This window comes from Lissotriton helveticus, chromosome 9 (genome assembly GCF_964261635.1).
Source record: "Lissotriton helveticus chromosome 9, aLisHel1.1, whole genome shotgun sequence".
NCBI classification, from domain to species: domain Eukaryota; kingdom Metazoa; phylum Chordata; class Amphibia; order Caudata; family Salamandridae; genus Lissotriton; species Lissotriton helveticus.
The window spans coordinates 891,238,984-891,383,162 of NC_136070.1; the positions used below are offsets into that span (position 1 = coordinate 891,238,984).

At 47.2% G+C, this 144,179-nt stretch overlaps 1 protein-coding gene across 6 annotated transcripts; it reads left to right on the plus strand.

Annotated features, from left to right (window-relative positions):
* Positions 1–2,174: 2,174 nt before the first annotated feature.
* Positions 2,175–108,756, plus strand: HNRNPUL1 (heterogeneous nuclear ribonucleoprotein U like 1). Of its 6 annotated transcripts, none has more exons than XM_078661052.1 (16): positions 2,175–2,305; positions 2,545–2,763; positions 5,429–5,563; positions 6,330–6,459; positions 17,622–17,689; positions 18,353–18,492; positions 20,459–20,558; positions 22,264–22,376; positions 24,101–24,367; positions 25,817–25,939; positions 29,775–29,903; positions 31,428–31,596; positions 50,158–50,469; positions 74,199–75,445; positions 95,574–95,816; positions 107,407–108,756. In XM_078661052.1, the coding sequence occupies exons 2-16, from the start codon at positions 2,724–2,726 to the stop codon at positions 107,563–107,565; spliced, it is 3,375 nt and encodes a 1,124-aa protein (XP_078517178.1). In that variant the 5' UTR covers positions 2,175–2,305; positions 2,545–2,723; the 3' UTR covers positions 107,566–108,756. The 6 variants fall into 6 exon arrangements, with proteins under 6 accessions (XP_078517178.1, XP_078517181.1, XP_078517179.1 ...); XM_078661053.1 differs by having other exon boundaries at positions 2,205–2,305; positions 2,538–2,763; XM_078661055.1 differs by lacking the exon at positions 95,574–95,816.
* The last annotated feature ends 35,423 nt before the right edge of the window (positions 108,757–144,179 follow it).

Here is a 144,179-nt window from a genome sequence, read left to right on the forward strand (position 1 = left end):
AATACCGATTCCGGTGTGCATGCACATGTGTGCATGCACACCTCTGCCATGTGACAGGCAGACCTGCCCTTGGGGCAGGTATGCCTGCCACATGGCACCCGAGCCTCTTTTGGGGATGCCAGAGGGTGTCAAAGTGACACCCCCTGCACCCTTGTGACATTCGGTATTTACTGATTCGGTAAATACCGAATCGGTAATGCCCATTCATTCCTATGGGCTTCAAAGCCCATAGGAATGAATGGGCATTACCGGTCGGTATTTACCGAATCGGTAAATACCGATTTTTACCAAATCGGTAAAAAAACATCTGGATGTACCTACATCTCCCTGCTTCTATTTTACCGATTCATAAATACCGAATCGGTAAAATTCGGTATTTATGAGTCGGTAAAATAGATTTACCTACATCTGGCCCTTTGACTTTCCGATTTTGAGAATACATTTTTTAAAGTAAAAGCGAGCGAATCACTGAATTCGCAAGAAATTCTCCTTGAAAATGACCGCAAACCGCTAGTTGTTACTTGACAGGCGTCGGAAGTAATCTGCCATCAAAACTGCTTGATAAGCGCTATCGCCGCTAGCCCAAAACAGTTGAACGTCCAAAAATCAATTTTAAAATGGCTGTGGGCTTGCGAGCAACGTCGCACTTCAAATGCGTTTCAGGAAAAAGTGAAGTAAACTTAAGATGGCCGTCACGTTACGTGTTCTAAGCGCTGCGTTTCAATGACGCGATGCGTTTCAGTAGTCCGTTGTGAATCAAGGACGTCATCAGACTTGAAACGATCAGGGGCGCGAGCAGACCAACTGACTCAGAGGCGCTTCGGAAAAAGTAACTCGAAGTCTTTAGATAGCTTAAAACAAGAGTACCTTGGAAGTCCAAAGAGCACACCGTTGACAGCCTCACGAACTGCACCAGTCCAAAGAGCACACCGTTGACAGCCTCACGAACTGCACCAGAAGATAATTACAACGTAGGTCCGTTTCTTTAAAGATGTTTCAAATAAAATTTTAAAAGCGCTTAGCATCGCAGTGGGTCCAATTATTTTTTTTAAATGTCCTTGTCGCCATTGTAAAGTGCGGATGGAGGCAGGTTAAGTTTTATAAAAGGATTTATTTTAAGTTTAATCCAAGGACCCACTGGAGCACAGAGCCAAGCGTCTAAATCAGATCAGCACCAACCGCTTCTCTGATTTAGAACTCCGCTCACAACACATTCTCCATTACATAGGTAACACTCTAAAAGTGACATATTAAAATTCTAACATCGAAAGAGAAGAAGGATATTACCACAGTGCACCTTCCATTTATTGCAGTACTATACCTCTACTTGTACTTTGTGCGCTTTTGTAACCTGCACATGTGTCACTTTTTCCTCCTGTAATGCACCGTTTGCTACCTCTTGTATTTCGTATTTGCTCACAATTGTCATTTTTGCCTCATGTAACTAAACGTTTGCTTTTGTAATTTGTTCACTTGTAATGTTCCCCTCATGTATCAGTTCTGTTCCTATTGTGAAGCTCTGACACCTTCGGGTAAAGTCCGCGCTATGTAAAAACGCATACAATAAATAAAATAAAACAATACACTCCAGGCCATCATAGGAACCATTACTCTGTCGCTCAAGAGATCCCGTCCAAAGATGGCCCTCGCACCAAGTTCGTTTGGAGAACGTCCTTTGTCTCTGTTTTCAAAAGTCCGTCGTCAATACACGCGCACCTGAACTGTACTGGTAATGAGACGTGTTCAAGCCCCGCTGATACAGCCTAAATAATGCTGCTACCTACAAACGAGAAGCGATAGTTTATGAACAAATTGGGAATACAGCAGACTCGGAATATGTGTCAAAAGCTATTGTAAAAAAAATGGTCACAAATTTACAGAGCTGTTTTGTAACTTAAGAATAATGGTTCCGAATAACTTTCGGTATTATTTTTCTGAAGGCTGCAAAGAGCGCTCTGCCTTCTGTTGTAAATTGTCGATCTAATATGGCGACCATGATGGCGTAGCTCCGGAGGATACCTGAGGATCATGTTCTGCTTTTCTCTTTCCATTGTTAAGGCCTAACGTTGTCAAACGACAGCCACCATCTTGGCACAAAAAAAACACACACACAGGAAGGCCGATCTTGTACCCTTAACCGGAACCTATACTCTGTCATCCAATCCTAGCCCACCAACTCCACTTCCGAACCAATCAGCAGCACCAGTGTACCTTGTGGGCGTGTTTAGTGCAGGAAAGACCTAGCAGGGCGGCCATTTTGTGCTTCTGTGAAGGGTTCGTGGAGCGACTTTTTTCAAACCGGGAGGTGTGTTGTGCAGCCGCAGAGCGCGCGCACACGGCAGAGGACCTCTTAGGCCTTATCTTGCCCTGTCGTGTGTTCTCATGCATTCTCTCCTTGTAAGATCTTGTTGTTCCTTCAGAGCTGGAACATAAACGCTTTCGCCGTCATACGCTCAGCTGCCTTCCCGCCTTGTTGTACTTCTTCGTATATTTTTTTCTTTTTACATTTTAATCCCATTTTAATTTGCCGTTTGAAGTCCACAGGGGGAGAGGAGGAGGGCGGCACGAGGTCTACCCACATTCTGAGGAAGCTGCGGAGGTTGCCACTTCAGCGCGGCCTACACTCGTGGTGTTTAAGCCGGAGCTGGAATAAAGGTTGAATATAGCAGCGGAGGACTAGCCAGGAGCAACGCAAGCGTTCGCACGGCGCCTACGGGCCCGCCATGGAAGAGGGCCGAGGCTTCCGGGAATCGCGCAGCCGCTGTGAGTGAAAACGCCTTTTATTGTGAAAATCGAGAGGGTGGAATCCCCGGGGAAGGGTTGAGGTCGGGTTGGACCATACTCTGAGATTTCTCGCAGCTTGATGGGAGATCGTGGCAGAAAAGTGACAGAAGATTAACCGTTAGGTTCCAAACGTGCAAATGCACACTGCGGGGGCTTTTAAAATATTACATTCTGAAATACTTCCGGCTTAAAAAAAAAATTTCTGTGGTTTTGATCTGTTGAAATTGTGTTGGATTAGCTGTGTTACTGAATGAGTGGGTTTTCTTCAGCAAGGATCAGATAGACAACATGCTTGAGGCATAAAGCTGTAATGCCTGTATTTTCAGGGGCTGGTCTTTTGGTTCCACCCATTGTAATTAGGCGAAAGTGTGTTCATCAAGGTTTCCTACTATAATGTTTTGCATCAATGAATGGTGGTCACTTCCGCCAGAGACTGGGCACATCAGACCAAATATTACGATAGATGCGATTGAGATTTATTTGAGGTGTTGTTTTTTTTGACCATATGGTGATGTTTTATCATTCTGTAGATGAGATGGATTGTAGCGGTTTGGGGGGGTACCCATTAAATTCTGTGGAGGTAGCGACAACCCTCGATCACCACCAGAATCCAACGCCTAAGACAGATGCTTATCTGCCAATTCTGATCTTATTGTAGTCGATTCGTTACACATTTCTGCTTAGCTCTTTTCTAGAACTGGCAACGCTTTATCATGACTGAGACCATCCAAATGGTATTATCCCAAATACCCAGATCCACCTAACTTTTCTACTAGTAATAAAGCAATAATAGTCGGCCCAGTAGTTAAATGAGGATCCCTTTAGCATTAGTAGTTGTGCATATATTTTAAGTGATCTGCATGTGTTTGGGCTTTGCGGCTGTTAAATGTGGTAGTAGCAACACCTTTCTGTATAATCCGCCTTAAACCGTAGCCTGTCTTCCGTGATGCACACCACAACTGTTTATTAGTCGGTCCCAAAATTTAGCAGATTCAATTGTGATTATATTTATTTAGCTCAAATAGACCCTAATGAGGTGTTTTAAGATCCTTTTTTTGGGGGGGGGGGGCGTCTCTTACTCAAGCGCGTGATTAGTCAGTTTTAAAAATGAGCTAGGGCAGACTAGGTATTGTCAGGTTGCAGGTTTATCATAGCCCAGTTGACCATCACCAGCTTGGTGGTAGATATTTTAATGCAAAAAAGGAAGTTGAGAACCCTGGGTAGTTGTCAAGACCTGGAGGGCAGCTCTTTTATGTGGCGCTCACTACAATTTCTTCAACACCCCTTAACTGCTTACTTTGAATATGTTTCTGAAGCAGTTATTTAGCATAGTGCCACCCATGGTGTACTAGAAAAGTGATCCGTGGGTTATTTTTCCAGCATGTCTGCTTTCTCTTTTTCCACTTGCATAGATAACACTAGCTAATCTTACGCTTAAAGACGTTGCTGTATAAATGTAAAAGACTTTCACTTTTTTTTTATCTTGGCCTGGAAGGCACTAGGCTTAAAAACTGCAAGACTGCTAAATGTTATGCTTAAAAACTCTGCTAAAAGAAGACCTCTGAAGTGAACCGTTTTGGAGTGTTGTAGAGGGCCCCAAACCTAAAACTTGGGAACTACTCTGGGCTCTCTGCTTCCATTTTGCAGGATTTATGTGGAACTTAACCGTAAAAGGCTTTGGTAGTTATTTTAATGCTGTATTAAGCACAATGTTTCGATGATTGCAGAAAAATTAGATTTGTTTTTATTTTATTTTTATTTTCAAAGTTTTATATAGCGCGAACAAGATCTTCACAGATATCAGAGCGCTTTACATAGAGGGATACATGAGGGAACATAGTCAAACAAATCAATAGATCATACAGTACAAATAGGTGGCTGCAAAGCCCATCACGTGAGTAATAAGACAACTCATACAAATAAGTAAATGGGTCAAGCATGTAGTACATTTGTGTTTTACAAACCTACGTGGGCATTCATTTATTGCTAAGCTGATCTCTAGACCAAGGGTCTCCAACCTTTTCTGTAGCAATAGGTCCTTATGTTCAATGGAAATCTATAGAGCTGCTAATATTAGTGATGTAAAAGTGAACATCCCACCCTAAGTGTAAGAAGTGACCATTTTGGTGCATTAGACAGGATTTTCAGCTGTAACGTAAAAAGGCTTTGAGAATTTGAACTGAAATATTATATAAAAATCCTAGCTGCAATCCACCTGGCACCAAGCTATAATATAAATGAGTACTAAATCTCTCCAACCCATAGCATTAAGCACATAAAAAAAAAAGCACTATTTTTCTACAGACCGATTATAAATTGTGAAAATACATTGTCTTGAATAGATGCTTTTTTATTTTTGGTATACGTGCAATAATTCAACCAAGTAAAAGCTTTAATAGTCGTAGGCTGGTTGCACACCGGAGAGCTATTCACTGGTAGCTGGAGAGCTACTGTGTAGCTTACCAGCTACTTGCTGGAAACTCATCCTCTAGACATTGCCTTGGGGGATGCTCATCCGAACAGGGTATTTTTCTGGGCGGAAGTACCTATCAAAAAAGTCCTGTGTGTGTGTGAGGGGTCTGCTGGGTGGCATTATTTTCTACCTCTTTGTCAAACTTTAATTGTAATTACTCATTATTTCTAGTTGATCTTGATGATCATTGCGCTCCAGATAGAGGTGGTCCTGGATACACCTCTTTCCGTCAAACATCTATAAAGCAGGAGAATGAATTTGCTTTTGACAGAAGACCATTGCTGCAAAATCAGCCTCTACACCCAGGTAAGAACTAAGCCAGGATTGTAAAGTAAATCAATGACTATCAATATCAATGTAGAATTTAGCTTGCTAGCCTTAAATACAATTATCATCCCTTGAAAGCCCCAACTTTTCACAAGTCGTAGTCCAACTACTGTAGTCAACTTGTAAATTATACTTTTAGGCAAGAGTTTGTGGTCAATGATAGCAACTCATTCTTTAGGTATCCACAAGAATGCTATTCTGGCTCCGAATCCAGCATTCCTTTGATTTATGCCGTAAAATCTGGCCTGAATCTTTTTAGCGTGGTTGGTTCTCCTATTAGATCAGGGTTTGAGGTCAGCTGGCATTTTACTTAGAAACTGCTTGGGAATGGTCTGCAACTTTGTTTGGTTAGAGACTATGCTGGTGTACTCTGGATTCACTCTTAGGGAAGTGGCTGTTAGACATTTTACAACAGCCTTGGTCTTTCTACCCTGCTATTTCTGTGTGACACTTAAACTAAAGCGGTTTTAGACAATTCATAGTAACTGTAAAATGGCGTTATTACGGCTGTTTCTTCAGTTACTTGTATTCAGTGTTTGGTTAAAATATAATCACATCAGCATGGATAATAAGCCAAAAACATGTTTAGCTCTGTGGAAGTGGACGATCACCCAATGAAATCTCTCTGCCATATTAAAACTCCCCTTAACAGTTAAAACACTTAAATTAATGTGGAGGAGCTTTGCAGTGGCCAGTCTTAATATTGCTTAGCGATTTATGAGCTGAAGCTTTTCTTGTTTGGCAGTCAAAACAGAAATTAAGCAGGAGCAAACTACTGGCTTCAGTGGTCCTGGCCAACCAAGGGCCCAACAAGGTCGCAAAAGAGGTTTTGATGAGAGAGGGCCAGGATTCCCAGAACAGAGACCTGCAAAAAGGTGGGTATATCTGGTTTTTTTAATGTTGTTTTTTAATGTTTGCCATTGTTATGTTACATCTTTTTGATTTAGTTATGTAAGAGTGTTTCATTCACGTGATTTAATGTGAAATGATTTCATAAGAATCATTTATGGCACCCAGCTGCACAATTTACTTTTATTAGAAATATTAGAAAGGGCAGAACAATGCTAATGAATGCCTGGAGGAAAAGATGGTTGTAAAATTCATGAATCTAAATGCCTTAGCCAGAACCATCATCGGAGGCCGATCTTGTAATGGGTTGCCTCAATGCCTAGGAAAGCATGGACGGTGTTACTTACTCAACCTTATATGCCCGTACACTCAATTGCTGCCGAATATCCTGTGTCCCACACCTTTATGATTCTCAAAATGCGAGACATGGCTCCACATACGAGAATACAATTAACAGTCGCTGTACATGTTCTGCATCCAGGGCTCCAGCATGTCAGATTGGGAATAGCTTTTTGTTTATTTAGACTGTAGTCTATATACATTACCACAAAACATTCTAAAACCATACTTAAAATAAACGTGTTTAAAGACTCCCAATTAATAATACCTAAATACAGTAAGTGAAAATAAACCATGGTTGGGAATCTCATAAAAACCCACCAACTCTTTACATGTTATCTAACAAACCTTTTAAAAATCCCCTGTATCACGATTCAAAATTTCCCAATTGCACAACTAACTTCTAGGAATCTGAGAGATAAGTGGTTTTAAAAGTACTTTCCGCTCATCTAAAACCCATAATCAGTCCAATAAAATGTGTGCACCATTATTGTCTTCACCCCTTAGGTGCACATACTCTGATTATCACTACTTTTGTAATCCTATCTGCATAACGTGTTTATCCCAACCATACATTTTTTGTCTGCTAGCCACATTCCCCCGCTGTGCTGGGGGGAGGGGGGCGCGCCCAGGTGCTCATGACGAGCTCAGCTCGTCATGGGCCACGGTGGTCGTGTGCTCATGACGAGCTGAGCTCGTCTTGACCACACCCGTTTCTTTAGAACACTTGCACAGCAGGGGAATTTGCCCAGCGTACGAGCGTTCTAAAGGTCATGACGAGCTGAGCTCGTCATGAGCATGGGAGGGGTTAAGGCTGTGTCCTTGAGCGTAGCATTAAGTAGGGCACCGGTATATGGAAAACTATCATTGCTCCAACTATTTAACAGAAGTCGAATAGAGGATTTTCTCCTCCTACTGCACACCCTCATCTCTTGCGCAGTTCGCTTCAACAGAGCATAGCTCCTGTTTTACGGACCCACGGTCCTTGCTTCTACTGGTCTGGCTTTGTCAGCCTAGTACAGAGATCCTTTAACCTATATCTTACTTGAATAGCCCATTTCAATTCACTATTATCTATCTCTGCTTTACAGAGTTGCAGTATTTTGCGGATGTCTTCCCTTGTTAATCAGTGCCAAACCTTTGAGAGTGGCTAACACCCAAATTAGCTCCACGCCATGAGCTAGCACTCTACCCTTATGACTTGAACCATAGCTGGGGAAGGCCATGCAGGGAGTCTTTTTCCTCGCGGCCAGGCTTATCACGGACTGCAAACGATTTGACCACATCTCTCCCGCCCTCAAAAGGCTCCCAATTGAAGGTAGATCCACTTATAAAACCGCCTGCATTACGCACAAATTCCTCCACTAAAACACTCCGACATACCTTGCTATCAAATTGACCAAAGCAGGCTGCACACGATCCCTGAGAAGCTCTAACACCCTCCTACTTATCACCCCCTTCAGAAAAAGAATTCCACCCAGTCACGCTCCTTTTCAGGCAATGCACCTCTTATTTGGAATGCCCTCCCACCAGACCTCCGTTGTAACCCGTCCTACCCCAGCTTCAAAAAAGAACTCCCAACTTCTTCTCCTTAATAAATACTGGGGCTTCTAACTACCTACCGAGTGGCCTCGCCTTCCTCAGCATCCCCCCACCCAGCTGCTCCGCCTTCGGCTAGTGAACTCCCTCCTGCCCCCCTCTCCTTCCCTTCCCCTTTCAATCTTATCACCTTGCCTCTCATTTACCTCCCGTTTCTTACTACACCTTATGACCTTCAGTTTTTCTTGCACATTTTTTGTCCTTCTTGCTCCTAGGTATATTTTATCGAACCTTCCCTCCAAACTGTGACCTCTATATTGTATATCTTATTGTGTTTAGCAATTGTTTTTTACTTTTCATCTAGTGTAACATTTATCCTATGTGGACTGCTTATTTTTGAATCAACTTTCTGTACTTATACACACTGTACCTGTATTTAAACACCTTTCTGTTACAATTGTAAAGCGCTCTGATACCTCTGGGCCCAGCCAGCGCTATATAAAACCTCTAAAATAAAATAAAAATAGACCATAAAAACTTTACAATGGCTACTTCGTGCACTGAACCACTGGGTATAGGAAGGACTCCTGGGGGTACCTGGGTAACAGATATCAGGTCTTGATACATCTGGTCATTAAAGGTAGGGTCTAGCTTATGGTTGAAAGCCCCTAAGATCATTATCAACTGATCTGAATGTTCTGTACAGATTGCCTCTGGGCCTTAGTAGTCACGTAATCTTCAGCAATCTATGGAGAGAGAATTCTATATCTTTTTCCCTGGTAGCCTCTATAGATCTTAATTTGGCCGGCCTGTATCCATCGACTTTTAACATTCATTGCCTTAATGGCTATTTCTGTCCTTAGTGTTAAGGAACCCAGTCTCAGGGCCGACCTGTGCCAAGCGACCATTAGAAATCCACCCAACTGATCGGTTGCTACGCACACCCACGTCTTCTGTGAGCATAGCTCAAACTTCCCCAACATTTCTATAAAACAGATTTGGGTTGAGAGCTTCCTATAGCCCCCTATATTTCAAGACACTTTCCTTGAGTCTTAATACCGAATCAAATAGACACTCAAAACAGTGGGTTCTGATTGCTCAAGTCCCTTGTGTGCCCCCTTCCTATAATTTGTTAAGTGTTCATTTGAGTTGTGCTTAGACTGGCGTGGTTTGTCAGGACACTATTTTCTCTCCCCACATCCGCCCTTAGTTCATCCACATGTACCAAACTTATGCCTTCATACCATAGCTCTTCCTCGGCCCTCACCAAGATCTGCTATACGCATTCAGAATAGAAAAGTACCTTCTACTTTTCCCCCTTGATTTGTTCTAAAGCCTATCTGCTTAATATCCTGTCTCAATTTCGCGCAGTCATAGACATTTGGCCTGTGCTTGCAGAAGGTCGAAACAATTCATGGGCTTAGGTTACCCCTGTTTCCTACCTGCCACTCTTCCCAGTGGTTCAAGATATACCCATACGCTTATCCCCATGACACTCCTTACATTGTTTCCTTTATCTTCGAATCTTTCTTCCTTTGACCACCTCAAATTCTGCTGCCCGGGTTGAATAACCATTCTTCCCAGGTTGTTTAGAGCAAGTCATTAGAGGATGGCCAGCCTAAGAGGCCACATTCTTCGGCCTACGTTTCTCTCCTTCAACGACTGCCGTCCATTGAGGGGAGAATCTTACTTTGAAAACGCTGATTCCGCCTGACAACCTGCTTGCCTGTGCATTGGTCTCCCTCCCGCCGCCGCTGTAGTCAATCTCGCGGCCGCCGAGTGGAGGGAGACTACACCTTCCAGCCTGCCCTGCGACCCGGAACCCATCACCGGGGTCACCGCGCCCGGAGGCGCTTAAAATTGACGGTGCTCTCGGTGGAGCGGGTGCTCTGCCGTCCATTGAGGGGAGAATCTTACTTTGAAAACGCCGATTCCGCCTGACAACCTGCTTGCCTGTGAATTGGTCTCCCTCCCGCCGCCGCTGTAGTCCATCTCGTGGCCGCCGAGTGGAGGGAGACTACACCTCCCAGCCTGCCCTGCGACCCGGAACCCATCACTGGGGTCACCGCGCCCGGAGGCGCTTCATATTGACGGCGCTCTCGGTGGAGCGGGTGCTCTGCCGTCCATTGAGGGGAGAATCTTACTTTGAAAACGCTGATTCCGCCTGACAACCTGCTTGCCTGTGCATTGGTCTCCCTCCCGCCGCAGTCCATCTCGCGGCCGCCGAGTGGAGGGAGACTACACCTCCCAGCCTGCCCTGCGACCCGGAACCCATCACCGGGGTCACCGTGCCCGGAGGCGCTTCAAATTGACGGCGCTCTCCGCGTCGCGGGACGCGAGCGGGTGCCCGGACAAAGGGTGGACAGTCTAAGACAGTCCAAGACTGGACTGGGCCAAACCTCTTGAGAAAAAACCAAACTGCGTGTTGAGGTACTTAAATATTTTTGCCTCCTTTTTTGACTGTCCCTGGGGGAAGTGGGTTGAAGTGTTTGCACATCTACATTGTTAAGGGTCTTTAATACATTCCTTATAATTACTTAGTCGTTATTAGACCAATATATGTCTAAACAGAAGACCCCCATTGCTCCCACCAACACTATGGACAATTATTTAGTGCAGGTGGTGGCAAAAAGAAATAACGAGCGGAGGTCTTCCTTGGCTCTTAGCGTCTCACCAACATCTTCGCAAGGGGAAAACCTAGGTATGAATTTGACAGATATGTAAATGTTATAGATCCACCTACTCAGCATTATACCGATGGTCTAGTACTAAACGTTTCTATGGCTTCAAAACCAGAAACTAACACTGACATTATAGTGGGGGACGATATAGATGCCTTCCATCATGATCTAGAGTCAGTCGAGGGTTATTTGTCTCCATTGGCTCCTGTCCCCGCTCCAAGAGTAGTCAGAGGGGGTACTAAGACTCTCCCCAGAAGAGAAGGGTTGAGGTCGAATAGGAAAAGACCAGCAACTCCCCCTAGCAAGAGTGCCATAGAAGGAAAAGTGGGAGAAGAAAATGGGAGTACAGGTTGGGATGACGCCATTATAAAGAAATTCATGGGTATGTTGGATAATAAACTAAACAGGATAATTAAACCGTTGTTATCCAAAATTGACCACCTCACTGATAAAGTTAATACATTGGCGATCCTTTTAAAAACTACCAATGATAATGTGGGGGAAATAACGAATTTGGTATTGGATAAAATCAACGAAAAGCAATCTATAGAAATTACATCTTGGGGAGCAGTAGATGTCTTAGCTCCCATTCAGATAAAAAGATTAAATCCTGATATACAACCAACTAACCCTGCTGTCGCTGGCCCATCAGTTATCCCAGGGAAAACCACAGATCCAGGCCCAAATCTAGAGACGGGTCCTGTGGAGCTAATTATAGAAGCGTCACCCCTGATTCTTGTTCTCGCAAATGTGCCACCCCTGAACGTAGGCCAGATCGAGCTACCTGAATCATTGCTAAACAAAGCACTAAATTAGTTGAGCAACAACATGCACATTTCTCCTTGGGGAAAAGAAAAGCTGACGGATGACCTGATCCACAGCAAGACGAGTGAAGTGGATAGGGAATAAACCCAAGAAATTTGCGGGGGACTGTGTGGTACTGAATTTGAAGGGCCCAGAAGTACTACCGGAAATCCTGCTTAATCTATTCCCACCACAACGAAGAACGGCAGAATTAATACCACTTACGCTAGACTTCTTCTATAGCAGAAGAGGACAAGTGGCAAAGCCTAGTGTTTTAAGGACCAAGTGGTCTCTTGTGGGTAGCAGAAGTGCTAGGGATGGCCCAAGATGTGATTGGGGGCTGCACCTGGAAAATAGATTTTCGGCCATATCCAATGTAAATGAGTGCGATTGACTCGCAAGGTACAAATATCTGCCAGCTATATCACAGAGAAGGCAAACCAAGGGAATGGTAGTTAACTTGACATGTACACAACCTAGCAAACAACCAGTAGAGTTCAGGGAAATTCAAGATTCAAAATCTGGGGAGGTAGATAAAGACCCGTATGGTAAAAATAGGGCAAGGGCAGAGAGTGAGGTAGTATTGGAGGGTGGAAAAATAATGAGTATCGACCCGGTTGAAAATGTTGAGGACATGGGTTATCCAGGGCCACACTTAGGAAAATCTTCCTTGACAATCATTTCGTGGAATATAGCAGGCATAACTAATAAGATATCCACCCCTGAGCGGGCTGATTTTATTGACCAACACGACATTATCATGTTAAAGAAACTTGGTCACTAAATCCAGTTTTTCGTCATGGGTATCTAAACTATCATATACCAGCAATTAGAAATCACATAGGACGACCTTCTGGAGGTCTACTAATTTGGATTAACCAGTCACTGAACTGCTTAATAACACAAAGATCATCTCCATCAAATGATATTTTATCATTAATTATTAGATGGGACAGCGGCCAAGAACTGGCTCTGCTCAATGTCTATGCCAGGGGGGTTGGCGGAGGCAAATCCTCAGAAGTAGTAACTGCTCTAGAACAGGAACTAGAATTGTTGGAACCTCAATCCCACGTTATCGTGGGTGGGGATTTTAATTCTACTTTTGAACCCATGGGCGAAGAGGACAGAATTTTGTCCGAGGAGGAGGACATTAAGTGGGGAATACCGCAGTTGGAGGTGCCTGCCATCAAAAGATGGAGCACAGTGGCAATTCAGCTAAAGAGTCTCTGCTTAGCAAGAGGACTGAGAGCGGCAAATGGGCGCACGCCCTCCGACCTAAAAGGGAACAATACATTTGACAATGGACGCGCCTCAAGTAGAATCGATTATTTTTTAATAGATGTAAGGGCATGGAGCAAACTGGTAGACATGTCTGTGGAAGTGAGATTGGAAAGTGACCACAATCCCTTGTGCATGACCTATCACACTTACCATAAGACCACAGATTATGTCAACAGAAATGAGCGGGTAACTCAAGATGTTGTGTGTTCAAACAACCAGCGCCATTTAAAATGGAGAATGTTGATTGAAGATATAACGAGATTAGAGGACCTCAAAAAAGTAGTGATAAGAGGAAGTAAATAAGATCAAGTCCCATTGTGGGAACCCTAACTTCCAGGTCTACATGATGGAGGCTCATAAAAATCTTTTCTGCAAACTTCAAAGCTTCTTTACCAAATCTGTAGAACCAAGAAGATTTAAAAAGGAACAACCATTGCACGACATTGGTACGACAAGAGCTGTAGACTGGCACGACATAACTTAAGTATTCAATTGAGAACGGGTAATGCCACAACAGTTAGGAAGGCGAGAGATAGCTATAGACTGACACAAAAACAAGCTAGGAAACGTTGGGACGAATGCTGGTGCGAGCTAAAACAGGCTTGCGCAGCCAAGGATTCCAAGCTATTTTGGGCCACAGTAAAATGGGACAGGGGTGGGATAGCTGCACAACCACATAACCATGTTGCTAAAAATGATTGGATTGAGTTTTTCAAACCACAGTATGCCCGCAATCCAATGTATACCTCTGATTTCCCCCCCCCCCCCCCCCCCCCCCAGTGTCTTTTTCAAATATCAAATAGTCAACGAAAAAGACGTTAGTATGGCCTTGGATTGTGTATCGGGGGGAAAAGCACCGGGCATGGATGGAATCCCGGCAGATGTGTTTCTATCCGACAGGAACTCATGGTGCACTTACTTCACATGGTTGGCAAATGCAGTGGCCATGGGAGGGGAAGTGCCCGCTTCTTGGAAGGGAGCGGAAATCATCCCCATATTTAAAAAAGGTGACAAAACACAGGCAAAAAAAACTATAGACCCATCAGTCTCATTGATACAGCGCAAAAACTTATGGGGCGTCTAGTCCAGAATAAGCTGCAACAATGGATTGATGAAAAAAACATATTGTCACCATACCAGGCAGGGTTCCGCCCCTTGACTAGTAGTGTCGACCAAGTTTTCTACTTCATAACAATTTATTGGAGAAATGTTATCTTAAAAAAGGGCACACTATACGCTGTCTTTGTGGATTTAAAAGCAGCCTTTGACCTGGTCCCAAGAGAAAAACTGTGGCAGACCCTGGCTGATGTAGGCATAAGTCAAGAATTGCTCACACTGCTAGTGCGCCTCCATGAAAATAACTTCGCCAAAATCAGATGGGGCAAGCAAGGAGAAGTGACTGAGCCCTTTCCGGTGGAGCGAGGGGTGAGGCAAGGGTGTGTCCTGGCCCCAACATTATTTTCCATCTATATAAATGGCATTGTTGATCACTTGAAGAAATTCGCAAGTGACGCGTCAATTATAGCAGGTTCACATGTACCCGTATTAATGTTTGCGGATGATACGCTTCTACTTTCGCGTACACCGAGTGGGCTCCAAAAAGTGGTTGAGGCCTTTGGTGAATTTTGTGATAGTAGGGGCCTTGAATTGAATACATCTAAGACCAAATTCATGTGCCTTAACTATCAGTCTACGTTTAAAGGCGTGATAACGTACAAGGGCACCCCACTTGAGAAAGTTGATGCTTTTTCCTATCTAGGAATCATCCTGCAGGGTGACATGAAATGGAAATTGCACATCAATACGGCAGTACTAAAGTTTAGTCAGCTAGCAGGGGTGGTTGCCCTTAAACATAGGGCTTCACTGACAAAACCAGTAACCTGCGCTCTTGAAATTTATAACATGAAAGTACTGAGCGCTTGTTTATATGGCTCCGAACTTTGGGGTTTTTCAAATTTGGGTGACTTGGGGCGAGCAGAAAATAGATTTCTTCAAGGGCTTGTAATGGCCCCACAGAGCACGCCCACAATCCCCTTGAAGCTGGACCTTGGCAGGAAAAATGTAGAGGACATAGCTCGGCTACGGCCTCTGTTGTATTGGAGGCGTCTGATGGTGACCCCTGAGCTAAGCCACTATGTAATAGCATTATCAGACGTGGTTAAGTGTGATCGATTCCATTGTATTGTATGGATAAAAGAACTGCGGGACACTCTTGTAAAGTTAAAGTTAAAATTGGAACATCTGTGGGGTAACAGGGATGTGGCTTGCTTCCCATCGAAAACAAAATTGAAAGAAATGTATTGGGAGATGGTGTACTCAACAATGTATCACAAAGGATCCTTACCCAATTTGTCATCTCGCTTCTTGGACATGAAGATGTTTCCATCGTGTGAAGCGTATTGGGACATATTCGAACGCCCGCACGATAGGAAACTATATTTCCAATTTCGTGTTGGAACACTTCCAGTGAATGCTTTCAAGAAACACTGGAACCCCCCGCGGGATGAACATTGTCATCATTGTAAGGACCAAATAGAGCACACCTCCCATTTATTGTTTTGTTGCCCTTTATATGCCAGCCCAAGGCGTAAATGGCTAAAGCCAATTTGTTTAAATATTGGCACTCGTAGTCAATCGATTGCACTTAGAATATTAGAATCTGACTGCTCTATACCATTAGCGATTGCGGTAGCAAAATTTCTTGCCTGGGCAATCCGTTCCCGCTCATTATTGCTAAATGTAATATAATGAAGTATGGCTGCTATGTTCCAAATGTTCTTACATCTGAAATATATTTTTTAAAACTTTTTTTATGAACTGAGCATAAATTTTACATGTGTAAATTATTCGACGGTCACTGTTTAATATGTTTTTTTTAAAGTCTTTTTAGCTAGAGTATTTCTTGTATAGGGTAGGGATTGTTGCTTTTATGACAAATGTCGAATAAAGCTTTGAAACACGATGACTGGGGGTACCCTTGCCCTAACTGTTGCAGGTCTTGGGCGTTGTCGTATTGGGCCGTAGCTGGGTAGGGAATCCCCCTTCCCTAGAGCTTTTGCTCTCCTCTGAATGCTTTTGGTCCACTACCTCCTCCACTTTCACACTTCTCTTAGGCATCAGTACACGGGGACCTATTCCTTCTGTTTCCCTTTTTAACACATATATTTAATTGCTGCACTTACCTTATCAGTTCCTCCTACTCTGGGTATAATGCCATTGTACGCCCCCTTTTTATTAGCAACATAGGCTCGACAACCCAGCATGTTGCATGCCCAGCTACCTGGGTGAGTAGGACATGGTAATTGTAGGCAGCTGGGGCCAGCCTGGTGGGTGATGTCCACTTCTCAGGTGCTTGCAGATACCAACTCTGAGGCTCGAAAGTAAGACCGGGAAGATTTGTCTCAATATGTGGCCTAACATTTAATTGCACTAAATATCCTGGTAGACCCTGGTTAACTCCATGGCAGACAGAGGGTCCTGTTGGCTGAGTATCGTTTCGCGTTATCAGCAGGCTACTGTCAGCGGGTCCCAGTTACACTGATTTCGTTTTTATGTGGAGATGCCTCTGTTACCCTGGTGTCTTTGGAACCTAAGAATTTACCTGGCCCTTGAAAACCTTGATTTCAACATTGTCTATGCTTAAGGGAGAAATTGACACTTTAAAAAACGAATTCTTGAAATATATGTACCAAAAATTTGTATTCCCATTGAATTCCAGCAGTCGGTGGACGGTCTCTGGCTGCACACTTACTCAACTTGGTAATAAGATGACTTTCAATCTGCTGTTAAAATCATGGAAAACTTTTGCAGCCTATTTCATGAACCTGTATTTTTATTCTGCTTACTGCAGCGATGTACCAATTTCAGTATGTGGGTTTGCATTAACAGTCAGGCCGCATGAGCTCCAAAGCACTACATGGGGTGCTAACTAACATTAAAAGTATGTTTTTCCACATGTTAAAATTTTTTATTTTTGATATCTGCAGTTTCTGCCTCCAGCCTTTAAGGGCACCAATGGTAGGCTTAAAAGTCCTGCTGTTAAATGTATTCGTGGGTGGTGTAAATCTAGTCCACATATGAACTTAATGTCATAGTGCATTGCCTGCTCAGCTTACTGTGGCCTTGTTAAAGAATTGGGTATGGAGATCAAAATTAACAATTCTTTTCTGGCTGTGGCCTGGCACACTCCCTGTGATCTATTTAGCAGTCTCCGTTTGCCCACAGACAAAATCACTTACATATCCCATGGAACAACTGGTAGTGAAGCACAGGGAAAGTGAATTCCATACAAGTGGGTCAGGCTTCTTAATGCAATAGATCTATATAAATAAATAATCCACATCCTGTCTTGGACTTGGCAACTGATGCTTCTTACTAGGATGAGCTTGCAGATCAATTCCGTTTTATCACAGATGATCACATAATGGTGAATGTAATCCTAGAACAGAGGTACACCGATGATAATCCCTTGTTTAAAAGGGGGTCACATTCATGTTCTTTGGTCAACTTTTGGGTAAGTAGATGCTTTTTTCCTTTTTTTGCAGAGGAAGAGATCAGCCTCCAGGTGATGACGACGACAGTTTTGACGATACTCTTGTGGTCCTAGATACTTGTGAGTTTTCAAGCATTTCATACAAATAATGCAGCACATTCACTTACCCTATCCTTTTAAAGATGCATTCCAATACTAGACTAATGCATGGTCTATTTTGACTCTGAACTATAAAGCATGGTTGCTGCATAGTGTGGCTTGTGAGGGAAGCGTTTTGTTCTTGTACTACTATTTCATAGTTCTCTCATCACACTTTATGATCAGGGAAAATAAACTTTGGACTGCTTTTTCATATTCATTTAGATGAGTAAAATAAACTTGCACTTAGCCTATGTGGCTTGTTAATTAGAGTGCTTTATTAAAATCTGACAATCCATGATTGTATTGATTTTTTTTCTCTACAGCACAAACTTAAAAAAACTGTTCATAAGTAGTTGCTCTGCCTGCGAAAATAAAGAGTACTGACTGGCGTTACAACGTTAGTAATGTACCTTAATGTAATTATCCTTTGTTGGCATCTAGCATAGTTTTCGCCCCCTTTATAATGTTACACAGTAATGTTTTGTGGAAGCTGACTTGCACAGACTGGTCCTGCTTAACGTGGTCATTTTGGGGGATAGCTCCCCACACCCGAAATTTTATATTGTTCCGTACACGATTCTCAAAGTTGCTTTGGAAAAAACTGACAGTTGCCTATGTTGCTTTTTTCATTTTTTTCTTCAGACAATTGCGATCTCCATTTTAAAATAGAAGGCGATCGTTGCACTGGGTATCCTTTGACCATGGAAGGATTTGCTTACCTGTGGTCCGGGGCAAGAGCAACCTATGGAGCCAACAAAGGACGAGTCTGTTTTGAAATGAAGGTTGGCATAACCATTCTACTTTGCTGACAGGGGCATATGTACTTTGACATATCATTTTGTGACAGCTGGTGAGAGTTTAAGATGACGTCCTCTGCTCTCTTGGAAAATGTTCACACCGTGCAACTCTGCTGGTAGAACTCAATGCTTGTGCTTTTCTATACACCATCAGTGCCATTTAATGTGATTAAAGCATCCATTATTTATTCCCATCCTGAGTAAAGTTGGCTACCATCAATTCACCACAGTGTATTTGGTGACTGAATGTGGTAGCAGTGGATTTATGAACCAGAAGCGCCAACTTTCTCAACTGTACCAGTATAGGTAGGATTTCTTCTGGCCTTTCCTTGGAAAAGCTCTAATCCCCATTGTAGATGCCAGACACCTTCATTGTGTGGCAATGCATTTTTAATATATTTGTCTTGGCATTCTGTGTGCTTGCTTGCGTGTGCAGCAAAAAAGGGGGGAACATTACAATTTGGGGTGACTGTGTCCGACTAGTTGTCTCATCTCCCTTCACCCACAAACGTGTTCTGCTGGTGCAGGCTAGGGAGATGACCTTGCCATTCCTGCTTTGTTTTGTCTCCTTCTCAAATGGAATAATCCATTGCCCTTTCCCTGTGTAGTTGCTATTCTAAAGGTAGGGTAAACTGATGCAAGGCTTGTTCTGGTTGAAAGCGAAAATCAACTTATACCAGTACAAACTGGCCTCACATGTGAGTCCTTTGTCCAGACCCTGATAACTGGACGACATGAATATGCACTTACCCACAACGCTGTAGTAGTTCAGTTGCAAAATAAAATATTGTCATACTTTATCTTGCTGTCTTGCCGTGGCGGCAGAAGTATGAACATTGCTTTCTTGATTTTAACTTGTTCAGTTTCTTGTAGAACACAGCAGATACGTTGTGCACTGGCGTTGGAAAAAATGTCAATAGGAGTAGAATCTCCTGGGTTGCAACTCCCCTTAGCCTAACCTTGTTAGGCCAAAAAGGTTTTCACAAGATTTTGACACATACATTTTGACATGCATAATAGAAAAGAGGCCCTTTAGCTGTCCCATGTCTACTGTTTCTACTGGTGCCCTTGAAAATCATAACGGCAAGTATGTCCGCTAAGTGGTACCTGGAATCCAGTTCCCTGGACACCAGGGAAACATACACTCCCTTGAGCATCAAGAGCTTTACTTTTTTTCAAATGTAGTTTCTTTTTACCAGGGACTATTTAAGATTTCTCCATTTTATTCCTATGTTTCGCCCAGTCACCATTGCAAGAGTTTACCTTCTGCTAAGCTTAATAAGATAACATTGGCCATTGAGCTAGTGTTGCAGATATATAGTGTCTGGTTGTAACGAGCAACGCTGTTTGGTTCCATCAGTATTGTGGCCCTGGGAAGACCCGCACGCCCCAGTTCAGTAACCACTGAATGTTCCTTGATGCCAAGAAAAATTACCAACATGTGCCTCTATTCTTTCATATAAATTACATGGTTGCAGCCACCACAGTGTAAAATATGTTCAGGGCCACTGGAATTGTGTTTTTTCTGTGACTGCAGCCCTTTTTACTTAGTTATCGAATTGCCACCTAATCCAACATCCGATGCATAATCTGCAGACGTTAAATAGAAATTACTCAAACTAGTGAAGTTACTAAAAATGCGCCGACGTGTTCCTTCGAAACGTTTAACTGATTACCTTTTATTTGCTTATTTCTATATTTTAGTTGTTTTGCCCAGACGTTATTACCATATGTAAAATTGACGCAATGTGCTGCATTATGCAGCCCAATTTAGTCTTTTCTTGCCTCATAATTTAGTCAACCCTGCTGCTTAATTTGATGCTCCCTGCCGCATAATTCCAGTGGCTCTGAATATGTTTTAGCCTTGAGGCATTTATGAAAGTTATTTTTGTTAGGCTGTTTTGACTTGGTAAGTTTACTCCCATAAATGTCTTTACTTTCCCCAAAACAGATACTTGAAGAAATTGCTGTGAAACATCTCCCTGCTAGTGAACCTGATCCTCATGTTGTGCGTATTGGCTGGTCCTTGGATTCCTGCAGTACTCAGCTGGGTGAGCATAAATATTGGTGTTAAACATGTGAGCATTTGAATGAGAAACTGATGTGAGAATCAGATTGGTGGTTTGCCAGTTTCTTTCTCTTGGGTGTTAGTCCCTTCTGGTCCTTCAGGGAGAAGATCTGCAGTCCAATTTGGGTTCTGAGCTTGTGGTCCTGTGTCATACCAATTTCCTTTCTTGCAATTTAAAGCAACTCATAGGCACGGCCACTGGAATGCTGCAATTCTGTTGCTGTGGTGTTTTCTGCATGTACCACATTCATATGCGGCATACTCTACAGATTTTAGCAGTTTCACGGAGAGAGTAGTTTCTTTAACTGCTAGAACAGTCGACCTCGAATCTCGGGAACTGGGTTCGATTCTCGGCAATGACGCTGAACATGCTTGATTCTGGGCAAATCATTTAATCTCCCCGTGCCTAACAAAAAATGAATGTCCTCATGTAATGCAACTGGTGCTATGTAAAGCGCTCGGATACCCGATTCGGGTCAGGTTCGCGCTATATAAAACTGTAAAAAAAAAAAAGCAACACAAGGAGAACAATTTTTTTTCTAGCTCAAATAGATAAAAAGTTTCAAAAAAGCAGCAACTATGTAGTGCATATGAAAGCCCTGTAAAGATAGACTGGTCACTTTTCAAGCTGGTCATTATTATTATTAATCGATTCTTGGTATAGCGCATGGTTACCCTTGGGCATCCCAGCGCTGAGTTTTTGGGTGTTAATAAGAAACTTAACGAGGAGTAATCTTTGTCCAAACAGTGCTAACGTGTAAAAATGACAAAATAAGTACATAATGCCTTTTAGAGACTGAAGTTGAGTTAGCCTCCTTCTGACTAAGGCCCCTTCAGAAGTTGACTGAGTTGGTGGCAGACACCTTTTAGGTTCTGCTCACGACTTTCCAGGGTGGTTACAATGTTCAGTCCCGATTTTAGCATTTGAGTCTATTTAGCTTGCCATTTGGCTTAGAGTTGTACTGACAATGGACTTGAGTTATGATATGCGTTTTGTGTTGTATGCCATAACTGGTAAAATGAATCTTTCAGTTTTGATTTCTCTGAACCATGGCATAGCATTACAAAAATATGTATGTATATTTAATGATGTGCCACATTCATCAGCAATTACATATTCTGCTCTGCACACAGCCCTCGGCCAGACCCTGCACCACACCTCCCTTCAGTCGTACACGGCAGCATTGATCACAGGGCTGTGGGCTTCATTTGTGTCTGCCACATTTCTTGCACTTTTTTAAAACAGCACCGTCATTATTGGCAAGTGCTAATTGTGTTATACACATTTGTCTCCTATATGCAATAATGTGTGTCAGTTGGAGAATAGAAATTATTTGCAAAGTTCATGGGTGAATGCTTGCAATCATTCACCAGTTTTTCATTAGACCACTTTCATATACAGAATACCACACGCACTCACACACGGAGAGGGTCTTTTAGGTAAGGGCAAGACTTGTTGGCTTTGCCAGTGCTTGTTTCCTTTGAGAGGATCTAGATACGTGGACTTTGCCCCTTATTTTTACACTGGTAGTAATGAGTTGTTAATCTTTTACCCACAAAAATAATTTTCTGCAGTCCTTATTTGTCAATCTTAATTTTGTTTTGCGTGCATATATGCATTTGTCCATTAAAAAAATGCTTCTTACGTGTTTGTATGCAGTTATACAATCCTGCTTTTATTTATTCAGGCGAAGAGCCATTTTCTTATGGATATGGTGGTACTGGAAAAAAATCTCAAAACTCCAAGTTCGAGAACTATGGAGAGCCATTTGCAGAGCACGATGTCATTGGATGTTATCTTGTAAGTATGTGGTGTGCCCCCCTCTTTACAGCAAGTGTCCGCTGCACCAATGCTCTTCCCTCATGCCTCTATTGTATAGCAGAATAAGCCAATGCCTAAGTAAATAATGGCCTGAAGCGCAACCCTGATTAGCGCCCCCCCTTCCCTGACACTGCACCAGATTGCTGGAGTTGTGTTCCCCAGTTTGAAGACATCTGCTGTAGAAGGATATTTGATCTACAGTTTTAGTGATATCACAAGACTCCTAACTAGTGGGGCTTACCTGAGGCAATCATCCCTACTTTATTCTAGCCTTTCTTTCACCAGTGCGAAGTAATTCCTTCTGCTAGTGGCATCGATAAGTGTAGTCACACAGGCAGCTTGCATCCCCCTAAATATCCGGAAGGTCTGATATGTAGCCATTCTTCATTCTTTTGGCACACCTTTTCCTCTGACTCTTTTGTGAATATTAGGGAACGGTTATAGGGTGTATGCATGAATTCACTGGCATGGCCCCTGGTACTTGAAGCCTTGTAAATCACTCAAGAAATGTACTAGCCAACTCCTGTTCAACTGGTGTGGTGCCATTAAAGAGGGCAGGGCTTATATGAGGTGTATGTGTCATTGCCATGTTAATAATTGATCTATATCCTGCAAGAGATGGTTTAGTCTGTTTAATGGCATAGAAGATATTCCGTGAACTGCCAATGAGAGCTGCTATGGAACCCAATTTATGCTCATTCCTGGACTTTTGAGAAATAAGAATATTAGTTGAGTAGTTGTGAGACCTCACCAAGTATAACGACGTCACTATTCTGTATCCTCCCAGTTAGATAATTACTTTCATTTAAACCGTAGCTCAGTCTTGGGTAGATGTTGTACAGAGCAGTCAGGTTAACTCGAAGAATCAAGTTTTAGCCATTTTATAAGTACTAAAGAAGTTGAGTCGAAAATGTGAAACAATCAAAATCTCACTCAAATGTATGTAGATAGTATAAATCTTACTGAGCAAATAGTAACCAAAACGTCAAATATCGGATCGTGGCAACTGAAAGTTATTGCCTGTTGCAGGCTTCTTGCACCTTTTGTGTTCTTGGAGTCTAACAGGAGGCTAGCAAACTAACCTGTGTAGTCCACCCTTATTCCATGGATTTAAGTGGGAGCAGGTTCTGCCCTTGAAGATTCTCTCTACGTGTAAAATAGCAGACCGTAGTCCTTTTGAGTAAAGTCCTTTTGCTCCGCAGGTGCAGTCCTGTTTTAATGTTTTTATTTTTTACAGGTTCAACAGTGTTCTGAGCAATATAGCCGGGAATGCCACTTTCATGGTTGGCACTAGTTTATGGTTGGAGGTAACTCTAACCAATGGAGGAAAAACTTCCTAGGGGCAACCCTACCCACTTTGACGTTATTTCCTAGGGGGGTTCAGGGGTTGCACTGAACATTCTGTGTACTTCTCTGCCCGAATCCAAGATGTATGCCCATAGCTCTGACCAGGTAAAGAAAGATTCAGACATCCGAGTGTGTCTAGAGAAACCAGCGCTGGGACATGTTCCTATGCCCCCCAATGATTCCCCTCTCTCCCCAGCACACCCGCTGGGCTTGGTTCCATTCGGACTACGTATGGCAGGGGCAGGCCTAAGTGTGGAAGTATATACGTTTGTGAATTTTGTATATTCGGTCGTTCATTGAATTGGAATAGTGCCTGAAGATCGTTTTATCATTTGTTTTTTCCCCCTTATAATTAGGACTTTGAGTCTAAGAATGGTGTGGAAATGATTTTCACAAAAAATGGTAAATCTCTGGGACCTGCCTACAAAATCAAAAAGGAGACGTTGTCTGGCAAAGCACTCTTTCCACATGTTCTTGTAAAGAACTGCTCGGTTGAATTCAACTTTGGACAGAAAGATGAGCCCTTCTTCCCACTTCTGCCAGGTTACACTTATCTGCAACACGTACCTCTCTATGATAGAGTTCGTGGTAGTATTGGCCCGAAAACTAAATCCGAATGCGAGGTAAGTGTCTCATAGAGATTTCTACTGCTCTTCGGTTTTTTTTTTCCTCGCCATAAATCTTTAGTATCTGTTGTAATTTGTGTTACCTCAACTATTAAATAACAGTGTAGTTCCTGTTGCAGTAGTGTATGTATACTCATCCTCTTCTCTTTTTTTTCATTATTTGTCACTGTTGTGTGCAGCCCAAAGCGCAGTTGCTTCATTTCGTCTATTAAACCTTTATGAACGTAACCCTGTTCTTACATGTCCCCTTATTTTGTATTTGCAAATCTACTGAAAGAAACCCCTTAGAAAGAAATTTTTTAAATACAATTTTACAGACGTTGTAAGCTTAACATTTGCCTATATTGTATATAACGCGCCACAATTTGACCTAGACATCCCACTGCGCACTCTCCCACCTGTCTTTAAACATTTGTGTATTGCTTTAGCCCTAAATAGTATTCTCAGACCGTGTCATCGGTACGTGTTGAGGTACGGCCTCTGTTCATGTTAACCTAGCCTGTATATTTGTAGAGCATATATGTTCAGCTCAATCTGTACCTTCGTGCTGAGTTCAGTTATAATTTTAAACGTTATTCATCCTGTCGGAACGTGTTCTGAGCAAGATGGAGGTGTGTTCAGAATTCATTCTAGTAACCCATTGATTAGTCAGCTGAACGTGATCTCGTCACTGCACCTTTCTGAGCGTTTGACTTGGAATGTTTCTTTATGCGCACTGTCATAAAGCTTGTTGGCAGTTTTTTGTTGTAATTTAGGGAGAGGGGTTGGCCTAACGGCTAAGGCGCTCGACCTCGGACCTGGGGAACTCGGTTCGAGTCTCGGTAACGACGCCAAAACCCCCATGTGATTCTGGGCAAATCGCTTAATCTCCCCGTGCCTAAAAATTAGTGTCATCATGTAACGTAACTGGTGCTATGTAAAGCGCTCTGATAACTGATTCGGTTCTAGTTCGCGCTATATAAAACTCTGCAAAAAAAAAAATGTAGGTACTTATCCAGGTACACTTTGTAGGCTTGCATCACACGAACGATAGAAATCACTGCACAGGAAAATGCTTTAACAGACCCTGTAGGCATTCCACAACCAAAAATACGTTTAAAGACAGTTGCATGTGTCCAAACATATTAAACTCCTCTTTAGCATTTGGCCACATTCCTACTCAAGTATGTGTCCACAGTGTTGAAGGTGTACATTGCATTATGTATGAAGAACAAATGTAGACACTCAAAATTATTACTCTGCATAGCTGTCTTACTTATTCGTTGTCTTTAATAATGGCCTTCTCTGTCCTGATGGATTTCACTTATTTTTTTTGTCCAATTGCAGTTGGGTTTTTTCCCCAGTGTATGTGCCCATGGCTGTGCAGAAGTGATGCATATCTGGCCGTTTCACTTGTGTCCTTTCATATGCAAGAATTTAATCTAATTAGACGTTTTTATTTTTAAGATTCTCATGATGGTGGGTTTGCCTGGGGCAGGCAAAACAACATGGGCAACGAAACATGCAGCTGCCCACCCTGAAAAAAAATACAACATACTGGGAACAAACACCATAATGGAAAAGATGAAGGTAAGTGAAGTGTTTGAAATAAACTGCGTTTTGCCGCATTATCCCAGGCAGTACTCAACTAACGTGATTTGAATCAAGTAGTTCGCTTTCTGATACTTAGGAAACAAAATCCTTAGAAGTAGCCTCCGGAAAATAGTTTCCTATTTTATCTGACATCAGTTTTAGCTTGGAATAATGTTTTGGGATGGATGAGTGACCGCAAACGTTAAGATTCTGCTGTCTTTCTTATTTCCAGCATCCCCTTCCTATACTTGTTCTTGTATATTGTACGGGTCTTAAATTATTCATGATCTGTATTAAATAGGCTCATGTTACACCTCTTATTGAGGTACGGTTAGAGTGCCACTATACATTTGTTGCTGTCAGTCCCACGAGCATTTTTAACACATTTAAAATGAAAAAGTAGCGTGGATTTTGTGTCCACCAGGGTTTAACATTTTAGTGTGCGACTTTAATGATTAACATTTGGGATTAGCCTCTTGAGGCTTTTTAATATTAGTCTGTAGTAGTTTATAAATGCTGTCTGCATAGAACTTTCCTTTGTGTAATGAGCGACCACAATTCTTGTTACTGTGTTTTTGAGTATTATCCCTCAGGAGTGGGTATCCTCTTACTAGATAGACATCCTTTAGGCAAAAACAAGCATTTTTTATCTGTTCAGTAGATCGGCATGTGGTGCAGTCTTGGCGTAGAAATACTCGAGAATCCTGGTCATGCACAATCTGCAGTAGAAACCTGAGCTATGTTGGCATCTAGTTGTAGTGCATTTCAGAGGACATTCACCTCGGGTAGACTTGCTTGTAATTACACATACTTTTTTCAGTGCTGTAGGAAGGTAGATCCCTGACTATGGTTGCCCCCAACTTTTTGCCTGGTGTTTTGCTGGTTTTCTGACTTAGTTGACCTGGGGCCCTGCTAATCAGGACCCCAGGCCCACTGCTTTCTCTGTTAAAATGGATTCCATGTACCCTAGGTACATATCTGATTGGATACTGAGTCACCTATTAGTCCCTGTACAGTATACCTTAGGTATCCAGGGCATAGGTGTACCCAGGGCCTACCAGGGGCTGACGCATGTATTATGCCACCCCTGGCTGGCCATCCAAAACTGACACAACTAGCTGCTTGACAGCTGGGGCAAGGTGGTGTAATCACCCTTTGCTTTAGATCTAGTATACCTATATCTAAACCTAAAATGGGCACACAGATCTCCTATCAGTCACTCCTATGGCAGGCCTTAACAATCCTGGAGGCAGAGTGCTTGGAATCGTGTGAGATAGTGCTCTGGCATGAGCTGAGCCTGTCTACGGCTTTCGGGATCTATCCCGTAGCCGTTTCCATGATAGCGTCAGACCATATACTCTTAAGTGCCTTATAATCCTCGCGGTTATGGTAACTTTGGTCTGACAATATCTAAACATGTCGTGTAAGGTGTCATACGCTTTGGAATACTACCCCCTCGCCAGTTCTGGCGACGGTGGAATGCTACCCCCCCTCTAGAGGGAGAAGACATGTTGGTAGCCTGTAACCCCGGTTAAAGTTGAACATAGCCTCAGCTCCACAAAATGGATGCTGCCACCTAGACACAAGTCTGACCTCCTGCTGCTGGGAGTCCTTCCAGCGAGGAGTGCTTGGACAAAGGGTTTCCTGTCAGGGGCGGTGCCAGCACTATCCCAGACAGGGTTTTGTGTATCCCAGGTAGGCAGGGCTATAGAGGAAGGTGACTGCAAGTGGCACCCCGGTGCTCACTGTGCATATGCCGGCTCAAACCAGTTCCTGGGGCACACCAGCCCCTGAGCTGGGGAGAGACCGGACAAAGGAGAGGGGTGTAACCACTCCCCTCCTAGTCCCACCCATAGGGCAGGACTTAGTCGCGTGCCAGCCCCTTTTTGCAGGATAAAGGTAGGAGCAGGCCCCCTTCCAAATCAGATCATCTTTGAATCCTGAAACTACTTTCCACGAAAGGAACTCAAGACTCTTCTCAAGATTTCTCCCTTGTGACTAAGGAGTAGTCACCCTGCAGCAGCAGGCACCATCCAAGCATCGCGGTCTGCTGTAAGTCTCTCCTCCGGATCAAGACTACCCAGCTCGACGAGAACCGGCTTCCCTGGCACCTCTGACCTCTACCTGCATCATCAGCCCAGCTGAGATTCGTGGGTGTGACGAGACCTCGAGGGACCGGCCATCTTCAAGACTGCACGACGCTTGCCCAGCACGACTTCTGAGGGATCCTCATGTGAGTGCTTTGGGGTCCGAGAAGCCCCAACCCTGAGCAGCTCCAGCACCGAAGTCCAGCCCCCTTGCATCCACGAGATCTGCGTGGGGCCCTTCTGCTCTTTGCCGCTCACTGCGTTGTCCAGGTCACTTGCCCGTTGGCTAGTGGCCCTTCTGACGACGAACCACGACAACACCGCTGGTCTGGTTGCTCCAGACTGGCCCTTGCTCCCCTCCAACAGAGGAGCACCCCGGACCCTCCTGGTCCACTCCAGACGCCATTTTGAGTCCACCGCGTGGGCTTGCATTTGCCAAGAGTTGTTGCCCCAATCCTGGGTCCAGCGACGTCGACAGCAGATACCACCGTGGGACAGCTCGCACCTCCATCCTGGTCGCCGACAACGCCTCCTGGTCCGAGAGACTGCAGAGCCCAGCGTCGCCCACTCACCTGGTCCAGGTGACTTCGTCCGGTGCCATCCTGGTGCCCACCTAATCACTGGCTAGTGATTCAGAACTTGGTCCCCTCTGCTTACAGGTCTCCTTCTTCATCGATCCAGGCTTGGATCACCACGAACTTCTTCACTGGTCGCCTGCCAGCAACTTCTTTCTTCAGGCTCCATAGACTGCAACGAGGATCTCCGACGTCTTTTCAGCCCTGTGCAGCCGCAGCCCCTGGGCTAGGTAACCTGAGCATTTCGGTGCTCCAGCATAGTCTAAGTGTCGGGATCCTTTGTCGTTTCAGCTCTACTTAGTCGGGTTCGCCCGAGAACACTAACTTTGCTTTTACTAGCCTCCATAGACTTTTTCTGGCCTTACGCGTGAGAGTTCCCACACTGCACACGACGTCCTTAGGCCTCCTGCTTGCAATCTGAAGGTTCAGTAGATTAGTCCTAGCGATCCTAAAGCCTATGAGAATAGTTACTTACCTGCTAGTAATTCGCATTCCACTTTTGTAATATATGGTTTTTCGTGCCCCTCGGTCATTTGTGTAAATTGGGCGACTTTAAGTATTTTCTTAAGAGTTTTGTTATGTGCTTAGCTCCCTGACTCCTAAAGAGTTCAGGGTAGTCTTGTTATAAATAAATATACTTTATTTTCATAACAACTTGTGTGGTATCCTTTCACTTGGTGTTCAAGGGGTAAATGTGATGGTAAAACAGCTGGCTTAACACGCCCTCTAGAGTCTAGCCTTAGGATAGCTGGTCTATCAGGTTGACTTACAACCAAACATCAATAAGGGTTGTTTGGACTGATATGCAGTGCTCACTATTCTAGTGATCACTATGTATCAGGCCAACTTCTCACAAGTGCTACATGTTTAATTGGTTTTCTGATATTACCTTGGGGGTCTAGTTACAGGTATGTATCCTTTTTTTTTTTCCTTTTCTTTTCTTTCCACTTGTCAATTAGATGCTGTAGTGGTTTCTTGTCACAATTCTGTGACCTGCATTTAAATTAGAGATGCTCAAAATTTTATCCTGGTGAACTATTAACTAGTTATTAATTCAAGCTTTTATATTGATCATGTAAATTTAAATGAGTTTGTTACAAAATTATTTAGTTTGGTCTTAAATATATTCCTGTTTGAATACCGATAGATTTTGCTTTGTTAAAATTTTAGGTGATGGGCCTCAGGCGACAAAGGAACTATGCTGGCCGTTGGGATGTTCTAATACAGCAGGCAACAGGCTGTTTGAACAAACACTTTCAGATTGCATCAAAGAAGAAACGCAATTACATTTTAGACCAGGTATGTAAAAACGTTTATTGTGGCACTTTATGGAGGCAATTATTGCCTGAACATTGCTGCTCTTACACAATGTTTTTTTTTTTTTTTTGCCTGGAAAACGTTTCCTATATTTCGAATGTGGTCAATATGTCATTTTCTATAGTTTAACACCTAGCCTATGAAGTATTGTATACAGTGTTATTTTTAGCAGGCAACTGAGGCTGTCTTTAGCTGGGCTGCAACTAGTTTGTCGTACCTATAGCCATGTCTAAAGGTTCAAAGTAACTGCACTGAATGTTTCTGGCGTACTGTCCTAATCATGCATACATTCTGTGTAGCCCCTTTGAAGTCACTTTGATTTTACACACAAGTTATAGGTTCGACCCCTGACCACCAGAAGCAGAATTGTGCCCTTGGGATAAACTCCTGTAAGGCTTGGGAAAGTGTTGCATCCCTGCCTGCAAGTTATTCCTCTGAGCGGAGTCCCTTTTCCTGGGATCTTTCGGACATGCATTATTGCATTTCAGTTGGTTAACCAAATTCGATGCTTTGTGCACTTTATTTTGTAATATCAGTCAGCAGTCCAATTTTACTGTAGGAGTTGGACTAGCTAGAGTGTGAGATAAGACTGCCTGAAAGACCTGCTTAAAGCTCAGATGAGGAAGATCTGCTTATGGGCAGGCTTTTCAGTCTGCCCTGGAGAAGTGAGATCACGCAAGCTTATCAACCAGAGAGGCAACTGCGTTGATGTGCTGATGTTGCTCCATTGCCTTCAGCATAGACTATGCTGATTTGCACTATACCAGCCCATCCCATTCTGTCTAAAGTCCTTTGGCATGCATTTTGGGTTTGCTTGCTGCAAAAGGTCACACTAATTCTGAAACAATTTGAACTATTTTCATAGTACATGGTCCAAAGACACCAATTGAAACTAAAGCTGAACAGTTCCCAGTGTGATTGTTAGGTTTCAAGAAACTGACCCCTAATTGAAAATCTACCCAAGGGACTCTATAGTAGGAGCTGTTAGTCTATGCTTGGCAATGCAATGTTGACTACCTAAACCATTTACTAGTACCTGCATTCCTGTTTACTGGACAGTGATCTTGACTTGGCCACTGGTTTAGCAGGACCGCAAATAAGACTTGACAAAAAAACATTTAAAATAAACGACTGTTAGCATGTTCCGCTAGTGTTGTAAAGATGCAATCTTTCAACCTCTCATACAACCTTTTAAAGTCCTGAGGACTATATTCTGGTAATGTCAGCCTCCAACATGCTCCGTTGGACTGGCTCCTCTCTGCTTTAGCATTTAAGACTTAAGTGGTCTCATCCTTGAGATTCCCCAAACCTTGTAGTATTATATTTTGTACATCTCAAAAGAAGGTAAATCACATATACATCTACAGTACATAAGTGTATAGAGGCCACTCGTGGCTGATGCATGCTATTGAAAAATTAATTTTGCTTCCTATTTGGCCTCCATAATTTGCTCTCCTGTTTTTTCGAAAGTTTTGATTATCATATTTTTTGTTTCTGTATTTTTAGACTAATGTTTATCCAAGTGCCCAAAAGCGCAAGATGCGGCCTTTTGAAGGTTTTCAACGTAAAGGCGTAGTGATCTGTCCCACGGATGAAGATTTACAAGATAGAATAATAAAACGTACTGACGAGGAGGGAAAGGATGTTCCTGATCATGCAGTACTAGAAATGAAGGGTAAACAGTCAATCTTTATAGATGGAAATGTATCCACTCTTGTGAGGTATGTATGTGGCAGGTTGTTTGGCTACACGGCATGAAAGTGCTTGTGTCCACAAGACGTGAGGTATTTTTTAAGTTTGTCATCCTATAGCATGAGACTTTCTTTGCTGACGGAAACAAAAATGGTAATCGAATTTCCCTTTTGGTGAACCAGGCAAACATGGCTGAGTGAACGCATGGTGACTTGTGGAATTAAGGTTTTTGAATGGAAAAAGTTGCAAATCACTCCTGTGATGTTAGAATGAAGACTGACTCTCTGGTGCATAAATGCTGACCAGGCAAAAAATTTAATTTGGAAAGTGCGTTTCCTTATCCAGTTGGTTAGGGCTTATTGCCCATAAAATGCTCATGTCTGTGTTATGGACCATCCGTCACAGCTGCCTTTTTATTCTTGTGTTCGAGGCATGTGGGCTGCTGAATTCATATCTATTGCATAGATTGCCGCCTAGTGTTGGGTCCGGATGATTGCACATTGTTGTCCTGGAAGAGTCTTCGAAGTATCACGAGATAGGTGGCTCCTCCCCTGGACTACAGTGCGCATGGGCATCGACTCCATCCCCAGATTGTTTTTTTCCGCCATTGGGTTCGGATGCATATTTGATCACTCAAGTTCGGAATCCATAGAAACCTTCTTTTTTGGCCCAAAGGCCTTTACTATATCGTCGGTATTGTCTTGCGATCGGTGCCCAGTTCTGTTCCAGCTCAGTTCCCGAGTCGGACATCCCGAGGAGTCGCGTGGCTCATCGGCGCTCAAGGCCTGGTCGACGCAAGAGGCCTTATTCGACAAACCATCATGGAACGGAGCCCGCTCAAAAGGTGCCCCGTGTGCAACTCGAAGTATTCTCACATCGACGTCCACCCGGTGTGCAACAAGTGCCTGTCTCCGGATCACGATGAAGCCAACTGTATGGCTTGTTCTCGTTTCCGCTCCAAGAAGACTATTCGAGTTCGGCGCGCCAGGAGGCCCAGCAGACGGCACCTGACCCGGTGAACATTTTCGATACCGAGGAAGAAGAGGCAGACGAGCAGGAAGATCAAGAGCCGATGTCCAATCCAGCAGCGGAGATCGACTCCAGCTACGACGCTGATGTTGAAATGCTCGAAGCCGAAGAAGTCGACGAGGTAGGAGACGACGATGGGGCCTATGGGGCCATGGAAGATAGCCCAAGCGAGGAGCTATGCCCAACCGTCGAAACGATTCATAAGGCTCAGGTCGAGGGATCGCCACATGGCCTTACCCAAGATCTTACACTGGGTTCTACAGCCTCGCCTTTGGACACTTCTACGAGCCACAGATGGCGAAAGAGAAAGCTTCGGTGTCTACACAACTGAAAGCACTAGAGGCGCCATCGAAACCGAAAGTGCGTGTTGCCTTGGGTCGGTTCGAAGTCTTCTGACCTATCGGCGCCGACCAAGCTTAAAAAGGTTATCGACCCGGTGAGGTCGCTAAAGGGTGTCGAGACGAAGACTGGGACACCGAAAACACTTGTCAAGGTCGTCGACCCGAAGAAATCGGCGCCGAGGACCATCGACACAGACAAAGGACTCAGAGCTCCAAAAGTTATCGATCCTGCGCGTCGGCCGGACAAGGCCAAAAGCAATACAACCCTCGAGTCCGCACCTGGTGGTGGCTCAAAGGAACCAGTCGAGTCGACGCAGCCGTCCGCCTCCTCGAAGTAGGTGTCGGAATCATTGAAACGCACTAAGGAGAAAGCTTCCGATGTCGGTCCAAAGGATACTGCAACGCCGAAGCCTGCCACCAAACCTCAAAAGTCGCAGGCGCCCATTCAGTTTACGCTGCCACCAAAAGTGATGCCGAAGGCTTTTACACCTAAAACGGTCGTCGAGGCGTCCATGAAGGTGTCCACGGCGCCGAAGCCTGCGGTTGTGGGCACAAAGCAGCGACAACCCCTGCTTGAGGAGCAGTCGGAACAATTCATCGACGCCCACACGGTTAAACTTTATATTTACAAACGAAAGATCGCCCCGGCACAGCCAATGGAGTCCTACACAATTCCATTAAGGAAGAAGGATTCCACGACTTCACCCGTTCTTGTCGAATCGATAGCTCCACGTGAACAGGACACTGCTCCTATCTCGCCCACTTATTCAGATGTGGAGGCTGGGGAAGGTGACTATGAGTACAACTACCCTATCGACACTGATCCTGAGGATCAACATGACACATGGGCAGATGCTGCTGACCCAGGGGATCCACAAACTGCCCCAGACACTCAAGTGTATAACGTGAAAACCTCGCCTACTGAGGACTCAGCGGCATTTAATGCACTTATTGAAAGGGCAGCCAAGAATCATGATGTCCTGCTCCATGCTGACCCTATTGAAGTGGATTTTTTATTTGACACCTTTTTCACCTCTGAGAGGACCGTAAAGACTCTGCAAATGCTAAACGGTGTCTTAAAACATGCTGCAGACATTTTTAAAGAGCCCACACGGGCCAGAGTTATAAACCCCAGAATTGAGAAGTACAAGCCGGCGCCTGGGGACCCTACCTACATCAAGGGCCAGTTGCCGTTGGACTTTCAGGTTGTTTCCAATGCCCGGAAGAAGGCAAACTCACAAACTACTGGTGATGCTCCTCCCCCTGACAAGGAATCTAAGGTGCTAGAAGCATCAGGGAAAAGGGTGGCGGCTCAAGCGGCCAATATATGGCGCATTTCAAACACTCAGGCACTCTTAGCCAGATATGACGGGGCACATTACGATACACTTGAGACCCTGTTAAAACACTTGCCAGATGAATATAAAGAGGCAGCAGAGATGCTCATACAGGAAGGAAAACTCATCTCAAATGCTTCTATTAAGTGTGCACTGGACGCAGCAGACACCGCGGCCAGGGCCATTAATACCAGTGTGATGTTACGGCGACAGGCCTGGCTCAGAATCTCCGGGTTCAAGCCGGAGATACAAACCACCATCCTAAATCAGCCTGTAAACCCTGATCACTTATTTGGACCCGAGGTAGACACCACCTTGGAGAAAATCAAAAAGGACACAGACTGCAGTCTATGGGGGCTCTCCAGTCGCAGCAGTTCAGGGGTGGTTCTTTTCGTCGCTCCGGCAATAGAGGTGTTTCCAGAGGCCAGCTGTCCCAGCAAACACAGCACAATAAGGGTGGCGCACAAACCACGTACGCCAAACAAATTAGAGGTGGCTATCGCGGAAACAGCGCCAAAGGCAGAGGTCGTGGAAACAACCGCTCCCGATCCGCCGCCAACAAACAGTGACGCCTTGTCACTGCCCCCCGACCATACAACACCGGTCGGGGGGAGACTCCAACAGTTCCTGCCGATCTGGAAATCCATCACCACAGACAGGTGGGTCAGAAAGCTTATCCAGTACGGTTATTGTCTGGAGTTAACATCCACTCCACCCAACATACCCCCAAAACACCGTCCTATGTCCACAGAGCATTTGCACTTATTGCAGCAGGAGGTACTCGTCATGCTGCAAAAAGGGGCAATCGAGCTCGTGCAGGTGGAAGAAAGAGGCACAGGAGTGTACTCCCTGTACTTCTTAATCCCGAAAAAGGACGGGTCCCTCAGACCCATACTGGACCTCAGACCCCTAAACCAGTACATTCTTTCAGAACACTTTCACATGCTAACACTGCAGCAGGTTCTTCCATTGCTCAATCAGGGAGACTTCTTCGCCACATTAGATCTAAAGGATGCATATTTTCACATTCCGCTACATCCGTCCCACAGAAAATACCTCAGATTCACCATTCAGAATCAGCATTACCAATTCAAAGTCCTCCCTTTCGGAGTGACTACAGCACCAAGGGTGTTCACAAAGTGCCTGGCGACAGTAGCTGCACACCTCAGGAGACAAAATGTTCACGTCTACCCTTATCTGGACGACTGGCTTGTCCAAGCAAAGTCGGCCCAGCAGTGCGTCGCCAACATGTCCCACACCATTCACCTTCTTCACGATCTGGGATTCTCACTGAATTACCCAAAATCACACCTTCAGCCCGCCCATGTACTACAGTATCTGGGCGCGACAAACACTCTGGCAGCCAAAGCACAGCCAAATTCAGTGAGTATCAACAGCATTCAATTGCTGATACAGAAATTCAGACCGCAACACTCGCTTCCGGCACAAGTGTTCATGCAGTTAATAGGCATGATGGCCTCCTGCGTCTTCATAGTTCCGCATGCGAGACTACATATGCGTCCGCTTCAGGAGTGCTTAGCACATCAGGGGACTCAGGCTCACGGACAGTTGAAAGACCTAGTGTTGGTAACCGGTCATGCATACAACTCTCTGCATTGGTGGAATCCACACAATCTTTGCAAGGGACGACCGTTCCAGGAGCCCGTGCCACAGATCATCCTAACGGACACATCTCTCCACGGTTGGGGAGCTCATGTACTCCACTACACGGTGCAGGAACTATGGACAACGCAGCAAGAGAAGATGCACATCAACCTCCTAGAGCTGACGGCAATCTTCATGGCAATGAAGGCATTCAAGGTACATCTGTGCAACAAGGTCGTGTTGATCCAGACGGACAACATGACGGCCATGTACTACATTCAAAAGCAGGGAGGTACACACTCTCATCTTGCTCCGAGCATGTGGAAGTGGGCCATTCAAAGGAACTTCTGTAGTAGGGGATCTCTGTGTATAGTCATAATCTAGTGAATAGTCCCGCCCATGTGCGTGGACCCGGAGCAATCAAAAATAACCTCTTAGAGTGTCAAATGCAGAATTGCACAGACCCTCAAGAGAATTTAAAGACAGATAATGCAGCCTATAAAAGGCTACACTGTCCAGTACTTCAACTAGAAATTCCACCCAAAAATCCACAAAACAGCAAAGCCTGTACAGATTTCCCTTGCTTTAACAGCAAAAACCCTCTGGAATGATGGAGAGGAGGACCTGGACAGACAAGCCCCATAGGCTGCCATTATGTGGCTCAGAACAGGATACTGTGCCTTTAAGAACTTTCCAGAACTTCACAGTATCCCAGAATGCCTTGCAGGTCCCAGTTACTTTCAGTTATTTTTTCCGGCTCCTGCAAGCAGGACCCTGGAGCATTGAGCTCTCCCTTTTTCAAGGTTTTATTGGTGTTTTTCAATTTACATTCGATGAGTGCTTTCAAAGTACTTTTGTGCTGTTCTTCTTGGTTTTTGCTCCCCTTGGATGTCAAATATGCCTGCATTATTTGACAAATGCCCGAGTGCTCCAGGAAGAAGGCCAAATCAGACCCACATGAGGTGTGTATCCTCTGTCTCCCATCTACCCACATCCCAGAGGAGTGTGAGATTTGTCAAGGCTTCTCTGGCAGGACCCTGAAGGACCGAATGAAGATCAGGCTTCAGGGCCTCGAGGAAAGAAGGCTGAAGGCGCAAGGTGGGTCTGGAGGGGCTTCATCTGCCCGTGCTGAGGCCTCTGGGGGGCTCCCCAGGGGCAGGAAGTCCAGCAAACGCCCCCATTCTCCGTCGGGGTCGGTGGCACTGACCACGACGTCGAGAGGGAGGTCCACGGCCGGCTCCTCGTCTCCCCAGGGCTCTGGGTCGAAGAAACGTTGTCCGTCGAGGGAGTTACACAGGCCGCCGTCGAATCCTTTGACGATTTCATCGTCTTCTTCCACGTCGAGTGATCAGCGTCGACGGGGCCGGCGTCGGCGCTCGCCCTCGAGGCGACACCACCGTCGACTGAGAGGACGCTATCGTCGTCGAGGGGATCCTTGTCGTCGAGGCCGCCGTCGAGGCGGAAGAGGTCGCCGTCGAGGCGTAAGAGGTCGACGTCGAGGCGTAAGATCGCCGTCGAGACACAAGGGGTCGTCGTCGAGATGGACGTCGAGGCTTGGAAAACGGTCGACACCGAAGCATGGCGGACGGTCGACGCCAAAGGGGCGCTCGACGTCGAGGGACCCACGCTCGCCGTCTGGTCACCGTTCTTCGACGTCGAGGGATCGTGATACCAGGCCTAAGACCGTGGGGGGCTCCCCTCGGTCTGGGAAGGATGGCGGGTCACCGGGATCGGTGTACTCCGAGGTGTATACTCCGAAGAAGACTGTTACACCCCCGCCTCTGTTGCGGAGAGGTCCACCTCCGAGGGCTCCAACCCCTCCTCCGTTGCCTCCTCTGACCCCGCTTCCAGCGGGGCCACGACCTACTGTGCCAGACAAACCGCCACCGGTTCCACCGAGGTCGGTCTCGTTGCCCAGGCTTCCAACCCCTCCTAAGAAGACGCCTAAGTCTAAGGAACCGCCCAAGCCCAGGACGTCCGCTCCGGGGAAACCGGCAGAACGTCCCAGACCTAGGAGATCGCGCTCCGGACGGAGAGGAAGATCGAGGAGTAGATACAGGTCCTCCACTAGATCTCGGCATCGCCATAGGAGGCGTAGGTCCAGGTCCCCTACGGAGTCATCTAGGACTCGTTCCTATTCGCCTACCTTGTCGGACTCCCCGGAGACTAGGGTGTCTCCGATCGACATCTGTACGTTCCAGGAGGTTCTCCTGAGGGGGGCTGCGAAGTTGGGTATCACAGTGACGGCTCCTACACCTACGACGTCCGTGATATTCGAGACTGCACAAGAAGCACCTGTCTTGCCCTCTGCTACCATTGGTGCCAGGACTGGTCGAACCTGCGGAAGAGCTGTTCCTTACACCAGCGGTGGTGAAGGCCGCTCCCTCCAGACTTCTGAAGAAGTACAGGGCACCTGACTCGGACCCGGCCTTCCTGAGGATGGACCCAGTGCCCGATTCGGTGATAGTGACGGCGGCCAGGAAGTTGCATTCTACCTCCCCGTCCTCCACCGTGCCTGCGGATAAAGAGAGCCGCTGGATTGATTCGGCTGGAAGGAAGGTGTGTGGGACTTCTTCCACTACTATGAAGGCCTCCAGCGATTCGGAGTTGCTGGGGCGGTACGACCGTGCGCGGTGGGACTCCCTGGAACAGTTCGCGGACCTTGTCCCACGCGACAGGAGGGAGGACTTCCTAGAAATTTTCAAGGAAGGGATGCTGGTCTCGAACCAGGCCATCAGCGCCGCTGCGGATATCGCACTGTTGGCCGCTCATGGCTACTGCCACGGTATCAACCAGCGCCGCCATGCGTGGCTCAGGCTGACGTCACTCAAGCCTGAGGCGCAACAGCGGGTGGCCAATCTGCCGTTTTCTGGTGAGACGCTATTCGGGAAACATGCCGACGATGAAATGGCCCCGATGAAGGCCGAGGCTGAAACCCTGACGGCTGTGGGCTTGGAGAAGCCCAAAGAAAAGAAACCCTACCGCCAGTTCCAACGGCGGTTCGGCTCGCAGGGGAAAGGACGAGGATAGTCTTCAGGACAACAGCAGCAGCAACAACAGCAGCAGTTCCGGAGACCCTTCCAGAAACGCCAGAGGGGTAGAGGTGGACAGCAGTCCTCTACCGCGAACAAAGGCCCGGCCGGGTCTCGACCCTGAGCGGTTACTTCCCCGTCATCCGTTACACGCTCCGGTGGGGGTAAGCGTTCAATTTTTTCTGGCAGAGTGGAGAAAAATTACTCGGGACAAGTGGGTGCTGAATATTGTTTGCAATGGATACAGTCTTTGGTTCACCGGCCCTCCTCCATCGATTCCTCCGGTCAGCTCGCAGTATCAGCTGCGCGAGCTCCAGGCGGAGGCCGATATCCTGTTAAGGAAAAAGGCGATAGAAGACGTACCTCTGTCTCAAAGAGGAAGAGGTCTGTACTCCCGGTTCTTTCTGGTTCGCAAGAAGGACAAGAACGAGTTCAGGCCCATTCTGGATTTGCGACAGGCAAACAAGTGGATTCGCAGAGAAAAGTTTTGCATGCTGTTGTTGCATCAGATCTATCCTCGGTTGCAACAGGGAGACTGGCTTTGTGCCATAGACCTACAGGATGCATACTTCCATGTGCCCATTGCCCACAAGCACAGAAAGTTCCTGCGATTCCAAGTCGGCGCCAATCCTTATCAGTACACAGCGATTCCAAGTCTGCGCCCAGAACATTCTCGAAGTGCATGGCAGTGGTAGCCGCACACCTAAGGAAGAACAAGGTGTTTGTCTACCCGTACCTGGACGATTGGTTGATCAAGGCCTCCTTCTCGGAAGCTCAAGCGCACTTCCAGAAGACGTGCGTTCTCTTGAACTAGCTGGGGCTGCACATCAACATGTCCAAGTCTGTGCCGACTCCGGTCCAGTGCATCCAGTACTTGGGAGCCTCCATCAATACGCTGTCAGCAAGCGTGTCTCCTTCGGAGGTGCGACGGTTATCACTCCTTCGCAAGGCTCAGGCTCTTTTGACAACTCCATTCACAACAGTGACAGCGGTGTCTTCTCTACTGGGATCGATGGCTTCTTGTATCTTCCTGGCGCCTCACGCGCGGCTGCACATGAGACCGCTTCAGGAGTGCTTGGAGGATCAGTGGGACCAGAGGAGAGGGTCTTGGGACGACAGGATACGTCTCTCTACGTGCTCTTCAGTCGCTGAAGTGGTGGTGTTCGGCGGAGAATCTCCTCAGAGGGGTTCCCTTCCACAAGGACATTCCCACTCAAACTATCGTGACTGATGCGTCTCTCCAGGGCTGGGGAGCGCATTCCGGAGACCTACAGATTCAAGGGACGTGGTCCCCGACGGAGTCCACGTACCACATCAATTTCCTGGAACTCAGAGCTGTTCACTTGGCAATAAAGGCTTTTCATCCGTCCTTTCAGACCAACTCTCTGCTTGTACAGATGGACAATACGACCACGATGTATTACCTCAACAAGCAGGGGGGCTCGAGATCCCGCACTCTGTAGCAGGAGGCTCAGGCGATCTGGCACTGGCTTCTGGCCTGAGGACTGACGATAACGGCCACCCATCTGCCAGGTGTGAAGAATGTTCAGGCAGACGCACTGAGCAGACTGATTCAGGAAAACCACAAATGGGTCATAAACGACGAGGTACTGGGAGAAGTCTTCGCAAGGTGGGGAACTCCAGACGTAGATCTGTTCGCCACCGCAGAAAACAGCAAATGCCGAGACTTCGCCTCCAGGTACTACCAGCCGGGGACGCTGGGGAATGCGTTATGGATCAACTGGTCGAACAGCTTTCTGTACGCTTTTCCACCCATTCCCCTGATTCCGACGGTTCTCATCAAGCTGTCCCAGTCCAGGGCGCGGATGATACTGATTGCCCCGGAATGGCACAGACAGTGGTGGTTCACGGACCTGCTTCACCGGTCTCTCCTTCCTCACATGAAGCTGCTGTGCCTGCCGGACCTTCTCACGAAGTTCGGGGGGCGGAAGTTGCACCCCAACCTCTCGTCTTTGAGTTTGGCGGCATGGCTCCTGAGAGAGTGCAATATGGCCATCTGAATCTCCCAGAAGATTGCATGGACATACTGAAGGAGGCTAAGCGACATTCCACTAGGACTTCCTATGCTTACAAGTGGAAGAGATTCTGCATCTGGTGCAAGTACAAGAACTTAGACCCTACGACATGCAAGGAGGATGTCATCCTTCCATATCTTCTTCATCTGTCGCAGTCTGGCCTTAATGTCCATTCCATTAAGGTTCATCTGGCTGCTTTGACTGCCTACAGGAAATGCCCTTCACAGACTTCCTTCTTCCAGATCCCTGTGATCAAAGACTTTTTGGAAGCCTTGAAGAAAGTATTCCCTCCTGTCAGGCTTCCTTTGCCTTCCTGGGAACTGAACGTGGTGCTGTCGAGGTTGATGAAGGAGCCTTTTGTACCTATTCATAAGGCTTCGTTGCAGCACCTGTCCTGGAAGGCTGCGTTCCTCGTGGCCATTACAACTCACCCTAAATTCCTTCCCAAGGTTATTTCTGATTTTCATGTCAAACAGACTATAACTTTGCCTACGTTTTTTCAGAATCCTTCATCTCCAGCGGAAAGGTCTTTACATTCCCTGGTCTGTGCAATTCTGCATTTTTCGACACTGTAAGAGATTATTTTTGATTGCTCTGGGGTCCACGCACATGGGCGGGACTTTTCACTAGATTATGACTATAACAGAGATACCCCCTACTACAGAACTGGAGTTACAGGACAGAAACTACTCCATCTTCCTCATGGCGGAATACCTCCCAGGCAAGGACAATCAGATGGCGGACCTGCTCAGCAGGTACAGCCACCAAATGCACGAGTGGGAGATACATCCATCAGTACTCCACCCGTACTTCCAGCAGTGGGGTCATCCAGAGATAGACCTGTTCGCCACAAGGGAAAACGCCAAATGCCAAAGCTTTGCCGCCAGGTTCCCGCACCCACAGTCGCAGGGCAATGCGATATGGATGAACTGGTCAGGCAAATTTGCGTACGCTTTTCCCCCAGCACCTCATACCGCTGGTGGCAAGAAAGCTAAGGCAGCACTCGATGACACTCATCCTAGTTGCTCCAACGTGGGCACGCCAACCATGGTACACCACGTTTCTAGAACTTTCCGTGATACCGCATCAAAAGCTGCGCCTCACTCCCAGGCTTTTGACGCAGAGCCATGGCGACATTCAGCACCCAGATCCGCAACAGCTCAACCTGGCGATCTGGCTCCTGAGGTCTTAGAATTTGGCTACCTCAACTTGCCTCCCGACTGCATGGATATCATACGGGAGGCAAGAAAGCCCACCACCAGAGCATGCTATGCGGCAAAATGGAAGCGGTTTGTTATTTATTGTGCAGACCACAACATAAACCCGCTTAACGCGTCTACGCACAACATCATTTGTTATCTGTTACATCTTTACAAATGCAATCTGGCATATGCTTCCATTCGGATACATCTATCCGCCATAGAAGCTTATCTCCAAAACAGGCAGCATCTCTCACTTTTCAGAGTGCCTGCCATTAAAGTCTTTCTGGAAGGACTCAAACGAGTCATTCCTCCCAGGACCCCTCCAGCTCCTGAATGGAACCATAATGTGGTCCTCACCCGACTGATGGGTCCACCTTTTGAGCCTCTACATTCATGCGAGATTCAGTTCTTAACATGGAAAGTGGCTTTCCTGATAGCGATTACATCACTGCGACGAGTTGGTGAACTCCAGGCACTAACTATCCAAGAGCCATTCATACAAATTAACTCCAACCGGGTGGTGCTGCGCACTAACCCTAAATTTTGCAGCGTGAATCTTTCTGGACTCACTATGCTGTGCATTATTCCGCGGTCTTGTGGTTGGGTCCGGATTCGTAGTCTTTTCTTTTTTTTTTTTTCGTAGCCCAGGTGGGCGTCGGCGTCACACCTCCTTGGGTGCATTTACGGTGACGTCGGCATGCTTCCTGCGGAAGCTCCCACTCTTGGGCGCCATCTTCAGATTCTTTTTTTCCGCGGTCGGGTCTGGATCGTTCCCGTTTGGGCTCCAGACATTTTTGGAGAAAGAAGAAGGAAAAGACAGAAATTAGAAAGAAAAGTCATTTGAAGACTCCAGGAGACTTCATCGAGGAGTCAGTGAAGGAGAAGGTGTGTTCATCGAGATCTTCGACGAACACGCGACCAGGGAGGCCCTGAGCGCTCGATGATGGACAACACTCCGTTCAAGTTCTGCCGTAACTGCCACCACAAGTACACGCAGAAGGACCAACACCCAGTATGCAACCTTTGTCTACCGGTAAATCACGAAAGCGAGGACTGCAACGCCTGCTCCTCCTTCGCCCCGAAAACCCTTCGAGTGAGGGAGAGACCGAGGGTAGCGCACGCCACCCTGCAGGGGAAGGCCCCGACTCCGTCCCTCTACGAGCTGGGGATGTCTTCCGAGGAAGAGGACAACGCTGCCGCCGAAGACGACAGCTACACGGTCGTAGAGACCGATTACACGAAGACTTCTGATAAGGTAGACTCTCCGGCCCCCAAGAACCCGAGAGACTGAGTCTCAAACACGAGGGCAAGGCCCCGAAAGCGCCGACGCCAAAACAACTGGCGTCCGTGAGTACTCACAGGCCCAGCGGATCCTCTGAGAAGGAGTCCCCGGCGCCGAGAGCTGCTGAACAGCAGAAGTCGTCAAATCGCCCCCGAAAAGGACCGATCGACGCCGAGGGAGAAGGACCCTAAACTACCGACGCCAACCAGGGACCCAAAATCCGGGTCGACGTCAAAATCTTCGGCACCGAAAAGCACGGCGCCGAGCCAACCGCCGAAAAGAGCGGCCGAACCATCCGACACGGAACACGCAGCCGAGATGGAGAAAAAGAGAAGGCGCCTCGAGGCCGAAATGGAAAACTTCTTGCAGTGGAAGAAAGAATTCGACGCAAAGATGAAAGCCTTCACGATTCCGCACAAGGCCAAGCCACCAGTGGTGGAGGTGGTCAAGGAGGAAGACGAGGTCGCCGAGGAACAAGACCCAGACGTCGAGGTGGGCGACGACCAGGAAGAGGACGAGAATTCCTACGATAGTTACAACTATGGGGAGGAAGAGGACAGCAGGACGGACGCAGAGTCGGCCCCCTCTGACATACAGGAGGTGGATTACATTGATGTCGACACAAGACAGCCCGGAGGAGGCGGTCGACACACATCCCTCGAGGCCCTCGCTGCCGGACGACATCGGGGCCTACAACTCGGTGATAAAGTCTGCCGCAGAGGCATTCAAACTCACGCTCGACGAAGAGAAGCAGAAAGCAGACTTCCTTCTAGAGACATTGCTCCCCACACAAACAAGGAGCCAGTACCTACCAATGCTCGACAGTGTTTTGGCTCAAGGGAGGGAAGCATTCAGGGAGCCCGCAACATGCAAGGCAGTAACTCCCAGAACAGAGAAGAAGTACAAACATTCCTCAAAAGACCCACCCTACATTCATGGAACGGTCTCCGCAGACTCCATTATCACGGCCACAGCAAGGAAGATGGCTAACGTAGCCACTACTTCTGGACCACCACCGGATAAGGAGAGCAAGAGGATGGATCTGGTGGGCAGAAGGATCGAACGGAATGCCACGACCCAATGGCGCATGGCTAATTCCAACGCCCTGATAAACATGTACCAGATCATGGAGGAGCTGGGGCAGTTGGTGAAGGACCTGCCCCAGGATGCCAGACAGAAGGCAGAAAAACTGGTTGAAGATGGGAAGAACGCGGCAAATTCTTGCCTTAAGACGGCCCTGGATGGAGCAGACCCCTCCAGCTGGCTCATGATGATGGGTGTCACTGAAAGAAGACACGCCTGGCTCAGGATATCAGGTTTCAAACCGGAGGTGCAACACAGCATCCTGAACACACCGTTCAACGGCGATACGCTTTTCGGGACCACAGTTGATGAGAAACTCAGTCAACTAAAGAAAGATAACGAAACAGCAAGGTCCATGGGAGCATTGCAGTTCAGAGGCAACAGAAGGGGCACCCCGTCACGGAGGCCTGGCGGGAGAGGTGGAAACCAGCCAGGTACATCACACCAGGCTTTCCAACAAGCGCACCAGGCATACTCGCAGGCTCAGCAAGGTCAGCAGAAGCAGCCCTGGAAATACCAACAAAGAGGCCAGTCCTTTCGAAGGAGAGGAAATGGACGTGGACAGAATAGAAGAGGGGGACAGCAGCCCACCTCTAAGTGACTTCAAAAAACTCTGTGTGCCCACCCACAGAAAAGATCCCAGGGGGCAGCACGTACAGATGGGTCAAGACAGGCTAGACCTCTACGACCACATAACACCAGTGGGAGGAAGATTAAGATTTTACCTCCAAGAATGGAGAGAAATCACATCAGACAAATGGATCCTCAACATCATCCAATTCGGATACTGCATAGAGTTGGAGGGGAGGCCAACAGGCAGAAAACCAAAAAGAAAACCACTAGCAAGCAAACAGCAAGAGCGTCTTCAGGAAGAAGCAAAGGAACTCCTGCAGAAGCAGGCCATAGAACGGGTACCCTTCAAGGAAAGAAACAAGGGAATATACTCTACTTACTTCCTGGTACCAAAGGTAGACGAGACAATGAGACCCGTTCTGGACCTAAGGTTCCTGAACAAATTCATAAGAACACAAAAATTCAAAATGACCTCCCTGCAAGAGGTGCTCCCGCAATTGCAAATCGGGGACTTCATGGTCACGATAGACCTCAAGGAAGCCTACCTGCACATCCCAATGAACGGAAAGCACAAGCATATGCTCAGGTTCACCATCGGAGAAAGCCACTACCAGTTCACGACACTAGCCTTCGGGCTAAAATCAGCACCAAGGGTCTTCACAAAGTGCCTCGCAGCAGTCGCAGCGCACCTACGAAGGCAGGGAATACACATATACCCCTACCTGGACGACTGGCTGGTGAAAGCAAACTCATACCAGAAATGCAAGCAGCACGCACATACAGTGACGAGCACGCTCATAAGCCTGGGGTTCTCCATCCATTGGAAGAAATCAATGGAGCCGGAACAGGTGAAAATCTTCCTGGGAGCACAGATCAACACCTTACAGGGCAAGGTGTTCCCCAGCGAGAAGAGGGCGAGGGCGCTGGTGAAGGAAACTCTCCTCTACCGGAAGGGACAAGCTCAGACCGTGAGGACTGCGAGCAAGATCATGGGGATGACGGCATCATGCATCCACCTGGTACCAAATGTACATCTCCACATGAGACCCATTCAAGAATGGCTACAGGAGCAATAGTCACAAGCTACAGGCAGTTGTGAGGATCTAGTGGTTGTAACGCACGCAGTGCAGAAGGAGATGACATGGTGGACCATGGAGAACATAACCAGGGGAAAGCCTCTAACGCCCCCAACGCCAACAGTGACCATCACCACAGACGCATCCCTGAAGGGATGGGGCGCTCACATGGAGGAGCTCAAGGTGAGGGGACTGTGGACGCCAGTAGATGCGACAAAGCACATCAACTACCTAGAATTGAAGACAATCTTCCTTGCACTGAAAGCCTTCCAAACAAGACTGTACAAGCACAAGGTGTTGCTTCAAACAGACAACACCACCGTGATGTTCTACATCAACAAGCAGGGGGGCACACAGTCAGCCCCACTTTCAACACTGGCGCAGGAGATACGGAGATGGGCCATCCCTCTCAAAATAGACCTGCTAGCCATACACCTACCAGGGAAGGACAACATAGAAGCAGATTGGCTCAGCAGACAGACATCGGCATCCCACGAGTGGGAGCTCAATGCTCAAGAGACAAGGTGGCTGTTCGACAGATGGGGAACACCATCAGTGGACCTCTTTGCCACACGCCGGAATGCAAAATGTCAAAACTTCGCATCCAGACAACCAGAGGAGGGGTCACTGGGGAATGCCCTATGGATAGATTGGTCCGGGACATTTGCTTACGCCTTTCCCCCCGATACCACTGATGCACAGAGTGCTGAGCAAGTGCAGAGCGAGCAACATGACCCTGATACTGGTGGCGCCACAATGGGCCAGGCAGACATGGTACTCGCAGATCATGGAGATGACACAGTGTGCACCCCACAGATTCGGCAAGAGGAAAGACCTACTCTCCATGAAGAACGGGGAGGTACTACATCCAGAGCCAGAGAGCATGAGCCTAGTAGCGTGGCTCCTGAGGACATAGTTCGCACATTTGAGACTGCCAGAAAGCACCCTGAGGGTCCTTCGGGAGGCACGGAGGCCCAGCACTCGGAAGTGCTACTTCGGAAATGGAAAAGATTCACAATATGGTGCAGAAAAGAAAGACTTCACAATAAAATGAAGAACTCCACAGTGCTAAAGTACCTGACACACTTGCTGGAGAAGAACCTTAGCTCATCCTCGTTAAGGGTTCACTTGGCAGCGATAGTCGCCTACACAAGGGGAAAAACGTGCAGGAGTTTCTTCACATCACAGGTGGTGAAGAAATTCCTAGAAGGAGCGAAAAGGATCGCACCACCCAAGCGGGTGCCGCCACCTGCATGGAACTTGAACATAGTCCTAACGGAACTCATGAAAGAGCCCTTTGAACCACTTCACAAGGCCTCCCTAAAGATGCTAACTGTGAAAACCGCTTTCCTGGTTGCAATACATCCTTACGCAAAGTAAGCGAGCTTCAAGCGCTGACGCTACAAGAACCCTACATGCAAATACACAATGATAGGGTTGTGATGAGGATTGATTCACACTTCATGCCGAAGTTGGTATCCAAATTCCACATGAACCAGTCTATACAGATACCGAGTTTTTTCCAAAAACCAACAACTAGCGCAGAGCGAGCTCTGCACACCCTGGACGCCAGAAGGGCAGTCATGCACTACATTGAGAGGACAAAGGGACACAGGAAAACAAAACAGTTCTTTGTGTCATTCGCCAACAGTTTCATGGGAAAGGCAGTAACTAAAAAGACTTGCACGATGGATTGCACAGACAATTGAACTCTGCCACAAACGTGCAGGACAAGAGCTAGCAGAGGGGACACGTGCCCACTCCACTAGGAAAAAGGGTGCTACAATAGCTTTCCTGGCTAACACACCCATACAGGACATATGCCTGGCGGCAACATGGGCTTCGGTGCACACGTTCACGAAGCACTACTGTGTGAATATACAGATGAACAAGGAAGCACAAGTCGGACAAAAGGTGCTCCAGCACATATTCAATAACCAGCGCTCATCTTCCACCCAGCCGCCACAGAGATGAGAAACCGCTACAAAATCTATGCACAGCATAGTGAATCCAGAAAGATTCACGCTGCAAAACGAATAGTTTTCTTACCTGTCGGTGTAGTTTTGCAGCTTGATCTTTCTGGATTCACTAGCGAACCCACCCACCTCCACCAGAAAGATGAGGCTGGAGAGAAGAGGTGGATAAAAAAAAGTTTAAAAAAAAAGGGACTTATAAGTACAAAGCGGTAAAAATATCACCTAAATAGAACATTGCCATTACTTCGGAAACGAAAGAAACACGGGAAAAAAAGAACCCGAAGATGGCGTCCAAGAGTGGGAGCTTCCGCAGGAAGCATGCCGACGTCACCGGAAATGCACCCAAGGAGGTGTGACGCCGACGCCCACCTGGGCTACGAAAAAAAACAAAAAAAGACTACGAATCCGGACCCAACCTCAAGACCGCGGAATAATGCACAGCATAGTGAATCCAGAAAGATCTTCAAGCTGCAAAACTACACCGACAGGTAAGAAAACTATTTGTTTCTTCCAAAGGTGGTTTCACAGTTCCATATCAATCAGACTATTGAACTGCCTGTGTTCTTCCAAAATCCTGAGTCGGTGGAGGAGAGAATGCTCCACACTCTTGACGTCAAAAGAGCTTTAATGTATTACATTGATAGGACCAAACATTTTAGGAAGACGAAACAACTTTGTTGCTTTTTCAGCACAACACAAATGCAACCCCATTTCCAAGCAGGTATAGCCAGGTGGATCGTTAAGTGTATCCAAATTTGCTATCAAAAAGCAAAGCGCACTTTAACAATCCCCCCAAAGGCACACTCCACCCGCAAGTTGGGGGCCTCCATGGCTTTCCTTGGAAATATTCCTTTCGAAGACATTTGTACAGCAGCCACATGGTCTACAACACACACATTTACAAAACACTACTGTGTAGATGTGCACTCCAAACAGCAGGCAGCTGTAGGGCAGGCTGTTCTAAAAACACTTTTTCAAACTGCTGCAGCTGGCACAGGCGGCCGCCGCTAATGGAGGGACTGCTATGTATTCTATGCTATAGATATGAATTCAGCAGCCCACATGCCTCGAACCGAATATGCTACTTACCAGTATGCATCTGTTCTTGGCATGTAGGGCTGCTGACATTCATATCGCCCGCCCGGCGCCTGCAGCACTTACAATTACTCTTAGCATGGTCATCACTCAGTGTTACACTCCATCTTTGCCACAATGGCTAAAAACAATCTGGGGATGGAGTCGATGCCCATGCGCACTGTAGTCCAGGGAAGGAGCCACCTATCTCGTGATACTTCAAAGACTCTTGCAGGACAACAATGTGCAATCATCCGGACCCAACACTAGGCGGCAATCTATGCAATAGATATGAATGTCAGCAGCCCTACATGCCAAGAACAGATGCATACTGGTAAGTAGCATATTCGTTATGACAGTTGTCAGTTTGGGCAGGTGCCTGCTTGTTTGCATTTACCCTGTCAGGAGGCCAAACAAATTCCGGGGTTTGGTTCTTCATAGTTCTCCATGCATTTAAGCATGGTTTTATGAATAACCTCCAGTGAAGGCAGCAGTGTACCTGTAGATAGTCTATTAAATGAAGGAAATCAGATTTTTTTGACCTTCAAGTTTGTCTAGTTATCTACTAGAGTTGATGGTTGTGAGCGTTGTTCATTGAGCCGTTAAGTTGGCGCTTGCTTCTAGGCATGTTAATGTGATGATTACCAAACTTCTGCTTTTTATGTGGTGTTAAAAATATTTCCCAGAGGTTTGCATCACATGCAATGTTTCTATAATTCTAGCTGATCGTTTTCTATAATAGTCTTTAAATGTGTACATTGTGTCTGCTGAGTCATTGAAGTCTGGTTTGCTGCTTTTTCAAGCTTCTTCAGGGACTTTTTCCCACTTTTGTCGCTCTTCAATACAGATTGCACTTGGGTGGTATCCATTTACTAAACATTCTTTTGATTCCATACAGCCAACTTTGCTTTGCCAGTGGCTGGTGAGTTCCTGAGCGATGTGATCTACATTGAGCTTCAGAAAGAGGAAGCAGAAATCCTTGTGAAGCAGTACAATGAAGAAGGAAAGAGGGCTGGACCAAATCCTGAGAAGCGCTTTGGTAATCGTGGTGGTGGCGGCGGTGGAGGCTTTCGCGGTCGAGGTGGTGGTGGATTTAATCGTGGTGCCCAAGAAGGAAGCCGCGGTGGCCTACCAGGTCGTGGTGGTGGAAGAGGTGGTGGTGAAGCAGGAAGTGGCGGTGAAGGTGGCAGAGGTGGCGGCTTTCGAGGAGGTAAAAGCATATATCTGATGTTGAATAGTAACATGCAGGGTTTGTGTTTTTAGTTCGTTACCTACGATACTTGTAGTTCACAGGAGCGCGCACAGACTTGCTTTGGTATTAATCTAGTTTTATATCTGTTAGTACGTCTGTCTTAAAATGTTTTGATTTAAAGTAATGCACTATTAATTTCTGGTTCTGGCTTCTTCTGACACAGGCAAGTGTGCAGAGGCTCATGTCAATATTATTACATTGCTGGCTCCTCCATTCAAGTGGCACATACGAGAACCGTGGGAAAATAAATGGTCACCGGATTTGCCCACAAAGCAGATGAATATGGTTTACTCTGCTTTTAAAGCTGCATATCTAGTGAACAGGGAGGCAGTCAAAATGTACTCCTGGAGGGGACAATAATTTATTCCAAAGAACTCACTGGATTCCATGGCTGTGCTAGTTAATCTGGGAGCTTGACTTTATAGATGCAGTCCATCTGTGTTGTATGGCTAGAAAGATAATTCCTGTTTTTGCCACATCCAGCATCAAACACCACTACTGTGTTTTTTGAGGTGTCAGTTTGATACTAGGCTTTTCTATCTTGGCGTCAAAATATTATGGGCACTGAGCAATCTGAGATCATTGAAGCCTTCTTCGTGCAGTCAGTTGAGATCTTCTCCCAACAGCTACAAATAATGGAAGCTAAGCTTTATACATGGATCTAGACTCAACTTCGATCTTTACTTGATTTGGCCTTCACTGTGATAAGTGTTCTATTTTCCAACGGCTTGGGTTACATAGACAGTCAGTGGTTACTAAGCAGCAAAGTGGAGCAGCTGAAAGCCTTCACATTTACCAATTACATGACTGCAATACTGATGCATTCCAAGTGCTTATCAAGGATACACACTCCAGGCTTGCTTTATAGGAAATGAAGTAAGTTGGAAAACTCTGGGTAATATCAATATCAACAAGTGACCAGTAAGTAGTCGTGTTAAAAGGATGCACATTAAAACATGAATTGGCAAAGCCAGTAGGTCTTGCCTTTGAGCACTGTTGGCGTTGGCAATGATTTTTAGCCTTGTTCAGCAGCACTATGACTGCCATGACTAATTCTCCTTTATTCTTCAACACAAAGAAATGGGGGAGTGGGTAGCGTGAGGTGAGGCAACAAGGCAAGAGAAGAACGGGGGTGGGGAGAGGACAAGCAAGAGACTGAGGAAGCCCAGAGACAAACAACGGATGAAATCGTCTGGGGGGGGGGCCGAAGTGTGTAAGCGCTTTTTTAGGTCATGAAGTAAGCTGAAACTGGGCCTGAACTGGGTTGGTGGAGTGAGCTAAAGAATGATGATGGATTAAACCCAGATCAGTTGACTGGGGGTGAGTGCTTGCCATGTTCAACACTCCGTCCATCATCCCCTTTGGTTTTGCTTTGTTCGCCCTAAGCTGGGAGGGTATGCCCAGACGTGGGTCCCTTGCTCACTTTGCCACTGGATTTAAGCTAGCCTAACCGACGACTGATTAGCCAGAAACCGGTCCCAGGATGCTTGTTTCCGGCACAGCACACTAACTTGCTCTCAAACACCATCAAAATGCCTTCTTAGCATGCTGGATGAGGAACATGATGAACAGCTACACAATTTCTATCCTAATACAGCTAATGCCAGCACTAAAAACACACCTGCTATAAACCCACACAATACTGATCACTTTTCTACAAAACAGTCTCACGATCACCAATTGCCATTCTCTAAACTGTACTAATAAACGCTCAATCCCTCTCTCTAAAAACAAACATCACATCTACGACCTTCTCAGATACAAAACCAGACATACTATTCATAACAGAATCATTGTTGGGAGATGATATGGCTCCAGTCTTGTATAAAGCCGTTCCTCTAGTCTAGGCTATTAAACGATCCCCCAAAATCGTATATGCATAAAAGCAAGTGGTCTGGCTGTTGTATTCAGGCAAACATTACATATCACCAAAGTTTACAACATCTCCATAAAGAATTGTGAGACTCTTCTAACATGATGCAGTCCTAGTCTTCCTCCTTTAACTTCCTGATCCTTTACAGACCTCCACCTAGCAATGCCACATTCCCAGAAGCACTTCTAGACACAGATTCAAACCTGATAGGAATACACTCCAACCTATGTGTTCTGGGTGACATTTGGTTTGACAAACCCAATATGACCCATCCAAAATCAATCACTGGCCTAGACGCACTAAACCTTCATCAGATTGTCCACAAACCCCCACACATCGCTGGACATGTCCTAGATGTAATTTTTGCTAATACTGAACTAGTTACCTATTAAACTCCAGTCACATGGTCAGACCACCACTTGCTTGCTTTCCAACATAAAACACTAAGCGACTCTCCGAAAACTACCTTACATCCATCCATCCACCTATCATGGAACAATCTCAATTTTGAACATTTAGAAACACAACTAACAACCAGTACAAAACTGGAAACATGCTGTTCAAAATCTGAGTGGCTACAGAAAACTTTTGCCTCCTGATTCCACTCAAAACCACACAACAGAACAAAAGAGAACCAGTATTTACAATGCAATGGTCTTGTCTTTGTTAAAATTAGAGCTATTGGCATTGCTCATGACATTATTTTTGTTTTTAAAACAAATAAATGGCATTGTCATTTACAATGCCAATAGCTTAATCTCTCGCAAATGCGAGATCTGTTGCATTTGCACCCACACACAGAGCCACACAGCAATGCAATAGGTTTTGCATTTGGAAAGTTTGAACTATTGGTATTGCAAATTACACATTTTTTATTTGTGTTGGTTTTGAAAATAGCGAAATTAATAGCTTTGTCATTTACAATGCCAATAGTTATAACTTTCGCAAATGTGACACCCATAGCATTTGTAATGCAATATGTGTTGTATTTACGTGACTTAAATGTATTGATATTACAAATAACAATGGCTTTTATTTTTTTAATAATTAATACTTAAATAAAAGTTATTGTAATTTATAATGGCAATAGCTTAAACTTTTGTAAATAACTTTCGTGAAGATTATGTTCAGTGCATTTTATTGTGATGAAAATCCAAGAACAGAAGTGAAATATTAAGATCTTTTTGTGACATTTGTAATAAAGTTTGAAACATTGAGAGAACATATTTGAACCAGTTGTTGAATGGTTTCACAGATTGATGCTGTAGTGGCACTGAGTGATGAGGGGGTTTCCGGAGTAGTGTGCTTCAACACCCCATCAGGGGTAACCAGCACTATATAAATACAAACCTTTTTTCCTCTTCTATCATTCTGCTATCCTTCTGAATCCAAATAACTGACTAACCTATCCACCTCTTAAAATATATTTGCATGTTTCACTATACTAATTCAACGCTAATCCTCTATGGGTCCTAGAATAGCGTGCTACTCGTCCAAAAAAGCGCTTCAACACCTCATACTACCCCCCCCCCACAATACCCCTCCAGCAAGAGGTTCTCTCGCTATTATACTAACATGCAATAGAACCAGTCCCCTTGCCTTGTCAAGGCACAGGGGTTTACTCCCTCTAGTTCCTAATCCCAAAAAAGGACGGCTCCCACACCAATACTGGACCTCAGTCCACTGAACCTCTACATTCAGTCAGATCACTTCCACATGGTCACTCTCCAACAGGTGCTTCTACTGCTTCAACAAGGCAACTTCCTCTCCACTCTGGATTTAAAAGAGACTTATTTTCATATTCCCATTCACCCCACTCACTCACAGGTGGCAGATGAAAAACACTACCAATTCAAAGTCCTCCCATTCGGGGTGACTACAGCACCCAGAGTCTTCACAAAGTGCCTCACAGTAATGGCGGCTCACTTAAGACAGCATATTCATGTGTTCCCTTATCTGGACAACTTGCTCATTAAAGCCAACTCACACAGCAGGTGTGAGCAACACACAAAACAATCCAGCTGCTTCACGATTTGGGATTCACAGTGAACCTCACCAAATCCCACCTCCAACCGTCCAGCGCACAATCCCTAGGAGATGCAATAGACACTTCAAAAGCTCTAGCATACCCCAACCCAGTCAAAATAAGCAACATGCAAGCTCTGATAACAATTTCAGCTTCAACACTCTTTGCCAGCTCATGTGTTCATGCAGCTAATAGGGATGATGGCCTCTTACATTCTCATTGTCCCTTAATCAAGACTCCAAATGCGTTTGGCACGTCAGTGGAACCAGGCTCAAGATCCGCTAACAGATCTGGTGTTGGTAGACAGCCACATGCATCGCTCTCTGCAGTGGTAGAATATGCAAAACCTTTCCAAAGGGCGGCCGTTCCTCGACCTGGTTCCACAGATAGTGCTAACAGGCGCATCGCTCATTGGCTGGGGAGCTAATCTTCAGAATCATACCATTCAGGGAATCTGGACACCTCATCAAAAACCACTCTACATAAATTACCTGGAAATGTTGGCAATTTTTCTAGGGTTAAAATCCTTTGCACTCCTCTTGTAGGCAAAGCTGTCCTGGTCCATACAGACAACATGACAGCTATGCGCTACATTCAAAAACGGGGGGGTGGGGCGCACACACTCTGCAGCTTTCACACCTAGCTCAAAGCATATGGGGATGAGCCATTCCAAAAAACATATCTCCTTGCGGAACACCTACCAGGAGTACACAATCAAATTGCAAATCTGCTCAGTGGACAAAGACAGAAGATCAACGAATAGCGACTTCATCCTCCAGTTCTTCCGTTCTTTCACATGTGGGTACTCCCAGAAATAGATCTGTTCGCCACACCTAAACGCAAAATGCCCAAGCTTCACGTCCAGGCATCCACACCCATTCTCGAAAGGCATTGCGCTATGGATGAACTGGTCAGGCAAATTTGCCATGAACGTCATTAAAGAAGCTAGACGTCCTACCACCAGAGCATGCTATGCAGCAAAGTGGAAACTATTTGTGATTTATTGCACAAATAACAAAATTGATCCACTAGATGCTTCGATTCAGAACATTATTTGTTATCTCTTGCACCTACAATAATGTAACCTAGCATATACATCTATCAGACTACATCTCACTGCAATAGCAGCTTATCTCCAAAAGACATTTAGCTTTATTTCGAGTACCCGCTATTAAAGCATTTATGGAAGGACTTAAAAGAATAATTCCACCCAGAGTTCCTTACCAGACCCATGGGTCCCCCATTTGAACCTCTGCATAAATGCGAATTACAGTTCCTCACTTGGAAAGTAGCCTTTCTGGTTGCTATCATCTTTTAGCAGTTAGTGAACTCCAGGCAGTAACCATACAAGAACCATTTTTGCAGGTGCATCATAACAAAGTTGTTCTTAAAACGAACCCTACATTTTTACCCAAAGTCCCCTCTGCCTTCCGCCTTAACCAGTCTGTTGAACCCCTGGTTTTTTTTCCGCTCATCCAGACTCTGTGGCAGAAAGGGCTCTCCACACGTTAGACGTTAAGAGCAATACTCTACTACATTGAGAGAACAAAATCCTTTAGAAAGACTAAACTCTTTGTTGCTTTTTCCCCACCTCATAAGGGCAATTTCCATTTCAAAAGCAGGAGTCGCAAGGTGGATTGTTTATTGCATCCAAATATGCTATATCAAAGCCAAACGGACATTAACAATTCCCCCTAGAGCTCATTCAGCACGCAAACTAGGGGCTTCTATGGAATTCTTGGAGAACATTCACCTAGATGACCTCTGCAAAGCAGCAACTTGGTCTAACACACACTTTCACAAAACACTTGTGTAGATATGCAAGCAAAACATGCTAGTGTGGGCCAGGCTGCACAAGGAACACTTTTTCAGACCACTGCAACAGATGCAGGTAGCCACCGCTAAGGAGGTAACTGCTCTACAGTCTATGTACAAGTATATGATCTGCAGCTCACATGCCTCGAACGGAAAATGCTACTTACCAGTATCACTCTGTTCTTGGCATGTAGAGCTGCAGATTAATATATCCCCCCCCTCTGAGTTCCAGTACTTTCTTACTTGGATACATCACACATGGACAATCTGAAGATGGAGTCGATCCCCATACGCACTATCACCCTAGGGAGGAGTCGCCTATCTTGTGACTACAAAGAAGACTTCTTTCACAGACAAAAACAAAATGCAAACATCCGAGCCCAATACCAGATGGCGATCTATGCACAGGTATATGAATCGGCAGCTCTACATGCCAAGAACAGATGCATACTGGTAAGTAGCATTTTCCTTGCAATGCCTTAAGCAAATATGAACGAATACTTAAATCACACATCTATACCTAAATTATTAGTTAATTTATACATATACTCCGAATGCTTTACACATGTTTATATCTGTATGCACATACTGTTAAACGCATGAACTTGTGTTTATATATTGCCCAAATTGAATTGTTCTCTTTAAAAGGTATTCCATCTATACATGAACTAAAACGTTAAACGTACATATTTATATATGTACATTCCCAAATTGTATTTAATATTTTTTAGAAGTGTTTACTATTGCCTTATATATGTGACAAATAGTTTAATTTCTTACCTGTGAAGTAGCGATTCCTGATGTGGAGCCAAACTAGCCTATGTAAGGACCTTTATTATACTGCCTCTGATGAAATGACTCGCAACACCTGCAAAGTAATAGTAGTACGCTACTGTAGGCGGATCTCCTTCAGGAAATGCCCCAGATCATGTTGTGGAGACATCACATTTTTGGCATGAAATGTGGCCCTTTTGACAATGTCTGTAGCTTTGGAATTGGGCTCCAACCATGCCCCCACCTGGGAAACCTACCAAATCAAACAGTTTATGAAAACTATACACCTGGGGCATCCAGGTGGTCTGATTTGCAGACTCTTGCATGGACCTTAGTTTGACCTGTTGTCATGGGCAATAGACCCAGCCACCGAAGTGGGGTATTCTTTTTATCGGCAGAAGTGTGGTAGCTTTAGGCAGTCAGAATTTTGGGAAATCCTGTAGGATCCAGACCTTTGTCACAGAAATCTGAGAATGCATGATTTTTGCCAGAATTTGGGGTTTTCATGGCATTGTGTGAGACAGCATTGTGGGTTCAATTTGTCTCAACGTCCTAGATTCCCTTGGGTATCTAGTTTTCAAAAATAACTGATTTGGCAAGTTTCCACTGAGCCCGAAAACTGGTGTTACAGCCCGAGCTGGCGACTTAAGAACTGGGGAACCAGGTTTTATTCTCGGCGTGAATATCCTGTGGTTCTGGGAAAATCACTTAATCTCACATGTGCTATAAAAAATGAATGTGGCTGTGTAATGTAATTGGTGCGCATAAAACCGCTTAATTACTTCGGATCGAGTTCGCACTATATAAAAACTGCACAAAGGTTTAAAACCGACTCCACATAATGAAAGACCAATAGATACCCATTTAGTGGCTGATTTGTAAAACAGGAAACCAGAACATATTGCTAAATCGCAGGTTCATTTTCTTCCTTGGTATGTATGGAACCACTTTTGTGTGAGTTTAAAATATCAGTTAGTCAAAAGGTGTGGATAAAAAAAAATACTGCAAGTTTCACCCAGTAGCTGCATCTAAAATGAGAAATACATTTCAAAGAGTTGGAACTCTATTGAAAGTGCACTGAAGTACATTTATTTATTTAGTGTTTTATATAGTGCAAACAAGACCCCTTTGGGTGACGGAGCGCTTTACAGGTAATGGACACAACAAGCATGCAGAATTGGTAAGGAGTGAATAAGAACACAGTCCAACATGACTCCAGTCCTCTGCACGTTTTGGCCTCTGCCATTCTTTACTGTTTTTTTTCATCTTCCAGAAAATATAAAGGCTCATGGAGAGAAATCACTGATCAAAGAGAAAGGGCGAGGTGTAACAAGAAGTAACTACCAAATAGGCAGGGGGAGTGTCTCTTACGAAGGGGCAGTCTCAGTATGAAAGGAAATTGCAATTTCAGAGTAGGATTGATTTGTCATTTTCCTGACTTTTCGTGGCTTACATAGAAGGAAGTATGTGCTTCTGGAAGGTCTTTTTCTCTTCCAGGGGATACTCATTAATAGTCATAAGCACTGAATTATCTCCGCCCATGAGCGGGAACCCGGAACACATAACAATATACATATATATGTGTAAATATATCAAAAAGTACATAGTACTAAACTAATAACCATAATATGCAGCCTAACATATATACATAGGCTAATAAAGCCAACCTTACACACGTTCTGAAGCATGAAAATATGCTAAATATAAATGCAATAAACAGGCATGAGCCCAAAATGCATTTCATAACCATGAAAAACTTTTATTTTCATCAAAGAACCTGTTGTAAACCGTTATTAGCCTAAAAGGCTGCATATGAAAAATTGTCTGTGTACAGAAAATCAGACTGGCACCCTGCCTTTAAGGCCCCAGAGAATCTGCACACTTTGCCTTTAAGGCCTCTAGGAGAACTCTGTTCCCATCATGCACCACAGGTGACAGTTAGGTCAGTTCTTTTTTCCGGCTTGTTCTGTGAGGAACCTGGAACTTGAGCTCTGCTCATTTGTAATATTTTTCTGTCAGAAGTTGGGTTTTTTTTTACCTTTTTTTGACAAAAGATTATTTTGGTGGTGTTTTCTATCTTGTTCTGACTAACTGTTGGTATTTTTTAGTCAGAATGCCACCTTTATTTGACTAATGTCCTTCCTGTGGGAAGATGTCAAAAACGGATCCACACTCTGTGGTTTGTCTTCCAGCTTCTCATAAGGTGGAAGATTGTTATCACTGCCTCAACCTTTCTATTAGAACTTTGAGAGAAAGGGAGAAAATGAGGTTGCTGGGCCTCCTGGAGAGAGAAAACTGTGGTGAGAAGAGTTCCAAGGGCTTATTCTCATCTGCTAAGCCATCTTCTCATCCTAAACGTCGAAGATCAGCGTCTCCAGAAGGTAGAAATAAGAAAACTCTACTCCAGGGAGCGTCGCCGTCAAAAAAAGTGCGGTCGAGATCCAGATCGCCGTCAGCATTGTCGGCGTCAAAGAGGGCTCAGTCGACGTCGAGGACTTCGCCGGTGAGGCAAGGTTCAGCGTCTAGACAGTCGCCGTCTAAATCTTCCTCGACGACGAGACATCTGGTGTCGATTGCTGTAAAGACGACGTCGGGGGTGCCACGTTCGACGTCGAAGACTCGTGAGAAGTCGACGTCGAGGGAAGAGAGGCGTTCGACGTCAAAGGATGGTGTGTCGGCGTCGAAGGATGGTGTGTCGACGTCTAAGGATAGACCGAGGTCGAGAGACTTACGACGTCTTCGAAGAAGAGGTCGACGTCGAGAGAAAGGACTACGTCGAAGGAGTCTACGTCGAGACCTAAAAAGAGAAGATCAAGGTCTCCATTGCGACATAAGTCGATGTCGAAGTTTGCTTCGGGCTCGAAGCATGGAGTGTCTAGGTCTCCCCCACCTGAACACGGGTCGGCGTCGAGACTATCCAGACCGGCCTCTCGGACCTCAATTAGGTCTTTGTCGAGGTCAGACATCAGTCCAGAACATTTGCCTTCTCCGCGAGACCAGCAAGACGACAGGTCTGCGGTGGGGCAAGAGGTAGTGCACCAGGACTCGTCTGTGGTGGCTCATTCGGGCTCAACCTCAGGGCAGGTGTCGGATGACCGACAATTGGTGCCCAGACAACGGACGCCATCTGGCTCATTGGTTTCTGAGCACAGTGTAGTTTCCAGAGCCTCCTAGTCTTCAACTGGACTGAATATTGTGCAGGTGTCACCCGAGGCTTCACCTGAGCGTGTAGGGCGGCCTATTAACTTGTCTCCGAGGTGGCTGGAAAGCCTGAGACATTGGAAGATGCGTCCAGATGCAGGACTGATGGGGATGAGGGCTCCGGTCCCTCAGACGGAGCTGCATAGAAGATCACGCTCGAGGTCCTTAGTTAGAGAGAAATCACGTTCAAGGGAACGAAGGAGGCAGCGATCGGCAACTCCTCAGAGGCGGAGTAGGACTCCTTCATCATCTTCTACGTCATCTAAGTCTTCTTTAAGATCTTCATATAGAGACTATTCTCCCACAATCTCATCTACTCCTCCGTCCAGAGTGTCTCCAGTGGATGATTTGGGCACATTTAATGATGTGTTGTGTCGTGGGGCGAATAAGTTCAAGATCAAGATGGCAGTTCCTCAAATAGCAACGTCAGTCATCTTTGAAACCCTACATCACAAGACGATTGGTAGGTCTCTTCTGCTGTTAGTGCCCGGGTTGATAGAACCAGCAATGAGAACTTTCTTAACTCCGGCCACGGTGGGTTCTGGTCCTTCTAGGATTGCTAAGAAGTACAGGGCTCCAGCAGAGGATCCTTTATTTTTGCGTTCTGACCCTCCTCCAGATTCACTTATTGTGGCGGCAGTCAGAAAAGCACATTCTGCGGCATCTACCTCTTCTGCTCCACCTGAAAAGGATAGTAAGAGTATGGATTCCTTGGGGAGAAGATTGTGCAACACCTCCGGTTCGGTCATGAGAGTGGCCAGTGCGTCAGCCTTATTGGGCCGCTATGATCGTCTGCTCTGGGACTCAGTGGCTCGTTTTGCAGATAAACTCCCTAAGGAGGATCAGAAAGACTTCCTGGAAATAGTGGAAGGAGGAGGATTGGTGGCTAACCAGAGTATAAGTGCGGCTGCTGATGCGGCGGATCTGTCAGCTCATGGCTATGCACATGGTGTTTGTGCTAGACGTACGGCTTGGCTTCGCCTTACAGGACTAAAGCCAGAGGCGCAGAGAAAAATGGTAAATTTACCTTTTAATGGTTCGACTGTTTGGCTCCCACGCTGACGACGAAATGTCTAAAATGAAGGTGGAGTTGGACACTCTGAAGGCCGTCGGTCTTGAAAAGAAAAAAGAATTTAGACGTCGGGGTAATTTTCGTCCCTTTGACAAAAGATCTTTTCAGCAGAGGGGTCAAAAGTCGAATTGTTCCTCGCAAAATCAAGGCCAGAATCAGCAGAGGTCGCAATTTCAACAGCGGCGACCTGGACGAGGCAGAGGCAATGGAAACAGGCAGCAATCCTCTGCTACCAAGCAGCCTCAAAAACAATGAACAGATGCTTCCTCCACAACCGTGTGCCACTTCGGTTGGAGGAAGTATTGTGTGGTATCTGGACGAGTGGCAGCAAATCACAAAGGACAGATGGGTGCTGAGTATCATTCAGAGCGGGTACCTTTTGAGATTCAAGAAGGCTCCTCCTGTCATTCGCCCCCTAAAGATGGTTCAGTGGAATATGAGGCGCTTGCAATAGGAAGCGAACGTCCTTCTGAAGAAGAACGCCATAGAACCAGTACCATCTCAACAGAGGTCAAGGCCTGTACTCTCGATTTTTTTCTCGTAAAGAAAAAAGGTCCAGCTACGGAGTTCAGACCCATTCTGGATCTGAGAAGATTGAACAAATTCATTCGGAAGGAGAAATTTCGAATGCTGGCTCTTCATCAGATTTTCCCTCAATTACACCAAGGGGATTGGATGTGCTCCATCGATCTGAAAGATGCGTACTTTCATATTCCGGTATCCTGAAAGCATCGCAAGTTCCTCAGGTTCCAAGTAGGGGCTCATCATTACCAGTACTCAGTACTCCCTTTTGGCCTGAGATCAGCTCCCAGAACATTTTCAAAATGTATGGCGGTAGTGGCAGCTTGTCTTCGAAAGACGGATTTTCATATATCCGTACTTAGACGACTGGCTTCTGAAGAGTTCATCCCCATCGCTACTAGAAGAACATCTATTGATATGCCTCCAACTTTTGTGTAAGTTGGGTCTGCAAGTCAACTTCAAGAAGTCCATAATGAATCCCACCCAGAAGATCCACTACCTGGGTGCACAGCTGGACACAGAAAAAGAAAACGTGTGTCCGGAGGGGAGATGGTCATCTATCAAGGCGAAGTGCGTGCTTCTCCTCCAGTATGCACGTCCGACAGTTCGGCAAGTATCCTCTCTCCTGGGGTCCATGGCATCATGCATATTCATCGTGCCAAACGCTCGTTTGCAGATGCGTCCTCTGCAGCAGTGTCTGGAAGATCAGTGGAAACAGAGGACGGGACGCTGGGAGGATCGAATTCATCTCCAACAGTCTGCAAGAGATTCCATTCGGTGGTGGATGAAGAAGGCACACTTGATGAAGGGAGTTCCTTTTCATCAGGACCCACCAACGCAGACTCTAATCACAGATGCCTCTCTCTCCTTGGTTGGGGGGCACATATGGGCCCTCTTCAGGTACAAGGGCTATGGTCAGACTTCGAGAAAGGATATCACATCAATCTACTCTAACTCAGAGCGGTCCATCTTGCTCTCAAGTCTCTGGCTCCATCTCTACAGACTCGGTCCCTTCTGGTGCAAACAGACAATACAACAACAATGTATTATCTAAACAAGCAGGGGGGTACCAGATCCAGGACTCTGTCCATAGAAGCCCAGACCATCTGGCATTGGTTGCTTGCACGGGGCCTGTCCATAACAGCAGTTCACCTACCAGGGAGTCTCAACTCAGAGGCGGACGTCCTCAGCAGAGACTTTGTCGAAGCGCACAACTGGTTTCTCAACGAAGACGTCGCGCACAGCATTTTCCAGGCTTGGGGAACACCAGACATCGATCTGTTCGCAGACGTGGCAAACACAAAATGCCCCGTCTTCGCGTCAGGTTTTCCCAGAAAGGGTCTCAAGGGAATGCCCTTTTGATAGACTGGTGTCAAAATTTGCTGTACGCCTTTCCACCGACACCGTTGATACCAGCAGTGATCAACCGGATGTACAAGACCAACTCCAGAATGATACTGATTTGCCCGGAGTGGCCACGCCAGTGGTGGTTCCCCGATCTCCTCCAGTTGTCAATCAGGCCACACAGGAGATTGCCTTGTCGCCCGGATCTTCTGTCTAAGCAGGAGGGGCGAGTGTTTCACCCCAATCTGCCCTCCCTGCGCTCGGCAGCATGGCTCCTGAAGTCATCCAGTACGGACATTTACAGCTGAATCCGGAGTGTATGAACATTCTTATGGAGGCAAAGCGGCCTTCTACAAGACAATCCTACGGATTTAAGTGGAAACGCTTTTACCTCTGGTGTCAGAGTAAAGGTCTTGACCCTATTCATGGTCAAGAACAGGTGATCTTGCCTTATCTTCTTTACCTAGCTGAGTCTGGTTTGCAGTTTAGTTCTATCAAGGTCCATCTTGCTGCAATAACTGCTTATAGAAAATCGCCAACACAGATATCGTTTTTTCGGATGCCTGTGGTGAAGGATTTTCTAGAGTGGTTAAGGAAGGAGTTTCCTCCAGTCAGGTCTCCTTCTCCACCTTGGGAGCTTAATGTGGTATTGACTAAGTTGATGGGTCCACCATTTGAGCCCATACATAAAGCTTCTTTGCAACACTTATCTTGGAAAGTAGCATTCCTGGTAGCCATCACTTCTGCTCGTAGAGTGAGCGAAATTCAGGCTCTGTGTTGCAAGGAACCGTACACAGTTTTTCATGGAAACAGAGTGGTGCTTAGGACTCATCCTGCTTTTCTACCAAAGGTGGTGTCGGCTTTTCATGTTAACCAATCCATAACATTGCCTACTTTCTTTCCAAACCCTTCGAGTCCGGCTGAGCGGACTTTGCATTCATTGGATCTAAAGAGGGTTTTGAAATTTTATTTAGATAAAACGAAGTCTTTGAGACACTCGGACCGTTTGTTTGTGAACTATGGTCCTACGAATACTGGTTTGGCAGCATCCAAGACATCCATTTCTAGATGGATAGTGTCATGTATCTTACCTGCTTATCAGCTAGCCCACAAGTCTTTATCAGGTAGACCTAGGGCTCATTCTACGAGAGGGAAAGCTGCTACCACTGTTCTCCTTAGGAATGTGGCTATATCAGAGATATGTAAAGCAGCTACTTGGCGTTCAGTGCATACGTTTACACGCCATTACTGCTTGGATTCTGATGCGCAGACTGATGCACAAGTGGGACAAGCATCACTCAGAAATTTGTTTGCTGTTTCTAGTTAAACACTGTATTTTTAAAAGTGCATCTATGCATTTATCTGTTCGCCCGCTTCTAGTGGGTATGAGCTTGCTACTCTATTCAGTGCTTATGACTATTAATGAGTATCCCCTGGAAGAGAAGGATTAGTTACCTGTAATCCTAGTTCTCTTCCAGGGGTATACTCATTAAAGTCATAAGCACCCTCCCCGGGCGAGCAGTAGCATTGAAGTTTTTTCAATATGTATTATAAAGTTTTTAAGTGCAGATTCCTGCTAAAAGTTTACTGTACCGTACAAAAGAACTGACCTAACTGTCACCTGTGGTGCATGATGGGAACAGAGTTCTCCTAGAGGCCTTAAAGGCAAAGTGTGCAGATTCTGTGGGGCCTTAAAGGCAGGGTGCCAGTCTGATTTTCTGTACACAGACAATTTTTCATATGCAGCCTTTTAGGCTTATAACTGTTTACAACAGGTTCTTTGATGAAAATAAAAGGTTCGAGGCATGTGGGCTGCTAAATTCATATCTTAGCATTAGATCGCCGCCTAGTGTTGGGCTCGGATGATCGCACATTGTTGTCCTGGAAGAGTCTTCGAAGTATCCTGAGATAGGTGGCTCCTCCCCTGGACTACAGTGCGCATGGGCATCGGCTCCATCCCCAGATTGTTTTTTTCCGCCATTGGGTTCGGATGTGGTCTCGACGTCTTTCTGTCGAAACCGAGAAAAACTAACTTAGCGGCCAAAAGGCCTCGATTTTTTTTGCGTCTGTATTGTCTGCGCACGGTCTCGAGTCTTCCGTCTCTTGGAGCCGGAATAAGCGGAGTTCTCTTTCGCTCTCAGAACTTTGAGGCCTTCTCATCGCGACTCGACTGCAAAACTTTTCGGACATGGAGCGGAGCCCGTTTAAGTACTGCCCGCTTTGTGGGTCCAAGTACCCACACATCGATCTACACCCCGTGTGTAACAAATGCCTTTCGCCCGACCACGACGACGGCAAGTGCAAGGCCTGTGCGCAGTTCCGCTCCAAGAAGACTCTCAAGCTTCGGCGCGCGGTGCGCATGGAAGCTAGACAAACGGCCCCGGATCCGGAGAACATCTTCGGAGAACAGGAAGAAGAGGACCAGGGTCATCATCTTCAAATCTCCCCACCCGAGACGGAGGTCGAGGCGGATCTGGGAGACGACGACGGAGTCGTGGGTCAAGGCCTTGAATACGTCGACGAGGTAGGAGACGACGATGAGATATATGGGGCCGCGGCAGATAGCTCGGGGGACGAGCTCTGCCCCGAAGGTTACGAAGATACCGACCGGGTCACGGGATCGCCTGTCGGCCTTACCCAAGACCTGTTGCCGCAAGCCACAGCCCCGCCTTCGGGCCCGGCCACGGACTTACTTGCTGAGCAGACTGTTTCGAAACCGAAACCATCAGGATCGACAACATCTAAAATGGCCGACCCGAAAACGAAACTGAAACCTAAGGACTCGACTGTCCCTAAAATGGCTGCCGTACCAAAGAAAACGGCGGTGCCCGCTACCCCATCGACTCAGTCGACCTCCGGTCCGCAGACGTCGAAGAAGTCCGTCGACGCTGCTAAATCGAAAACGACGCCAGAGGAGGGGTCCTCCAAGAAGGATGGTCGGCACGGGTCAACGGCTACGACGCCGTCCAAGCCCGCCAAAGTCGGCTCCAAGGAGGCTACGCAGGCACACGGAACGAAGTCTGGCACGTCTGCGGCCAGAACCCAGGAATCGGAGCCGGTGAAGACAGGATCCACGCCCAAAGCGCACAAGGCCCACAAAGACGTCGGATCCGAGGGAAAAATCATACCATCCTCGTCAGCGCCGAAACAAACTGTGAGTGAGGCGTCCCCCATAGCCGAATCATTACAGAGAATCAGGCAGAAGGCCTTTGCGCCGTCGGCTCCGATACCATCGCCGCAGCCGCAAAAGGACACTCCAGCGAAGCCTTCCGGGAAACTTCTATTTATTTTGCCGCCGAAGGAGGCGCCGAAAGCTTTTTCAACCAAATCGGCACCGAAACAGGTGATTTCTTCACCGGCAGGCCCGCCTCCACGTCGGATACTCGAATCAGAGGATGATTCAGAGCATTTCATCGACGCTGACACAGGCAAACTGACCCTCTACAAGAGGAAAATCACTTCGGAGCCAGTGGACCCATATGTCATCCCACTGAAGAAGAAGAGGGTGCCCCTTGATGCCTCAGGCCTCACGGAACCAATCCAGCCTCCTCCGAGACGGAGCCCTACTCCCTCACCAGAACACTCTGCGGGTGAGGGGTATGATGAGGACGAGCAGTACAATTTCCCTATCAATGAACCGGATGCACAACCGGATTCATATGATGACACTGGTGACCAGAACACCCAAGGTGTGGGGCAGGACCCGCAACTTTTTAATGCACGTGCATCCCCGACTGAGGACTCAGCAGGTTTTCATGCACTACTCGAGAGGGCGGCAGCCAATCATGATGTGGACATGCATGCTGACCCAGTTGAGGAAGACTTCCTTTTCGACACGTTCTCAGTCTCTGAAAGGACAGTAAAGACACTGCCTATGCTTAAAGGCGTCCTCAAGCATGCTGGGGACATATTTAAGGAGCCTACAAGAGCGAGAGTGGTCAACCCTCGTATTGAAAAAAAGTACAGACCTGCACCTGCAGACCCCGCATACATTCGGGGACAGTTGCCACTGGACTCTCTTGTGGTCGCCAATGCCAGGAAACGTGCCAACTCCCAGACGACGGGTGAAGCTCCTCCCCCGGATAAGGAGTCCAAAGTGCTAGAGGCAGGGGGCAAAAGAGTAGCTGCACAGGCATCAAACTTTTGGCGCATTGCCAATACACAGGCGCTCTTAGCGCGTTACGATAGGGCGCACTACGACACCCTAGAACAGATTGTACAACACCTGCCTCCAAAGTTCCAAGAGGGCACCAAACTGCTTATTGAGGAAGGGAAGCTAATCTCAAACGCAGCCATCAAGTGTGCACTTGACGCAGCAGACACGGCTGCTAGAGCTATCAACACTAGCGTTATGCTAAGACGACAAGCGTGGCTCCGCATCTCAGGGTTTAAACCGGATATTCAGACAACCATTCTTAATCAGCCAGTCAATCCTGATAGTCTGTTTGGTCCAGATGTTGACACCACCCTAGAGAAGATAAAAAAGGACACAAACTGCTAAGTCCATGGGGGCCCTACAGTCACAACAGTTTCGCGGCAGCACTTTTCGTCGCTCAGGTGCACGTGGAGTCACCAGAGGACAAATGGGTCAACAATCCCAGTTCTCAAAAGGTGGAGCACAATCCTCGTTCACAAAACAGAACAAGGGAGGTTACAGAAATAACAGCAACAGAGGTCGCGGCAGAGGTAACAGCTCCCGCTCCTCTACTCCAAGCAAACAGTGACTCTCTGTCACTGCCCCCCGACCACTCAACACCTGTCGGGGGGAGACTGCAGCAGTTCCTGCCCGTCTGGAGAAACATCACCACAGACAGGTGGGTGCGACAACTAGTCCAGTATGGTTATTGCCTAGAGTTAAAGTCCACTCCACCCAACATCCCGCCAAGGCAAAGGCCTATGTCCGCAGAGCACTTGCTCTTATTGCAGCAAGAAGTAGTGGTGATGCTGCAAAAGGGAGCAATCGAGCTCGTGCCGGTGGGAGAGGAAGGCACAGGGGTATATTCACTGTACTTCCTTATTCCAAAGAAGGACGGATCTCTCAGACCCATTCTAGATCTACGTCCCCTCAACCTGTACATACTATCAGAACATTTCCACATGCTTACACTGCAACAGATTCTCCCCTTGCTAAACCAAGGAGACTTCTTAGCAACCTTAGATCTCAAGGATGCTTATTTCCACATTCCACTACACCCGTCCCACAGGAAATACCTCAGGTTCACTATTCAAGGCAAGCACTACCAGTTCAAGGTCCTACCCTTCGGAGTCACCACAGCCCCGAGGGTGTTCACCAAGTGTCTGGCGACAGTAGCGGCGCACCTCAGGAGGCAGAACATCCATGTCTACCCCTACCTAGACGACTGGCTCGTACAAGCCAAGTCGGAACCACAGTGCGCCGCCGACATGTCGACTACAATTCACCTTCTTCACGATCTGGGTTTCTCGCTGAACTACCCAAAATCGCATCTACAACCAGCACATGTCCGGCAGTTCCTAGGTGCGACGATCAACACCCTGACGGCCATGGCTCAACCAAACCAAGTCAGGATAGACAGCATGCAGTCTCTGATCCAAAAGTTCAGGCCACAACACTCGCTTCCAGCGAGAGTGTTCATGCAGTTGATAGGCATGATGGCCTCCTGCATCTTCATAGTCCCTCACGCACGGCTACATATGCGCCCGCTCCAGGAGTGCTTAGCGAATCAGTGGACACAGGCTCGTGGGCAATTGACAGACCTAGTGTTGGTTACCAGTCGGGCATACGACTCTCTGCATTGGTGGACTCCACACAACCTCTGCAAGGGCCGACTGTTCCAAGAGCCTGTGCCTCAGATTGTCCTGACAACGGGCGCATCTCTCCAGGGATGGGGAGCTCATCTGCTCACTTACACAGTGCAGGGACTATGGACGACGCAGCAACAGAAGATGCACATCAACTATCTGGAACTGATGGCAATCTTCATGGCGCTCAAGTCCTTCATCGTACATCTGTGCAACAAGGTCGTGCTAGTCCGGACGGACAACATGACCGCGATGTACTACATTCAAAAGCAGGGAGGCACCCACTCGCCACAGCTGTCTCATCTGGCTCAGAGCACGTGGAAGTGGGCCATTCAGAGGAACATTTTCCTCATGGCAGAACACCTCCCAGGAAAGGACAATCAGATGGCGGATCTGCTCAGCAGGTACAGCCATCAAATGCACGAGTGGGAGTTACACCCATCTGTCCTCCACCCGTACTTCCAGCAGTGGGGTCATCCGGAGATAGACCTGTTTGCCACAAAAGAGAACGCAAAATGCCAACACTTTGCCGCCAGGTTCCCTCACCCACAGTCGCAGGGGAATGCGATATGGATGAACTGGTCAGGCAAATTTGCGTACGCTTTTCCGCCAGCCCCTCTAATACCGCTGGTCGCAAGAAAGCTACGGCAGCACGAGATGACTCTCATCCTAGTTGCTCCAACGTGGGCGCGCCAGGCCTGGTACACCACGTTCCTCGAACTCTCAGTGGTGCCGCATCAAAGACTGCGCCTCACGCCCAGTCTTTTGACGCAGAACCATGGAGAAATTCAGCATCCAGATCCGCAACAGCTCAACCTGGCGATCTGGCTCCTGAAGTCCTAGAGTTTGGATACCTTAACCTACCTCCGGAATGCATGAACATCATCAAGGAGGCAAGGAAGCCAACTACTAGAGCATGCTATGCTGCAAAGTGGAAGCGTTTTGTCATTTACTGTACAGCCAATGACATCAACCCGCTAGATGCATCTATCCCCAACATCATCTGCTATCTGTTGCATCTTTACAAGTGCAATCTAGCGTACACTTCCATTCGGATACACCTATCCGCCATAGCGGCTTATCTTCAAAACAGGCAGCACCTCTCTGTCTTCAGAGTGCCCGCCATTAAAGCCTTCCTTGAAGGTCTGAAACGAGTCATTCCCCCAAGAACACCGCCAGCTCCGGTGTGGAACCTCAATGTCGTTCTCACCAGACTGATGGGACCACCATTTGAGCCACTGCACTCGTGTGAACTCCAGTTCCTTACGTGGAAAGTAGCTTTCCTTGTAGCTATTACGTCTCTGAGGCGTGTCAGTGAGCTGCAGGCGCTCACAATCCAAGAGCCATTCATTCAAATTCATCCAAATAGGGTAGTGCTACGCACTAACCCCAAATTCCTTCCGAAGGTGGTGTCACAGTTTCATCTAAACCAAACTATTGACTTACCAGCATTCTTTCAAAACCCTCAAACGGTGGCGGAAAGAATGCTCCATACCTTAGATGTACGGAGGGCGTTGATGTACTACATAGACAGAACACAACCCTTTAGAAAAACACAACAACTCTTCGTTGCCTTCGCACCACAACACAAAGGCAACCCGATTTCCAAAGCAGGGATAGCCAGATGGATTGTTAAGTGCATCCAGATATGTTATCAAAAAGCCAAGCGCACTTTAACAATACCCCCCCAGAGCGCACTCCACACGCAAACTGGGGGCATCCATGGCTTTCCTAGGGAACATTCCTTTAGAGGATATTTTCAGAGCAGCCACGTGGGTTACACCACATACCTTCACAAAACACTACTGTGTTGATGTGCATTCCAAGCAGCAAGCTGCTGTAGGACAGGCTGTTCTGAAAACACTTTTTCAGGTTTCTGCAGCTGGCACGGGCAACCGCCGCTGATGGAGGGACTGCTATGTATTCTATGCTAAGATATGAATTTAGCAGCCCACATGCCTCGAACTGAATATGCTACTTACCAGTATGCATCTGTTCTTGGCATGTAGGGCTGCTAACATTCATATCGCCCGCCCTCCTCCCCGGTGCCTGTCGCAGCTGCAGATATACTATTGTATTTATTCATTAGCATGGACATCCTTTACACTTTTCACTCCATCTTCTGCCACAATGGCGAAAAACAATCTGGGGATGGAGCCGATGCCCATGCGCACTGTAGTCCAGGGGAGGAGCCACCTATCTCAGGATACTTCGAAGACTCTTCCAGGACAACAATGTGCGATCATCCGAGCCCAACACTAGGCGGCGATCTAATGCTAAGATATGAATGTTAGCAGCCCTACATGCCAAGAACAGATGCATACTGGTAAGTAGCATATTCATTTTTCATGGTTATGAAATGCATTTTGGGCTCATGCCTGTTTATTGCATTTATATTTAGCATATTTTCATGCTTCAGAACGTGTAAGGTTGGCTTTATTAGCCTATGTATATATGTTAGGCTGCATATTATGGTTATTATACATGTATGTGTATAATTAGTTTAGTACTATGTACTTTTTGATATATTTACACATATATATGTATATTATGTGTTCCGGGTTCCCGCTCATGGGCGGAGATAATTCAGTGCTTATGACTTTAATGAGTATACCCCTGGAAGAACTAGGATTACAGGTAAGTAATTAATCCTTCCTCCTAATAGGGTTAATTTCTGGGTCTGGTAGGAGGGGTATTGTGGTGCAGCTCTTTGGATCATACATGCAATTTTGAGATGGATCCTGGCCTCCTAGGGTAGCCATTTCAGTGAATGCAGGTTGAGAGCGATATGGTTACTTTTTTTCGATCCTGTGATGAGCCTAGCTGCTGCATTCAATGTAGGAATATTCAACTGATGGTGCTGGCACGGATTTGTTTTCGTAATTCAGTTTTTAATGCATGGATGGTTGCGAGTCAGCTAGTGTAGCGTTTTTCTCAAGGTGTTGAGGATATTGAAGTAAGCGGGCAAGGTGATTTTCATGTAGAGTTGCCGTCCGCATACATGTGGTAGGAGAAGAGCGAGAGTGTGAGGATTTTAGTAACGGGCTCCATATATTGGCTAAACAATGTCAGAGTAGAACCTTGAGGTACGCCCAGCGATACTGGAGTGTGCGCATAGGGAGCGTGGTTGATTAGGATGCTTTGAGATGTATACGTTTGGTTTGTTTGCATTTGTTCCCTTGGTATTCATTGTTTGAATAGGTCAAAAGGTTTCAAATAAAGACAGTCGTCAATGCTGACATCCTGTCACCGTCCACTTCTGAAAGGGTTGCAATTCCCATAGCTTAAATTCTGGTAAGAGTTGCCCCAAATGCACAAACTTGGTGGGCTGCGACTGGAGTGTTGCACGGTTGTGGTTGGCAGGTCAAAGGAGAGCACAAGCAACATTTGTACGCAAGATTGCAAGGTGATGGAGGGGCTGTGGAGCACTTGGGCAGTCAAAAACAGGTTGCAAAAGCATCTGGATTTGCCTGTCCTGAAGATAATGAAAGTAAAAGCAATGAACATTTCTGAAAAGAACAAGGGCTTCCTTATGAAGTTTCATGGGCAGAGCCTGCCACACAAACTATGCCTCAATCAGACACAGCCTAATGGTTGGCCCAGAGAAGGACACTGGTTATGGAGTGAGTGGGTATTGATAAGGCAAGTGAAGTAGGGAGCATATATGGACTAAGCTCGAGAGGGTATAATGCAGGGACAAAGATAACGGCACATAGGGACAACGACTCGCCACAATATGAAAAACAGAGAATTGAAATAGAGGATGGTTACTGGCAGGCTGACAAACCTTTTATAACCAATATGGTTACAGTAAATTTATTACGTTCTCATTTTCCATACTCTACATTATTTAAAAAGAAATCATATATTGATTACATTTATTTAAATATACATGAGACATGCAAGACCTTCTGTTCTGCTACAACAAGAATGTTCGAAGTAAGTGTTAACCAATGTATTCTTATTCCAGTATTGGGCGTACTGGCAGTGAGCAGTCTATTAAGGAAATATCAATGTGGCTTTGGTGAATTGGTATCATAACCACCTTCAGAACAAGAACGCTTTCCTCTAGACTTCATAAATTGTCATTGACCATGGGGTTTATGAATTACAAATACATGGAAGTAACGAAGTACTCGTATGTAGCTATCTACATTTCTTAAACATATTTATTTACTACAGAGGTTCTAAGACGAATAATGTCTATATGAAGGTGTTGACGTCTTAGGCATACAGCTGCTGCTCCATAATTCAATGCTATGGTAATGCTGACCCCCACCCCGTCAGACCATTTGTGATGGACACATTCTGTAGGTGGCTGTAGGATCAAGCTATAAGTCTGCACTGCAATTTTCTCCAACTAATCCCCACCCCGTATGAAATACGCAATGCACTACCTCTGGTGGCCTCCATGATGGAACAAATGGGGGGAAAAACAGTATACAAGCTTGTAAAGCTGCTACCAATGCATTCACAGTTGTTTGTTGGAGGGTGCTTGAACTGCTGTTAGTGTGTAGCTGGATTAAACTATTTGTTGTTGTGCTACTTCAAAGTAGCTAAAGCGCCAGCCCTGTCATTCCTGGGACAATGACCCTCACTATGGTACGTGGATAACGCACCTCTTGTGGAATGAGAAAACCCTACAATGTTGCAAATCTCCATAAGAAAGTCCACCAGAGTAGTTACAAAAAACACTGAGACACTGATTCATACCTTAGATATGAATGAAGCTACATGTGGCATACTGGTGCAGACTATTGGTGAGTGCAGCTGCAGTCTATTAAAAAACGTCTGCATCCAACTTGGGTAACAATATGCAGTTATAGCTAAAACATTAAATTACTCTTTGCTAATGATTAAGGAGGTGTTTTGCAAGAATGAAACGGGTTTGCATCACTTAATTTTTAGCAAATGGTTTGTATCTTCAAATGAGAAAAAGAATTTGAAATAGTTAGAATAATTTGTTCTTAGATTGGACTGGAGTGAGTCTCTGGTGCAAAGAGAAAGTACAAACAATTCCAAGATCTTTGCCAGTGTCTCAGTTGAAGCATGGTCGGTTTTTGAGCCCAGCTCTAGAGTAAGCAAAATGTTAAGCATTTTGTCAGAATAATTCAGTGAACAGTGTGATCAGTGTAGTATGTCTGCTTCTTAACAATTGCTCTTAGGATTTTCTTTCTTAATAGAGCCTGTACCTTGAAGGAGCCGTTTGCTGTTGCTTGCTAAATAACATGTTTTTCTCTGATGTGCATTATTCAGGGTTTTTTTTCCTTTTCTTTTAGGCTTCAACCGTGGTGGAGGGCCAGGCAACTACAATACCCAGCCAAGCCGATGGGGGAATGACAGTCGGGATGAGTCTGGCGGCCGTGGTGGCTTTGAGTCTGGCGGCCGTGGTGGCTTTGAGTCTGGCGGTCGTGGTGGCTTTGATTCTGGCAGCCGTGGTAGCTTTGATTCTGGTGCCCGGAGTGGCTTTGATTCAGCTGGCCGGGGCGGCTTTGACTCCAGTGGCCGGGGTGGCGGTTTCAGTTCTGCTGGCCGGGGAGGTGGCTATGATTCTGGGGGCCGAGCAGGAGGTTACGAATCTGGCAGCCGGGGTGGCGGCTACGACTCTGGGAGCCGGAGTGGCAGCTACGACTCTGGCGGACGGGGTGGTGGCTATGACTCTGGCAGCCGTGGTGGTGGCGGCTATGACTCTGGCAGCCGTGGTGGTGGTGGCGGCGGCTATGACTCTGGCAGCCGTGGTGGTGGTGGTGGTGGTGGCGGTGGCGGCTATGACTCTGGCAGCCGTGGTGGTGGCGGCTATGATTCTGGCAGCCGTGGTGGCAGTGGCTATGATTCTGGCAGCCGTGGTGGTGGCGGTGGCTATGATTCTGGCAGCCGTGGTGGTGCCGGTTATGACGCTGGCAGCCGGGGTGGTGGTGGTTATGATGCTGGCAGCCGGGACGGGGGCTATGACTCTGGCGGCCGGGATGGCGGTTACGGTTCTAGCACCAGAGGTAGTGGATATGAATCTGGCAATAGAGGATTTGACTCTGTTGGCCGAGGTGGTGGCTATGACTCGGGCCGAAGTAGTGGCTATGACTCTGGGAGCCGGGGTGGCGGCTATGACTCTGGGAGCCGGGGTGGCGGCTATGACTCTGGGAGCCGGGGTGGCGGCTATGACTCTGGGAGCCGGGGTGGCGGCTATGACTCTGGGACCAGGGGTGGCGGATATGACTCTGGGACCAGGGGTAGCGGCTACGACTCTGGGACCAGGGGTGGTGGCTATGACTCTGGAAGCCGGGGTGGCGGTTATGACTCTGGTAGCCGAGGAGGTGGGTTTGACTCTGGCAACCGGGACGGGGGATATGACTCTGGCAGCCGTGGAGGTAGTTATGACCGGAATAGCCAGTCTCAACAGAGCTACAGTCCTGTGCGTGGACAACCTTCACAGAGTTACAGTCCAGTTCGTGGTCCGAGTGGATACAAAAGTAGTAGCACATCGAACACTTCCACTCCTGGTGCTGCATCCAGCTACAACCAAGGACAAGTAAGTAATATGCTTTTTATAGCTTTTTTTATTTTGATTTAGAAGTGTAAACCATACTGTTGAATACCAGTGAATGCAAACCTGCTAGACTAGTAAGAAACATTTTCCAGCAGAACTCTTCCCATGATAGAATCTTTGATTTTCAGACGCTGGATCGTATGCTGTTGAAATACTTAGCAACGGAGATGATGGACGGAGTGCTGAAACTTTTAACCCCCCCTTGGCTCACATCTGGGTTGAATCTATCATTGTTCTTTAGCTCACTCCCCCCGACCGACCCCCCCCCCCCCCCCCCCAGTTAAGACACAGCTATATGCAAATCACTCTTGACCCTGTGCCTCATGGGAACAGTCTAGCCCGAACTGCCAAGCCATGTCTTCCCTGGACCAGAAAGAAGCAGGTTACGGGGGGGGCGGGGACACCCTTCATCAGCCAGGCTAGCTTGAATCCAGTGGGAAAGTGAGCTAGGGACCCACGTCTGGGCATACCCTGCCAACTTAGTGCGAACAAAGAAAACACGAGATGATGGACAGAGTGCTGAAACTTTTCAAACACGCACCCCCCAGTCACCGATCTGGGTTGAATCCATCACCGTTCTTAAGCTCACTTCGCCACCTCCTTGTGTTTGACTTGAAATACATACATGAACAATATAGAAAGTTTTGTACAGCACTCATACTAAAGTTGTGTATTTTAGGTTCAAGCTTGTTTTTATTCTTGCAAAACCTAAGCATACATTAGCCTGCAAATGAGAGCATTAATGTGCTCTCTATATTGTCGTGTTAAGAGATGCAACAGATTAACAACCCCAACATCCACCCCTCCCTCAGTTGTTCTCACTTCAATCAACCGAAGGGAAACAAGCAAAGAAAAGGCAGCAGTACATGAGTGGGTTCTCCCTTGGGGTGCAGAAACCGGCTCTGCCAACCGGAGCAGTCTCACATAATGGGGACAAGTCAATTCTATGAATTGTTGACGGAGAGAAGTGCTATAAATGGTCGCCAAAATTCTCTAAGTCCCCTTGAATGGTCATGGCCAGTTTCAGCTTTCCAAGTACATGCCAGATGCGATGGAGCGATTCCAGTGAGTCGGCAATCTCTCGTTTCTCCAATGTGCTAAAAGTGCATCCCCGAGAGCGAGGCCCATGTTCTGGCCTCTGCGGATTTTGAATGGATTTGGAAGCCCCAGAGTAGTTTAGGCCACAAATCAAGGAATTTGAGCATGTAAATCTCAACATCAGTCAGAATCACCTCCCAAAATTGAGCCGCCTGGTGAGAAGTCATTTTTCATATTTCGTCAAGTGCCTCCGTGCTGCTCCCTATACTGAGGGTTGCATGAGCCAGTGCCTGATTTTTAGATAGTAGAGCCTCTTGATCTCTGGGAGTTCATAATCCTCTTATAGTCTGTCAACAGGCTAGGGGGTCCCTCCTAATCAAAAAATGTCTGTTAGAGCTGCAGCTAGCCCTCTGCCAAGCCTGAAACCAGCCCGGTTAAGTCCCCGAATAAAGTGTTTCCGACCACTGGGTTTAGCGGGGAGGGCAATGATAAAAGGCCCCTACGGTACCGCCTGTCCCCCACACCTTCAAAACCGATCTGGCTATCGGGAATACGTATTCGCTTGATGGGCGGTTAGCCCGGGGCAAGAATGGGATCTGGCATAGCGGAGTGCCCGTGGCGGCCCAATCAATAAATAACCAATGCTTCTCCGATTCTGCTCCAGACCAGCGTTTCCCAAACTGTGGTCCGCGGACCCCCAGGGGTCTGTGATACATTCCCAGGGGGTCCGCAGGACTCTAGCCTGTCGTCGTAGTGAAAAATGAAACGTCCATGCGTCTTCACAGCACACAAGAGCTGTGAATGTTGGCGCAGGGGCAGCGAGACCACAACAATACAATCTGGAGGCGGGGGCAGCGAATTGGCGGGCGGGGTCGCAGGGGGCACAGCGGCTCGGGTAACGAGTGGAACAGAAGGCAAAAGGGCCTAAAAACAAGGAAAAAATGAGTGGCACAGAAGGGCACAAAAACACGAGTGGAACAGAGGGCAGAAGGGCACAAAAAACAAGTGGAACAGAGGGCCGAAGGGCACAGAAAACGAGTGGAACAGAGGGCCGAAGGGCACAGAAAACGAGTGGAACAGAGGGCAGAAGGGCACAAAAAACGAGTGGGACAGGGCAGAAAGGCACAAAAAACGAGTGGGGCAGAAAGGCACAAAAAACCAGTGGAAAAGACGGCAGAGGGCACAAATCGAGGGAAAAACGAGTGGAATAGAGGGCAGAAAGACACCAAAAACGAGGGGAAAACGAGTGGAACAGAGGGCAGAAAAGCACAAAAACGAGTGGAACAGAGGGCAGACGGGCACTAAAAACGAGTGGCACACAGGCAAAATACTGAAATATAGGGGCAGCTAAGAACAGAAGGCAGAACGGGCAGAGAGGCACAGTGGCACCGAGGGGAACAGAAGGGAAAACCGGGCAGAGACACGGGGCAGCGAGGGGAACAGAGGGAAGAAAAAAGGGCACGGACCACATACAGGCAGTGGGGGAAGACAGACCACAGCAGTCACAGACACAACAATGAAAATACAGGCAATACAATAAAAGCAATAAAGCGTTGAAAGGCACATGTGTATAGGTTACCGTTACTTGACGGGCAAGTAAAAATAGATGCAGCCAGGATCAGCAGTAGGATTCTCACTTTCCACAAGCCCTTGGGTGAATTGTGTGCTGTCAAGCTTTCAAATTCAGACATATCAAGCTCTTATTCTGTGTAGCCTTTGCAGTTTGTTGTTGGCAAGGGACAGGGCAGTGGGCATCCCAACAGCAGACGGTCATGTCAGGTGCCACGCGAGGTCTCTCTGAAATATGCCTTTACTGCACTGCTCACCCCTTGGTGGTCAAATGTTGTTCTGCTGTCTGTGACTAAAGATTTTGCAGCGTGAATCTTTCTGGATTCACTATGCTGTGCATTATTCCGCGGTCTTGTGGTTGGGTCCGGATTCGTAGTCTTTTCTTTGTTTTTTTTTTTTTTTTTTTTTTCTTTGCCCAGGTGGGCGTCGGCGTCACACCCCCTTTGGGTGTATTTCCGGTGACGTCGGCATGCTTCCTGCGGAAGCTCCCACTCTTGGGCGCCATCTTCAGATTCTTTTTTTCCGCGGTCGGGTCTGGATCGTTCCCGTTTGGGCTCCAGACATTTTTGGAGAAAGAAGAAAGAAAATACAGGAAAGACGAGGAGAAGTCATCTGAAGACTCCAGGGGACTTCACCGACGAAAGACAAGCAAAGATAAGGCGTTTTCCATCCAGATCTTCGACGACCGTCGACGAACACGCGACCAGAGAGGCCCTGGACGCTCGAGGATGGACAACACGCCGTTCAAGTTCTGCCGGAACTGCCACCACAAGTACGCGCAGAAAGACCAGCACCCGGTATGCAACCTTTGCCTACCGGTGGACCACGAAAGCGGAGACTGCAACGCCTGTTCCGCCTTCACCCCGAAGACCCTTCGTGTGAGAGAGAGGCAGAGGGTAGCACACGCCACCCTGCAGGGGAAGGCCCCGACCCCGTCGCTCTACGAGCTGGGGATGTCCTCCGAGGAAGAAGACAACGCTGCCGCCGAAGACGACTGCTACACGGTCGTAGAGACCGATTACACGAAGACTTCTGACAAGGTAGGAGACTCTTCGGCCCCCAAGAACCCGAGAGACTCTGAGTCTCGAAAAATCGAGGGCAAGACCCCGAAAGCGCCGACGCCAAAAAAGGCGGCGTCCGCGACTACTCCCAGGCCCAGCGGATCCTCAGAGAAGGAGTCCCCGGCGCCGAGAGCTGCTGATCAGCAGAAGACGTCGAAAATCGTCCCCGAAAAGGATCGATCGACGAGGGAGAAAGACCCGAAACTGTCGACGACGACCAGAGACCCGATATCCGGTTCGACGTCGAAAACTTCGACTCCGAGAGGCACGGCGACGAGCCATCCGTCGAAGAGACCGGCGGAACCATCCGACGCGGAACACGCGGCCGAGATGGAAAAGAAAAGAAGGCGCCTCGAGGCAGAAATGGAGAACTTCATGCAGCGGAAAAAAGATTTCGACGCAAGGATGAAGGCCTTCACGATCCCTCTCAAGACCAAGCCACCAGTGCTGGAGGCGGTCGAGGAGGAAGAAGAGGAGGTCGCAGAAGTCACCGAGCAAAACCGGGACGTCGAGGTGTTCGACGACCAGGAGGAGTACGAGAATCCCCACGAGAGCTACAGCTATGGGGAGGAAGATGAGGGCAGGACAGACACAGAGTCGGCGCCCTATGACCTTCAGGATGTGGATTACATCGATGTCGAGACCGACAGCCCGGAGGAGGTGGTCGACACCTACCCCTCGAGGCCCTCGCCGCCGGACGACATCGGGGCCTACAACGCGGTGATACAATCTGCCGCAGCAGCTTTCAAGCTCAAGCTCGACGAAGAGAAGCAGAAAGCAGACTTTCTTCTGGAAACATTGCTCCCAACACAAACGAGGAGCCAGTTCCTCCCGATGCTCGAGAGCGTCTTGGCTCAGGGGAAGGAAGCTTTCAGGGAGCCCGCAACATGCAAGGCAGTGACTCCCAGAACTGAGAAGAAGTACAAGCATGCCGCAAAGGACCCGGCCTACATTCAGGGCACGGTCTCCGCAGACTCCATTATCACGGCCACAGCAAGGAGGAGGGCTAACGTACCCACTACCTCGGGCCCGCCACCGGATAAGGAGAGCAAAAGGATGGATCTGGTGGGCAGAAGGATCGAACGGAATGCCGCGACCCACTGGCGCATGGCTAATTCCAACGCCCTGGTGAACAGACACATGTACCAAATCATGGAGGGACTGGGACAGTTGGTGAAGGACTTGCCCCAGGATGCCAAGCAGAAAGCCGAAAAGCTAATTGAAGAGGGGAAGAATGCTGCAAATTCTTGCCTAAAGACGGCTCTGGATGGGGCAGACACGGCCAGCAGGCTCATGATGATGGGCGTCACGGAAAGGAGACACGCCTGGCTCAGGATATCCGGTTTCAAACCGGAGGTGCAACACAGCATCCTGAACACCCCGTTCAACGGCAGTACGCTTTTCGGACAAACAGTTGATGAGCAACTCAGCCAACTTAAGAAGGATAACGAAACAGCAAGATCCATGGGAGCATTGCAGTTCAGAGGGAACAAGAGGGGCACCCCGTCACGGAGGCCCGGCGGAAGAGGCGGAAACCAGCCAGGTACTTCACACCAGGCTTTCCAGCAAACGCACCAGGCAGACTCGCAGGGTCAGCAGGGCCATCAGAAACAGCCCTGGCAGTACCAGCAAAGAGGCCAGTCCTTTCGAGGGAGAAATGGACGAGGACAAAATAGAAGAGGGGGCCAGCAGCCCACCTCCAAGTGACTTCGAAAAAATCCGTGTGCCCACCCACAAAAAAGATCCCAGGGGGCAGCACGTACAGATGGGTCAAGACAAACTAGACACCCACGACCACAGGACACCAGTGGGAGGGAGATTAAGATTCCACCTCCAGGAGTGGAGAGGAATCACATCAGACAAATGGATCCTCAACATTATCCAATTCGGATACTGCATAGAGTTGGAGGCGAGGCCAACAAGCAGAAAACCAAGAAGAAAGCCGCTAGCAAGCAAGCAGCTGCAGTGCCTTCAGGAAGAAGCAAAAGAACTCCTGCGGAAGCAGGCCATAGAAAGGGTACCCTTCAAGGAAAGAAACACAGGAGTATACTCAACATACTTCCTGGTACCAAAAGTAGACGAGACAATGAGGCCCATTCTCGATTTACGGTTCGTGAACCGATTCATAAGAACGCAAAAATTCAAAATGACCTCCCTGCAAGAGGTGCTCCCACAGTTGCAGACCGGGGACTTCATGGTCACTATAGACCTCAAAGACGCATACCTGCACATCCCAATGAACAGGAAGCACAAGCACATGCTCAGGTTCACCGTCGGAGAAAGCCACTACCAGTTCACGACACTGGCCTTCGGTCTAAAATCGGCACCAAGAGTTTTCACAAAGTGCCTCGCAGCAGTCGCGGCGCACCTAAGAAGGCAGGGGATACATGTATACCCTTACCTGGACGACTGGCTGGTGAAAGCAAACTCATACCAGAAATGCAAGCTGCACGCACATACAGTGACCAGCATGCTCATAAACCTGGGGTTCTCCATCCATTGGAAGAAATCATCAATGGAGCCGGAACAAGTGAAGATCTTCCTGGGAGCACAGATCAACACCTTACAGGGCAAGGTGTTCCCCAGCGAGAAGAGGGCGAGGGCGCTGGTGAAGGAAACTCGCCTCTACCGGAAGGGACAAGCTCGGACAGTGAGGACGGCGAGCAAGATCATGGGGATGATGGCATCATGCATCCACCTGGTACCGAATGTACGACTCCACATGAGACCCATTCAAGAATGGCTACAGGAGCAATGGTCACAAGCTACAGGCAGTTGGGAGGATCTAGTGGTTGTAACGCACGCAGTGCAGAAGGAGATGACATGGTGGACCATGGAGAACATAGCAAGGGGAAAGCCTCTAACGCCCCCAACGCCAACAGTGACCATCACCACAGACGCATCCCTGAAGGGATGGGGCGCTCACATGGAGGAGCTCAAGGTGAGGGGACTGTGGACACCGACGGATGCCACAAAGCACATCAATTACTTAGAATTGAAGACAATCTTCCTTGCACTGAAGGCCTTTCAAACAAGACTGTACAAGCACAAGGTATTGATACAAACAGACAACACCACTGCGATGTTCTACATCAACAAGCAGGGGGGCACACAGTCCGCACCGCTTTCAACGCTGGCGCAGGAGATATGGAGATGGGCCATCCCTCTCAAGATAGACCTGCTAGCCATACACCTACCAGGGAAGGACAACATACAAGCCGATTGGCTCAGCAGGCAGACATCGGCATCCCACGAGTGGGAGCTCAATGCTCAGGAGACAAGATACCTGTTCGACAGGTGGGGGACACCATCGGTGGACCTGTTTGCCACACGCCAGAATGCAAAATGCCAAAACTTCGCATCCAGGCAGCCCGAGGAGGGGACACTGGGGAATGCCCTATGGATAGATTGGTCAAGGACATTTGCCTACGCCTTTCCCCCGATACCACTGATGCACAGAGTACTGAGCAAATGCAGAGCGAGCAACATGACACTGATACTGGTCGCACCGCAGTGGGCGAGGCAGACCTGGTACTCGCAGATCATGGAGATGACACAGTGTGCACCCCACAGATTCAGCAGGAGGAAAGATCTACTGTCCATGCAGAACGGAGAGGTACTGCATCCAGAGCCAGAGAGCATGAGCCTAGTAGCGTGGCTCCTGAGGACATAGAGTTCGCACATTTGAGACTACCAGAAAGCACCCTGAGGGTACTTCGGGAGGCACGAAGGCCCAGCACTCGAAAGTGCTACGTTGCGAAATGGAAAAGATTCACAATATGGTGCAGACAGGAAAGACTCCACAATAAGATGAAGAGGGACTCCACAGTGCTAAGGTACCTGACGCACTTACTGGAGAAGAACCTTAGCTCATCCTCGTTAAGAGTTCACTTAGCAGCGATAGTAGCCTACACAAGGGGAGAAACGTGCAGGAGCTTCTTCACATCACAGGTGGTGAAGAGATTCCTAGAAGGAGCGAAAAGGATCGCACCACCCAAGCGGGTGCCGCCACCTGCATGGAACTTGAACACAGTCCTAACGGAACTCATGAAAGAGCCCTTTGAACCACTTCACAAGGCCTCCCTAAAGATGCTAACTATGAAAACAGCCTTCCTGGTTGCGATAACGTCCTTACGCAGAGTAAGCGAGCTTCAAGCGCTGACGCTACAAGAACCATACATACAAATACACAACGATAGAGTTGTGATGAGGACTGACCCACACTTCATGCCGAAGGTGGTATCCAATTTTCACATGAACCAGTCGATACAGATACCGAGTTTTTTCCAAAAACCCACAACCAGCGCAGAGAGAGCTCTGCACACCCTGGACGCCAGAAGGGCAGTCATGCGCTACATTGAAAGGACAAAGGGGCACAGGAAAACGAAACAGTTTTTTGTGTCCTTCGCAAACAGCTTCATGGGCAAAGCAGTAACCAAAAGGACCATTGCACGATGGATCGCACAAACAATCCAACTCTGCCACAAACGGGCAGGACAGGAACTGGCTGAGGGGACGCGTGCCCACTCCACCAGGAAGAAGGGCGCTACAATCGCCTTCCTGGCTAACACACCCATAGAGGACATATGCCTGGCGGCAACATGGGCTTCGGTGCACACGTTCACGAAGCACTACTGTGTGGACATACAAATGAACAAGGAAGCTCAAGTGGGACAGAAGGTGCTACAGCACATATTCAACACCCAACGCTCATCTTCCACCCAGCCGCCACAGAGATGAGAAACCGCTACAAAATCTATGCACAGCATAGTGAATCCAGAAAGATTCACGCTGCAAAACGAATAGTTTTCTTACCTGTCGGTGTAGTTTTGCAGCTTGAAGATCTTTCTGGATTCACTAGCGAACCCACCCACCTCCGCCAGAAAGATGAGGCTGGAGAGAGAAGAGGTGGTTAACTAAAGAATAGACTTTGAAAGTACAAAGCGGTAAATACAAACTAAGATGAACATTGCCATTACTTCGGAAACGAAAGAAACACGGAAAAAAAGAACCCGAAGATGGCGCCCAAGAGTGGGAGCTTCCGCAGGAAGCATGCCGACGTCACCGGAAATACACCCAAAGGGGGTGTGACGCCGACGCCCACCTGGGCAAAGAAAAAAAAAAAAAACCAAAGAAAAGACTACGAATCCGGACCCAACCACAAGACCGCGGAATAATGCACAGCATAGTGAATCCAGAAAGATCTTCAAGCTGCAAAACTACACCGACAGGTAAGAAAACTATTCGTTTTGCAGCGTGAATCTTTCTGGATTCACTATGCTGTGCATTATTCCGCGGTCTTGTGGTTGGGTCCGGATTCGTAGTCTTTTCTTTGTTTTTTTTTTTTTTTTTCTCTTTGCCCAGGTGGGCGTCGGCGTCACACCCCCTTTGGGTGTATTTCCGGTGACGTCGGCATGCTTCCTGCGGAAGCTCCCACTCTTGGGCGCCATCTTCAGATTCTTTTTTTCCGCGGTCGGGTCTGGATCGTTCCCGTTTGGGCTCCAGACATTTTTGGAGAAAGAAGAAAGAAAATACAGAAAAGACGAGGAGAAGTCATCTGAAGACTCCAGGGGACTTCACCGACGAAAGACAAGCAAAGATAAGGCGTTTTCCATCCAGATCTTCGACGACCGTCGACGAACACGCGACCAGAGAGGCCCTGGACGCTCGAGGATGGACAACACGCCGTTCAAGTTCTGCCGTAACTGCCACCACAAGTACGCGCAGAAGGACCAGCACCCGGTATGCAACCTTTGCCTACCGGTGGACCACGAAAGCGGAGACTGCAACGCCTGTTCCGCCTTCACCCCGAAGACCCTTCGTGTGAGAGAGAGGCAGAGGGTAGCACACGCCGCCCTGCAGGGGAAGGCCCCGACCCCGTCGCTCTACGAGCTGGGGATGTCCTCCGAGGAAGAAGACAACGCTGCCGCCGAAGACGACAGCTACACGGTCGTAGAGACCGATTACACGAAGACTTCTGACAAGGTAGGAGACTCTTCGGCCCCCAAGAACCCGAGAGACTCTGAGTCTCGAAAAATCGAGGGCAAGACCCCGAAAGCGCCGACGCCAAAAAAGGCGGCGTCCGCGACTACTCCCAGGCCCAGCGGATCCTCAGAGAAGGAGTCCCCGGCGCCGAGAGCTGCTGATCAGCAGAAGACGTCGAAAATCGTCCCCGAAAAGGATCGATCGACGAGGGAGAAAGACCCGAAACTGTCGACGACGACCAGAGACCCGATATCCGGTTCGACGTCGAAAACTTCGACTCCGAGAGGCACGGCGACGAGCCATCCGTCGAAGAGAGCGGCGGAACCATCCGACGCGGAACACGCGGCCGAGATGGAAAAGAAAAGAAGGCGCCTCGAGGCAGAAATGGAGAACTTCATGCAGCGGAAAAAAGATTTCGACGCAAGGATGAAGGCCTTCACGATCCCTCACAAGACCAAGCCACCAGTGCTGGAGGCGGTCGAGGAGGAAGAAGAAGAGGTCGCCGAAGTCACCGAGCAAGACCAGGACGTCGAGGTGTTCGACGACCAGGAGGAGTACGAGAATCCCCACGAGAGCTACAGCTATGGGGAGGAAGATGAGGGCAGGACAGACACAGAGTCGGCGCCCTATGACCTTCAGGAGGTAGATTACATCGATGTCGACACCGACAGCCCGGAGGAGGTGGTCGACACCTACCCCTCGAGGCCCTCGCCGCCGGACGACATCGGGGCCTACAACGCGGTGATACAATCTGCCGCAGCAGCTTTCAAGCTCAAGCTCGACGAAGAGAAGCAGAAAGCAGACTTCCTTCTGGAAACATTGCTCCCAACACAAACGAGGAGCCAGTTCCTCCCGATGCTCGAGAGCGTCTTGGCTCAGGGGAAGGAAGCTTTCAGGGAGCCCGCAACATGCAAGGCAGTAACTCCCAGAACTGAGAAGAAGTACAAGCATGCCGCAAAGGACCCGGCCTACATTCAGGGCACGGTCTCCGCAGACTCCATTATCACGGCCACAGCAAGGAGGAGGGCTAACGTACCCACTACCTCGGGCCCGCCACCGGATAAAGAGAGCAAAAGGATGGATCTGGTGGGCAGAAGGATCGAACGGAATGCCGCGACCCACTGGCGCATGGCTAATTCCAACGCCCTGGTAAACAGACACATGTACCAAATCATGGAGGGACTGGGGCAGTTGGTGAAGGACTTGCCCCAGGATGCCAAGCAGAAAGCCGAAAAGCTAATTGAAGAGGGGAAGAATGCTGCAAATTCTTGCCTTAAGACGGCCCTGGATGGGGCAGACACCGCCAGCAGGCTCATGATGATGGGCGTCACGGAAAGGAGACACGCCTGGCTCAGGATATCCGGTTTCAAACCGGAGGTGCAACACAGCATCCTGAACACACCATTCAACGGCAGTACGCTTTTCGGACAAACAGTTGATGAGCAACTCAGCCAACTTAAGAAGGATAACGAAACAGCAAGATCCATGGGAGCATTGCAGTTCAGAGGGAACAAGAGGGGCACCCCGTCACGGAGGCCCGGCGGAAGAGGCGGAAACCAGCCAGGTACATCACACCAGGCTTTCCAGCAAACGCACCAGGCAGACTCGCAGGGTCAGCAGGGCCATCAGAAACAGCCCTGGCAGTACCAACAAAGAGGCCAGTCCTTTCGAGGGAGAAATGGACGGGGACAAAATAGAAGAGGGGGCCAGCAGCCCACCTCCAAGTGACTTCAAAAAAATCCGTGTGCCCACCCACAAAAAAGATCCCAGGGGGCAGCACGTACAGATGGGTCAAGACAAACTAGACACCTACGACCACAGGACACCAGTGGGAGGAAGATTAAGATTCCACCTCCAGGAGTGGAGAGGAATCACATCAGACAAATGGATCCTCAACATTATCCAATTCGGATACTGCATAGAGTTGGAGGCGAGGCCAACAAACAGAAAACCAAGAAGAAAGCCGCTAGCAAGCAAGCAGCTGCAGTGCCTTCAGGAAGAAGCAAAAGAACTCCTGCAGAAGCAGGCCATAGAAAGGGTACCCTTCAAGGAAAGAAACACAGGAGTATACTCAACATACTTCCTGGTACCAAAAGTAGACGAGACAATGAGGCCCATTCTCGATTTACGGTTCGTGAACAAATTCATAAGAACGCAAAAATTCAAAATGACCTCCCTGCAAGAGGTGCTCCCACAGTTGCAGACCGGGGACTTCATGGTCACTATAGACCTCAAAGACGCATACCTGCACATCCCAATGAACAGGAAGCACAAGCACATGCTCAGGTTCACCGTCGGAGAAAGCCACTACCAGTTCACGACACTGGCCTTCGGTCTAAAATCGGCACCAAGAGTTTTCACAAAGTGCCTCGCAGCAGTCGCAGCGCACCTAAGAAGGCAGGGAATACATGTATACCCTTACCTGGACGACTGGCTGGTGAAAGCAAACTCATACCAGAAATGCAAGCTGCACGCACATACAGTGACCAGCACGCTCATAAACCTGGGGTTCTCCATCCATTGGAAGAAATCATCAATGGAGCCGGAACAAGTGAAGATCTTCCTGGGAGCACAGATCAACACCTTACAGGGCAAGGTGTTCCCCAGCGAGAAGAGGGCGAGGGCGCTGGTGAAGGAAACTCGCCTCTACCGGAAGGGACAAGCTCGGACAGTGAGGACGGCGAGCAAGATCATGGGGATGATGGCATCATGCATCCACCTGGTACCGAATGTACGACTCCACATGAGACCCATTCAAGAATGGCTACAGGAGCAATGGTCACAAGCTACAGGCAGTTGGGAGGATCTAGTGGTTGTAACGCACGCAGTGCAGAAGGAGATGACATGGTGGACCATGGAGAACATAGCAAGGGGAAAGCCTCTAACGCCCCCAACGCCAACAGTGACCATCACCACAGACGCATCCCTGAAGGGATGGGGCGCTCACATGGAGGAGCTCAAGGTGAGGGGACTGTGGACACCGACGGATGCCACAAAGCACATCAATTACTTAGAATTGAAGACAATCTTCCTTGCACTGAAGGCCTTTCAAACAAGACTGTACAAGCACAGGGTATTGATACAAACAGACAACACCACTGCGATGTTCTACATCAACAAGCAGGGGGGCACACAGTCCGCACCGCTTTCAACGCTGGCGCAGGAGATATGGAGATGGGCCATCCCTCTCAAGATAGACCTGCTAGCCATACACCTACCAGGGAAGGACAACATACAAGCCGATTGGCTCAGCAGGCAGACATCGGCATCCCACGAGTGGGAGCTCAATGCTCAGGAGACAAGATACCTGTTCGACAGGTGGGGGACACCATCGGTGGACCTGTTTGCCACACGCCAGAATGCAAAATGCCAAAACTTCGCATCCAGGCAGCCCGAGGAGGGGACACTGGGGAATGCCCTATGGATAGATTGGTCAAGGACATTTGCCTACGCCTTTCCCCCGATACCACTGATGCACAGAGTACTGAGCAAGTGCAGAGCGAGCAACATGACACTGATACTGGTCGCACCGCAGTGGGCGAGGCAGACCTGGTACTCGCAGATCATGGAGATGACACAGTGTGCACCCCACAGATTCAGCAGGAGGAAAGATCTACTGTCCATGCAGAACGGAGAGGTACTGCATCCAGAGCCAGAGAGCATGAGCCTAGTAGCGTGGCTCCTGAGGACATAGAGTTCGCACATTTGAGACTACCAGAAAGCACCCTGAGGGTACTTCGGGAGGCACGAAGGCCCAGCACTCGAAAGTGCTACGTTGCGAAATGGAAAAGATTCACAATATGGTGCAGACAGGAAAGACTCCACAATAAGATGAAGAGGGACTCCACAGTGCTAAGGTACCTGACGCACTTACTGGAGAAGAACCTTAGCTCATCCTCGTTAAGAGTTCACTTGGCAGCGATAGTAGCCTACACAAGGGGAGAAACGTGCAGGAGCTTCTTCACATCACAGGTGGTGAAGAGATTCCTAGAAGGAGCGAAAAGGATCGCACCACCCAAGCGGGTGCCGCCACCTGCATGGAACTTGAACACAGTCCTAACGGAACTCATGAAAGAGCCCTTTGAACCACTTCACAAGGCCTCCCTAAAGATGCTAACTATGAAAACAGCCTTCCTGGTTGCGATAACGTCCTTACGCAGAGTAAGCGAGCTTCAAGCGCTGACGCTACAAGAACCATACATACAAATACACAACGATAGAGTTGTGATGAGGACTGACCCACACTTCATGCCGAAGGTGGTATCCAATTTTCACATGAACCAGTCTATACAGATACCGAGTTTTTTCCAAAAACCCACAACCAGCGCAGAGAGAGCTCTGCACACCCTGGACGCCAGAAGGGCAGTCATGCACTACATTGAAAGGACAAAGGGGCACAGGAAAACGAAACAGTTTTTTGTGTCCTTCGCAAACAGCTTCATGGGCACAGCAGTAACCAAAAGGACCATTGCACGATGGATCGCACAAACAATCCAACTCTGCCACAAACGGGCAGGACAGGAACTGGCTGAGGGGACACGTGCCCACTCCACCAGGAAGAAGGGCGCTACAATAGCCTTCCTGGCTAACACACCCATAGAGGACATATGCCTGGCGGCAACATGGGCTTCGGTGCACACGTTCACGAAGCACTACTGTGTGGACATACAAATGAACAAGGAAGCTCAAGTGGGACAGAAGGTGCTACAGCACATATTCAACACCCAACGCTCATCTTCCACCCAGCCGCCACAGAGATGAGAAACCGCTACAAAATCTATGCACAGCATAGTGAATCCAGAAAGATTCACGCTGCAAAACGAATAGTTTTCTTACCTGTCGGTGTAGTTTTGCAGCTTGAAGATCTTTCTGGATTCACTAGCGAACCCACCCACCTCCGCCAGAAAGATGAGGCTGGAGAGAGAAGAGGTGGTTAACTAAAGAATAGACTTTGAAAATACAAAGCGGTAAATACAAACTAAGAAGAACATTGCCATTACTTCGGAAACGAAAGAAACACGGAAAAAAAGAACCCGAAGATGGCGCCCAAGAGTGGGAGCTTCCGCAGGAAGCATGCCGACGTCACCGGAAATACACCCAAAGGGGGTGTGACGCCGACGCCCACCTGGGCAAAGAGAAAAAAAAAAAAAAAAACAAAGAAAAGACTACGAATCCGGACCCAACCACAAGACCGCGGAATAATGCACAGCATAGTGAATCCAGAAAGATCTTCAAGCTGCAAAACTACACCGACAGGTAAGAAAACTATTCGTTATGTCCAACAGGGGTTTATGGTAATTGGCATAGCATTGTTCCATGATCTCGCTGAAACAATATGCCTCCTGTGCAGATACCTTCCTGCCATCTCTTGCTTTTCCATGATGAACTCCTAATATAGATCTTGAATGTATTTATTTATTGTGAAGATTTTCTATAGCACGAACCAGACTCTTGCCGAGTATCAAAGCGCTTTACATGACAAGTAGAAATATATACAGAATATATTACGATAGTGAGTCACGCAATAAGTACTAGATACATCTTGAACAAGACAAGGCTCTGTACACTGGACTCATCGCTTTGTGCACTATCTTGTTAGAATTTTCACAATATTCGTTGCTCCTTGGGGCATGTCTTTATTATAAAATGCTTCATAATTGTATAATATTTTAGACCTCAAACTGTGAATAGGTAAAAATGCTAATAATTCACAATCATTCAACCTGTTGCTGTAAGGAAGGGTCACCACTCCAAGGCTCTGGAATGAGAATGTAGAGGTGCTGCTATGGCTGAGAGCAGGAGACTTGTACCACTAAATAATACACTGCTGTATGCATACATGTCCATGCCAATAGACCCAATTCAGGCTGTCTCCCTCTTGAAATTGCCTGTGCTTTCAAAGGCGTTTTTAAAAAGAAATTTATATTGTACAAATTGCTTGGGGGTCCCCGGCTTCCAGTATTGATTTAGTAGGGGTCCTCAGGAGTCAAAAGTTTGGGAACCACTGCTCTAGACCATTCGACAAAATAACGGAGCTGCGTAACATTATTGTAATGGAGTAGACTCTGGACCCCCAATCCCCCTTCCGTTGGAGGATGCCAGCTACGGTTTGGCTTCATACAAGTCCGGCCCAAGCGAAGCGTTAGACCCTCTGTAAAGGGCTGTTGGAGAGTGAAAACTTGGAATAGGAAAAGAGTCCATAGGAGAATAGTCATCTTAATGGCCACGACGCGGCCTAGCGGGGACAGAGGATACAATTTTCAGCGGGTCAAATCAGCTCTTACTCGCTGAGCAAGGAGCCGATAGTTGAGATTTTTGGGGTCCTCCATCCTTGCCAACTGAATCCCCTGGTAAGGGGCTGCGCCAGCTGTCCACCGAAGGGGGTATTCCTGAGTCAGATGAGCCAAGGTCTCAGGCAAGACTGCAAGGTAAAGGGCTTGTAATTTATTATGGTTCAAGTTCATGCTAACTCCTAAAGCCTCCCCAAACTCCCCTAGGTCCTTCATGAGGAACGGAAGAACATACCTAGTGTTGTCCAAAGCCACACTAACATAATCAGCGTATAAGTTGTTGACCTGTCGGCCCACCCCCACTCCCACCTCTGGCCGAAGAGCACTCCAGTGATATTAGGGTGATCTTTCACCCTTTGGGCAGATGACTCCATATAGAGCGCAAATATCAGGAGCAACGGTGGGCACCCCATTCGTATTGGAAATATAATAGAGCTCCTCCTGTTTACTCGGACAGACTCCCTCCGGTCTCCCAAATTACTCTATATCCAAACATGTCCAGAGAATGTGACTGAACGCCTTCTCTGCGTTGCTAGAGAGCAGCGCGATCTCTTTGGAGCGGTAGACTTTGTCTAGTATGTGAAGGATCCTCTTGGTGTTATCGGCACATTGCCTCTGAGGGATAAAGCCCACCCGGTCCAGAGCCACCAGTCCAGGCATCAGAGGTGTAAGGCGGGCCACTAGAATTTCAGTGTATTGCTTAGCATCGACATTTAGCAGCAAAAAGGACCTATAGCATCCACACTGTCGTATTTTTGCCAGGTTTAGTATGGACTTTAATTGATGCTTTCATCAACGAGGGTGGGATTGTGGTAGGCCCCAGATCGAATTGGAAAGCCTAGTGAGGAAAGGGGCCAATGTAATACAGATGGTCTTGTAAAAAAAAAAAAAAATTGACAAATCCACCTGGACCCAGGGATTTTAAAGGTTGTTTTCCTCAAGATGGGCATGAGAACTTGGACTATTCGAATTGGGCAAGCAAGTCCGGGCACCATTCTTCAGTCAGGTGAGCTGTGTTCGATCGTTGGAGGTAGAGGGTGGGGTTTTTCTGCAGGGAAAGCCTGTGCTGAATAAAGAACTTTGTAGAAGTCCCTAAATCTAGAAGTAATAGGACCATCCCCTTCAACAACCGCACCCTCCCTCAATAAGGACTCAAACTCCGAGCTCAATGTCAGCCCCTGGGAGTCTATTAGCTAGCAACCTCCCGTGTGTATTCCCTCCCACATAAAAAGCATGTTTTCGGCGAAGTAAGGAATACTCGGCTCTATCGAGATCTAGCCCAGCTAATTGTTTCGTGGCAGCCTCCAATTGACACCAAATTCTAGGGGCCCTTGTTCATTGATAAATTCACCTCTGATAACCGCTTTTAAAGCATTTTGCACCAGTTATATAGGGACGCCTGGGTTGTCTGTACCAAAATAGTCTGTGATTGCCTTCTGTATCTGCTTATTACAGCAGGGCTCTGCAGGAGGGTTTCCCTGAGGTGCCATGCCGTGGGCAGGGGCGGGGGTTGTTGGGCTGTGATAGTGTAAGATCTAAGGATATGGCCAATTGATCAGATAGCACTCTTCATTCTATATCCTCCACCGTAACCGACGGCAGAAGGTCCCTGGATCCCATGAAATGTGGGTGGGAATAAAAAGAATAGTCCCTAGTTTGTGGGCGACTCTGTCCACAAATTCCTCAAACCCATCTCCCGCATCCAAAGGGTGCAATCCTTTGACGCTTCTCCCGCCCTTCTCTTCCTGCAGACCGAGCGGTCTAGATCTTTGTGAAAAGCTAGATTAAGACCACCCCTTACAAAGAACAATCTATCCTGTGCTGTCATGGTTCTGGCTACCGCCCTCCAAGAACCAACCCTGTCCTTCATTAGGTGCATTTAAGGACCAATATGTGGGGGCCCAACTGTACCCAGTGAACAAGCAAGCGGCCCCTAATTTCTGCTAGTTTGGGGCCCAGCCTCCCCTGAAAAGATCTTGACACCAGTATTGCACCCCGGCTGTTTTGTGTGCCATGAATGGAAGGTATTGGTGAGGGAAGACCCTAGTATTAAGTTGGTGCCAATCGCCCGCCCCCAGGTGGGTTTACTGGAATAGGCATATATTTTCGTGTCTGTTCCAGATAGAAGATAGCCAGCCTCTTAACTAGGTTATTAAGGGCCTTCATGTTAAGGGTGACCACTCTCAATGCATTAGGAGGCATGAATTTGGGAAATGAGTCGCTTTCTTAATTCGCCGAGTTTTGCAGCGTGAATCTTTCTGGATTCACTATGCTGTGCATTATTCCGCGGTCTTGTGGTTGGGTCCGGATTCGTAGTCGTTTTTTTTTTTTTTTTTTTTTTTTTTTTTTTTTAGCCCAGGTGGGCGTCGGCGTCACACCCCCTTGGGTGTATTTCCGGTGACGTCGGCATGCTTCCTGCGGAAGCTCCCACTCTTGGGCGCCATCTTCAGATTCTTTTTTTCCGTGGTCGGGTCTGGATCGTTCCCGTTTGGGCTCCAGACATTTTTGGAGAAAGAAGAAAGAAAATACAGAAAAGACGAGGAGAAGTCATCTGAAGACTCCAGGGGACTTAATCGACGTAAAGTCGGCAAGGAAAAGGCGTTTTTCATCGAGATCATCGACGACCGTCGACGAACACCCGACCAGAAAGGCCCTGGACGCTCGATGATGGACAACACGCCGTTCAAGTTCTGCCGTAAATGCCACCACAAGTACGCGCGGAAGGACCAGCACCCGGTATGCAACCTTTGCCTACCGGTGAACCACGAAAGCGGAGACTGCAACGCCTGTTCCGCCTTCGCCCCGAAGACCCTTCGTGTGAGAGAGAGGCAGAGGGTACCCCATTCGCCCGAGGTCTGTATCGTGAGAACCACCTCCATTTGATGTAGAGACAATGTTTGTTGGATGTGTTGTGTATGTGTGCACCCCTAAAAAAAAGTCAAGAAATGCCTAGGACACTGGGCAGATCCAGTGCCAATCCAGCATTCATGTGAATGAGGGCCATACCTGGCGCACCGCCAGGGCTAGCTCCTCGATGTCCCTGGTGGACCCCCCCCCCCATCTAAAACACAATTTGAAATGCCCTGGCAGATTTAAGAGTTCTCCAGAGTCCTCAATTCTTGAGATAGCTTCTCTCCAGGGCCATTATAGCAGTCCGGTCTGGATTTTCCAGAACGGGACCAATTTTGCCGCCTCATATCGCCTGTTTCTCCGATCCTTCGCAATCAGTCCAGAGTCAGACTCCTCATTACCATCTATCTGTAGTAGCTTGCATGCTTCTGCGAGGGGTGCGATTTTGCTTAAGTTTCCCTTCCCATCGGAAGATGATGTGAAAGGGTTGCCCCCAGGAATATGGAATGCTTTATCCAGTTGAAAGGCCATTTCTGGGTAAAACCCCTGCGTCTTCTCTAATGCTATGGGAGAGGTCTCGAATAGCTGTATTGTGTGCCCCGGGGTTGCATAGGTTGTAGAGCTGTGACCTTACGTAGAATTCGCTCTTTTATAGGAAAGTCGTGAACACGCACTAAAATGTCAACTGTCATTAAACTGATGCATAAGTCATGCTAGAGGCAAGTATCACGATTTGTTACCATGCCTTTCTCCTTCCGTGAGCAATATTACAAGTGCATATTAAGAATTAATTCTAGTTGTATGCCGGGAAAGTAAATTGTTTCATTGGAACCAACAGTGCTGCTCATTGTTTTTGTATGTGACTGTCTTAAGACAGTGAGCTCCCTGAAATTGTATCTAAATGCGACCAACAGCCACCGTTAAAATAGTGCCTTTTCTAAATGAAGAGCTGCCTGGTCTTGTCTAAATGCAGTGCTTTCTGTTGAATAGTCGGTATTACCCTTTGCTACATCAAGTCCAGGGGGGGGTCTAGCTTTCTTGAGGCTAAAACGGCACTACTCCTTGTAGAAAGTTAGTTAATGGTTACCTAAATGAGTTCCTTCTAGATATACGCTCCACACTAGAGCATAGTAAAAGCCGAATTCTGGAGTAAACATTTCACAGTTGCTCACTATCTAGATTCGGAGCATACACCCATAAAAGGTTTACTATGTTCAGTAGTTTTTAATGGCAAACTTTTATTTGAAAGTGCATCACTTTTGTAATTTTGGATAGTGTTGAGGTGCAAGAATGAATGTTTTGTTTTCTTTTTTGCAGCCAAGTTACAGTCAAGGCTATAACCAGTCAGGATACAGTCAGAGTGGAACTGGAAGCAGTAGCTACAGTGGAGGGGCTAGTGGTGGTTATAGTCAAGGTTACTCCCAGCCACCCCCTTCAGGTCCTCCTCCTCCAATTTCTGCCAGTGCCCCACCTCAAGCACCTGCAGCAGTTCCGCCAGCATCTGCAACTGCAGCAGCACAGAGCTACAGCCCAGCAGGTTATAACCAGCAGTATCAACAGGTAGTTGAAATAAGATACTCTAAAGTTTAGTTGTTTTTAACTGGACCTTTTGCCACTTTGTTATAATTAAATTATGCTAATGGATTTTAATTAAAATTCTGTATACACCTGTAGGTGTGTAAAATTTAATGTGTTTTTATTTTTCATGTTTCCGAAGTGGCTGTTTAGTTTGTAGTGCATGATTGCTGATGTTTTATGAAGGTGTGTGTGTGTGTGTGTGTGTGTGTGTGTCTGTATTTGTATATATATATATATGTTCGAGGCATGTGGGCTGCTAAATTCATATCTTTTGCATAGATCGCCGCCTAGTGTTGGGTCCGGATGATCGCACATTGTTGTCCTGGAAGAGTCTTCGAAGTATCCTGAGATAGGTGGCTCCTCCCCTGGACTACAGTGCGCTTGGGCATCGGCTCCATCCCCAGATTGTTTTTTTCCGCCATTGGGTTCGGATGCGGTCTCGACGTCTCTGTCGGAACCGAGAAAACTTACTTCTTTAAGGCCAAAAGGCCTTCGTTTCCCGTACGGTCTCGAGTTTCTTCCGTCTCTTTGAGACAGAATCTGCGGAGTCGTGTTACTCTACGGACATCGAGGCCTTCTCATCGCAGCAAGACCACGACTTTTCAACATGGAGCGGAGCCCGTTTAAATACTGTCCCGTCTGTGGGTCCAAATACCCACGTATCGACGTGCACCCGGTCTGTAATAAATGCCTCTCGCCAGACCATAACGAGGAGAACTGCATGGCCTGCTCCAGATTCAGGTCGAAGAAAACGCTCAAGCTTCGGCGCGCGGTGCGCCTCGAGGCCCGGCAGGCGGCCCTGGCACCAGATAACATCTTCGGCGACCCGGAAGAAGAGGGCCTAAGCCATCATCTTCAAATCTCACCACCTGCGACGGAGGTCGAGGCTGATCCCGAAGAAAACGACGGGGTCATGGACCAGGACCTTGAATACGTCGACGAGGTAGGGGACGACGAAGAAGTTTATGGGGCCGCGGAAGATAGCTCGGGGGATGAGCTATGCCCCGAAAGTTACACGGATCAGGCTCAGGTCACGGGATCGCCACTCGGCCTTACCCAAGACCCTGCACCGCAAGCCACGGCCCCGCCTTCAGGCCCGGCCACGGACATACCTGCGGGGGCTACGCAGCCCGTATCGAAACCGAAACTGAAAGCATCGGTATCGACTGCACCTAAAATGGCCGACGCTAAACCGAAACTACCGGATTCGAGTGCACCTAAGATGGTGGTCGTTCCACCAAAAACGCTGAAGCCTGCTACCTCATCGGCTCCGTCGACCTCCGGTCCACAGAAGTCGAAGAAGACTGTCGACTCGACAGTGCCGAAGTCATCGGCGGGGGATGCGTCCTCTAAGAAGGTCGTCCGTCAAGGGTCAACCGGGGCGACGCCGGCAAAGTCCACAAAAGTCGTCGACAAACATTCGGTGCCGACAGGGACGCCGTTAGACGGACGCATGGTTGAAGCGGAGTCTGCAAAATCCCTCGGATCGAAGGGCGGAGGCTCGACCCATAGGTCCAAAGACTCCGTGTCTACAGCTGCAGCTTCGACGTCTAAGACTCCAAAGGGACCACAGAACGTCTGAAGCGAAGGCACGGTGGCGGCCTCCTCGTCGGCGCCAGGTGCCGCAGTGAGTGGCGCATCTCACATCGCTAGTTCACTGCAAAGAATTCGTGATAAGGCCACTGCGACGTCGGCTCCAGCGCAGTCGCACCAGAAGCCCGATGGACATGCCTGCAAAGCCTGCTGCCAAGCTTCTATACATCCTGCCGCCGAAGGAGGCACCGAAGGCCTTTGCACCAAGACCGGCGCCGAAGACATCTGAATCTTCAACGTCTGGTGGAATATTGGGTCGACAACACGACTCAGGAGACGAATCTGAGCGTTATGTCGACGCGGACACGGGCAAGTTGACCCTTTATAAGCGGAAAATCACTTCCCAACCAGTGGACTCCTATGTTATTCCACTGAAAAAGAAAAGGCCTGCACTGGACGTTCCTGCCCTAGTTGAACCTATCCAGCCTCCGCCTAGGAGGAGTCCAACACCTTCCCCCGACCACTCTGGAGGAGTGGAGGAAGGACAAGATGAACAGTACAATTTCCCCATCAATGACCCTGATGCACAACAGGATTCCTATGATGACACAAGTGACCAGGGAATCCAACATGTGGGGCAAGACCCACAGATTTTCAGTGCACGTGCATCCCCAACAGAGGATTCTGCAGGATTTCATGCACTCATTGAACGGGCAGCTGCTAATCATGACGTGGACATGCATGCTGACCCAGTAGAGGAAGATTTTCTATTTGACACTTTTTCAGTCTCTGAAAGGCCAGTCAAGACACTTCCTATGCTCAAAGGTGTCCTTAAGCATGCTGCGGAGATCTTTAATGAGCCTACCAGAGTGAGAGTGGTCAACCCACGCATCGAGAAGAAATACAGGCCAGCACCTGCAGACCCTGCATACATTCGGGGACAGTTGCCGCTTGACTCTCTTGTAGTCGCAAATGCCCGCAAACGGGCAAATTCCCAGACAACGGGTGAAGCTCCTCCCCCAGACAAGGAGTCTAAAGTGCTTGAGGCAGGGGGCAAAAGAGTAGCTGCGCAGGCTGCCAATTTCTGGCGTATTGCAAACACACAGGCGCTATTGGTACGTTATGATAGGGCGCATTACGACACCCTAGAGCAACTTTTACAACACCTGCCTACGCAGTTTCAAGAGGGTACCAAACTGCTCATAGAGGAGGGAAAACTCATCTCCAACGCAGCAATAAAGTGTGCACTTGATGCCGCAGACACAGCAGCTAGGGCTATTAACACTAGCGTCATGCTAAGACGACAAGCGTGGCTACGCATATCAGGGTTCAAACCAGACATTCAAACGACCATACTCAACCAGCCCGTCAATCCTGATAGACTGTTTGGTCCTGATGTTGACACCACCCTCAAAGATTAAAAAAGACAACGAAACAGCGAAGTCTATGGGGGCCCTTCAGTCACAACAATTCCGGGGCAACACTTTTCGTTGCTCAGGTGCACGTGGTGTTACCCGAGGACAGATGGGTCAACAATCACAGTTCACTAAAGGTGGAGCACAGTCCTCGTACCCCAAGCAGAATAAAGGGGGTTATCGAGGAAACAGCACCAGAGGACGCGGCAGAGGAAACAACAACTCCCGTTCCTCTGCCCCGAACAAACAGTGACTCTCTGTCACTGCCCCCCGACCATTTAACACCTGTCTGGGGGAGACTCCAGCAGTTCCTGCCAGTCTGGACAAACCTCACCACAGACAGGTGGGTAAGACAACTTATCCAGTACGGTTATTCTCTAGAGTTAACGTCCACTCCACCCAACATTCCACCAAGGCAACGTCCTATGTCCGCAGAGCACTTGCACTTATTGCAGCAGGAAGTAGTGGTGATGCTGCAAAAAGGCGCAATCGAGCTCGTGCCAGTGGAGGAGGAGGGCACAGGAGTCTATTCCCTGTACTTCCTTATTCCAAAGAAGGATGGATCCCTCAGACCCATTCTGGATCTGCGCCCCCTCAACCTGTATATACTGTCAGAACATTTCCATATGCTTACACTGCAACAGATTCTTCCCTTGCTGAACCAAGGGGACTTCCTAGCAACCTTAGACCTCAAGGATGCTTATTTCCACATACCACTACACCCGTCCCACAGAAAGTATCTCAGGTTCACCATCCAAGGCAGGCATTATCAGTTCAAAGTCCTACCCTTCGGAGTGACCACCGCCCCCAGAGTTTTTACCAAGTGTCTGGCGACGGTAGCGGCGCACCTCAGGAGGCAGAACATACATGTCTACCCCTACCTGCACGACTGGCTCGTTCAAGCAAAGTCGGAACAACAGTGCGCCGCAGACATGTCGACCACCATTCACCTCCTTCACAGTCTGGGCTTCTCGTTGAACTACCCAAAGTCGCACCTTCAACCAGCACATGTGCGGCAGTTTCTGGGTGCGACAATAAATACCCTGACTGCTATAGCTCAGCCAAACAAGGTCAGGATAGACAGCATGCGGTCTCTAATCCACAAGTTCAGGGCGCAACACTCGCTTCCAGCGAGAGTGTTCATGCAGTTGATAGGCATGATGGCCTCCTGCATCTTCATAGTCCCTCACGCGAGGTTACATATGCGTTCGCTCCAAGAATGTTTGGCAAATCAGTGGACACAGGCTCGAGGACAAATGACAGACCTAGTGTTGGTTACGGGTCGGGCATACAACTCTCTGCATTGGTGGAATCCACACAACCTTTGCAAGGGCCGACCGTTCCAGGAGCCAGTGCCACAGATTATCTTGACAACGGACGCATCTCTCCACGGATGGGGAGCTCATGTGCTCAATTACACAGTGCAGGGACTATGGACGACGCAGCAACAGAAGATGCACATCAACTATCTGGAACTGATGGCAATCTTCATGGCGCTCAAGTCCTTCAATGTACATCTGTGCAACAAGGTAGTGTTAGTCCGGACGGACAACATGACAGCGATGTACTACATTCAAAAGCAGGGAGGCACCCACTCGCCACAGCTGTCTCATCTGGCTCAGAGCATGTGGAAGTGGGCCATTCAAAGGAACATTTTCCTCATGGCAGAACACCTCCCGGGCAAGGACAATCAGATGGCGGATCTGCTCAGCAGATACAGCCATCAGATGCACGAGTGGGAGTTACATCCATCGGTACTCCGCCCGTACTTCCAGCAGTGGGGTCATCCAGAGATAGACCTGTTTGCCACAAGGGAAAACGCAAAATGCCAACACTTTGCCGCCAGGTTCCCTCACCCACAGTCGCAGGGGAATGCGATATGGATGAACTGGTCAGGCAAATTTGCGTACGCTTTTCCCCCAGCACCTCTCATACCGCTGGTGGCAAGAAAGCTAAGGCAGCACTCGATGACACTCATCCTAGTTGCTCCAACGTGGGCACGCCAACCATGGTACACCACGTTTCTGGAACTCTCAGTGGTGCCGCATCAAAGGCTGCGACTAACACCCAGGCTCTTGACGCAGAACCATGGCGACATTCAGCATCCAGATCCGCAACAGCTCAACCTGGCGATCTGGCTCCTGAAGTCCTAGAGTTTGGCTACCTTCACTTACCTCCGGAATGCATGGACATCATCAAAGAGGCAAGAAAGCCCACTACCAGAGCATGCTATGCCGCAAAATGGAAGCGTTTCGTCATTCACTGTACAGCCAATAACATAAACCCGCTAGATGCCTCTATCCCTAACATCATTTGCTATCTGCTGCATCTTTACAAGTGCAATCTAGCGTACACTTCCATTCGGATCCATCTATCCGCCATAGCGGCTTATCTTCAGAACAGGCAGCATCTCTCTGTCTTCAGGGTGCCTGCCATTAAAGCCTTCCTAGAGGGTCTGAAACTAGTCATTCCCCCAAGAACACCGCCAGCTCCAGTGTGGAACCTCAATGTGGTCCTCACCAGGCTGATGGGCCCGCCTTTTGAGCCACTGCACTCATGTGAACTCCAGTTCCTAACATGGAAAGTGGCTTTTCTTATTGCTATTACGTCACTAAGACGTGTCAGTGAGCTGCAAGCGCTCACGATCCAAGAGCCATTCATACAAATTCATCCAAATAGGGTAGTACTACGCACTAACCCCAAATTCCTTCCGAAGGTGGTGTCACAGTTTCATCTCAACCAAACTATTGACCTGCCCGCATTCTTTCAAAACCCACAAACAGTAGCAGAAAGAATGCTCCATACATTGGACGTTAGGAGGGCGTTGATGTACTATATTGACCGGACACAACACTTTAGGAAAACGAAACAACTTTTTGTTGCCTTCTCGCCACAGCACAAAGGCAACCCTAATTCCAAAGCAGGAATAGCCAGGTGGATTGTTAAGTGCATTCAAATCTGTTATCAAAAAGCTAAACGTACCTTAACAATACCCCCAAGGGCGCACTCCACACGCAAATTGGGGGCATCCATGGCTTTCCTGGGGAACATTCCTTTGGAAGACATTTGCAGAGCAGCCACATGGGTTACACCGCACACCTTTACAAAACACTACTGTGTCGATGTGCATTGCAAGCAGCTGTAGGACAGGCTGTTCTCAAGACACTTTTTCAGGTTTCTGCAGCTGGCACGGGCAACCGCCGCTAATGGAGGGACTGCTATGTATTCTATGCAAAAGATATGAATTTAGCAGCCCACATGCCTCGAACTGAATATGCTACTTACCAGTATGCATCTGTTCTTGGCATGTGGGGCTGCTAACATTCATATCGCCCACCCTCCTCCCCGGTGCCTGTCGCAGCTGCAGATATACTCTTGCATTCAATCATTGGCATGGACATCCTTTACACTTTTCACTCCATCTCTGCCACAATGGCTAAAAACAATCTGGGGATGGAGCCGATGCCCATGCGCACTGTAGTCCAGGGGAGGAGCCACCTATCTCAGGATACTTCGAAGACTTCCAGGACAACAATGTGCGATCATCCGGACCCAACACTAGGCGGCGATCTATGCAAAAGATATGAATGTTAGCAGCCCTACATGCCAAGAACAGATGCATACTGGTAAGTAGCATATTCAATATATATATAGTGTTTTAGTTTTGTATCTGGTTCCGAGCAGATGTGCTGCAGTCATTCTGCAGAGAACTTGTGGCTGTGCGTGAGGCATTGATATGGCGTCATATTTTTGACTGTTTGGTGATTTGTTGTAAAGAGAGATTTATATGAGTAGGTTGCTTTAATGTAACATTGTAGAAAAGATGAGTAGCAAGTTTCCTCCCAAGAACAAAAATGTTATCGTGCAACACTCGAGCTGGCTATCTTTTAGGCATCAACCCTCCTTTGATATGATGGGGGTTTTTGCCAGACCACCCAAGAGTAATGTTTCTAGCAAATGATAAAGGATTGACTGGCAAGCAGCATACTGTACAGCCATTGTATCCTACCATAAGTATGGCAAGATTGTGTCCCTCCTGGAGGAGAGGGACTAGCAAAAGCAGGGTTAAGGGAGCGTGAAGTAAAGTGTTGGGACGGAATGCCTTCTGTGTAGCTCTGGAGAGCTTGCTTCTCTGCTCTATGTTGATCTCCTGGAAAATTGCCTAGCGTTTTGGATTTTTACCTAGGAGAACATGAAAATCGTGCCTGTCCTTTGAGGGTCTCTGGTTGCAATGGATTGTGACACTAGTGTGAAGGAGCGCGAAAAGTGCACCACTCTTTTACAGACTAGTTACTACCCGTTCTATCCAGGCTGTGGGATGTGGACTGTGATTGTTGCCTTCATCTGTTAACCGGTGGTACCTGTATCGCTTGGAAAGGCTTGCATGTACACTTCCTCTTGGTAAAGTCTGATATCTCACTTTCCCAGATTATTTGGCCTCTATCATATCTTGGATGTGTTATATGGTGAGGCAGTGTGTTTAATATAAGCGGGGCTAGTTTCTGTTCTGCTTGACATCCCAGCTCCCCCATTTGGGGGTTGAAGGAAGGAGCCTGCTCTTAACTGTATTTAGCTCAAACTTTCCCTGCTGGAACTACTGTTACCTCCCCTGTGTAATAGCCAGTCTCATGTAGCCAGGGCTCCCTTTCCTGGAGTTTATCAATAGTACTTTCTGGTGACACGTGCTGGTACTGGGGCGTGGGGGTGGCAGGAGGCTTCGGGTAGCAAACTCTCCCCCAAGCAGTTGGCACTCGGTGAACAAGCAGAAAATATTCCCCTGGGATTAGAGAGACAACCAGGATACAAAAGTAGCCTGTCAATAAGAGCAGAGAGTAAGACTAGCCTCATCTGCTTGATGAGCTATTTAGCAATTTGTCTTCTGAGAGGCCAAACACCAGCATATGATTGGTTAATGCAGAGATCCAGAAGTGAAATCCTTTTGAATGCCATTCTCCTTGCTAGATCTGGGAATAAGGCCAATGGTGGTTGTCAGATTTGCACATAGACATGAATTTGCCAGTATGACTTAGAAGTTGGTCTTCTGCTCAACATACAAAGCACTTTGCAGCATCTCTGGACACATCCTGCTATTTGTGAGATCCTGTCTAAGAGCGGTCTTATTTTGGCGCACATGAACACTTCAGGCAGCTGCTTAAGATAAGTTGTTGCACATTGAGAGAAACCCGGGGAAGTTCCTTCCGGCTAATAAATGCAATGGTGCATCCTTACTCAAGGACTTGCGTAGTCTAAAGTTTTACCAGTAGCAGTCGAAGTGCCTTGCGCTGCTATTAGAAAATCTACACAGTAACCAGATAGATATTGACCCCACCGCTATTTGTGTCACCCAAGGGTAATATCTATGTACTTGCACCATGACCATCCACTAACCTACTACACTTAGCCCAGTTATTACTGGACTAAGATTCCAGTAGCTGTGCCTAGACACCTGGCACCGATAACCTGACTCCACAAGAGTGGTGGTGTTTCTAAGAAAAGGTGGGCATTGCTGTTCTTTTGGTTGCTGGTATAGTTGGCGGACTGGAAACATTTGGCCTCATTACCTGCGGAAGCAAAGTCACTAATATATAGGTTATGGAACTCATTGATCTGACTTTTAGGAGTAAACCTGTACATCAGTGCCTGCATAGTGCAATGGTTCTACTTTTCGTAGTGCTTGTCTTCTAGGTGCTATATTATGATGTTTGGCGTCAGAGCGTTGGTCCAGAGGGCTGGTAGACTTCGTTTTACTGTTTACCTTGGTTATGTGTAGTGAATTTTTTTTGTGTGTGCGTTAAAGTGTTTTTCTTTACTTTTGTGACAAAGTACTTACTAGACATTTATCATGCAGGCCTTGTACTACTCAGTCTTGCTACCCTGAGAGTCAAGTGCTGGATGGGGAGTCCTTGGTTACCTTGTTTAGGGTCTAGTAGTACTGTTACCCCAGGACACCAGTTGGGAAAGACTTCAATCGATGCAGCTGGAGCCCAGTATCCCTGTCCACCTGGTCCCAAGGAAACTGATTGACACAACCCTAGTGTTTCTGAAGCTCCCAGTAATGGCCCAGGGCTCCAAACACCTGTCAGTGATCATGAGACTCAAATGGCCTAATCCTCACACCAGTCCTTTAGAGTTCTGCCAAGACAATCTTGGCGATCTTTAAGGCCTCAACCCTGAAGCTTGACTGAAGTACAAAGCTCAACCAAAAAGTAGTGAACCTGCTCTTTGTCAGTCCTCTTATGTCCACATCAGGACAACGAAATGTAGCTCATGGAGTTTACAAACTAAAGGATAGTTGCTGTTCAGAGTTGTTTACAGCAGATACCAAGTTCAAGAAGCTGTCATGGTCTCGAGCCAGTTACTACGATTGCTGAAGAGTAACTACTGGTGGCCACGTGGACTAAGTCAAGTGGCCTTGTCTTAAGAATTTGCCTGGAACCAACCAAAAGTAATGTGGCTGCAAGGCAAATGATTAGTGACTATCTAGGCAATAGGCTCTTAAAATACAAGCATATATAACGGTCATGTTATAGGCCTCGAAAAATCATAAGTGTTACTAGACCTAGTTCAGCATATCTTTTATACAAACAATCCTTGTTTGATTTAATAGACTAAACTTTTGTTTTCATATATTATACAAATCTAGCCTCAGGATACACATGACCCCTGACTTGCCTCTTAGTTAAGTAACAACATTGTCATCGAGGCGGGGGCAAGAATGTTTCTCAAATCATGTTAATGCTTTGAATATGTATTTATTAAAAGAGATAAGTGGTAGCACACTGTCATTTGTACTCAGCAGATTTTACATTGAAATGGTCGAAAACTTACCCACGGACATGCGGTTTTACTGATAAAACTATATAGTGTACAAACCATGCCATGTTTGGAAATGGTGCACCAAGTAAAGTTTTCTGGGTTTTCTGCTCCCGATTTAACTCGGTTTGCATCTCACTTCTGAGTTACAAAAAAAGTGCTTTCATAATCCCAGATATATTTTGAAATACTTGTATTATTAATTAACAGGCTATTTAAATGTGTTGGAGGAAAATAACTCACATCTTCAGACCGCTCACTTGACAAAAACCTCTACCTCTAGTAAGGGAGAGAAAAATGAATTCAATTTTCCAAGCAGCAGTTATTAAAAAGAGAAACTAACATTTGGCCTCTCTCCTTGAACAGACACCGGTTTCCTTTCCAGCCTAAGTTCACTCACCAGATGGTTCTAGTAGGTGTGCTCAAAATAGCTCAACCTGATAAAAGTTTACTCACAATTGCCAGTTGATTTTTCGAGGCCTGTAGTCCATTTGAGTGACCTGAAAGATCTTTTAGAATTTGGTGCTCTTGGGAACATAAACCTCAGCATGTTAATGGCCTTGCATTAAAAAAGGGCCAAGTACAGTTAAGCCTGACCCCCAAGGATTGCTTGAATATATCGTTTGAAGTAACACAAGTTAAAAGTAATGTTTTAATTTCAGCTTTAGATGGGTCCATGTGGCGCTCTATTTGCTATAGGAATGTTTTGAAGACCAGTGATGGCATAAACCTGGAAGACATTCATTATATAAACTTTCAGAAGCTGCTTTAAATTCAGCTGATTATCTCAGCTCCATGTGATGTGGCTCACACGAACCATCTAACAGTTTCAAACCTATAATTATGCTACCCTTTCTTGCTGGTATTGACACATTCCATTCAGCAGCAGTCTTGTTTCTCTGACCCTCTGTTGGGAGGGCGGCAGGCATTGATCAACAAAAGCATCACATTCTTAAGTTTAAGGGAAAAAAGTCTAATGGTCCCATTTTCTCTACACCCGAATCACCCAATGAGAAAAAACAATTGTTCCTCCTTATCCATTGGCCTTTTATCCGAGTGCATGTAAACATCGTCAAGCATTATTACATCTGCTAGATGAGTGAAATCCAGGATTACCATGAGCCTAATACTGTTTTTTATATTGCTCTTGTTTTTCTGTATTGTTTAAATGAAACATTTTTCTTCATTTTCAGAAATGTAACCCCTGTTAAATATGGATTTATAGCACGTTTGCCCGTTTTATTTAAGCGCATTTTATGTTTTATCTTCAGGTGTGCAGCATATCACTTAGCAAACTATATCTCCTGGTTCCTAATATTTGGCCCAGAATATCCTGTGCCCAAAATGCATCGAAACGTACACTTAGCTAGTTGAAAAAGAGTCTGAGGCAAAGGCTATTTCTGTGCTTCAAGTGAGGATACACGCTGTTAATTTTGGCCCAGGCATAGGAAGCGGCTTCATAATTTATAATTAAGTATTCTGAAAACTGATTGTTATAGATGAGTAACATTTCCTATATCCTACCTCTAGTTGGCTTATAGAAGTACCATTCTGTTGCTGAAACTAATTGTGATCAATTCAAGAGAACCCCTCTTTCCCAGTAAAGTCAGGAGAAAAGATTGTGGGATGGTTCCATCAGAAAAATGCCCAGTACAAGTTTAATACCTATAGGTTGTTACATAGGCCAGCCTACAATGAACCTTTTGAAGACCGGACTTTATATTTCTAATGTCATATATATCCTTGTGGTTTTTTCTTTGAATTGTAAATGTAATTCCTGTTGTAATTCGTTTTTCTTTCTATTCTTACAGTACAATCAGCAATATAGTCAGTACTATCAGAATCAAAGCTCAGCAACGCCTGCTGCTGCTGCTGCTGCACCACCTACCCCTCCTCAGAGCCAAGGCCAGGGCCAGTGGAACCCATATTATGGCAGCTATGATTATTCTGGAAGTTCTGGCGCTCAGTAAAATTGTGGAAGAGGACAGATGTTGCGCTCTTGTCTGTTCAGTTTGATTTCATTTGGCCTCCTGAGTCATTTTGGCATTGTTGAAGAAAAAAATGTAGAATGTAAACCAGGGGTGGAGAAATCCTAGCTCCAGATGCCCAGTTCTACCTTTGTAGGTGGGCTTTGTCCTTTGATTTCACATTTCTGTTTGAGCACAAGTACACAGACCATCTGGATGCTGCTCATTATTCTTCCAGAATTAAGGATCATCGGAATCTAAGACCCGTGTTTTCCATTCATGCCAGGAATGAAATATTGCTGCAGCATTTTACGTTGAGTGCTTAACAGAAGCTTATGTACAAACCATATTGGCACATCTTCCAGTTTTTAAAATGTACAACTTTTCATGTCTCATTTTGCAGAGTAAGGTAGCAGCTTCTACATGCCATTTTAAGGGGGCATATCCGGAATGAAGGGAGAGGAAAAAGGAGCACTACAGGATTTATCCACCCCTAATTAGACCCTGGTGTTATTTCTCTGTCCTGGGTGATTGTCGTCAAAGGATAATGCATTAGTTTCTCTGCATAAGGCATGCTCCCATTCCCAAACTACCCCATAAATGGATAGCATACATTCTATGTTACACTTCACTGTAAAGTTACTTGGATTACTAACCAATTTAAAGTGGCTACTGATCTAGACTTTTGCATTTCTTATCAAATACTTATCCAGCTGCGTCAATGGATTATCCTTTGTTTTTTCCAACATTGTGCTAGAAAAGATTGGAGCATTGCAGCACCAGGTCCAGTTGTGTAAATTCTTCCATAATGCGTTCCAATGTTTATTTGTTTAAAAAGGAAAGTACATGTTTTATGGTTCTGCTATTTTTTATTTTTAGAATTTTATGTAACTACTGTGGGCCAGCTGTTAATATTGCATCAAGAAAGCTATTTCTTTGCTGGAATTGAGGTGATTGGGTCATCTTGGAACGTGAAACTTTTTATACAGTGTCTCAGTTTCCGTAAATGTGCACATGCTTTTGTGTTAAGTTCAATTGTACCCACTTTTTGTATGTGGAAAGAGTGAACATTGAACTTAAAATGTTAACTAAGCCGCTGTCTGTGATTTTTATTTTGTCTTCTTTCCCAAAAGAGCACTGTTCTGGCAAAGGATTGGTGAAACTGCAGTGCAAATAAATCCCTTTCCAGTTAAACTTTTTGTTGTAAATTGTTGTTGCAAGAAAAGGTTCTTATATAGACTGTCCTCGTTTCTAAACCCCCCCCCCCCCCCTCCCAAAAACCCCCACAATGTTTCTAGGCCAGTAGAAAAAAAAAGATATATATATATATATATATATATATATATATATATATATTCACTGAAAAAACCATAGGTTTCACACCAGTTATAGTTAAGAATTAGCATTTAAAAAACCTATTAAATTCACTGAAAAAACCATAGGTATCACACCAGTTATAGTTAGCTGGAAATTTTACTTGCATAAAACCATTGAAATTCCCACATTATAGTTAGTTGGACTCACTATAACTTGCGCTTGCAATGCACTGCTGATGACGTCACATATTACATCACTCATGACATGTTCAGTGACATCACTGATGACACCATCCAGTGAATGTGTCTTTCTGAAAAATAAATATTAGTGAGTAATGTTTAAAATATTTAAATATATGTATTAGTGTTTCACTTTGTGTATAAGTGGCTGCATGGGTTGGTGAGTAGCTACATGTGTATGTATATGGGTTATTATATGTTTTTCTTGGTATCAGTATGAGTGTTTGTATGGTTTGGTGGGGGTATTACTTAGCACATAGATGTAGAATGACTGACTCTCTCTTTGTATGTGTTTTGAAGACAGCTTATGTGCAGGACTGTATGGGTGGATGAGTGTGTATATGTGTGTTAGTGAATGAATGACTGTCTCACTAGTGTCTTTATCAATAACTACATGTTTTAATTTAGTATATGTGAATATTGATGTATACAAGTGAATTTTTGCAGCGTGAATCTTTCTGGATTCACTATGCTGTGCATTATTCCGCGGTCTTGTGGTTGGGTCCGGATTCGTAGTCTTTTTTTTTTTTTTTTTTTGTAGCCCAGGTGGGCGTTGGCATTTTATTTTTTATTATTTTATTGAATTTATATTGCGCACAGCTACCCGTAAAGGGTTTCCCGGCGCCAGGGACAGCCTAAAGAAGAAAGATAGGTAGTTGCTGAAACAGGAAAAGCAGAAGCATTTGACCAACTAAAACAGAAAAGTTTTTAGCTTTTTGCGAAAAGCCAGAAGATTGGTCTCCGTTTTGAGCGTCAACGGAAGAGCATTCCACATCTTCGGCCCCAAATGGGCAAAAGAGCGGCCTCCCATTTTTGTCAAGCGAATTCTAGGAATTACAAAATTGGCTTGATTTGATGACCTAAGGGGACGCTTTGGCTGGTATAGCCGGACAAGATTGTGCAAGTATGTGGGAGCGGAACCCTGACGGATTTTAAACATAAGGCACAAAGTTTTAAAAGCTACACGGTCAACAATTTTTAACCAATGAAGGTCACATAGGGCTTGTGTTGCAGACATTCTGCGTGGAACATTGCACAGAAGGCGGGCAGTTGAGTTCTGCACAACCTGGAGTATATTCATTGTAGCTCTATCAGCTCCCAAATAGAGCACATTGCCGTAGTCAATACGGGACATTACAAGAGCCTGGACAACAGTTCGACGAGTAGACTCAGGCAGCATCCATAAGATCTTCTGCAACCAGCGTAGAGTATTAAAGCAGATTGCAGCGACCTTAGTTGCTTGTTGACGCATCAAGAGTTTCTCGTCGATTAGAAAGCCGAGGTTACGAACAACTGGCACGGGGGTAGGCAGTGGACCCATGTCACTAGGCCAGTGTCTAGAGCCCCACAGATCTTTGTTTGCCGAGTACGATAACCTCGGTCTTATCACCATTGAGTTTTAGCAGGTTAGCCTGCATCCAGGCTGCAACCCGAGAGAGGCCGATTTTAAGGGCAGAGGTGTCCTGAGACCTACTGTCAGACAGGGAGAACACGATCTGCGTGTCGTCTGCATAGGAATAAATAGACAGACCGGCGTCCTCTACAATCGTGGCAAGGGGTCTGATGTAAATATTGAACAGCAAAGGGCTCAATATAGACCCCTGCGGAACGCCATAAGCAGATGAGCAGATCGCCGATTCAGCTTTGGTTGAAAATACCTGAAAGGTACGCTCATTAAGAAATGAAGCCACCCAGGCAAGCGCAGATTCTGCAACACCAGGGAGTGAAGGGACTCTAGAAGAATGGAATGCGACACGGTATCAAAAGCCGCGCTTAAATCCAATAGTATAAGCGCAAAGGTCTCACCACTATCAATACCGTGTCGGAGTCGCTCAGTCACCCCCAGGAGTGCGGATTCGGTGGAATAATTGGCGCGAAAGCCTGATTGGGATGGATGGAGATATCCCGTATTTTCAACAAATTCGTTTAGCTGAAAGTTGACATGGCGTTCTAGTATCTTAGAACAAGCTGGCAGCAGGGATATAGGCCTGAAGTTGGCCAGGTTAGTAATGTCCATACCAGATTTCTTCTGTAAGGGAACGACCATGGCGTGTTTCCATTCCTGTTCCACCCGAGATTCACTGAGGGAGATGTTAAGTAACCTCATTAGGAATCTACGTGGTTCAAGGTCAAGTTGTTTCAATATCCTCATAGGGACAGGGTCCCGAGGAGATCCTGACTTGATGCTTTTTAGGCACAACAGGAAGGAAACATCATCAAATAATTTCCAGTTGTGCAGAAACTCGGTGGGAGGGACAAAGACATTGCCACAAGAGCCAGATAAGAAGGGATCAATAGGGGGCGGAAGGGAAATTAAGGATTGGTGAATGTCTTGAACCTTCGATATAAAAAAGTCCGCAATAGCATTACAATGTTTACCATCCAAAGCTGGCAACACAGGAACAGTGTCAGCACCTGTAAGTTTATTAACAGTAGCAAAAAGAGTCCGAGGACAATTTTGCACTGAAGTGATAGTAGAGGTAATGTAAACTGCCTTGGCCCGTTTACAGTTGGCATGATAAGCTTTTAGCTCATCCTTGTAAATCAGTTTAGAGGGAATGGAATAGAATCTTCTCCACTTCCTCTCCAAGGCTTTACATTTAGCACGTTGGATTTTTAACTCATCCGAGTACCAAGGTGCTGGGGGACGCAAAGATCGAAATTTACTGCCCGAACAGGGGGCGTGCACAGATACTGCATCTGTTAGCCACCTAGTAATAGGGGCATTCAGATTCTGCTCAGTATTATTGAGAGAAGGAATAGTCTTCGTCAGATGCAGATTAAAAGTGACTATCGATTTTATCCCATCGATAAGAGGGTTTTGTTTCCTCTACATAAACATTGGCTATGTAAAGACCGGGCGGTAACACAAAGTGTACGGCATAATGATCGGACCACACTAACGGACGTGCCAGATGAGAGCACTCAAATGGAAGATTGGAAATGACTGGGTCCAAAAGGTGACCGGCAATATGAGTAGCTCCAGTATTGCAAAGTTTGAGATTAAAAACCTCTAGATCAGAAAGAAGAGATTTTGTAAGGGAATTATTAACATCATCTAGATGAATATTTAAATCACCAAGTATGGTGAAATTATTTGATTTCAGGAGTATTGCTGATAGACAATCAACAAGTAAGGGAATCCAAGAAGCAGCATTCCCCGGGGGCCGATAGATTAGCAGACCCGAGAGTGTCAAACGGGGATTGATCGTGAGTTTAAACAATGCAGCTTCACTACCTGGAAGATGTAGTGCCTCCAGTTTACATTGGTAGGTGGATTTAAAGATAATGGCAATTCCACCCCCTTTACCTGAGGGTCTATCCTGATGTAACATAACGTAGTTAGAAGGAATCGCAGTAGCGATATCCGGACCTGAGCTGGCATGAATCCAGGTCTCGGTTAGGAATAAAACATCAGGGGATTCCTCAATTATGAAATCATGGATGTTTAGATTATTCTTAGGGAGCGATCTACAGTTTAGGCTCCAAAAATGGAGCGGGGCGGGAGGGGAAGTACCAACCTTCGTAGGCTTCCGTTTCCCCCTACAGTGCTTAGTATACTGTTGGGTTTTAGAGAGCTGCATTTTGCCAGTAGTAAAACCGCAGCCGTGGCATAAGAAGTAATGGCATGGCAGAGTGCATATAGCGCAATGAGAGGAGGCAGAAGGTCGCAGTAAATAGAGTGCCGCAAATGAATAATAAACGCGACCGCCCTGAGTTAACGTACCTGAAGTCACGTTGGTAGTGGACAGCCCGTCCTGCAGCCCGTCCTCAGCGCGGACGGGCGCAGACGGGCAGGACTCAGGCACGACTCCGGCTAAGCGAAGGCGACCCATCTGCGCGGTAGAGAAGAGCTTTAAATAGGCACTCCAGGCCCAGCTCGGTCACAAGGGCGCGTTCCAAAATGGCGCCCGTAGTTGTAGTAGTGATCCCAAACTAAGATGGCCCCCAAGCAGGGCAAACCCCGGGACCCGGACTCGCATCACACCCCCTTGGGTGTATTTCCGGTGACGTTGGCATGCTTCCTGCGGAAGCTCCCACTCCTGGGCGCCATCTTCAGATTCTTTTTTTCCGCGGTCGGGTCTGGATCGTTCCCGTTTGGGCTCCAGACATTTTTGGAGAAAGGAGAAAGAAAATACAGAAAACACAAAGAAAAGTCATCTGAAGACTCCAGGGGACTTCATCGACGAACAATCAGCGAAGCAGAAGGCTTCGAGATCCTCACCGACCGTCGACGAACACGCGATCAGGGAGGCCTTGGACGCTCGATGATGGACAACACGCCGTTCAAGTTCTGCCGTAACTGCCACCACAAATACGCGCAGAAGGACCAGCACCCGGTATGCAACCTTTGTCTACCGGTGAATCGCGAAAGCGGGGACTGCAACGCCTGCTCCGCCTTCGCCCCAAAGACCCTTCGTGTGAGAGAGAGGCAGAGGGTAGCTTACAACGCCCTGCAGGGGAAGGCCCCGACTCCATCCCTCTACGAGCTGGGGATGTCCGCCGAGGAAGAAGACAACGCTGCCGCCGAAGACGACAGCTACACGGTGGTAGAGACAGATTACACGAAGACTTCTGATAAGGTAGGAGACTCTCCGGCCCCCAAGAACCCGAGAGACTGAGTCTCGAAGAATCGAGGGCAAGACCCCGAAAGCGCCGACGCCAAAAAAAGTGGCGTCCGCGAGTACTCACAGGCCCAGCGGATCCTCTGAAAAGGAGTCCCCGGCGCCGAGAGCTGCTGAACAGCAGAAAACGTCGAAAATCGTCCCCGAAAAGGATCGATCGACGCCGAGGGAGAAGGACCCTAAACTACCGACGACGACCAAAACTTCGGCACCGAAAGGCACGACGCTGAGCCAACCGCCGAAAAGAACGGCCGAACCATCCGACGCGGAACACGCGGCCGAGATGGAAAAGAAGAGAAGGCGCCTCGAGGCCGAAATGGAAAACATCATGCAGCGGAAGAAAGATTTTGACGCTAAGATGAAAGCCTTCACGATCCCTCACAAGACCAAGCCACCCGTGGTGGAGGTAACGAGGTCGTCGAGTAACACGACCAGGAAGAGTACGAGAATCCCTACGATAGTTACAACTATGGGGAGGAAGGAGGACAGCAGGACGGACGCAGAGTCTGCCCCCTCTGACCTACAGGAGGTGGATTACCTAAATGTCTACACCGACAGCCCGGAGGAGGCGGTCGACACATACCCTTCGAGGCCCTCGCCGCCGGACGACATCGGGGCCTACAACTCAGTGATAAAATCTGCCGCAGCAGCATTCAAACTCCAGCTCGACGAAGAGAAGCAGAAAGCAGACTTCCTTCTAGAGACATTGCTCCCCACACAAACAAGGAGCCAGTACCTACCAATGCTCGACAGCGTCTTGGCTCAGGGGAAGGAAGCATTCAGGGAACCTGCAACATGCAAGGCAGTAACTCCCAGAACTGAGAAGAAATACAAACATTCCTCAAAAGACCCAGCCTACATTCAGGGCACGGTCTCCGCAGACTCCATTATCACGGCCACAGCAAGGAAGAGGGCTAATGTACCCACTACCTCTGGTCCACCACCAGATAAGGAGAGCAAGAGGATGAATCTGGTGGGCAGAAGGATCGAACGGAATGCCGTGACCCACTGGCGCATGGCTAATTCCAACGCCCTGATAAACAGGCACATGTACCAGATCATGGAGGAGCTGGGACAGTTGGTGAAGGACCTGCTCCAGGATGCCAGGCAGAAGGCCGAAAAACTGGTTGAAGAAGGGAAGAACGCGGCAAATTCTTGCCTTAAGACGGCCCTAGATGGGGCAGACACCGCCAGCAGGCTCATGATGATGGGTGTCACTGAAAGGAGACACGCCTGGCTCAGGATCTCAGGTTTCAAACCGGAGGTACAACACAGCATCCTGAACACACCGTTCAACGGTGACACGCTTTTCGGAACAACAGTTGATGAGAAGCTCAGCCAACTGAAAAAAGATAACGAAACAGCAAGGTCCATGGGAGCATTGCAGTTCAGAGGCAACAAAAGGGGCACCCCGTCACAGAGGCCCGGCGGGAGAGGTGGAAACCAGCCAGGTACATCACACCAGGCTTTCCAACAAGCGCACCAGGCATACTCGCAGGCTCAGCAGAAGCAGTCCTGGCAGTACCAACAAAGAGGCCAGTCCTTTCGAAGGAGAGGAAATGGACGTGGACAGAATAGAAGAGGGGGACAGCAGCCCACCTCTAAGTGACTTCAAAAAACTCTGTGTGCCCACCCACAGAAAAGATCCCAGGGGGCAGCACGTAAAGAGGGGTCAGGACAAACTAGACACCTACGACCACATGACACCAGTGGGAGGAAGATTAAGATTTTACCTCCAGGAATGGAGAGGAATCACATCAGACAAATGGATCCTCAACATCATCCAATTCGGATACTGCATAGAGTTGGAGGAGAGGCCAACAAGCAGAAAACCAAGAAGAAAACCACTAGCAGGCAAGAGTGTCTTCAGGAAGAGGCAAAGGAACTCCTGTGGAAGCAGGCCATAGAACAGGTACCCTTCAAGGACAGAAACACAGGAATATACTCAACGTACTTCCTGGTGCCAAAAGTAGACGAGAAAATGAGACCCATTCTGGACTTAAGGTTCCTGAACAAATTCATAAGAACGCAAAAATTCAAAATGACCTCCCTGCAAGAGGTGCTCCCGCAATTGCAGATCGGGGACTTCATGGTCACGATAGACCTCAAGGACGCCTACCTGCACATCCCAATGAACAGGAAGCACAAGCATATGCTCAGGTTCACCATCGGAGAAAGCCACTACCAGTTCACGACACTAGCCTTCGGGCTAAAATCAGCACCAAGGGTCTTCACAAAGTGCCTCGCAGCAGTCGCAGCGCACCTGCGAAGGCAGGGAATACACGTATACCCCTACCTGGACGACTGGCTGGTGAAAGCAAATCATACCAGAAATGCAAGCAGCACGCACATACAGTGACGAGCACGCTCATAAGCCTGGGGTTCTCCATCCATTGGAAGAAATCCTCAATGGAGCCGGAACAAGTGAAGATCTTCCTGGAAGCACAGATCAACACCTTACAGGGCAGGGTGTTCCCCAGCGAGAAGAGGGCGCTGGTGAAGGAGACTCGCCTCTACCGGAAGGGACAAGCTCGGACAGTGAGGACTGCGAGCAAGATCATGGGCATGATGGCATCATGCATCCACCTGGTACCAAATGTACGACCCCACATGAGACCCATTCAAGAATGGCTACAGGAGCAATGGTCACAAGCTACAGGCAGTTGGGAGGATCTAGTGGTTGTAACGCACGAAGTGCAGAAGGAGATGGCATGGTGGACCATGGAGAACATAACCAGGGGAAAGCCTCTAACGCCCCCAACGCCAACAGTGACCATCACCACAGACGCATCCCTGATGGGATGGGGCGCTCACATGGAGGAGCTCAAGGTGAGGGGACTGTGGACGCCAACAGATGCGACAAAGCACATCAGTTACCTAGAATTGAAGACCATCTTCCTTGCACTGAAAGCTTTTCAAACAAGACTGTACAAACACAAGGTGTTGCTACAAACAGACAACACCACTGCAATGTTCTACATCAACAAGCAGGGGGGCACACAGTCAGCCCCACTTTCAACACTGGCGCAGGAGATATGGAGATGGGCCATCCCTCTCAAAATAGACCTACTAGCCATACACCTACCGGGGAAGGACAACATACAAGCAGATTGGCTCAGCAGACAGACATCGGCATCCCACGAGTGGGAGCTCAATGCTCAGGAGACAAGCGGCAGATGGGGGACACCATCGGTGGACCTGTTTGCCACACGCCAGAATGCAAAATGCCAAAACTTCGCATCCAGACAGCCCGAGGAGAGGTCACTGGGGAATGCCCTATGGATAGATTGGTCAGGGACATTTGCTTACGCCTTTCCCCCGATACCACTGATGCACAGAGTGCTGAGCAAGTGCAGAGCGAGCAACATGACGCTGATACTGGTCGCGCCACAGTGGGCGAGAAAGACATGGTACTCGCAGATCATGGAGATGACAGTGTGCACCCCGCAGATTCAGCAAGAGGGAAGACCTACTCTCCATGCAGGACGGAGAGGTACTACACCCAGAGCCAGAGAGCCTGAGCCTAGTAGCGTGGCTCCTGAGGACAATAAGTTCGCACATTTGAGATTGCCAGAAAGTACCCTGAGGGTCCTTCGGGAGGCACGACGGCCCAGCACTCGAAGTGCTACGTTGCGAAATGGAAAAGATTCACAATGTGGTGCAGAAAAGAAAGACTTCACAATAAAATGAAGAAAGACTCCACAGTGCTAAAGTACCTAACACACTTGCTGGAGAAGAACCTTAGCCCATCCTCGTTAAGAGTTCACTTGGCAGCGATAGTCGCCTACACAAGGGGAGAAACGTGCAGGAGTTTCTTCACATCACAGGTGGTGAAGAGATTCCTAGAGGGGGCGAAAAGGATCGCACCACCCAAGCGGGTGCCGCCACCCGCATGGAACTTGAACATAGTCCTAACGGAACTCATGAAAGAGCCCTTTGAACCACTTCACAAGGCCTCCCTAAAGATGCTAACTATAAAAACAGCTTTCCTGGTTGCAATAACGTCCTTACGCAGAGTAAGCGAGCTTCAGGCGCGAACGCTACAAGAACCCTACATACAAATTCACAATGATAGGGTTGTGATGAGGACTGACCCACACTTCATGCCGAAGGTGGTGTCCAAATTCCACATGAACCAATCTATACAGATACTGAGTTTTTTCCAAAAACCAACAACTAGTGCAGAGCGAGCTCTGCACACCCTGGACGCCAGAAGGGCAGTCATGCACTACATTGAGAGGACGAAGGGACACAGGAAAACTAAACAGTTCTTTGTGTCATTCGCCAACAATTCCATGGGAAAAGCAGTAACCAAAAAGACGATTGCACGATGGATCGCACAGACAGTTCAACTCTGCCACGAGCGTGCTGGACAAGAGCTGGCAGAGGGGACACGTGCCCACTCCACTAGGAAAAAGGGCGCTACAATAGCCTTCCTGGCTAACACACCTATACAAGACATATGCCTCGCGGCAATATGGGCTCCGGTGCACACGTTCACGAAGCACTACTGTGTGGATATACAGATGAACAAGGAAGCACAAGTCGGACAGAAGGTGCTCGAGCACATATTCAATAACCAACGCTCATCTTCCACCCAGCCGCCACAGAGATGAGAAACCGCTACAAAATCTATGCACAGCATAGTGAATCCAGAAAGATACACGCTGCAAAACGAATAGTTTTCTTACCTGTCTGTGTAGTTTTGCAGCTTGAAGATCTTTCTGGATTCACTAGCGAACCCACCCACCTCCGCCAGAAAGATGAGGCTGGAGAGAGAAGAGGTGGTTAAATAAAAAAAAGGACTTTTAAAGTACAAGCGGTAAAATATCACCTAAATAGAACATTGCCATTACTTCGGAAAAGAAAGAAACACGAAAAAAAAGAACACGAAGATGGCGCCCAGGAGTGGGAGCTTCCGCAGGAAGCATGCCGACGTCACTGGAAATACACCCAAGGGTGTGTGACGCCGACGCCCACCTGGGCTACAAAAAAACAAAGAAAAGACTACGAATCCGGACCCAACCACAAGACCGCGGAATAATGCACAGCATAGTGAATCCAGAAAGATCTTCAAGCTGCAAAACCACACCGACAGGTAAGAAAACTATTCGATATGTCAGTGAGGGATTGTAAGAGTTCCTGTTTAAATTAGTATGTGTTTCTATAAGTGATTGTTTAAGAGAGTAAGTATGTGTAAGTTTCCTTAGAAGTAAATTGGTAGTGTGTGTATAGCTGTATATGCAAATAAATGGTTGTTCAATAGTTTATTTGCATGTGTGAGTATGTGTGTGAGTAAGTTTTGAATGACTGTCAGTGTGTAACAGGATATATAGGTGTATTACTACATATGATGAGTGAGTATATGTATGAGTGACTAGAACTGTGTGAATGAGTGGATGTGTATATAGATGTTGGAATTTCTCAATTGGTTGTTGTAACTGATATGGGTATCTCCATTTTTTGAAACTTTTAGTTTCTATTTTTGAATGTGTTTCAAGGGTTACATTACAGTGAAAGGAGGTCTGTCACAGTCACAAGGATGGTGTCATCAGTGATGTCATGAGTGATGTCACTGACCATGTCATGAGTGATGTAATGTGACGTCATCAGCAGTGCATTGCACGCGCAAGTTATAGTGAGTCCAACTAACTATAACGTGGGAATTTCAATGGTTTTATGCGAGTAAAATTTCCAGCTAACTATAACTGGTGTGCAACCTATGGTTTTTTCAGTGAATTTCATAGGTTTTTTAATAGCAAATCTCTATAGGTATGAAATTTAATATTTTTTATAATTAATTTTTTATTGTATATTTATGTAATACTATTTTTTATGTCTATTTTTTATATATTTTTTTTTTGCCCCGGGGCGCGTACCGATGCGCTTACCGGTAAGCGCATTCTTGCCGCGCCCTGGTTCGCATACCGGTGAGCGTCCCGTTAGCGCTATTGCCGCGGACGAAAACATCGTGACGTATCGCGTAGCCGCAGCGCACCCGGAAGCGCCCGATCCGATCGCGCTACATAAACGCCCCCGGGTGCTCCCTGACCCGCTTACGCTACGCGCCCCGGGGCACGTAGCGTAAGCGCGTTGGGTCATGTGACCTGAAAATAAAATAAAAATTATTGGTTCAGATCAGTTTTGGTTTCCAAATGAAGGCCCGAGTCATGTGACTTGAAAATAAAACTTTTCATTGGTTCAGGACAGTTTTGCTTTCCAAGTGATGAAAGCCCCCACCTATTTTCCTCATTCTCACTTTGTACTTTGAGTGAGGAAGACCTGTTGAAAGACCTCTCTGTACCTATTTCTCTGAAAAATGGCTACTGGAGCATCTGCACCACCACGAGAACCACCACAACACCACAGTGGTGGAGAACAAGAAGAGGAGGAGGGGAGATTCCTACCAGAAGATACTACCCCATATAAGCCAAAGGAGCGCATTATTTGGGAGTTTTTTTCCATCCCAAAGGACCAGAAGAAAGTGAATGCGCCAAATGTGACTTGTTTAATCTGTGGCATTCAACTTTCAAGGGGGAACCCTAACAAAAAATACTCTTTTGGTAACACCATGATTCGGCACATGCAACGCCGGCACCCTAACAACTATGCTAGGGCAGAGGTCAGGGAACTGGCCAGAAACCCTCCCCAATCTTTTCCCAGCACCTCCCAAAGTAAAGAACCCACTCCATCGGGTCCAGAGGCAAGAGAGATGATGCCAACCATTCAACCCAAGTTTGCCGATTTTAAAATCGTTTGCAAATTTTGTGGAGGGACAATTTGCTGTGGTGAGCAAAGCATTAAACTTATCCGTGCTGGTGACAACCACAAGTGCCCGAAGAAACATTAATTTTTTCCTGATTTATTTTTTTTGCTCCAGTTGAGCCGTTTACGATTCTGTTTTTTGTTTCTCCCCATAAAAAATACAAAAAAAATATAAAACTTCAGAAAAGTAAAAAAAAATCAAATAAACAATAAAAAAATATAATTCAACAAAATGAATAAAAAAGTTCTTTAAGTACCTCCAATTTATAAAAAAAAATGCTACATTTTTTTAAAAACTCTGTCATTCTTTTTTTTCCAAGGTACGCTTCCCGGTACGCGTACCGGGGCGCTCACCCCAAAAAAAAAAAGTGAGCATGAGGGAAAGACAGTGATGTTAAGAGTTAGAGGGAGCAACACGGAGGGACTGTTTATTACATAGTAAGACAGAGAGAAGGTGTAATAGGGTGTAAGTGAGAAAAGGAAAATGAATAAGGGAGCGAAAGAAGGGAAGAGAGGAAGAAGACCAAAGCAGAGGTACTGAGAGAATGTGAGTGGGTGTTGAAAGTAAAAGGAAGGACAGTAAAGGATGGGGAATGAAGGGTAGTGACTGAACTGGAGTAAAGGAACAGCAGTGAGGGAGAGTGAGAAAAGAGCAGTGAGTGTAAGTAAAGAGGGGTGAAAGAGGGTGGATTAAAGTGAATAAGGGTAAGACATGGTGAGTGACAGAGAAAAGACAGAGTAAAGGAAAGAGTGACTGAAAGGATCTGAGTGAAGCAGCAAAGGAAGGGAAGTAAGGGAGTGTGGAAGTGTGGGTGAGTTGTAGGGAGCGAGCATGACGAAAGAGTAGTGACAGAGTGAGGGGACAGACAGCGACGGTAAGAGACAGTGAGGGAACGGAAGTGAGGAACTGAGGACAGACGGACTGAGAGAAGGAGTGAGAGGAGTGAAGTGAATGAGTAAGGGAATGAATGAGCGAGGGAAGGAAAGTAAAGCAAGGGGACTGAAAAGTTGAATGTTGTAGGAGAGTAAGAGGAGTAAACATGTAGGATAAGAATAAGTGAGGGAAGCGGAGTAAGGAAACAGGAGTGAGGTAGGGTGAGAGAATAGTAGTGAGGTTAAACCAAAGGGTGATGACAAACTACATTTTTTTAGTCACACTTACCATATAATTAATGTATATTTAATTACATGTTTTTACTACACTTTGTATCTGTGAAAGAGAGAAAAAAAATAAGTTCTGTAGTAGGGGATCTCTGTGTATAGTCATAATCTAGTAATTAGTCACGCCCATGTGTGTGGACCCCGGAGCAATCAAAAATAATCTTAGTGTTGAAAAAAATGCAGAACTGCACAGACACTTAAGAGAGAATTTAAAGACATATAATGCAGCTTGTAAAGGCTACACTGTCCAGTACTTCAACTAGAAATTCCACCACAAAATCCACAAAACAGCAAAGCCTGTACAGATTTCCCTTGCTCTAGAAGAAAACACCCTCTGAAATGATTGAGAGGAGAACCTGGACAGACAAGCCCCATAGGCTGCCATTATGTGGCTCAGAATAGGATATTGTGCCTTTAAGAGAACCTTCCAGAACTTCACAGTATCCCAGAATGCACTGCAGGTCCCAGTTACTTTCAGTTCTTTTTTCCGGCTCCTGCAAGCAGGACCCTGGAGCATTGAGCTCTCCCTTTTCAAGGGTTTATTGGTGTTTTTTCACTGTAAATTTCGATTTGAGCGTTTCTAATGTACTTTGGTGCTGTTCTTCTTGGTTTTTGCTCCTTTTTGATGTCAAATATGCCAGCATTATTTGACAAATGCTCGGAGTGCTCCAGGAAGAAGGCAAAATCAGATTCCCATGAGGCAAAAGACAAGTTTATTAGGACCCCATTGGGTGGTGGTACATTCCTACAGCACCCTTCGGCAATGCAAGAAGTATCACACCGAACATCGGTGCGCGACCTCTTTTATACAGTTTAACAGCAATAAAAAGGTAGGCGGTATACATTTGAACAGTTTTAGGTACATATAAGGACATTTTTGGAACACAGCCAGTCTGTGGGATGGGCTTAATACCACTGGTCAGTTTGGGGAACATTCCTAAGGAGTGACCACTCGTTAGTCCAGAGATCAGATGTACGCATGCGCGATACTGACCATTGCTAAAAATAGCCTGTTGCTGGGCAGGGTAAAGGTTCATTGGCATGGAGGAAGGACGAACGGGCACGCTGACCACGAGGCCGCATGTTCATACAAAATGGAAGCCGCCAAATACAAAATGGCCCCCGAACATTTGGTCAAGTTAACAGTAAGCTCGTGTAGCTGAGCTAAACGCTAACTCAGGTACTGCCAAATTACGACAGATGGCCCTTTTAGCGTTTAGCTGAAGCTACCTCATAATGGAAGTAATCTGGATGTTCGTCAATATCTATCATAATTTTCATTACTTCGGCATTACTCATTTGTATATTTTTAGCAATAGCTCGTTTGGATGGAATACAGGCTGTAATACATACAGAGCATAAAGTAGGACCACATTGAATACATAAACAACAGAAGAAAAATATCCCAATAATCACGCATAGAACCGTTAACAGTTTCCAACCCCAAGTACTGAGCAGAGTCCAAAACCAACCAGAAAAGGTCCAAGTACCATTGTCAGGGTGAATTTCAGCAGCTATTTTGTGCAATTTAGAAATGGCATCATACACAGATGGCGAATTATCAGGGACATAAACACCAACTACTTCCGATGATGCGGCATGCACCCCCACGATCAGCTAACACTACGCCCAGAACCATTCGGTTCTGAAGCGTAACAATTCTCGTAATCTGGAGTTCTTCAGTTATATTCCCTAAAGCAGAGGCAGTTTCATTAGCAACTGCTTCCACAACACGTGTTAGCCGCCTTATTTTCCTGCTGTTTAAAGCAGCACCAACAAAAGAGAACAGGCCTAAATTAAAATCCACATATTGTTGTAGTGAGGTATCTGTTTGGTCAACATCATCAATGTCCAATGTTCTCTTAACTCTATTCAATAAAAAATCATGATACAATACAAAATCATTATGGTACATAGGCGGGGCAATAAACACAGGGGGCAATTCAAAGGATATATAACATGTGCCTAACCATCCAAGAGGAAGACGATGATAACCTTTATTACCGCAAATAAAATAAGTGTTTCGTGAGGCCACAAAAGAAATACCATTGGGTGTATCAAATGTGAGAGTAGTATTGCATTCACTCCTCCCTACCGGAATTGTTCCTTTATTTCTAATACCAAGATCTGCTTTTGGATCAATAACCGTAATCACATGTAAACTAGACATATTTGTAAGTCTCTGATTGGTGAAGATACGAGGTGTAGATACATTGTCCGGTCGATATTCTTCCCACTCGAATTTAGTTCCTTCTGCTTGTGGATAGCCATCTCGATCATTGTAACAGACCTTGTTCAATCGAAAAAGTAGTCCACCTTTTGTTGGCCATCTTAAGGTAAAGAGAAGAGTGTACCAAGCATTACACGAACCATTGTGAGAAAAAGGAAGAGGAATAAGCGGAGTTCCTCCTTTCTTCTGATGTCCAGGCAACATCCCACATACCCAACAATCGGAGGTATTTGTCATATTGTGTGTATGGTGTAAAATTTGAATGAAACTATTCAAGTAAGTCTGTCTATGTCTTTCTTCATGATAGGGCAAAGTAAAATGGAAATGTTCGGATGGAATTGGAGTGGTAGGCAGTAAATATTCCCGTGCAGGAAACAGTCTTTCTATAGTCCAAGCTATTACTGCGATTACCACTATTGTCGTAGCAAAAAGAACTGCGCCCAAAATTCTTCTATTTCTCAATCTCATAGGTGCCATAGTACAAAGAACAAAGTCTCAAAGACCAAAATAAAAATATAGTGCTGAGAACCGAGGATGCCGCTGGTTTCTTCTCCGAGATTCAAGACGGGTGTCGCTACACTAGGCAGAACTGATCCCCCCCCTCCCCCCTTGATATTCCCGGCTTCCTTTTTCACAAACCTCGGAACGGTTACTAACCAGTCACGAAAAATACAAAAAATATTATTTCCTTGGCCGCAGATTGTACTTCACTCCACCAGAAATAGTGTGGTCCGGGAAGGCTCCCTCCGACTCATGAGACGTAACAGCTGGGTTCTCTCCGCGTCCAAGATGTCTCGGTAGTCAGACAACACAGTAGGATTCACCAGATCCGGAGAGACACGTCGGCAGTGCGTTGAATGTATCCACCGCTTCTTATTCGTGACGCGCACAGCCGTTCGCGTTGCCAGCAGTACCTGTTCAGGGCCACGCCACCTTGGCTCCAAACTGCTGGATCTCTCAAACACTCGGATCATGACATAATCGCCAGGACGAAGATTGTGAGCCTCTCCAATGGAATTGTCGGGGAGCGCTTCTCGAACCTGTTGATGAATAGAAAGTAAATCATTTGTTAATCGTGCCAAATAATCGTTCATCATTATACAAGGCACATCATGTATCAAACGAGGCTTTGGAACTCCCCAAATATTCATGGGCCTTCCGAACACCACCTCATAGGGTGTGAGGCCAGATCGGGAATGTGGCACTGATCTAATTGACAGTAATGCCAAAGGCAAAGCGTCCGGCCATTTGAAAGACGTGGATGCCACGATCTTCGCTAACTTCAGCTTCAGAGTCGCGTTGTACCTCTCTACCAGACCTGCTGACTACGGATGGAATACAGCATGAAATTTTTGCTTAATTCCCAATCCTTTCAGGACATGCTCCACTACTTTCCCAACAAAATGAGGACCATTATCATTCCACAAAAATTTACAAACACCATAACGCGAGAAGTACTCTTTGAGTAATACCTTAGCTGTTGTCAATGCTGTATTATCCTTCGTAGGGTAGGCCTCAATCCATTTACTGAAGGCACACACCACCACTAGGATATATTTGAGGTTATTACAGGGCTCAAGCTGGATGTAATCCATTTGCAGTACTTCGAATGGTGCAGTAGGTGGAACGAAGCCTCCTTTAGGAGTATAGGTCCCTTTAGCAGGATTGTACTGTAGGCATATCAGACAGGTCTGCACTACTCTCCTAGCCGTGCTGGCAATCTCAGGATGCTCCCAAACTCGTGTAAGCAATTTAGTAATTGCAAGAGCTCCAACATGTGCCAGTCCATGTGTCATTTGAACCATTGCTTGCAAGTAAGCAGCAGGCAATTTCCATTTCTCCATGTCTTTGCTTCTCCAACAACCCTCATCATCCAGTACTCCCTCTGTTGTCCAGTTTGCGAGTTCTGCTTCAGATGCTGACTTCTGTATGTTTAAGATTTCTTCTCTAGCATCATGCCATCGCTCAGCTTGTGATCTCACCACATACATAGGGGAGTCATTTTGCAACATGGCAGTCTCTCGCTATGCGGTCTGCAAAAGCATTTCCTTGACCTATTTTGTCTGTCACTTTCTTATGTGCACTACATTTAATTATCGCAACCTTCTTTGGACATAATAGTGCATTCAGAAGGTCACATACCAACTCTCCATGCATGATGTGTGTTCCGTGTAAGGTCATAAACCCTCGTTCCTTCCAGAGTAGGCCAAAATCGTGCACTACTCCAAAAGCGTAACGGCTATCAGTATAGATATTCACACATAGACCAGCACTTAACTCACATGCTTTCGTTAAGGCTATCAGTTCAGCTGCTTGGGCAGATTTTTGCGGTATTCGTGCTGTTTCTACCACTGTCTTAAGTGTCGTGATCGCATAGGCTGCGGAAGCCGTACCATCTGGCAATCTCACACACGATCCATCAACCCACAGTTCCCCGTCTACATTTGGAAGTGGCGTGTCCTGTAAATCAACACGACCCTTTGTTTGTTCGTCAGTCAGAAAAACACAGTCATGTTGTTCTTCCTCCTGGGTCTCAGTAACAGGATATGGCAATAAAGTAGCAGGGTTCAAAGTGGCGCACCTCTTCAATGTAATGTGTGGCGCCAACAATGTTAACACGTATCCTGTTAAACGGGCACTGGTTAGATGCTGCGTTTTCGTTTGGTTCAATAGCGCATCTACCGCATGGGGAACTAACACCAACAATTTGTGCGACAAGACTATTCCCTCACTCTGCCATATAGCTACTGCTGTTGCTGCAACTGCTCGAAAGCATCCAGGCAGTCCTCGAGCCACAGGATCGAGTACCGCTGAAAAGTATGCGCAAGGCCTCTGTTTGTCTCCGTGTAACTGTACTAAGACTGACAATGCGCACCCATCCTTCTCATGTACATACAGTGTAAAGAGCTTTGTATAATCTGGTGCTGAACAAAGAGCTTGTCTCAATTGCTCAAAAGCATTCTGACATTCATCCGTCCATTCAAGGGGAATTGGTGCTGTTTTGGACAGCAATGCTAACAAAGGTTTTATAATATGCGAAAACCCTAATATCCATTGCCTACAAAAGGACGTCAAACCTATGAAAGCACGAACATCCTTCTGAGTGCAAGGGACTGGTGTATCTAAAATTGCTTGAATTCGATCTGATGTCAACGCACGTCCCTCCTTAGACAAAAGATGACCGAGGTAGGTCACATTTGGTCTACAATATTGTAACTTTTTCCGTGAAACCTTGTGATTGTTTTTAGCAAGAAAAGAAAGTAAGGAGAGTGTACTCTCCTCGCATTGCTCCTGTGTGTCTGCCGCGAGCAAAATGTCGTCGACATATTGGATAAGAGCCACCCCAGACTGCAAATCAAAAGAATCAAGCTGTCTTTTCAAAGCCTGGCTATAAATGCTAGGACTTTCTGTGTAACCTTGAGGAACTCGACAAAATCTATAAGATTTATTATTTAGCGTAAAACCGAACAAGTATCGGCTGTCAGGATGAATGGGGATGGAAAAGAAAGCATTTTTCAAATCGATCACTGTAAATGTAGTAGATGTGGGTGGAACCAAGGTAAGTAAGGTGGTAATGTCAGATACTACTGGATACTGCGGTACAACTATCTTATTATTTCCCTCAAATCAATAATGAAACAATAGATCTTAGTATCTGTATCTTTCTTTAGGATCGGAAGAATTGGACTGTTGCAAACATTGTAGGGAACTTCCTCTACCACCCCTGCCATTATCAAATCATTCACAATGTGTTAAAGCTATTTCGCCGTCTCTGGAGATCTTGTACTGAGGAACACGAGGCAAAGTCGCTCCCTCCTTTACAGTAATGCGTACAGGAGGAATAATCATGTGACCCACATCAGTATCGGAAGTAGCCCATAAAGTGCTAGGGAGGGAAGCTAATGCATCGGCCTCCTGCAGGAGGCACGATCTCTCAATTTCTGGGTGGCTCTCATTCAAAATAACCCGCACCCCTTCAGGGGCACAGCGTATTGTTGCACGAAAATGCTTTAGCATATCAAGTCCCATAATATTATCTGGTGTATTTGGAGATAATAGAAACGGACATGGGGCAATGAATTAATCGACGTGAAATGTAAGAGGTTGAGACAATGGGCTTAGAGAAGGTGTTCCATCGAACCCTATTGCAGTAATTGTTTCGCCAGACAGGGGAGCCCTTGGAACCAAGTGTTTGGACAGAGCGCTACGAGTAGCTCCTGTGTCAACCAGAAACTGATCAGTAGAAACCAAAACATGTGCTGATATATATGGACCCCTTTGATCGACTGGTACTTCAACCGATTCCACACCCCATCCTACGCAATCCTATGCATATCTATTATCCTGAGACTCAGTATTCTCTCCTTCAGCTATCTGATATTGATTTCGTCGATCAAAAGTATTATGTTCAACCTGACCACGACCCCTCTCTTCAAACCTACCACGATCATTCGCTCCACCTCTCGGTCCTGAATAACTATTCCGTGACCTTCCACTTCCTCGACCCCTCTGACTACGCTGTTCACGAAGTACCGGACTATCTGCAACCCAATGTCCAAACTGCTTACAGTATGCACACTGATCCTCAGAAATGTCGGAACGAGGGGGAGACGCAACATACGATCCTCGTCTAACCCTATCATTCCCTCTCGATTGCGTAGCATAAACCTGAGCCAACATCACCTTCGTCTTTAAGTCTTTCGTTTTCTTATCACTACTTTCTTTAGCCTCCAATTCCTGTCGTTCATAATACTGAGCCATAGTTAAGAAGCGGGCGTTGCAGTGGTCCATGAACTTTCACTAGCTTTTAACCGTTTTGCAATCTCCGGTAGGAGATTAGACACATACTTGTCTACAAACAAATGCCTGCCCGTGTCCTCTGTTAATAATTGACCACTGTAATCATGGAATGTTTCCTCAAAACGGGAAAAGAAATCAGAGACCGATTCATCCGACTTCTGTTTACAAGACGCCAATACTGTCCAATCAATTTTCTTAGGGGGAACAAGCGTTTTTAATTTATTCAAAATAGCCGTCGGTAGATCCAAAATCAATTGACATGGCTTACATGCAGGTTCCCTATCTAAATCAGCTCTAGCTATGTCCTTCCATTCTGCACCTAAAATCGCTCGATCATCAAATTTACGAATTGCCCTCCACATATCAGGAGGCAATATCAATCCAAAGAAAAGATCAATATCAACTAACGTCATAATGCACGAAGAAATAGCGCCCTCCACACCTTCATAGAAAGCTGCTGGATTTTTACGGGGGTCAGGCAAAGCATTCTTAAGTGCCATAACATCTGCTCTATTCCATGGCGTATAAACCCAATTATACACAAAATAGCCCTTTGCATCTTTAGACGTCTTATCATCCGTACCATCCCCTTTAGGAGGGACATACAAAGGTGCAGCTTCCCGCATAGGCATAACATTAACCGCAACACTCTTATCTGATCCATAGATAGGGCACTCTCTGGAAATGTCCGACGATCCAGACGCTGATGGATCCGATGCCTTTTTCGCAGCTCGCAATCGTGCCGCCTCATCCCGTAGCAGAATCAACCGCCGGAAAAATTCATCCGCCTCTGAAAGAACAAAAATACCTTTACGAAAATTCTCACGACCAACTGATATATCTTTAGGTTCCAACTCAGGAGATTGCTTCCTAAACCGCTCAACAACTTCATCTGCAAAATGATCTAAAAAATACAACCGTTCCTTGTCAGACCACTTACTCATAAGATCATCAACCCCTGAAACAGTTATAGCATTGACATTAAGTTTACGAGCAACCGAACACAATTCCGTCATACGCTCGGTAGGTAACCTGGTACGCTGTTTATCCTGATTATCCTCGTCTGAGTCCTCATCCGGAGCCGTAGGCTGAACATACGGAGGTGGGCAACGATCTAACAATGAAAAATCATCTAATTCATTAGTAAGGACAGGATAAAGAGGACGTCGAATAGGAAACTGACCATTAACTTGAAATTTACGTTCTCGACTCTCTTTTCTCTTTCTGTTCCTGCAATTCCTTCTCCTGCAGCTGTAAAGCTTTATCCTGAGCAGCCTTTCGCTGCTCTTTGTCCGCCAAGGCTTCTGCACGCTTCATTCGTTCACGCACCGCTTTCTCCCACATACGCACACAATCTAACATATCCTGTCTAGACCTGCGCTGAAACAAACACTGTTCCACATACTGAACTTTTCGCAAGTCAAATGACCCATGTAGTGGCCATTGCAATTCACGATCAGTTTTGGTGTATTTGTGCCATAATGTGCTATACATTATGGGAGGAAGGCCAAATTTAATGTACATTTCGCGATTAGGAGTTCCCTCTGGGGGAGCCGGCTGGGATTCATTTAATCGATAATTGGTACCATTTCCAAAGCAGCACATTCCTCGGAGTGTGCTGACAACAGGCATGTTCAAAATATCACAAAAACGCGATATTACAACAAATGGCACTTAAATGTACTTTACGCACGATGTGCCGTTCAAACAAATTCAAAATCAGAGAAATATCCCTACATGCCTGCCTATGTGAGGTGCACTCCACATATAATTCAAATCATAGGGCCAAACGTTCGCTAACTCATTCAAATTCAAAAAGCCACAGTAAGTGTCAGTAGACTACCTTACCAAACATAAGCTTACCAAATATTTTCAAAAGTGTCCAGATTCCAACTGCCAAGTTCCGTAACCGAATCAGCCAAACGGGCACTACACAACAAGCCAAACGATCAGGATCTCAGTCGAAGACCGGCGCCACCTGGAAGGTCAGATCAGAAGGAAAGGAAAAAACACCGTGGGTGCCAAGACTCGGGTCAATCAGTGGCAGCGTACGCGTCCATAGCGAGTTTCCAATCCTTCGTCGTGACCTCTCCTTCAGGCATCCGAGTCGCCGATGAGTCCCTTCGTGGTCGCGAATTGAGGTATCGGGTTCTGTCAGGCCTACATACTCTGCAAAAACTCTTGAACACCATATAATGGAAATTGGCACGAAAACTGGAAATGCAAAAGACAAGTTTATTAGGACCCCATGGGGTGGTGGTACATTCCTACAGCACCCTTCGGCAATGCAAGAAGTATCACACCGAACATCGGTGCGCGACCTCTTTTATACAGTTTAACAGCAATAAAAAGGTAGACGGTATACATTTGAACAGTTTTAGGTACATATAAGGACATTTTTGGAACACAGCCAGTATGTGGGAGGGGCTTAATACCACTGGTCAGTTTGGGGAACATTCCTAAGGAGTGACCACTCGTTAGTCTAGAGATCAGATGTACGCATGCGCGATACTGACCATTGCTAAAAATAGCCTGTTGCTCGGCAGGGTAAAGGTTCATTGGCATGGAGGAAGGACGAAAGGGCACGCTGACCATGAGGCCGCATGTTCATACAAAATGGAAGCCGCCAAATACAAAATGGCCCCCGAACATTTGGTCAAGTTAACAGTAAGCTCGTGTAGCTGAACTAAACGCTAACTCGGGTACTGCCAAATTACGACACCTCTTCCCACATCCCTGAGGAGTGTGAGATTTGTCAAGGCTTCTCTGGCAGGACCCTGAAGGAAAGACAGAAGTTCAGGCTTCAGGGCCTCGAGGAAAGAAGGCTGAAGGCGCAAGGTGGGTCTGGAGGGGCTTATTCTGCCCATGCTGAGGTCTCTGAGGGGCTCCACAGGGGCAGGAAGTCCAGCAAACGTTCCCATTCTCCGTCTGGGTCGGTGGCACTGACCACGACGTCGAGTGGGATGACTGCGGTCTGTTCCCCATCTCCCCAGGGCTCTGGGTCGAAGAAACGTCAACGGTCGACGTTGAGCGAGTTACACAGGCCGCCGTCGAAGTCTCCTCTGACGATTTCGTCGTCATCATCATCGACGTCGGCGCTCGCCGTCAAAGCGACACCGCCGTTCGCCGTCGGCGAAGAGGAAGCGATCGTCGTCGAGGGGATCCTCGTCGTCGAGGCGGAAGACGTCGCCGTCGAGACGGAAGAGGTCGCCGTCTAGGCACAAGAGGTCGTCGTCGAGACGCAAGAAGTCATCGTCGAGGCGGACGAGGTCAACGTCGAGGCGGCCGAGGTCGCCGTCGAGGCATGGAAGACGGTCGACGCCGAGGAAGGGACCCAGTACCTGACTCCGTGATAGTGACGGCGGCCAGGAAGTTACATTCTACCTCTCCGTCCTCCACTGTGCCACCTGATAAAGCCGTTTGATCGATTCGGCTGGAAGGAAGGCTTGTGGGACTTCTTCCACGACCATGAAAGCCTCCAGCGATTCGGCATTGCTGGGGCGGTACGGCCGTGCACTGTGGGATTCCCTGGAACATTTTGCGGACCTTCTGCCACGTGACAGGAGGGAGAACTTCCAAGAAATAGTTAAGGAAGGGATGCTGGTTTCAAACCAGGTCATCAGCGCCGCTGCGGATATCTCGCTGTTGGTGGCCATGGTTACTGTCACGGGATCAACCAGCGCCGCCATGCTTGGCTCAGGCTTACCTCACTCAAGCCGGAGGCGCAGCAGCGGGTGGCCAATCTGCCCTTTTCCGGAGAATCGCTGTTCGGAAAACATGCCGATGATGAAATGGCCCGCATGAAGGCTGAGGCGGAGACCCTGACGGCTGTGGGCTTGGAGAAGCCCAAAGAAAAGAAGCCCTACCGCCCGTTCCAGAGACGGTTCGGTTCGCAGGGGAAAGGACGGGGACAGTCTTCGGGACAGCAGCAGCAACAACAGCAGCAGTTCCGGAGACCCTTCCAAAAACGCCAGAGGGGTAGAGGTGGACAGCAGTCCTCTACTGTGAACAAAGGCCCGGCCGGGTCTCAACCCTGAGCGGTTACTTCCCCTTCATCCGTTACCCGCTCCGGTGGGGGGAAGCGTTCAATTTTTTCTGGCAGAGTGGAGAAAAATTACTCAGGACAAGTGGGTGCTGAATATTGTTTGCAATGGATACAGTCTTTGGTTCACCAGCCCTCCTCCATCGATTCCTCCGGTCAGCTCGCAGTATCAGCTGCGCGAGCTCCAGGCGGAGGCCGATTTCCTGTTAAGGAAAAGGGCGATAGAAGACGTACCTCTGTCTCAAAGATTAAGAGGTCTGTACTCCCGGTTCTTTCTGGTCCGCCAGAAGGACAAGAACGAGTTCAGGCCCATTCTAGACTTGCAACAGGCAAACAAGTGGATTCGCAGAGAAAAGTTTTGCATGCTGTCGTTGCATCAGATTTATTCTCAGTTGCAACAGGGAGACCTGCTGTGTGCCATAGACCTACAGGATGCATACTTCCATGTGCCCATTGCACACAAACACAGGAAGTTCCTGCGATTTCAAGTCTGCACCAATCACTATCAGTACACGGTACTTCCATTCGGGCTGAAGTCTGCGCCCAGGACTTTCTCGAAGTGCATGGCAGTGGTAGCGGCACACCTGCGGAAGAACAAGGTGTTTGTCTACCCGTACCTGGACGATTGGTTGATCAAGGCCTCCTCCTTCTCGGAAGCTCAAGCGCACTTCCAGAAGATGTGCGTTCTATTGAACAAGCTGGGGTTGCACATCAACATGTCCAAGTCTGTCCCGACTCCGGTCCAGTGCATTCAGTACTTGGGAGCCTCCATCGATAGTCTATCGGCAAGCGTGTCTCCTTCACAGGAGCGACGATTATCACTCCTTCGGAAGGTTCAGGCTCTCATGACCACTCCATCTACGACAGTGAGGACGGTGTCTTCTCTACTGGGATCAATGGCCTCTTGCATCTTCATGACGCCACATGCGCGGCTGCACATGAGACCGCTGCAGGAGTGCTTGGAAGATCAGTGGGACCAGAGGAGAGGATCTTGGGACGACAAGATACGACTGTCTCTGCATGCTCTTCAGTCTCTGAAGTGGTGGTGTTCAGCGGAGAATCTCCTCAGAGGGGTTCCCTTCCACAAGGACATTCCCACTCAGACTATCGTGACGGATGCTTCTCTCCAGGGATGGGGAGCGCACTCCGGAGACTTACAGATTCAAGGGACGTGGTCCCCGACGGAGTCCACGTACCACATCAATTTCCTGGAACTCAGAGCTGTTCACTTGGCACTGAAGGCTTTTCACCCGTCCTTCCAGACCAACTCTCTGCTTGTACAGACGGACAATACGACCACAATGTATTACCTCAACAAGCAGGGGGGCTCAAGATCGCGCACTGGCTTCTGGCCCAAGGACTGACGATAACGGCCACCCATCTGCCAGGTGTGCAGAATGTTCAGGCAGACTAACTGAGCAGACTGATTCAGGAACACCACGAATGGGTCATAAACGATGAAGTACTAGGAGAAGTCTTCGCAAGGTGGGGAACTCCAGACGTAGATCTGTTCGCCACCGCCGAAAACAGCAAATGCCGAGACTTCGCCTCCAGGTACTACCAGCAGGGGACGCTGGGGAATGCGTTATGGATCGACTGGTCGAACAGCTTTCTGTACGCTTTTCCACCCATTCCCCTGATTCCGACGGTTCTCATCAAGCTGTCCCAGTCCAGGGCGCGGATGATACTGATTGCCCCGAAATGGCCCAGACAGGAGTGGTTCACGGACCTGCTTCACCGGTCTCTCCTTCCTTACATGAAGCTGCCGTGCAGGCCGGACCTTCTCACGAAGTTTGGGGGCGGATGTTGCACCCCAACCTCTCGTCTTTGAGTTTGGCGGCATGGCTCCTGAGAGAGTGCAATATGGCCATCTGAATCTCCCAGAGGATTGCATGGACATACTGAAGGAGGCTAAGCGACCTTCCACTAGGACTTCTTATGCTTACAAGTGGAAGAGGTTTTGCATCTGGTGCAAGTCCAAGAACTATGACCCTACTGTAGGAGAGTAGGGTCTGCAATCCTATGATCACCCAGATTTTTGCTTTTTGCTTCACTGGTTTACGACTTTGCCTGGCTGTGGGCCTGCTAATCAGACCCACAGCCTAGCTGTTCTCTCTATTCCAAATTGTACCCAGGTACTGAATTGGCACTGGGCACTCTCGTGAGTCCCTGTACCCAGGGCAGAGGTGCACCCAGAGGTCTCCCAGGGGCTGCAGCATGTATTATGCCACCCCTGGGCTGACTAACTAAATAGACACAACTGGCTGCTTGACAGCTGGGAGCAAGGTGGTGTAATCACCCCTTGCTTTAGATATAGTATACCTATATCTAAACCTAGAATGGGCACACAGATCTCCTATCAGTCACTCCCATGGCAGGCCTTAACAATCCTGGAGGCAGAGTGCTTGGAGTCGTGTGAGATAGTGCTCTGGCATGAGCTGGGCCTGTCTGCGGCCTTCGGGATCTATCCCTTAGCCGTTTCCATGATAGCGTCAGACCATATACTCTTAAGTGCCTTATAATCCTCGCGGTTATGGTAACTTTGGTCTGACATTATCTAAACATGTCGTGTAAGGTGCCATACGCTTTGGAATACTACCCCCTCGCCAGTTCTGGCGACGGGGGTAGCATTCCACCCCTCTAGAGGGAGAAGACCTGTTGGTAGCTGTAACCCCGGTTAAAGTTAAACACCGCCTCAGCTCCACAAAATGGATACTGCCACCGAGACACCAGTCTGCCCTACTGCTGCTGGGAGTCCTTCCAGCAAACGGAGGCCTGGACAAAGGGTTTCCTGTCAGGGGCGGTGCTAGCACCATCCCAGACAGGATTTTGTGTATCCCAGGTAGGCAGGGCTATAGAGGAAGGTGAGTGCAAGTGGCACCCTGGTGCTCACTGTGCATATGCCGGCTCAAACCAGTTCCTGGGGCACACCAGCCCCTGAGCTGGGGAGAGACCGGACAAAGGAGAGGGGTGTAACCACCCCCCTCCTAGTCCCACCCATAGGGCAGGACTTAGTCGCGTGCCAGCCCCTTTCCTTAGGATAAAGGTAGGAGCAGGCCCCTTTCCAAATCAGATCATCTTTGAATCCTGAAACTACTTTCTACGAAAGGAACTCAAGACTTCTTCTTAAGATTTCTCCCTTGTGACTAAGGAGTAGTCACCCTGCACCCGCAGGCACCATCCAAGCATCGCGGTTTGCTGTAAGTCTCTCCTCCGGATCAAGACTGCCCAGCTCGACGAGAACCGGCTTCCCTGGCACCTCTGACCTCTACCTGCATCATCAGCTCAGCTGAGATTCGTGGGTGTGACGAGACCTCGAGGGACCGGCCATCTTCAAGACTGCACGACGCTTGCCCAGCACGACCGCCGAGGGATCCTCGAGTGAGTGCTTTGGGGTTTGAGAAGCCCTAACCCTGAGCAGCTCCAGCACCGAAGTCCAGCCCCCTTGCATCCACGAGATCTGCATGGGGCCCTTCTGCTCTTTGCTGCTCACCGCGTTGTCCAGGTCACTTGCCCGTTGGCTAGTGGCCCTTCTGACGACGAACCACGACGACAACACCGCTGGTCTGGTTGCTCCAGACTGGCCCTTGCTCCCCTCCAACAGAGGAGCACCCCGGACCCTCCTGGTCCACTCCAGACGCCATTTTGAGTCCACTGCGTGGGCTTGCATTTGCCAAGAGTTGTTGCCCCAATCCTGGGTCCAGCGACGTCGACAGCAGACACCCTCGTGGGACAGCTCGCACCGCCATCCTGGTCGCCGACAACGCCTCCTGGTCCGAGAGACTGCAGAGCCCAGCGTCGCCCACTCACCTGGTCGAGGTGACTTCGCCCGGTGCCATCCTGGTGCCCACCTAATCACTGGCTAGTGATTCAGGACTTGGTCCCCTCTGCTTACAGGTATCCATCTTCATCGATCCAGGCTTGGATCACATCGAACTTCATCACTGGTCGCCTGCCAGCAACTTCTTCTTTCAGGCTCCATAGACTGCAACGAGGATCCCCGACGTCTTTTCAGACCTATGCAGCCGCAGCCCCTGGGCTAGGTAACCTGAGCATTTCGGTGCTCCAGCATAGCCTAACTATCTAAGTGTCCAGATCCTTTTTCGTTTCAGCTCTACCTAGTCGGATTCGTCCGATAACACTAACTTTGCATTTACTAGCCTCCATAGACTTTGTTCCGCATCCCGCGTGAGAGTGCACACTCTGCATCCGATCTCCCTAGGCCTCCTGCTCGTAATCTAAAGGTTCAGTAGTCTAGCCCTAGCGATCCCAAATCCTCTGAGACTAGTTACTTACCTGCTAGTAATTCGCATTCCACTTTTGTAGTATATGGTTTTTCGTGCCCCTCGGGCATTTGTGTAAATTGTGCAACTTAAAGTGTTTTCTTAAGAGTTTTGTATTGTGCTTAGCTCCCTGACTCCTAAAGAGTTCAGGGTAGTCTTGTTATAAATAAATATACTTTATTTTCATAACAGCTTGTGTGGTGTCCTTTCACTTGGTGTTCAAGGGGTAAATGTGATGGTAAAACAGCTGGCTTAACACGCCCTCTAGAGTTTAGCCTAAAGACTGCTCTTGTCCATGCTACTAGGATAGCTGGTCTATCAGGTTGACTTACAACCAATCATCAATAAGGGTCGTTTGGAATGATACATAGTGATCACTATTCTAGTGAGCACTGCATATCAGGTCAACTTCTCACACCTACGACATGCAAGGAGGATGTCATCCTTCCATATCTACTACATCTGGCGCAGTCTGGCCTTAATGTCCATTCCATAAAGGTTCATCTGGCTGCTTTGACTGCCTACAGGAAATGCCCTTCACAGACTTCCTTCTTCCAGATCCCTGTGATTAAAGACTTTCTGGAGGGCTTGAAGAAAGTATTCACTCCTGTCAGGCTTCCTTCGCCTTCCTGGGAATTGAATGTGGTGCTGTCCAGATTGATGAAGGAGCCTTTTGAACCTATTCATAAGGCTTCGTTGCAGCACCTGTCCTGGAAGGCGGCGTTCCTCGTGGCCATTACATCGGCCCGCAGGGTGAGTGAAATTCAGGCGTTGTGTTGCCAAGAACCTTATACTGTATTTCATGCTGCTAAGGTTGTTATGCGTACTCACCCTAAATTTCTTCCCAAGGTTATTTCTGATTTTCATGTCAACCAGACTATAACTTTGCCTACGTTTTTTCAGAATCCTTCATCTCCAGCGGAAAGGTCTTTACATTCCCTGGATGTTAGGAGGGTGTTGAAATTTTATCTGGATAAAACCAAAGATATTCGTAGGTCAGAACAATCGTTTATCAATTATGGATCAGTCAGGACGGGTCTTGCTACCTCTAAACAGTCCATCTCGAGGTGGATTGTGTCCTGCATACAGTTGTGTTACCAGAAGGCTAATAAGACCTTAGGGGGCAAACCTAAGGCTCATTCCACCAGGGGCAAAGCTGCCACGACGGCTTTGCTTCGTAATGTTCCTATTGCAGAAATCTGCAAGGCGGCCACTTGGAAGTCGGTCCATACCTTTGTTAAGCGTTACTGCCTGGACACTGATGCCAGGGCAGACACTCAGGTTGGGCAGGCTTCGCTGCGAAATCTGTTCGCACAATAGTGGTGTTATTTCTCGTTTCTCCACCGCCGCTTTGGTGTGGGGATGGGCTTGCCATTCTATTCACTAGATTATGACTATACACAGAGATCCCCTACTACAGAAGGAGTAGTTTCTGTCCTGTAACTCCAGTTCTGTAGTAGGGGTATCTCTGTTATAGTCATAAGCGCCCGCCCTCCTCCCCGGTGGAGAGAGATGTAAATGTAAATGTGGGATACTTGTAAAGCGCACTGTTACTCTACCCGAGTGTCCTGGCGCTGTAGACCGCTGGGGAACCCGTCCTGGTTTTCCCTGTGAGATGGTCCCTTTCTGGGTATCTCCAGGGTGAAACCAGGCATCCCTGACGTCTGTGGGGGGCCGTTGTAGAGATGAGGCAAGCTTAATGCCCAGAGTTACCGAGTGTGTTCCCTGGTTAGAGTAGGCACTGAGGCGAGAATTATCGAGTCCGTTGACCCTGGTCCAAGACCCTGCCGCTTTGGGAATTGAACCCTGGTCCCGGGCCGTTCTCTGCTTACAGGTCTGCCGCCTCTAACCAGTGAGCCACACCTCTCCATGTAAGGAATGCTACAGGTCTGGCGTGTTACGCCTTCAAAAAGAACTGAAAGTAACTGGGACCTGCAGTGCATTCTGGGATACTGTGAAGTTCTGGAAGGTTCTCTTAAAGGCACAGTATCCTATTCTGAGCCACATAATGGCAGCCTATGGGGCTTGTCTGTCCAGGTTCTCCTCTCTATCATTTCAGAGGGTGTTTGCTGTTAAAGCAAGGGAAATCTGTACAGGCTTTGCTGTTTTGTGGATTTAGTGGTGGAATTTCTAGTTGAAGTACTGGACAGTGTAGCCTTTATAGGCTGCATTATCTGTCTTTAAATTCTCTCTTAAGTGTCTGTGCAGTTCTGCATTTTTTCGACACTGTAAGAGATTATTTTTGATTGCTCCGGGGTCCACGCACATGGGCGGGACTATTCCCTAGATTATGACTATAACAGAGATACCCCTACTACAGAACTGGAGTTACAGGACAGAAACTACTCCTTATAATTAGTAAAATATATATTTTAAAATAGAAGAGATCAGTTAAGAGGTTAAAAATCATAAAAGTATACTAAGAAATAGATAAGAGTGAAGGACATAGCAAGGGAAATAAAGTAATGTAGAAGGACAATAAGAGGGAAAAGGAAATAGGAGAGCAAATTACTAAGAGTAAGGCAGATACATTCAGTGACAGAGAGGAAGAGAAGAAGAGAAATGAACTGAAGGTAAGAAAGATACTAAAAGAATGTGAGTTAGCAAAACTAAATCAGGAAACAGGAGTAAGTAAAAAGGGAATGACTGAGAGGGAAAGGAGTCTGATTGAGGATGCATTTACAAGAATGAGGAATGTATGATGACTGACAGTGAGTGAAGGGGAGTCACAGAGTGAAGGGATGAAGGGAGAGGATAATATATAAGGATTAAGGGAAAAGGAGTGAGGAAGTTAGTAGACAGAGGGACTAAGTGAAGGACTGAGTGAAGTGGAATACAATGAGTGAGGAAAGGAAGATGACTAAGGGAGCACAAGAGGGGAAGAGGACTAAAGAGAAGGACACTGAAAAATAGGAAATGAGAGGTAGTAATGGAACCGGAGTAAAAGAAAAGGGGATGAAGAACGATGAGAGAGGAGCAGTGAAGTTGTTGTAAGAGAAATGATAGAAGGTAGATAAACACAAATGAGCATAACACAAGGAGAGTGAGGGACTGAGGACATAGAGGTAATGAACAAAAAACAGAAGAGGACAAATGAAAGGAGCAAAGAAAGATAAGTCCGGGAGAGTGGGTGAGTTATAGTGACAGACTGCAACAAAAGAGGTGAGTGACTAAACAGGAATTACTAAAAGAGGAAAAGACGGAAAAGGGAAGTAAAGCAGAGAGAATGAAAGCTGAAAAGTGGAGCAAGGGAGAGAGGGGATGCAGACAGTTGAAATGGGAATGAGGGGTTGTGAAAGAAGTGGAGTAAAGGAACGGGGGTGAAACAGAGTGAGAGAAACAGTGTGAGTGAGTAAAGAGAGCTGAAAGAGGGTGGAAAAAAGAAAGTGAGTGTGAGACCATGAGAATACAATTTAAATTACACAATACAAACTATAGAATAACTTGTACAACATGTTACATAGTTTATTTTTGCTGTTGTCAGTTCAGTTCATAAGCTTTATTCGATTATTCAAACAATCATAAAAGCATACAGATTAAAAAAAGACATAAAAAATTGTTACAGAATAAAAGAATTTCGATACAAGAATTGGGACGACTCGGATGAGGGCAATACCATGGACATAGCAGCAACTAGATTAAACAGGCACATTATTAAAAACCATACTTAAAATGAAGGTTGCAGTATAAAAACAGATATCTGGGGTAGCAAGTGCAAAAAGTAATCTCAAAGCATTGGCTGTTGTAAACACAGAGTATTTCTGAAACAGTGGTTTGAGATAACGAGTACGAAGGTGCTTCTGCAGTGGGCAGATTAGCATAAAGTGCAGCGTGCTCTGTTTGGTGGTGCCATCACACGGGCACGGAGTGGAAGTATAGATTTTCATCCTCGGGAATGCCACCAGGTTATGGACAATGCCTAATCTCAGCCTTGTGAGAACATACTGATGAGACTGTCTTAACTTTTAAATACTTAGGCATGCCAAAACCTTCCTTGTTAGAAAAATAAAAAACATGTGTTGAATAGTGGCTACATTGATCTTTACGCCTATTAGATTTATGCCCCAGGAAAACTCTTTTAACCTCCTGTTTCGAAATATTAATGGCGCATAAAGGGTCCCTGTGGACATCCAGGTAAAAAAAATTCCTTAAAGGATGTTAGAACATAGTTTAACCACGGGATCTGGCGGGCTTTGGCCAGGCGAAGACAGTCTTGAATTATTTGCCTGGTAAATCCAGTTTCGTCTTTGGCCCAAATTGACCTCCATGCCATAAGGGGTTTCAATCCTGTTAGGTCGGTCAAGTAGTCCAGCTCTACCTCTTTATGGATCAGATCGGTGGATGCCGAAGGAGGGAGGCAAAGGAGTCTTTTAAGACATAAATTTTCAGCAACTTGCAGATCCCCTTGGTTCCAGTGTCCCCAAACCCCTGAGCCATAGAGGGCAATTGAAGCACACCTGTGTCGATAGACATTCAGCATATCAGGGATGCGACGACTGCCTAATTTAGCAGCAAAACGAAATACACCTGAGGATCCCTTGCCCATCTTAGCCTTTATATTGAGTAACTCCGGAGCCCAAGATCCACTATTACTAAAAGTTATACCCAGATAACAAAATTTGTCCACAACCTCAATACGATTTTCCTTGAACTGAAATGATTTAAGTTGGTTCACCTTCTTCCCGCAGGCCATGATAAAAGTTTTAGAATTATTGATTTTTAATTTCTTGCCCTGAATAAAATCATAAAAATGGTTCATGAGTTTTTGGAGACCTATAGGAGTTCTTGAAAGTAGGACAGTGTCGTCTGCATAAAGCAGCACCGGGATTGGTTGCCCCTCGACTTGAGGAGCGTCAGCTTGGACACTCTTCAGGTCGGACTCCATAGAATTTATAAAAAGGGAGAAGAGTAGCGGAGCCAAGACACAACCTTGCCTAATGCCAGATTTAACCCTGATCTTCCTCGTGCATTCCCCCTCTTGCCCAAAGCGAATCTGTGCAGACAGCTTGCTGTAAAGCCTAGCCAAAAAGTAAATTATCGCTGCCGTTGCTCCAATTTCGAGTAAGGTAGACCACAAAAAAGTATGGTCCACCAGATCGAAGGCACTAGAGAGGTCTGCAAAACAAAGAAATAAGGAACCCTGTTTAGCTTTAGTGTATTTTCCTATGATAAGATCTAAATTGATACACTGCTCAATAGTGCCGAGGCCCTTCCGGAAACCATATTGGGAGGCCGCAAGGATATTATTGGCTTCAGCCCATTCCTCCAGACGTAGCAATAGAACCCTGCTCATGATTTTTAGCGAGGAATCCAGGAGGGAGATAGGGCGGTAGTTCTTGGCCTCTCCTCTATCTCCCTTCTTATAAACTGGCAGGATTATAGATTCACTCCAGGTAGAGGGAGTAGTATCGTTGACAGCGGCATTAAACACCTGGGTCAGGAGGGGGCTCCAGAGGGCCAGGTCAGTTTTGTACAGGTCAACCAGTACTCCGTCCGGTCCAGGAGTCTCCCCCCCCCTTGCTGTTACGGATAGCATTATCTACTTCTTGATGTGTAATCCCCAGGGGTAGAGTAGATCCGGGAGGGACTCCAAGCAAGGCGGCATTTGTTGTTGGGGCCACGAGGCTCAGGGGCCATTGTTGATTGAGAGCCCAGAGAGGCTCAGACCGGCCGCATCTGTTTTACGGGCCCCGAGAGGCTCCAACATCCCGGGGGCATATTAATTTAGAGCCCTGAGAGGCTCGCAGGCCACATTGTGCTTAGAGCCCAGAGAGGCTCGTGGGGGCATGTATTTACTTCGAGCCTGAGAGGCTCCTGAGGGCCCGGTAAATTGTTTCAGAGCCTGCAAGGCTCCCACATCGTTTTTGCGCTATTGTTTCTTTTAGGAGCCCAGAGGAGACTTCCAGTTGCCCAGCACTTCGTGGGCAGCTGCCACGATTAGGCCCCCTGACATTGGACACAGGGCGTCCTAGCCCTAGAGAGGCCAATTGGCCTAGGGACAGTCACAGGTGGTGACTTAAGTGAGTTTGGCGCAATTGTTTATTTTCTGCACCTCTGAATGTGTTTTTATGCGTCATGTGCCTCGTTCTTACACCTCTGAATGTGTTGTTGATGCATCATGTGTTTTCCTTCCTTACACCTCTGAATGTATGTTATGCATTGCATCATGTATTATGTTCTTACACCCCTACAGGTATTGTGATACTTAGGTTGTTGTTTTTCTCCTAGTGCAGGTGGTGCTAGTGAGGTCCTGGTTACCAGTAGTTACTGGTTGTGTGCTCTATTTTTATATTTTGGGCTACTGTGATTTTACATTCTATGTGCTATGTTCTAAAAGTGTTACTTCTAAAAGTGCTGATTCCTGACAGTGGTCCAGGTGGCCCTGTCTTGTACATATCCCCTGTAAATTCTGCCCGTGCCTGTTGGCACATTGTAAAGTGTGTGTTTTTATCTAATGTGTTTTGGTGTAATACAAAGGCTATTTTTATATACCCTTGTGTGGAGTTTCCTTTGTGGTGGGTCCTGGGTGTTGTTGCTGGGGTGCGTGCGCAAATACTTAACTCCCATCGCCTCCAAGTTTAGCCTTGCTGCTCGCGCCACGTTACCTAGAGGGTGAGCAGGGGTTATCTTGGCGTGTAACTCCCTTGCCCTGACTTAGGAGTGGTGGTCTCTGACTGACTTTGGCGCAAGCCCTGGCCAGCCAGGGATCCCATTTCTAACATTGGCGGCAAGCGGTGAGGATGAGGATTTGTGTTTGCGTTGTACCACAGTGGCAACTGGCCACACTACAAAACTCTGCATTTTAGATGACCACATTTTAGGGGATTATTGTTTTTGAAGTTTCATTATTTTCTTCTCCAGAAGGTATCATTGTGTAATTGTGTCAAGTACATTTGTCCCCCGCCCTGCGCCCAGAGTTTGGTACCTGTGTCACGTGTGGTCAGGTTGAGGAATCGGGGGTGGTAGAAACTGCCTTACCAGTCCGAGGGGAGGGTTGTGTGTGGATGAATGGTGTGTGGCACTAGACAAGTGAGTGTGAGTTCTCTGGGGTAGAGAGCTTGCTGAATCCTTTGTGAATTGTGTACTCCTGTGTTAGCTCAGACCCCTAGGTTCCCTGTGTGATCTCTTCTCTAGAACGTCCGCCAGAATGGAGCC

Excerpts from the sequence above, each read along its gene's own strand:
- HNRNPUL1 (XM_078661052.1), top strand. The coding sequence starts at position 2,724 with ATGGAAGAGGGCCGAGGCTTCCGGGAATCGCGCAGCCGCT. Across the intron at positions 29,904-31,427 it reads GCAATTACATTTTAGACCAG|ACTAATGTTTATCCAAGTGC; the intron begins GTATGTAAAAAC and ends CTGTATTTTTAG. Across the intron at positions 31,597-50,157 it reads TGCAGTACTAGAAATGAAGG|CCAACTTTGCTTTGCCAGTG; the intron begins GTAAACAGTCAA and ends GATTCCATACAG.